The sequence below is a fragment of the Pseudorca crassidens genome, chromosome 5, assembly GCF_039906515.1.
Source record: "Pseudorca crassidens isolate mPseCra1 chromosome 5, mPseCra1.hap1, whole genome shotgun sequence".
Classification (NCBI taxonomy): domain Eukaryota; kingdom Metazoa; phylum Chordata; class Mammalia; order Artiodactyla; family Delphinidae; genus Pseudorca; species Pseudorca crassidens.
The window spans coordinates 143,547,578-143,691,756 of record NC_090300.1 but is presented as its reverse complement, the minus strand read 5'-3'; the positions used below and the strand labels follow the sequence as shown (position 1 = coordinate 143,691,756).

Below are 144,179 nucleotides of genomic sequence, written 5' to 3'. Positions count from 1 at the left end.
CCTGCCACTCTGTTCTGTCTTGCAGAGTTTCTGCTGAAAGATCAGCTTTTAACCTTATGGGGATTCCCTCATATGTTTTTTGTTGTTTTTCCCTTGCTGCTTTTAATATTTTTCCTTTGTATTTAATTTTTGATAGTTTGATTAATATGTGTCTTGGTGTGTTTCTCTTTGCATTTACCCTGTATGGGATTCTCTGCGCTTCCTGGACTTGAGTGACTATTTCCTTTCCCACATTAGGGAAGTTTTCAACTATAATCTCTTCAAATATTTTCTCAGTCCCTTTCTTTTTCTCTTCTTCTGGACCCCTATAATTCAAATGTTGGTGTGTTTCATGTTGTCCCAGAGGTATCTGAGACTGTCCTGAATTCTTTTCATTCTTTATTCTTTATTCTGTTCTGCAGTAGTTATTTCCATTATTTTATCTTCCAGGTCACTTATCCATTCTTCTCCCTCAGTTATTTTGCTATTGATTCTTTCTAGAGAATTTTAAATTTCATTTATTGTGTTATTCATCATTGTTTGTTTGCTCTTTAGTTCTTCTAGGTCCTTGTTAAACGTTTCTTTTATTTTCTCCATTCTATTTCCAAGATTTTGGATCATCTTTACTATCATTTTTCTGAATTCTTTTTCAGGTAGACTGCCTATTTCCTCTTCATTTGTTTGGTCTGGTGCGTTTTTACCTTGCTTCTTCATCTGCTGCGTGTTTCTCTGTCTTCTCATATTTCTTACCTTACTGTGTTTAGGGTCTCCTTTTCACAGGCTGCAGGTTCGTAATTCCCGTTGTTTTTGGTGTCTGCCCCCAGTGTCTAAGGTTGGTTCAGTGGGTTGTGTAGGCTTCCTGGTGGAGGAAACTCGTGCCTGTGTTCTGGTTGATGAAGCTGGATCTTGTCTTTCTGGTGGGCAGGACCACGTCCGGTGGTGTGTTTTACGGTGTCTGTGACCTTATTATGATTTTAAGCAGCCTCTTTACTAATGGTTGGGGTTTGTGTTCCTGTCTTAGTAGTTGTTTGGCATAGGGTGTCCAGCACTGTAGCTTGCTCGTCGTTGAGTGGAGCTGGGTCTTAGCGTTGAGGTGGAGATCTCTGGGAGAGCTTTCACCTTTTGATATTACATGGCGCTGGGAGATTTCTGGTGGACCAATGTCCTGAACTCAGCTCTCTCACCTCAGAGGCACAGGCCTGACACCCGGCTGGAGCACCAAGACCCTGTCAGCAACACGGCCAGGTACATGGGGAGTTTCTTGCCTTTTGGGAAGTCTGAGGTCTTCTGTCAGTGTTCAGTAGGTGTTCTTGGAAGAAACAGTCTTATCAAGGAGACCACTGTGGATCATAGTACTCCATCACATTTGGACCTCCTGAGACGTGTACACACTGCCTCCAGAACCATTCACCTAAGGACAGGAGGAGTGAGCACTTCCCGCCAGCCTCTGCCCCCGCAGGTAGAGTATCTTCTCCAAGGACATAACTCCCCACGTTGAGCTCCCCCAAGTCACAGCATCCAAGGAGCCCCGGAGTAGAAAGTAAACACTGAAAGACATGCTTAATGTAAGCTGTTATCAGCATGAAGTGACTTGAACACAGAGCAGAAATGCAGTCCCGGCCCCTGCTGAAATCAGAGGCCAGGCCAAGAGGACACAAGTCAGAACGTCACATGTCTGCTGGACACCCCTCGCACCTCTCAGATTGCTCTTTTTCTATGTTAATTCTACTCAATCTTCAAGTCTGTGACAAGCCACAATCTCTATAGATGACTCCATAGAGAAGGTGTGGGTGAGTAAGCAACCTGCAGCTAAGCAGGGACCGTGATTGAAATGTGTCATCCCCACTCTTCCACCGCTGGCTCTCCATTTCCCTCATGCTCCATCAGCTCTTCCACTGGTCCAGGCTGCTTGCCTAAGTGCTGTCCAGTCATCGCTATCACCAGATGGGGGAGCACCAAGAGAAGCCCAGACAACCTCCAAGTCCCAGGCATCCTCCCCTGTTTCAGTTGCATGGCAGCAACCATAGCCCCGGTGGTAACCGAGGTTAATGATCTTAGCTGGAAGAGTATCTTCTTTCTTTGCCTACTAGTCCATCCACAGGGGAGGCCCAAAAGACGGGGTGATGTCATATTCAGGTGGAATGGAATCTTTACTGTGAACCTGAGTGGAAGCTCCCAAACTCTAACCACAGGAACCAGAATCTCTAATCCTATAGAATGTAATTTTTCTGGCAAAATCTACTGGGAGTGACAGTGAGGGCAGCTGATCCCACTTCCAAGATTTGCTTTCCAGACCTGCAGATTCTGACCGTTAGAAGCCAAGCACCAGATGTTAGCTGCTGGTTCAGCATCACGTTGGCTATTGTTGCAACACCATATGTTTGCCACCCCAGAGGACGTGTCCGACTCCAGGGGACATCAGCTCTGAGCTGGCATAGTTGCTGAGCCTTTAATGGCCTTTTCTGTTGTTGATTTAGGCTGATTGCTTCCAGGCTATGTAGTACATGGTAGAGATAATGGATTATATGGTCATGTACTCATGACACACTTCTTTGTCCATAAAATGGGTCCTTGGTTTGAGCTGATGTCATGCAGATCCAATTTGATAAATCATTCATCCTGTGGCCCTCTGATGGTGGTGCTGGCAGGACAGGAGCAGGAAAGGCAAACTTATATTAGGAGCAGATGTCAATTCCAGTAAGGATAAATTCCTCCTGCTGTAACTGAAGGACTCCGATGTTATCAACTTGCTAACAAATGACTGGTGGCTTCCTTGACAAGTACATCCTTGTCAAGCAGCCTAGACCTCAGGTGTCAGGTGTCCTCCACGTGACAAGAAGCTCTGTGAGGTCAACCTGGCTTTGTCACTGGGCAGAGTAGTGCTTGTTGATGGATGAGTGGACTTTAAAAATGTGCAAAATCTTTTAAAAGCAGTCATTAAATTGGAGGGCTTCTATTGGTACCCTGGCCCCAAGCCAGGATTTCCCCTCTTAGGTACCATCCTGTTCACACACTGATACAGTTCACACACTAATGATTGTATGCAAAGCAAAATAAAAGTGGTCCTTGAAAGTGAACTTAGATTTTCAAAGACAAATAAATTATTTTTTTAAATGAATTCCAGAGCATGGGAAAGCATAAATTGCCTTCGGAACATCATCATCTAATTTCTTCTATTCTATTTTTATGGCAGAATTCTCATTTTAGGCATGTCAAAATGGCTTGACACATCACAGGTGCACGTGTCTGGGAAACGATCACATCGCCCTTTTTTGGCAATCAGTGCTTGCACAGGGGCTCAGAGCTGCCTGGGAAATGATACTCCCTGGATGCTAACATGGGCTTTGGTAGTGGGATCTTTCTTGCTCCTGAGGGTGAGAGTTAAATTGACTTTGACTTCCAATAATGTACATGGTCACCTTCTGCTGTGTCCTCACATAACAAAGAAAGAGAGAGAGCTCCCTGGTCTCTTCTTGTGAGGACACTAATCTCATCATGAAGAGCCAACTGTCATGGCCTCATCTAACCCCAGTTATCTCCCACAAGGCCCATCTCCAAATACCATCACATTGCAGGTTAGGGCTTCAACATATAAATTTTGGAAGGGGGAGGGGGTGGAGACACAATTCAGTCCATAGCATCCAGTCTCTGATCTACAACCCTACTTCTTCTAGGTCTCCACCAGAGGTCTCCATTCAATTTCTGAATTTCCAGTTAATTTTTTTAAATAATTCCAACCCACAGACTAAATGAGGGGGAAATCTCTCAAAGTCCGTATCTATGGATCAAGGCCTTTCCTCATCATCTCTCCTACTCTAGCCCCCTTTCTTCACATTCCCCACCCCCCATCACTGGAGTTGAAGGCACACACATGTACCTGCACACACACTCATATGGTTATAAATTAGTATAATTAGAGGGAGTTAGGAAGCAGACCGCATTCAGTGAAGGAAAATCACAACCCTCATGTCATTCTCATATCAATCTCACATCAATCATATCAATGTGAATTTCATATTAAACATTTCAATCTCATTTCATTCACATAGACTGATGGGATGTAAAGCATCAACCAGCCCCTGGGGCCTCCTTGTCTGCACTCCCTCTGGGATCCTGCAGGTTACCTGAGTTCATGGTCTCTTACCATCTCGACCAATTTCACCCTCCATGGAGTCCAGAATTCCGAAACAGCAGCTGTCACCCGCAGCCAATATTCACTTCATATTTTACTTTAATTTGCACAATTACCTACTTTAGTCTCATCCTAAATCATAATATCCATGAAATTAAGGCCATGATTTTTTCTTGTAATGCTTTTTCCTGATTGACACTAAAATAAAAGTCATAACTATGAAAATTAAAATTGTGTTTGTGCTATCTAGAATCATCTAATAGACCACTTGTAGGAAAAATGGTCATCTGGCCCAAAGTCAGATTTTATATATTTAGTCCTTTTTTTACTCTAGAAGAGGAAACTTGTCTTCTTTTGGGTCGGTTAAAGTGTTTAAAACTTGGACTTGGGGTTCACATGTTGGGACTGTTAGAAGCTCTTTTATTGTAACCACAGCAGAGAAGAAAGAGGAACCATTTTCAAATGCTGAAAATCATTTGGGAGTTTCTATGTCAGGGGAACAAAGGGGCTTGATTTTACACAATGGAAGAAAAAGTATCCTGGTTCCATTTTGAGTAAATGCGGTGACATTTGAAGTGATTAACACCAAGTAGTATTTATGAGCTGTTACCATTTCCCATGTTTAATGACTGCAAAAATATCTAAAACATGCTTAAGCATGTTGGCACTCATACAAAAGCAGAGTTTTACATTCCAGATGGGTACAGCAGGCTCTGCAATAAAGCCACCAGGCGAGTGAGTCATGATCTCTTGATTTGGAAGAGCAGAAAATCACAACAGATCAATCAGGCACATTTAGCAGAAAACACAATACAGTCCACCTGAGTCTTACTGAGCACCTCGCCTCACTGCTAACTTGATGAGATGGCAAATTGTTCTTTATGACACATCCTTAGGTTGTAAATATCCCCTATGTGTCAGGATTAGTTGCAGCCACATATGCTTCAGATATATAGGAGAGAAACCCCAGAAAACAGGGGCTCATTCATGTAGGCATTTTCTCTCGCAGAAAAACGTCCAGAGGTAAAAGTCCTGGACCAGTTCCCAGAGTCCTTCCTTCTCTCTGCTCTGCAGCCTCAGCTGGTGGCTGGAGCAGGATAAAGGAAAGCTCCAGAGGATGCACTGACCAGCTGAGTCACCCAGTGGTAAGGCACCTTTCCAGGCGGTACACATAACACAGTGGCTAGAATTTAGTCAAATATCCACTGTACCTGCAAAGGAGGATGAGAAATGTACTCTTTTGGGCCCAAATAAAAGGACTTAGGATAAAGGTGTGAATAGAAATAGTTCCACTGACTTCTGTTATCAGTGTAGAGAGAAGAATGTATTACATTTTATGAAGAAGCAAAGTACTCTTAGGTCCAAGCAATTAGTTTCATAATTTCATGCCATCAAAAACCAATCTCTTTCTTAAAGTGAGTCTAAATTTCCTGATTTCATTTTTTTAAAGGATGTGTATTATTCAGGGACCTGATTCTGACCCTAATGGGAATAAAATTAATATTTGAGTCTTGCTTAGTGAATGCAAACTACTTTTTGATCTGTAATCACATATAGTTCTAATAATGCCTCTGTGAGGTAGGTTCTGGGGAGCGTGGTCCTTACCACTTACCTGCTATGTGGCCTTGTATAAGTGATGTCCCTTATCTGAACATATAGTTCCTTGTGGTGGGCAAACTCCAAGATGGTCTCAATAACTCCTCCCTCCTGGTATTCATGCCCTTGTGTAACGTCCCCCGTTTGAGTGTGAGGGGACCTTCTAACCAACAGATACAGCCAAAGTGATGGGGTGTCCCTTCTGTGGTTGCAAAAGGTGGTAACTTCCACCTTGCTAGCCAATGCTCTCCATTGCCTTCTCAGCAGGCACAGTTTGAGGAAGTAAGCAGTCGTGTTGGAGAGGTCCATGGCAAGGGACTGAGACTGTGGGAAGACTTCAGTCAACAGCCTGCAAGAAACTGAACCCTGCTGGCAACAACATGAGCTTGGAAGTGTATCCTTCCCCAGTCAAGCCATCAGATGAGATCTGAGTCCTAGCCAAACCTGATTGCAGTCTTGTGGAAACCCTAAACAAAACCACAAGCTAACTATCTGGACTTCTGACCCACAGCAACTAGGAAATAATAAGTATGTGTGGTTCTAAGCTATTTTGTCATAATTTGCTACACAGAAAAAGCTAACAAATACATTTCTCATAAGTAAAATGAGAATAATTCACCTATAAGGAAAAATAAGGACAATAATACTATCTACCTCATACACCATCGTGAGCTCCAAATGAGATACTGCATATAAACTCCTTGGAGAATACCCCACACTTAGAAGGTGCTCATTTATAGTGTGGATGCTTTCAGTGATGTTGATTAATTCACATAATAAATAATACTGAGCTTTGACAGCAGTGAGCACAATAGAAATCTCTGCTTTGGGGAACCTCATACTCTACAGGGGAAAACAGACAACCAATAAATGAACAGACAAATGTATGTTGTGTGGTGGTAAATGTTATAAAGACAAATAAGGTAGGGTACAAAAGATAAATAGTAACAAGGGATACAATTTTAGTTAAGGGTTGCTATTGTTAAGTATATCAGTCAGGATAAGATAGGCTCTGCCATGATACCAAATAATCCCCAAATCATGGTGGCTGCACACAGTCTAAGTTTATATCTCACTCAGGAGAATTCTGCTCATCTTGCTTCCTCAGACACCCAGGTTTGTGGAAGTTTCATCTTAAAAATTTTTCCTTCATTGAGACAGAAATGTGACAAATCCTGTGCTTGCTCTTAAAGTCCCCCACCCCCACCCCCTGCCACTACCTGCATAAGTAACAGATTATTTCTGCTTATATTGCACTGTCCAAATCAAACCACATGGCAACACCTAACATCAAAGCGCTTGGAAGGAGGGAAACCCCCATGTAGTGAACGGCACTGCTAACGTCACACAGAGCTCAGCTGTGTCACTGTTTTTACATAGTCATCACCACGAGTCTCCTGTCCTTGCTCTAAGCATGAATGAGATGCCCTTCCTTCTCTCTGCCTTTGGCAGGGTCTCTTGCTAGCTTTTCCATTTATAGTGTTTTCTAAAAGCACCCCTTTATAATTTGTCATACTGCAAAGTCCAACTCAGCATGTGTTTTTGTAAATAAAGTTTTATTAAAATATAACCATGCTCATTTACTTACATATGGTCTATGGCTGTTGAAAGCAAGTCTAAGTAGTCATAGCAGGTATATGGACCACAAAGCCAAAAGTATTTATTATCCTCCTTTACAGAGAAAGTTTCCTGACCCCTGATCTACATCTATACTCAGAATTTTAAAAAATGAGCATGACCTTTCATTCAGTAATTCCCCTTTCTGAGGAAACAACAAGGAAGGTGCACATAGTTTATATAAAAGAAGGTATAGTAGGGTAGTATTTATGATAAATGACAGATGGATGAATGAATGCATAGATAGATAATAAATGGTTTTATGTGTCAACGTGGATAAGTCACAGTCCCCAACTATTCAATTAAATGCTAACCTAGGTGCTGCAGAGAAGGTATTTTGTAGATGTGATTAATGTCTATAATTGATTTGAAGTAAAAGAGATTATTGTAGATAATCTTGGTGGGCTTGATTCGATCAATTTAAAGGCTTTAAGAGCAGAACTGAGGCTTCTCAAAAGAAGAAATTCCACCTGTGGACTTCATCTTTAGCTTGTACTGAGTTCCAGCTGCACTTTCTGATGGTCTATACTGTGAATTTCAGACCTGCCTATCTGGATATACATATATCATCTCCTAGTAGTTCTGTTTCTCTGGTAGGACTCTCATTGATATAGATAGGTAAATAGATGGTATAATACTGTGATTTATAATAAGACATACATGTGTCTGCTCTTCATCCCCATTCCTAGCACAGAGTTCCTAAAACCCTTGGAACTTCCTAAGTGATAAGAGATAAAGATGGCTTTCTTATTCACAGAAGGCTTCCTTCAACCAAGGCTGCGTTTGTGAATGCAGTGATGTTTAGAAAGCCCCTAAGGATGGGGGGGGGCTTGTTGCCAGGGGAATCACCCTTGTGATTAGAGGGTTGGAACTTTCAGCTCCATGCCCTGCATCTACCTAGGGAGGGGAGAGGGCTGGAGGTTGAATTAATCACCAATGGCCAACGATTTAATCAATCGTGCCTATATAATGATGCCTCCATAAAAACCCAAAAGAATGGTGTTCAGAGAGCTTCCAGGTCAATGAACAAGAATACATCCATTGCTAGGAGGGTGGTTCACCCCAGACTCCACAGAGGCAGCAGATCCTGTGCTTGGGACCCTTGCACAGCTCCCCCTATGTTTCTCTTCATCTGGCTGTTCATTCTGTCCTTTACTTTCCTTTGTAATAAACCAGTAATCTAGGAAGTAAACTGTTTTCCTGAGCTCTGAGAGCCACTCTACCAAATTGATCAAACCCAAGGAATGGGTCCATGGAAATCTTCCATGTATAGCAGTTGGTTGGAAGCACAGGTAACAATCTGGACTTGAGATTCGTGTCTGAAGTGGGGGGAAGTGGCAGTCTTATAGGAGGACCGCATTCTTAACATGTGGAATCTGATACTCTCTCCAGGTAGGTAGTGTCAGAATTGAATTAAATTGTAGGGCACCCAAGTGGTGTCACAGAATTGCTTGGCGGGGAGTAAACACACCTCCCCACATATCTGGCCACAGAAGTGTTCAGTGTGAATATTGAAAGTAGAGTAGAAACACAGCAGTGTTTTTCCTACCTCAATTAAATAACCTCGGGAGACCAGAAGGGGGAGCTCTCACACCATGCCATGATTGCAGAGCCCAACAGGAAGAAAAGGAGACTCCTCTCCTTTCCTGGAAAGGACTCAGCCAGTGCAACACCGCGGACTCTTTGTTTACTAGAGCCCTACCAACTTCCTTTACCCCTATATAAAAGCGTTCTCCTTCCCTACCTGTGGAGGGAATTTGAAGGTAGCTCACCATGGTTGCAGACCCTAAATTGCAATTCTCTGCTAATCCCAAATAAACCCATCTTTGCTGCAGAAATATCTGGCAGTCTATTTGTTTTAGGTCAACAGTATGTACATATATACATACCTACATACAACGGAAGCAACTGAACGAGAAATTTGTTAAATATAGTATGGTTGAGCACTGGTGGCGTGAACATAGCCTGAAGGGGTTAGTGCACCACGGATAGCTGGGAGGGAATCCGGGGGAAAGTCTGGACCTGCCGAAGAGGCAAGAGACTTTTTCTTCCCTCTTTGTTTCCTGGTGCGGGAGGAGAGGGGATTCAGAGCGCTGCTTAAAGGAGCTCCAGAGACGCGCGCGAGCCGCGGCTAAAAGTGCGGACCCCAGAGACAGGCATGAGACGCTAAGGCTGCTGCTGCCGCCACCAAGAAGCCTGTGTGCGAGCACAGGTCACTCTCCACACCTCCCTTCCGGGGAGCCTGTGCAGCCCGCCACGGCAAGCGTCCCGGGATCCAGGGACAACTTCCCCGGGAGAACGCACGTCGCGCCTCAGGCTGGTGCAACGTCACGCCGGCCTCTGCAGCCGCAGGCTCGCCCCGCACTCTGTACCCCTCCCTCCCCTCAGCCTGAGTGAGCCGGGGCCCCCGAATCAGCGGCTCCTTTAACCCCGTCCTGTCTGAGCAAAGAACAGACGCCCTCCTGCAACCTACATGCAGAGGCGGGGCCAAATCCAAAGCTGAACCCCGGGAGCTGTGCGAACAAAGAAGAGAAAGGGAAATCTCTCCCGGCAGCCTCAGGAGCAGCGGATTAAATCTCCACAATCAACTTGATGTACCTGCATCTGTGGAATATCTGAATAGACAACGAATCATCCCAAATTGAGGAGGTGGACTTTGAGAGCAAGATTTATTATTTTTTCCCCTTTTCCTCTTCTTGTGAGTGTGTATGTGTATGCTTCTGTGAGAGATTTTGTCTGTATAGCTTTGCTTTCACCATTTGTCCTAGGGTTCTATCCGTCCGTTTTTTTTGTTTTGTTTTGTTTTACTTTTTTAAAAAAATTTTTTCTTAATAATTTTTTTTATTTTAATAATTTTATTTTACCTTATTTTATTTTCTTTTATCTTCTTTCTTTCTTTCTTTATACTTTTTCTCCCTTTTATTCTGAGCCGTGTGGATGAAAGGCTCTTAGTGCTACAGCCAGTAGTCAGTGCTGTGCCTCTGAGGTGGGAGAGACAACTTCAGGACACTGGTCCACAAGAGACCTCCCAGCTCCACATAATATCAAACAGTGAATATCTCCCAGAGATCTCCATCTCAACACCAACACCCAGCTTCACTCAACGACCAGCAAGCTACAGTGCTGGATATCCTATGCCAAACAACTAGCAAGACAGGAACACAGCCCCACTCATTAGCAGAGAAGCTGCCTAAAATCATAATAAGTCCACAGACACCCCAAAACACACCACCAGCCATGGACCTGCCCACCAGAAAGACAGGATCCAGCCTCACTCACCAGACACAGGCACTAGTCCCCTCCACCAGGAAGCATACACAACCCACTGAACCAACTTTAGCCACTGGGGACAGACACCAAAAACAACGGGAACTATGAACCTGCAGCCTGCGAAAAAGAGACCCTAAAGACAGTAAGGTGAGCAAAATGAGAAGACAGAAAAACACACAGCAGATGAAGGAGCAAGATAAAAACCCACCAGACCTAACAAATGAAGGGGAAATGGGCAGTCTACCTGAAAAAGAATTCAGAATAATGATAGTAAAGATGATCCAAAATCTTGGAAATAGAGAAAATGCAAGAAACATTTAACAAGGACCTAGAAGAACTAAAGATGAAACAAGCAATGATGAACAACACAATAAATGAAATTTAAAATACTCTAGAAGGGATCAATAGCAGAATAACTGAGGCAGAAGAACAGATAAGTGACCTGGAAGATAAAATAGTGGAAATAACTACTGCAGAGCAGAATAAAGAAAAAAGAATGAAAAGAACTGAGGACAGTCTCAGAGCCCTCTGGGACAACATTAAATGCACAAATATTCGAATCATAGGGGCTCCAGAAGAAGAAGAGAAAAAGAAAGGGACTGAGAAAATATTTGAAGAGATTAGATTTGAAAACTTCCCTAATATGGGAAAGGAAATAGTTAATCAAGTCAGGAAGCACAGAGAGTCCCATACAGGATAAATCCAAGGAGAAACACGCCAAGACACATATTAATCAAACTGTCAAAAATTAAATACAAAGAAAACATATTAAAAGCAGCAAGGGAAAAACAACAAATAACACACAAGGAAATCCCCATAAGGTTAACAGCTGATCTTTCAGCAGAAACTCTGTAAGCCAGAAGGAACTGGCAAGACATATTTAAAGTGATGAAGGAAAAAAAATCTACAACCAAGATTACTCTACCCAGCAAGAATCTCATTCAGATTTGATGGAGAAATTAAAACCTTTACAGACAAGCAAAAGCTGAGAGAGTTCAGCACAACCAAACCAGCTTTACAACAAATGCTAAAGGATCTTCTCTAGGCAAGAAACACAAGAGAAGGAAAAGACCTACAATAACAAACCCAAAACAATTGAGAAAATGGGAATAGGAACATACATATCTATAATTACCTTAAATGTAAATGGATGAAATGCTCCCACCAAAAGACATAGATTGCCTGAATGGATACAAAAACAAACCCATAGATATGCTGTCTACAAGAGACCCACTTCAGACCTAGAGACACATACAGACTGAAAGTGAGGGGATGGAAAAAGATATTCCATGCAAATGGAAACCAAAAGAAAGCTGGAGTAGCAATTCTCATATCAGACAAAACAGACTTTAAAATAAAGACTATAGAAGAGAAAAAGAAGGACACTACATAATGATCAAGGGATCGATCCAAGAAGTTATAACAATTGTAAATATTTATGCTCCCAACATAGGAGCACCTCAATACATAAGGCAAACACTAACAGCCATAAAAGGGGAAATCGACAGTAACACATTCATAGTAGGGGACTTTAACACCCCACTTTCACCAATGGGCAGATCATCCAAAATGAAAATAAATAAGGAAACACAAGCCTTAAATGATACATTAAACAAGATGGACTTAATTGATATTTAAAGGACATTCCATCCAAAATCAACAGAATACACATTTTCCTCAAGTGCTCATGGAACATTCTCCAGGATAGGTCATATCTTGGGTCACAAATCAAGTCTTGGTAAATTTAAGAAAATTGTATCAAGTATCTTTTCCCACCACAATGCTATGAGACTAGATATCAATTACAGGAAAAGATCTGTAAAAAATACAAACACATGGAGGCTAAACAATACACTACTTGATAACAAAGTGATCACTGAAGAAATCAAAGAGGAAATCAAAAAATACCTAGAAACAAATGACAATGGAGACACGACAACCCAAAACCTATGGGTTGCAGCAAAAGCTGTTCTAAGAGGGAAGTTTATAGCAATACAATCCTACCTTAAGAAAGAGGAAACATCTCAAATAAACAACCTAACCTTCCACCTAAAGCAATTAGAGAAAGAAGAACAAAAAAAACCCAAAGTTAGCATAAGGAAAGAAATCATATAGATCAGATCAGAAATAAATGAAAAAGAAATGAAGGAAACAATAGCAAAGATCAATAAAACTAAAAGCTGGCTCCTTGAGAAGATAAACAAAATTGATAAACCATTAGCCAGACACATCAAGAAAAAAAGGGAGAAGAATCAAATCATTAGAATTAGAAATGAAAAAGGAGAAGTAACAACTGACACTGTGGAAATACAAAAGATCACGAGAGATTACTACAAGCAACTCTATGCCAAAAAAATGGACAACCTGGAGGAAATGGACAAATTCTTAGAAATCCACAACCTGCCAAGACTGAACCAGGAAGAAATAGAAAATATGAACAGACCAATCACACGCACTGAAATTGAAACTCTGATTAAAAATCTTCCAAAAAACAAAAACCCAGGACCAGATGGCTTCACAGGCGAATTCTATCAAACATTTAGAGAAGAGCTAACACCTATCCTTCTCAAACTCTTCCAAAATATAAGAGAGGGAGGAACACTCCCAAACTCATTCTACAATGCCACCATCACCCTGATACCAAAACCAGACCAGGATGTCACAAAGAAAGAAAACTACAGACCAATATCACTGATGAACATAGATGCAAAAATCCTCAACAAAATACTAGCAAACAGAATCCAAAAGGATCATACACCATGATCAAGTGGGGTTTATTCCAGGAATGTAAGGATTCTTCAATATACGCAAATCAATCAATGTGATACACCATATTAACAGATTGAAGGAGAAAAACCATATGGTCATCTCAATAGATGCAGAGAAAGCTTTCGAGAAAATTCAACACCAACTTATGATAAAAACCCTCCAGAAAGTAAGCATAGAGACAACTTTCCTCAACATAATAAAGGTCATATATGACAAACCCACAGCCAACATCGTCCTCAATGGTGAAAAACTGAAAGCATTTCCACTAAGACCAGAAACAAAACAAGGTTGCCCACCCTCACCACTCTTATTCAACATAGTTTTGGAAGTTTTAGCCACAGCAATCAGAGAAGAAAAGGAAATAAAAGGAATCCAAATTGGAAAAGAAGTAAAGCTGTCACTGTTTGCAAATGACATGATACTATACATAGAGAATCCTAAGGATGCTACCAGAAAACTACTAGAGCTAATCAGTGAATTTGGTAAAGTAGCAGGATACAAAATTAATGCACAGAAATCTCTGGCATTCCTATACACTAATGATGAAAAATCTGAAAGGGAAACAAGAAAACACTCCCATTTACCATTGCAACAAAAAGAATAAAATATCTAGAAATAAACCTACCTATGGAGACAAAAGACCTGTATGCAGAAAATTATAAGACACTGATGAAAGAAATTAAAGATGATACAAATAGATGGAGAGATATACCATGTTCTTGGATTGGAAGAATCAACATTGTGAAAATGACTCTACTACCCAAAGCAATCTACAGATTCAATGCAATCCCTATCAAACTACCACTGGCATTTTTCACAGAACTAGAACAAAAAATTTCACAATGTGTATGGAAACACAAAAGACCCCCAATAGCCAAAGCAATCTTGAGAACGAAAAAAGGAGCTGGAGGAATCAGGCTCCCTGACTTCAGACTATACTACAAAGCTACAATAATCAAGACAGTATGATACTGGCACAAAAACAGAAAGATAAATCAATGGAACAGGATAGAAAGCCCAGAGATAAACCCACGCACATATGGTCACCTTATCTTTGATAAAGGAGGCAGGAAAGTACAGTGGAGAAAGGACAGCCTCTTCAATAAGTGGTGCTGGGAAAACTAGACAGGTACATGTTAAAGTATGAGATTAGAACACTCCCTAACACCATACACAAAAATAAGCTCAAAATAGATTAAAGACATAAATGTAAGGCCAGAAACTATCAAACTCTTAGAGGAAAACATAGGCAGAGCACTCTATGACATAAATCACAGCAAGATCCTTTTTGACCCACCTCCTAGGGAAACGGAAATAAAACCAAAAGTAAACAAATGGGACCTAATAAAACTTCAAAGCTTTTGCACAGCAAAGGAAACCATAAACAAGACCAAAAGACAACTCTCAGAATGGGAGAAAATATTTGCAAATGAAGCAAATGACAAAGGATTAAACTCCAAAATTTACAAGCAGCTCATGCAGCTCAATAACAAAAAAACAAAAAACCCAATCCAAAAATGGGCAGAAGACCTAAATAGACATTTCTCCAAAGAAGATATACAGATTGCCAACAAACACATGAAAGAATGCTCAACATCATTAATCATTAGAGAAATGCAAATCAAAACTACAATGAGAGGGGCTTCCCTGGTGGCGCAGTGGTTGAGAGTCCGCCTGCTGATGCAGGGGACACGGGTTCGTGCCCCGGTCTGGGAAGATCCCACATGCCGCGGAGCGGCTGGGCCCATGAGCCATGGCCGCTGAGCCTGTGCGTCCGGAGCCTGTGCTCCGCAATGGGAAAGGCCACAACAGTGAGAGGCCCGTGTACCGCAAAAAAAAAAAAAAAAAAAAAAACTACAATGAGATGTCATCTCACACCAGTCAGAATGGCCATCATCAAAAAATCTAGAAACAATAAATGCTGGGGAGGGTGTGGAGAAAAGTGATAACTCTTGCACTGCTGGTGGGAATGTGAATTGGTACAGCCACTATGGAGAACAGTATGGGGGTTCCTTAAAACACTACAAATAGAACTACCATATGACCCAGCAATCCCACTACTGGGCATACACCCTGAGAAAACCATCATTCAAAAAGAGTCATGTACCAAAATATTCATTGCAGCTCTATTTACCATAGCCAGGAGATGGAAACAACCTAAGTGTCCATCATCGGATGAATGGATAAAGAAGATGTGGCACATATATACAATGGAATTTTACTCAGCCATTAAAAGAAACGAAATTGAGCTATTTGTAATGAGGTGGATGGACCTAGAGTCTGTCATACCGAGTGAAGTAAGTCAGAAAGAGAAAGACAAATACCATATGCTAACACATATATATGGAATTTAAGAAAAAAAAATGTCATGAAGAACCTAGGGGTAAGACAGGAATAAAGACACAGACCTACTAGAGAATGGACTTGAGGCTATGGGGAGGGGGAAGGGTAAGCTGTGACAAAGTGAGAGAGTGGCATGGACATATATACACTACCAAACGTAAAATAGATATCTAGTGGGAAGCAGCTGCATAGCACAGGGAGATCAGCTCAGTGCTTTGTGACCGCCTTCAGGGGTGGGATAGGGAGGGGCGAGGGAGAGAGATGCAAGAGGGAAGAGATATGGGAACATATGTATGTGTATAACTGATTCACTTTGTTATAAAGCAGAAAGTAACACACCATTGTAAAGCAATTATACTCCAATAAAGATGTAAAAATATAAATAAATAAATAAAACTCTTAGAGGAAAAAAATATAGTATGGTTATAATTTAACTAAAGAATGTGAAATCCTTTAATGGAATTCTATAAAATCGTTGAGAACCAAGTTGCAGAAGAACGTCATGTAACAATGTACACTCTATATTATTAAGTGATAAAAGGATGATAGAAAAAATTTTGCAACATAATTGTAATTTTTTGTAAAATGTGTAAGTATGTGAGTGTTTATGGGTGTTTGTGTGTGTTAGAGAAATAGAGAGAGGCAGACCATCAATTGGGTGGCTTAAACAATAGACATTTATTTTTCACAGTTTTGGAGGTGGAAAGTCTGACCTGTTGTGGAGGTGTGGTGGGTGGAGGGATTGCCTCCCCTGGGCCCAGCGCTGTGTCGGGGGCCGTTTCTACAGTCTCATTTAACCGGCCCTACAGTCCTGAGAGGCGGTATCATACACATTTTAGAGATTAAAACGGAGGCTCTAGACATTGCGTTGCCAAGAGCCATGCCATCGGTAAGCCAGGAGCTCTGCTTCTGTCTCTGACACCAAAGTCTGCCCGTTCCTTTCCTGCTCTACTGAGTTGTCTTTTTATTAGGATATTTATGAGAAAGTTTATAAGGGGCTTTGCTCATCTAACCCCTCATTCAGAAAACTGCCCTTATCATGAAAGATGTCATTTCGGATATCTGTCTCTACAGCGTACATTACTGCCTCTTGCAGTTCAATCCATCAGCCACTTTATACTAAGATTTCTCTCTGTTAGGGCAACTATTGTTGTTTGTTTTGTTTTGAAGCATCTTTTTTTAACAGATATAATTGACATATATTCGTTTCAGGTATATAACATAATGACTCAATATACGTATATATTATAAAACTATTACTACAATAAGTCTAGTTAACATCCATGACCTCACAGAGTTAACAAAAATTGTTCTTCTTGTGATGAGAACTTTTAAGATTTATCCTCTTAGCAGCTTTCAAATATGCAACATAGTACTATTAACTATAGTCCCCATGCTATAGTCCCCAGGACTTATTTATCTTATAACTGAAATTTTGTACATTTTGACCCCCTTTCCCCATTGCACCCTTCCGCCAACCCCACCTCAGACAACCACCAACCTCTTCTCTGTATCTATAGTTCAAGGGGTTTTTTTGTTTTGTTTTTTGGATTCCACATGGATTTGTTGTTGTTGTTGTTAAATAAACTTTTTATTTTAGAGTAGTTTTAGATCTACAGAAAAATCCCCAGGATAGTACAGGGAGTTCCCAGGTACCCTTTCCTCCAGCTTCCCTGCTTATTAACACCCTACAGGAGTAGGTACACTTGTCACAATTAACAACTCAAGATTGATTTATTTTAATTAACTGAAGTCCATACTTCATTCAGATCTCCTGTTTTCCCTGAATCCTTTTTTTCCTTTCCTGAGCCCCACCCAGGATCCACCATGACACTCAGTCACCATGTCTCTTTGGGCCCCTCTTGGCTGTGACAGCTTCTCAGACTTTCTTTGTTTTTGATAACCTTGACAGTTGTGAGACCTACCAGACAGATACTCTGCAGAATGCCCTTCAGCTGCGATTTGTTTGATGTTCCTCATGTACCATACAGATGTAGGGTGTTAATTACAGGGGAAACTGAGTATGGCGTATATAGAAACCCTCTGGACTGTATTCAATTTTTCTGTAAATCTAAAACAATTCTAAAATTTAAAGTTCATTTTAAAAAGCCTAAGACAAGAGAATGGTCAGTTGAAAACTATATCATCAAGATACCATCTTCACAATGTCAAATGGCTGAAGATTGCGCTGTGATTATTAGTACAATGCTCAGCTCTGGGTGTTGGTGTGCTGGTGGGAACAATGCTTCCGTCGGCCTCACCGGCTCTCAAGGCCGGAGCACGCGAGGACTTACTGCGTGGCAGAAAAAAAACACATTAATACCAAACCAGATGGGTAGTTCCGTGTATTCTATATGCTATATTTGTAGGAAAATATTTTAGGGACTAATGACATTTATTGCGCAGCGCAGTATGCAGTGAGTCTGTGGGTATTATATACACAGGAGATGCATGTATATTTCCTGTCTGTTTCTTCTATCTCCCCGTATCAGTTAAGCTCATCAGTTAGCAGCCTGATCATGACCTGGAAGAGAATTAGGTCAGGCTGGCCCCCAGCCAAGCCAAACTGCAGGCAGGGAGAGCCTGGGGTCTCCTTCTGTGCCTACACTGGCCCAGGTGAAGTCTCGAAAAGGTGAAGTGACCTCAAGAATGTTGTCATTTACAGGTGGTCCCGATACCCATCCATTTACTCAACACATGTAGAGCACCTATGGCCTGTCAGGGCCTGTTTTTCGTGCAACAGGGATATAAAGCAAACATGGTTTCCTCCCTCATGGAGCTTACAGTCAGGTGGAGGAGAAAGGCATGCAATAAAAATAGATCTCACCAGTATAAGCCCGTGGTCTAACAGCGGTGAGGGGTGGAGAGTTACAGTTTGACCCTCCGCTGAGGTGTTTGTATCAGGGAAGGTCGGGAGGGAGGATGGTCAGGGAAGAGGATGTCCGGACCTGAATGATGCTTCCCCACTGGAAGAATCCCAGGCGTTGTGACAGGTACTAAGGGAAGATGTGTAGGCGGGAGGGGCAGGTGGCCTTCCAATACCCCTCAGGTCACCCCCGCAGGCCTCGGCTCGTCTACCCACCCCACGGCTGGGCGGGGTCCCCATGAGCGTGTCCAGGGCCTCAGGGGGCTGTAGGTGCCTCGGCTCCCTGCGGACACAGCACTGGCCGATCCGACGGCACACACTGGGGGGCTGCCGATTGGCTTTGAACGTGCATTCATGCAACTTTGGTTCTGCTGTCAGTGTCAGAAATCCAAGGTGCGTCATCTGAGCAAAAATGAGCGATTTATTATAAGGGCCCAGAGTGGCTCACAGACGGCATGGACAGAACGGGTCTGGGCTTCAGGCTCAGCGGAGCCCGACACCTGTATCCCTTCCCGCTTCCCTTCCCCTCTCCTCCCCTTCCCCGTGTGTGGGTGAAGTTCAGCTCCTGCTGCTGCCCTTTCGTCAAAAGCCACGGTCCATCGGCATTGCCCTCCAGCCCTGGAAAAAGACTGACTGTATCCTGCAGGTCTCACGTCCATAACTCCAGGGTGGAATGCTCATTGCTCCATCTTAGTTGGTGTCCAGCTCCAGGCCGGTCCACTGTGGCCCGATGAGCAAGGTCACAAGAGGAAATGGCACTCCACGTGGTCCATTGCAGGGTGGTGGGGCCGTGGGCGACCAAGCCAACGCTGTGTCCACTACCGCCAGCCTCCTATCCGCAGCAGGCTTGTCAGCCCACAGATGGAAGTCTCCTGTTCTCTGACTTACGTGGCTTCTGATTCTGCCCATCTCAGTGGTCCTCCAACTCTCCCCGGGGGCCCGCGGATGCTGCTGCTTCCCCCGGCCCAAGAGGACGTCATCTGCTCTGGGCACGATTTCGCCACTGGCCACACCTGGCCACTAGGTGGCGACAGACCTCCGCGTGCCGCACAGTCCCCTGGTCACCGCCTCCTCTGGGACACCAGACCCCCGAGTCCCACAGAGGGAACAGCCAGCAAGCCTGGAAGAGCGGGCCTGCCGCCCAGGCGGGAAGGTAACAGACCCCGTGGCTGCAGGGAAGGACTCAGGCAGGGAGCAGCCCCGGAGGCCAGAGCAGGAGCCCTCAGCTCGGGCTAGAGGGCGGCCTCCTTTGCGGTACTCTGACGCACCTCGTAGTGGACTCAGTATGGTCCTGAGGCCAAGATTCACTTATGGGGGAGAAGTCCCAGGGAATCGGATCCAAAGAAACCTGCCTCTGGGTAAATGGAGATAACGCAGTGTTTCTCTGTATCTAATATGAGGGGGACTCCATGGGTGAGGGCTGGGATTCTTGGACCACGTGCTGGATGTCATTCGGGATGATGGTGTTGACAGCATCACACAGACGGGGAGGCTGAGGGGCTGCCGGGGAGCGCACAGAGCTTCCAGAACTGGAATACAATGCTTGTTGGGCAGCAGGGCTCCAGAACTGGGGGCTGGGAGGCCACCAGAAAGCCAGGCCCGGGCTCCCGGCACTGTGGAGGCCTCAGGATCTCCCTCCCTCCCTCCTCTTCCCTTCCCCTTCCCTCCCCCTCCCTCCTCCCCTTTCTCCCTTCCCCCTCCCTCCCTCCTATCAGGGCCCTCCCAGCTCCAGGTTTCATCTCCTCCTCAGGGGACCACCAGAGACTAGTGTCTCGAGTCCATTCTCTAGGTTCCTGTGGGATGGACTCTGACCGTCCACCTTGCTCAGGTGTCCCCACTGCCACCTGCCGTCATGGGCACACAGGGCTGGGCCACCAAGAACAGGAGTGGCTGCCAGGGCCTCATCTATGGGTTGGAGGGTAGGTTTCCTAAGAAGGGTTCGTGGATGAGAAGTTCCTCCCAACACACATTCTAGAAGTTGGTGACCCAGGCTTGGCCCTCCAGCCATGGCTGGGCTGCCCACCGACCTGGATCAGAGAAGCTGGCCCCTGCTGGAGGCCTTCGTGTGCCCCTCATAATGGTACCCTGCTGGGGAGTGAGCAGGGGCATTTCCTTTAAGAATTCTGCGTTCACAGCGCTGGACTCTGTACGTGACACTCCCACCCTCGCATCTGTGGCTTGGCACCCAAAGTTCCAAGCTGGCATCTCCATTTTTCCACGTGGAAATCTTCTCCAATCCTCCGGCACCTTCCGGGGCCTGGGTCTAGTTCTCGCTATGGCCCAACAGCACTTTCTGCCCCCAAATTCTATGAAGGTCACTAAATTAAAACAAACTGTGGGGTTAATCATCATAGTCCATATCTTCATATACTACCCAGTCTGGACCTACATATATAACTGAAGAGGAAAGACAATTAAATAACTCGGGATTCTGCCTCCCCACCCAGATGCGTCCTGCTTGGCCAGGAGTGGCTCGTGGTCACCAAAAGTAAGCCATGCAGTTAAGAGCCTGAGCTTCATTCTGAGCAACATTTGGTTTCAAATACCCGTTCATCCTCGCTGTCTACACTATCTTGAGTAAGTTACTGCACCTCTCCAAGCTAGGGTTGCCAGATTTAGGGGAAAATCAACAGTAACAATAACAATAACAGACCGTCCAGCTAAATTTGAAATCTCAAATAAACAAAAAATAATATTTTAGTATAAATAGGCCTCCAATATTGCATGGGATATACTTATACTAAAAATTATTTGTTGCTTACCTGAATATCTGGACTTATACTAAAAAATGATTTGTTGATTGTCTGTAATTAAATGGACATCTTATATGTCATCTGGAAAATCTGCAAGCCCCATGCCTTCAACAGCAAAATGAGAATAATTGAACTTACCCTTCATGAGGTTACTATGTGGATTTTATTAAATAATGCATGTAAAGTAATGCCCAATATATTAAAATTATTATTCTTGTATCTAGCATAGGTTTGCCTTTGACAGTCTTAGTTTATGCCTGTTGCCCCTGGGAAATTATTAATAGTTTTCCTTTTTACATTCAAAACTGTCCCAGTTTGTATAAATTATATGTTCATCACAGGTACAGGGGCCAAATGTTTATACCACATTAAGTCAGTGTTTGTTGGAATGTTTTCCTTCATTTCAACCACCAGATGGCACTGCAGGGTGATAAGCCGAATGAGAAAGATGTACATAAAATTTTACCTTAATAACATCCCTGGGTCCGTTCCCTGCCCACCCAGCACACGCGCGCGCGCACACACACACACATTTCATTTTATTCGGTGTTGTTGGGTGACTCAGTGATTCTCTGAATGCTCACCCTAAAGCTGGAACACAAAAAAAGAAAACTGTAAATAACACTAGTCATAAAACTCATGAATGATTATCCTCCGGCCATATTTTGTTCTTGAATAGAATAAAGTAGTATTTCTAACTTTCATAATTCAGGCTAAAATTAGCCAGAACTTTCTTGGCATTCTACAAGAACATCTATTTTCTTATTTGCTTACTAATGCATTGTTAGTATCTAGAACAGTACCAAGCATGATAAGTGCTCAATGGAGAATGAATGAATGAATGCCAGGGCTGATTGTTAAGAAGATAAATATATGGACCGCCATAATTTGGACTGAAACTTTCTGGAAGCTGGAGTGATGTGACCCAGTTGAAAACAGAAGCACATATTTATTTACATTTAGAGAGAGGGTTCCGGTACCAGGGATTATCAGCTCTGTGTCTTAAGGGAGAATCAAATGCTCTTCTTGGAAAACAGAGGTCAACTAGAATAAAAAGCTAAAATTTTCCTCCGCTCGATTCTTTGCTTATTCTACCCTCAATAGGAAAATAAAGGGTTTTCTTTTCCCTTTATTGGAAAGGAAAGAAAGTCACATTCAAGAGAGATTTGAAGACCCAGCCTTCAGGTACCAGCATACACCAAGCAAGGAACTGGTCAGAGATAAAAATATTTTTCCAGGCCAGTGCACCAAGAAAAACATTAAATAATTTCTTTTTCAGTTCTATTAATAAATAAGACACACACACCCCAAAAGCACCTCAAAACATGTCTGTCAGCAAAACAGAAGAAAAGCAGCATTTCAAACACTGAGTCCTATTGGCCTTTTGAAATTTAACAAAAAGAAAATTTCACCTGAGAACCAAATATGTATATTGTTGGTACAAAATAAATTCATGATCATAATAAAACACTCCCACATCACAGGGATATCCACAAAAACCTCCCAGCAGCAGCTGAGAGACAGAAGACGTACATTTCTTTTTTTTATTGAAGTATAGTTGATTTACAATGTTGTATTAATCTCTGCTGTAGAGCAAAGTGACTCATATATATATTCTTTTTCATATTCTTTTGCATTATGGTTTGCCACAGGATATTGAATATAGTTCCCTGTGCTCTACAGTAGGACCTGTGGTTTATCCATTCCATATATACTAGTTTGCATCTGCTAATCCCCAAATCCCAATCCATCCCACCCCCACCTCTTGGCAACCACAAGTCTGTTCTCTATGTCTGTGAGTCTGTTTCTGTTTTGTAGATACGTTCATTTGTGTCGTATCTTAGATTCCACACATAAGTGATGTTGTATGGTGTTTGTCTTTCTCTTTCTGACTTACTTCACTTAGTATGATCATCTCTAGGTCCATCCGTGTTGCTGCAAATGGCATTATTTCATTCCTTTTAATGGCTGAGCAATAGTCCATTGTGTGTGTATATGTGTGTGTGTGTGTGTGTGTGTGTGTGTGTGTATACCACATCTTCTTTATCCATTTATCTGTCAATGGACATTTAAAAACATGGAACACTTCCCAAATTTGCATGTCATCCTTGCACAGGGTCCCCGATAATCTTCTCTGTATCATTACAATTTTAGTGTGTGTGCTGCCGAAGTGAACATGGAAGACACACTTTCAACCGCAGTGTCAGCGTTGATGCTGTCCAGTCCCGACGATGCCTGAAGCACAGCTTTTACGAGAAAATGAATATCTAGGGTTATCATCAAGACAGAAAGTTCTTCATGAGAAAGGATTGTTTAGGGCTAATGACACCTTCCCCCACCTGAATCTGTCCTTTATAAGAAACCTTGCCTTACCCCATCCTCCCAGCTCTCAGCAATAACATTTCAACAAAACGATCTGGGGTCCAGATGAAAATGAACCCCATTGAAAGCCTACGTGGCAAATCCTGGAGGAAACAGGATGGATTTCTTAGCCAACATGTCCATAGCTAGTGGTTATGAACGTGTGTCTGGGGACCAGACTGGGCTGCACCTTATCACATTCAAGGGTTTTGGCTGTAAACAGCATCTAACTCCGGGTCACAAGCAAAATTCAGGGGAAAGTTGGGCAGCTCAAGGAATAGATGGAGCTGAGAACAGTGTTTGGAAGCAGGACCAGATCCTGGGTGTCTACACAGCAGGACCTCTCAACCTCTCAGCCACTGATAGTTCAGGGCCCATCAGTGGGATGAACATGCTCCCACCACCTTTTTCCATCTGGAGATGATTCCCCTCAAAATTCAAGTCCCAGAGAAAGTCTGCATGGCTGAGTTTGGGGCATGTGCCTACCCCTTGGCTGGAGCTGGCAGAACACCTTGACAGATGGACACCCCCAGGGCAACACACATCAGGGAGAAGTCCTTTTCCAAGAGGAGATGCGATGTTTTTAACAAGTAGGAATGGATGCTGTGTAGGCAAAATGTCCACAAATGCCCATTGTGCCGAATTGGAGGAACCACTTCCTCTCTCTCCCCAGAGGCCTGCCTGACCCCGGAGCAGACATTCCCTTGGAGCCTCTTGGAACCTCTGTGGCCAGGTCCACTATTCTGTCTGCGCCTCACACCTTGTTCCTGCAAGAAGAGGAGGGATTTAGGGAGAGAGGAGTGGGGACAGCTAGAGCCCTCCCGGCCCTGCCCCATCAGGACACGCTTGCAGATGCCCTGATGCAGGCACCCGCGTGCTCTACCTACCCCTGTCCTCCCTGTGGGAAGCTGGCCTGGTCTGGGCTCAGGCACACCTGGGGGCTCCTGAACTCTTTTCTGGGAAGTAGGTTCTGGGCTTTGTGACTTTCAGGATACAGGTGGACAGGCTCCTTTCTGAGACGGGCTGGGGACGTGTTGCCTGGCACACCTGAGCCTTCTCCAAAGCAGGCCTGTAGCAGATGCTGAGGGACACCCTCAGATGTCCCCCCGGCTTCCAGGAGTGTCACCTGCATGGCTCACACTTCACTGTGTCTCCAGGAATGGTCCCCAGCCAAAGCGAGCTTCCTTGCCCAAGGTCTCACTCCCCTCCCAAGGGCAACCTGTATCCAAAGGCCCACGGTGTGGGAAGACAACAGCCAGCCCAGCCCCAGGCCTCAGTTCGGAACGCTGTGAAGGGCCGTCCCCTCTTCACAGAACCACGGGGCTGGCCGAGGTCTCTGTTGCCATCACATTCCTGCTGCTCCGTTTCCTGCTTGACTCCCCGCCAGCACCCTGAAAGCACCTCCCCACCCCAGTGAAGCTCCGCACACACGCCTCCATCTCTGTGTCCTGCTGAGGACAGTCTGGGCGATACTGGACCAAAGAAGCGGACTCTAAAATGGGAGTAGGTAGTTGGACCATCCACCCTCTGGATGGCCATGGACTTCAGGCTGATGATGGGCAACAATGGACAATTCCTGGAACAGTTCAATGTACTCAGATGGTTCAGCCCAAGTGCAATCATGACGCCCTCACAGACGATGGATGGGATAAGATCCCCTTGGAAGGGAGCACCAAGAGGTTCGGGATGGGGCAACATGAGGACTGTGGGCTCAGAGGCTGTGGCCGGGCACTGTCAGAGAGCTGGCAGAACACAGCGAAAGCCTGACGTGGCTCAGTCATCAACTCAAGGCAAAAGTGGATTGGGAGTTTGGGCCTAGCAGATGCAAGCTATTACATAGAGAATGGATCAACGACAAGGGCCTACTGTAGAGCACAGAGAGCTCTATTCAATATCCTGTGATAAAACATAATGGAAAAGAATATATATATGTATAGCTGAATCATTTTGCGGTACACCAGAAACTAACACAACGCTGTAAATCAACTATACTTGAATTTTTTTAAAAAGAGGAAATCAAAGACAAAGGTGAAAGCCATAGGACCTCCTTGGCCGTGTGTAGAGAGACTCATGGAGGGTTGAACCAGCTGAGGCTCCGGCCCAGGAATTAAGTGTAAGGATAACAAACCTGCAGGGGTGTTTGACTCCACCCCCGCAAGCCTGGTATAACAAAGTGAGGGCCCTGATGGGAAAGGACAGAGACTCAAACACTCCAGATGGCGACAGCTGAGTCAATACGCAAATCCTCAACCCTCTGGGTCTATATAAGTAGCCAACTCTTCTCTGATGAATGCATCTCCGCCCCAACCTTGCTTGACGACAGTGCAGAGGCCCCTGCCTTGTAAGAAAACATGCGTCCCCCACCCTTTCCCCAGGACCTACTCCAAACTCACCATCCCGCCAGCAACCTGGGTTTACTTGCAACATAACCCAGCCAGGGAAGGGTTGGGTCGGCCAGGGGAGAGAGGGGCTCTGCCCCACTGGAGCTGCAGGACCCAGCGGACATGCACCAGCCAGAGCTGGGGGAACATGTCGGGGGGCTTGTCCAGAGGAGTGACCATGCCACCTGTGTTCTTGGGAACCATCTGAAGACAATGGTTAGAAATCCTCAGGTGAGAAGCCACAAGCACTGTTGGGAAGCTAGGGGCTGGCTGACCACAGGATGCTGTGGCAGGACCAGGCTCCCTGATAGCAGTGGGAGGAGGGAATCCACAAAGTACAAAGGCCTGGGGGCAGCAGTTCCCCACCAGCAGCCACAAGGATGCGATTACTGTAATGGGAAGCATGACTGGAAGGGCAGCTGGAAGAGCTCACTCCTCAGAGAGCCCTGGACATGGAAACTAGGACAGAGTTCCAAGGAACAAGACAGAGGCAGCCAGTGGGGTATGGCCCCATCTCTACATTCAACCAAAATCAAGGATGGCTGGTGGGGATGCTGAGGGCAATAAGTCCCAACCCCTGCCCACTTTCTGTACCTGAGCCACTTCTCAGGGTTGAAGCCCATGGACTAAAGAAGACGCTGGATTCTCAGGAGGAAGGGCCCTCAGCACCACAGCAAATGCAACTGGTAATGATTCCCCAGTCGTTCCCCAAAGGGACCCACAGCCACTAACAGAAAGGAGACACACACAGTTTGAGGGCTGCTATACACGGTGGTTGACACTCAGGGATCTGAAGCACCACCAGGGTGCCCCTGTTGGAGTGGGGGCACATTGGGGCTGATAATAAGGCCAGACTTGGCCCAGGTCTGGCAGGTGCACAGACTCACCCAGTGGCCGTCTCCCCATTCTCCATGTATCAATATAACTGGAATGGACAGACTTGGTAGTTGGAAGAGCCCACATATGATGGGTTGAATTGTGTCCCCCAAAACTCACATTTTGAAGTCATAATCCCCAGTACCTCAGAATGTTCCCTGGTTAGGAAATGATGGTTGCACATGTAATCAGTTAAGGTCATTAGGACAGGCCCTAATCTAATATGACTGGTGTCCTTATAAAAAAGAGAAATTTGGACACAGAGACACACTTAGGGAGAACACCGTGGGAATATGGAAGCAGAAATTAGAGTGATGCTTCTGCAAGCCAAGGAAAGCCAAAGATTTCCACAGAACCACCAGGAGCTGAGAGGGAGGGGATAGATTCTCCCTCACATCCTCGGAAGGAACCAGCCCTGCCCACACCTTCATGATGGACTTCTGGCCTCCAGAGCTGTGAGAAAATCAATATCTGTTGTTTAAACTAACCCACTCGTGGTATTTTGTTGTGGTAGCCCTAGGACTCTGCTCTACCACGTATGGATTCCTTGGCCTAAGTGGTAAGAGCTATCACAGTGGGAAAGCCAAACAGAAACTCATGTAATTGGCTTCAGGACAAGAGACTAAATAAAAAACAATATTTCCCAGAGAAATGAAAGATCTTTAAAGACCAGTGCAGGGGGTGAAGGCTTCTATCACCTCCTCTGTCTTGTTTACTAACTGGGCTCCTTCCAAGTCGTGGAGGTTCTGGAAGATAAACGTGAACTACTGCCAACTCAACCACACAGCAGCCTTGACAACAGCCATTGTGCCAGATGTGGTCTCTTTTCTAGAATCAATTCGCGTGGATGTGATATGCAGCCCTTGATTTGACGTATGCGTTATTTTTCATCTTTATCCGGGAAGAGGATTAGAAGCAGTTTACACATGAGATGGAGAACAGCATTTATTTATAGCTCTGCCCCAGGGTTGCATTAATTCTCCTTCCCCCTGTCATAATTTAATCCGAAAAGGCCTGGGCCATCTGGACTTTTCCCAGAACATCACGTTGGTCCACTCTATAGATGACATGGTAAGTAGACTGAATGAACAAAAGTGGCAAGTATGCTGGAGGTTTCTGAAAGATAGAAGTGCTCCAGAAGGTGGGAGAAATTGCTGTAAAAATTCAGGATATTCAGTAAATTTTTAAGAGCTCAATGGGCCGGGGCTTGCTGGGACATTCCCTCTAAAGTAAAGGATGAATTATTGCATTTTTATCTCCCACCTCTAAGAAGGAAGCACAGCTTGGTTCTCCGCTTTCTGGAAGTAACATATTTCAAACTTCAGAGTATTACCGAACACATTTACATTTACTGTGTGGCATGGAAGGTGCCAGTTCTCAGGGACACTGAGAAAAGGAAAGGGCGCCGCAGTAGGTCCAGGCTGTGGTGTAAGTGTACCTGCTGCTTGGCCATGCAGCTGGGAGACCCTGTGTGTCTGTGGTGGCCACTTAAGACAAACCCCAGCAGGAGAATCACAATGTAGACCCCTAAGATTCTAGAGCAAGTCCATGCCAACTGCAGCAGAGAAATATACAGTATTTGAAAGGAAAAGCATTTGTCCTGCTGCTGGATCCTGATCGAGACTGATTACCTGACCATGAACACCAAGTGACCACGTAGCCATCACTGCCCATCTTGACCTACACACTCACAAGCAAATAATTCTTACAATGGAAGTGGAGCCTACAGATGAGGCACCAGCAGGGCCAGAAAGTAAGTTGCGCCTGCAGGTGGCCTAGAGATCCATGTCATTTAGGACTGTTACACCAGTGGATCGAGACCTCTGGTGGAGACCTAGAAGAAGCAGGGTTGTAGATCAGAGACTGGATGCTATGGACTGAATTGTGTCTCCACCCCCTCCCCCTTCCAAAATTTATATGTTGAAGCCCTAACCTGCAATGTGATGGTATTTGGAGATGGGCCTTTGGGAGATAACTGGGGTTAGATGAGGTCATGACAGTTGGATCTTCATGATGAGATTAGTGTCCTCACAGGAAGAGACCAGGGAGCACTCTCTCTTTCTTTGTTATGTGAGGACACAGCAGAAGGTGACCATGTACAAGCAAGAAAGAGAGCTCAGAGCCCAACCATGCCTGCACCCTGATCTTGAACTTCCAGCCTTCAGAACTGTGAGAAATGGATGCCTGCTGCTTACGCCCCCTCCCTCCCCCAGGCTACGGTATTGCGTCTTATCAGCCCCAGCAGACAAAGACACTGGAGGCCCAGGGAAAAGGGATGTGGATGGGCTTTGGGGAGTGGGCAGGGGGCATGCAGATGCCCATGTCCATGGCACTGTCCACTGAGGGCCTCTGTGCCTCTACAACCAGTCAGACAGGGTGACTGGTCTGGTGGTGTCCAATGGCCTCTGTCCTCAGTCACCCATTGCGCCTGCAATGGCCCATGGGTGGAGTAGCCAAGATGGCAGGGATGGAGGGAGGTTCTGCATGGCCCCTCACCAAGGCTGATCTAGCTCCCACCTCTGCTGAATGCCAGCTGCTGTTCACACCTGTGGCCACAGGATGAGGACTGTACATTACTACCTGCTAAAGAGGAGATAATAGGCTAAGTTTTAGTTCATTGGTGAGTCAGCTTGCTACGTGGTACACCCTGAAAACAGACTATTGATTCACTACAGTCACTGAGCGCTCAGGGAGGGGGCCCTGAAAGTCATGGTGATGGAACTCCTCCCAATGGGAAGAGCTTCAAACCTCTGTCATCCATTTGGAGCAGAAGTGACCTGAGGTTAGAACATACATGGACTCGTGGGCAATGGTGAACTGCTTGGCTCACTGTTCAGTGGCTTGGAGGAAGGAAGTTTTGAAGGGACAAGGAGGTCTGTAGGTGGTCCTGTGGGAATGAGCATTAGGCGTAAAGATCATTGTGTTCTATGTTAGCATCCACCAGAGAGTACTCACCATGCAACCAAGTAGATAAAATGGCTCAGCCAACTGAGGTCAGTCCTCTCATTCACTGACCACACCACTGCTTACACAATGGATGCATGAATAGAATAGCCATGGTGACAGGAAGGAGGCTATGCAAGAGCCCAGCAGCATGGGCTCCAACTCATCAAGGCTCATCTAGTTACTGCTATGGCTGAATGTCCAACCCTCAAACAATAGAGTGCCACCCTGAACTCTCAAAATGGTACCGTCATTCAGAGACCAACCAGCTGTCCTGGAAGGGAATGACTTACCTTGATAGGCATTAACTCATATGCCAATGTGTGTTTGCCTTTCCTGTCCACAGGGCTTCAGGCAGCACCACTAGCTGAAGGTTTACAGAATATTTGATCCACGAATATGGATCCCACGTAACATCTCATGGGCTCAGGGACTCACTTTACAGCAAAAAAGTTTGACAGTGGGCCAATGACCACAAAGTCACCGGTCCTATCACATACTGTACCACACCAAAGCTTCTGACCTGATAGCACAATGGAAGAATTCTTTGAAGACACAGGTAAAGCATCACCTTGGAAGTGGTACCCATCAAGGGCGGGCACTACCCTCCAAGACGTAGTAAGTCAACAACAAAACATGATCCTGCATCCCCAGTAGGTATTACATATAAGTGTGGAAATCAAGTGTGGAAGTAACATTGGCCCTACTTATCATCACTTTCAATGACTCACTTGGGGGATGATGCTTCCCATCATTGAAATTCTGGACTCCAATTCACGTATCCACTGATGGAGAGGAATTTTGCCCCAGGGTGATCATACCCAGAGTCTCACTGATACCTGCTTTCAGTGATTTAGATAATGAGATTTAGGACTTTTGATCTGATAAGATAGATGATAAGATTTTGGAGTTGAGTTGATGCTGTAATGATTTGAGAATCTGGGGGACTCTGGGACCGGCTGACTGTATTTTGCACGTAGGATGGGTACGACTCTTTGGGAGCCTGAGGCAGACTGTGGTAGACTGAACAGTGAATAGTCCCCCAAAGATGTCCATACTCTCAACCCCTGGCCGCCCAAGACAACCATTCTTCTACTCTTGGTCATTGTAGGTGACTTTAGTCTTTTCTAAAATTCATATCAATGGAATCACACAGTATTAATGCTTTCGTGTCTGGCTCCCTTTTCTCAGCATCGTATTTTTGAGATTTATCCATGGTGCATGTATCTGTAGTCTGTTCTTTTTTTACTGTTGAGTACTGTTATGTTGTGTGAATATATCAACATTTATTTATCCATTTTCTTATTGGTGGACATTTGGGTTACTTCTAGTTTGGGCTACTCTAAATTAAAAACTGCCATGAATATTCATGTCCAAGTCTTTGTATGGGCAGATAAATGCTATTTTTAAACTTGGGAAACTGAACAACAGAAGTGAATTAATTAGCAAGTGATCCTCACTTAAGTTGGAATCACAGGGAAAGACTGTACATCTTGGACTTCCCTGGTGGTGCAGTGGTTAAGAATCTGCCTGCCAATGCAGGGGACACAGGTTCAAGCCCTGGTCTTGGAAGATCCCACATGCAGCGCAGCAACTAAGCCCACGAGCCATAACTACTGAAGCCTGCGTGCCTAGAGCCTGTGCTCCACAACAAAGAGAAGCCACCACAGTGCGAAGCCTGCACACCGCAACGAAGAGTAGCCCTAGCTCACCGCAACTAGAGAAAGCCCGTGCGCAGCAAAGAAGACTCAAAGCAGCCAAAAATAAAAAAATAAATATATATATATGTATATATATATACATATATATAAGACTGTACATATTGTTTACGGTTAAAAACTAATATAACCCATACAGGATATAATTAGTGGTTCTGTAACTATCCTTTGAAGTATACTCAAAGTTCTCATTTGCACAATTTGGGTGCAGTCACGTCAATCTGAATATTCTCAATTATAATAGAATAACATTTTAAAAAATCTTGCTTTTATGATTTCTAGGTGTATAAAATAACTAAATTATTTGCCTCCCAAGATGTTTCTAGGGAAAGACCCTGGGGTATTTATTTAAATAGTAATTATATTCTATTGTAATTTACCTTTGACGTTTAATCACTTAAACATTCTCCCTGGGATCTTGATCACACTGTTAATTTGCTTAGCAAACACTTGCTTCCAAGTATAACAGGAAACCTGAACTAAACAAATAGAGGTATAAATAATCCCTGGTTAATGAGACCCAATTAATGAAATTGTAACTTCAGGTGACATAATTGGGATCTCACCAGCTCAGCCCAAGAGGAAGGGCAAGTCGCTATAGTCTGAGTGAGTGGGTGTGGTTGGGGAAGGTGAGGACCCACGCAGGGGAGGCTCCCTCCCCAGCATCACTAACAGCCAAGTCGGTCTTTGTCAATGCTCCGCGGCCAGCCTCTTTTAGTTCAGATACTTGCTAGTGGCAGAATCCCTTATGTGAACTTCAGCATAAGGAAATAGTATGTGAAATAACCAAAGGTAGAAATAATTCATAGCGATTTTGAACACATCAGATCAGCCTGGAATGGATGATTAAACATAACTGTTGGAAAAAATGGGTCTATTAAATTCCCTCCCCAAAGAAATTAGAGTGAAGATGGTGGGTTTCATAATCAGCATGACACAAAAGAAAGAAAATGGGAAGGTGGTGGAGCTCTTGACAAGACTTTTGGGGAATTCAGGGTAAAGGAAAGCCACTAGTCTAGAACCAAATCCACTCAGCCTCCCAGCCGTTCCCCTCGGGTTGGATCTAGTCATCAAAAGCCTTTTATCTGGAGAAATGTGTTTAAGGCTCACTCTTAAGAAAATGAATTTTGCAAGAGCCCTGATGTTATTTTTGGGAGCACCGAGTTCCAAGGGTGTGCTGCAGGTGTGGCACTCAGGGCTCCCAGGGACCAGTTATGTGCATCTCTATTGGGAGCTTGAAATCACCTTGATGGTAGTACTTACACCATAGAAACGGGAAATGCACAAATGGCATGGGGTCCCCCCACCCCTAAGCATTTACCAGCACACCACAGCCAGCGATGCTACATGGCTGGTTGACCACGCCAGAGCCAGAGCACAGCTGATAGTAAGTTCTCAGAAATCACTTAGTAAGTGGAGGAGGCTTATAAGAGGTTAAAGGAAAAATGAACTGCAGAAAATAAATTACTTATTAATTACCTTATTGCTGTTGAATGTGCACACCCTGCGTTTAAAGCATTAGCTTAAAGCAGGAGAGTTGAAGAACCCTCTCCTTTAATTAACCAGAAGCATGGGAGAGGAGGATTTTATGGAGATAAAGGGGAGCAGAATAAGCCACCCCCAAATATGATTGATTATTTTGAATTAAAGGTATTTGAGAAACAGCTGTTGCAAGAACACGCTGACCCTTCTCTGTGTCCCTGAAAGCAATTGATCAATCTCCAGGGTGAAAGGTGCCCTCCCTGTACGAGGAGAGTAGAAGGCATCCTTATCACCAGAGCCTGGGAATTCAGGGCCAAGCAGGCTGTGTAAACAAACCTGGTTATTTTTTCACCCATTTGCTATGCCAAGGCTAAACCCCTTTGTCTTATCAATTCTTCACAAATTTATTTTCTTTGTGTAAAAGATATAAAAGCTTCCTGCTTTGGTCACTTCTTTGAGTCTCATATTTTTATGGGACTCTCGTATATATGTATGTAATTAAATTTTCTCTTGTTACTTTGTGTTGTGTCAGTTTCATTATTAAACCATCCAAAGAACCTAGAAGGGAAGAAAGGAATTTTTCCACCCCCACATTAGAGATATAAGGCGTGTGTGCGTGTGTGTGTGAAAAACTTGACAAAGACTAGTTTAAAGAAGTAAAGAGTTTTATTTTTCTCATACAATGTGAAGCTTAGTAGTAAACGGTCCAAGGCTGAGGCCAATACTCAAGGATGTCTGCAGTGAGAGTGCCTGACAACTGGCTTTTCTGAGCATAAGTGCTGACGTTAAGCTTTTGATCGCCAACAAATCCATCTCAAATAAACACATTGCCAACTACATAACGAGGTAAAGGGCCAGGCTGCCCCCCACCCATAAAGTTCTCCTTTTAGAAGGTTCTGGATGATAACTGACCACCGGACTGACCCTGTGTGTCCTTTCCTGTCCTTTAATTTCCACTCTTATGTTGTAAATTTGTCAGTAAAAAAATGAACCTGCAACCCTAGACACCCCACCCTCGATCCCAATAAAGGCAAAAACCCCAGGTACATGCTCAGTCTCTCTCGCTCTGCCTCTCTACCTGCAACCTCACAGTATGGTCTTAAACTTGGCATGTACCCTCCAGAACCCAGAGTAATAAATCTGATTTTTGCAAAGTTCCCTAATCGTTGTTGCTGAGGTGCATCTTGCAATTATAATATGATCTGTCAGAGCCAGTCCAGCCTCAACATTGGCTCTGGTCAGGGAAATGTCTCTGAGGACTCACCAAAAGGTCCCAGGTGAACACCCCCAGGCATTCCTAGTGAATAGCATCATTATTAATAGGCTGAGACCAATCCAAAACAATGTCATCCTTGTGTCTTCTGGCTTCATCATAATTACCATGTGACTCTAAGTGTGAAAAAATGGCTGCTGCTCCTCCAGCTATTACGCCTGCATTCCAGGTCGACAGACGAGGGGAAGCACAAGAGAGGCCTCCCCCAGGGACTTCTGCCTGAACCAGAGTTCTGTAAAGAGCCACCCTAGCTACAAAGGAGCCTGCAAAATTAAATATTTTCATTTGATAGCCTCTAGAGTACAGAGCAGAGCAAGAAAAGGGCAAAAGTGTGTGGCGTGATTGTTCCAACACAGATTCAAATCCCACTGCCTCTGGAATTCAGATTCAGAATATATTATCTCATGAATTTTGCATTTACAGAGCATCCACTTTGAAGAATGTCTTTCTCAGCTGGGTTCGGAACCACAGAGCACAGAGAATGATTTGAGTGGCTATTTCTCAATTCTCCCTTGGATGGAATACTACTCACACCATCCTAGATGCAGAGGAGACCAGGTCACTTATTACCTGCAATGGAGGGGCTCCATCTCCTGGGATCTCTCGGTCTCATTGGAATAGAAAATCCTTACCTATATGGTACACAGGGCAGACTCTGTGTCTCCTGGGTATAAACAGTGTGCTGGGGGGAAGTGGAGAAGAAACAGATGTGTTAACTGAAGGAAGGAAGGTTTCCAGAGGTATGGAGATCCAGCTGGGTGTTGAGAGAAGACAACTGTTACTGATCCCCAATGGGTGGGTGACCCCTTAATGGGTCCTTTGCCCACAGCTGCAAATGCCAATCAAATGTCAGGTAGAGCAGAGCAGAAACTTGATTCATTGATCAAAGAATGGAGAAAGGAGGGTTCATGCTCTAAAAGTACCTTCTCTCCAAAGGGAGGGGAGTAAAGGATTTGAAGGGGTAGGAGGCAGGCTCTAGGAAAGGGGCGGAGATTTCTGAGGGCAGCTGGGGGCAGCCAGGGCATGCGCAGTCTTCCAGGCTTCTTTGCACTCGGCGCAGATTGTGCCTAGCAGAGGGCAAGTCTCTCTAGCCCACCCCACCCCACCTCCTCCACCCCCTGTGGAGATCTTAGCATGGTGATGAAGCAAAGGGGACTTTTGGACACCTCCAGGTCTCATCTGTGCATCTGTGGTCAAGTCAGTGCCGGTTCAGGGCATAAACCACTGCATATCTCTTGAAGCACGACTGTAAAACATTCGACAAATACCGGGTGCTTTGAAATAAACACAGAGATAAATCAAGACCTGGATCCTTCAGGTCTCAGGGGCGGGTATGGGTGACACACCCTCAACAGGTACCAGGAAAATGCAGGCACGTAGATGGATGGAACACATACTCGGAAGTGCAGGGCACTGGTGGGTGGGGTAAGACAAGGTTAAAAAGTAGATAGGAGTTACTTAGGGCAGACTTTGAATGTCAGAGGTAGGATTTTAGGTTAGGATATCAAGAGGACGGCACATATGGATCAGAATAGTGAGGCCAGACATAGGCAAACCAGTTAGGAGGCTGTCTCAATAGGGCAAAGAAAGATAGTGTCAGTGGGAGCAAGGGAAAACAGGACAGCAGTGGAGAGGAAGAGGCCAGATCTGGAGCTGAGGTTCTCCATCTGGGCTGCGTATCAGAGTCAGGAGGACTTCCAAAGTACAGATGCCCACGTTACACCTGCAGACTAGCTGAACCAGAACCTCGGGGTGAGAGCCAGGTATCCGTGCTTTAAAGCTCTCCAGGTGATTGCAGTGTTCGCTAAGGATGAGAACCCCTCGTCCAGAGCTGAGGCAAGGGGCAAGCCACAGAGCTTGGTGACTCATTGGATAGGGGAGGCAGAGGAAGGAGCTGAAAATGCGCCCAGGGGTCAATTCCATGAACGTTGAGGAGGTGATGCCCTCAGACAAGGTCCTGAGGAAGGAGACAAGGCAGTGCAGGTCAGGATGGAGGGCCAGGTGGAGAAGGATGCTGGGAAAAAGGCTGAGAAGTCCATCTCCTATCGGTCTGGTCTCCAGAAAGGACTGGCAACAGAGACCCTGCAGGGCAAGGAAGACCAGAAAACATCCCTTCCATCCTCCGTCCTGCAGGACCTGTTGATTTTGCTCTTTAAGGAGGAGAAGACCCTCTCTGAAATATTGTCTTGGTGGCTCAGGTCTAAATAGATACCACTGTTTTGCACTGGAATTTTTTTAAATGGCATTTGGTGCCAGAACAGTGGCAAACCCAGTCCTGGATTCCTCCTCTGACCCGAGGCCCAGCTACCAGAGTAGTGCACACATTCCTGGAGGGTTAGACTTGGCTCTGATTTTCCTAGTTTATCTAAGTCATTTTGGAAATATGTACATATTTTGGCCTTTACGATTTCTGTACACCGTGAGGCACACTGGATCTTTGTTCCCTGACCGGGGATTGAACCCAAGTCCCCTGCAGTGGAAGCACAGAGTCTTCACCACTGGACCGCCAGGGAATTCCCTGCCCTTTTTTTTTTTATGTTTAGCAATACACTGAGTTACTTGGAAATCCTTCAAAGGACTTCAGTTTTGATTATAAAGCCCAAATTCCAATTATACACCTGTATCAAAGCTCCAAGGAGTCCAGAAAAAGAACTAATTCTATCACTTCCACTCAACTCTGACTCCACCCAACTTTCCTTTGCTTTTCCCTTGGCGAACTTCTGAGCAGTTCATGGGGAGCTTTTCCAAAGTGTCTACCGCCTTTGTTGTATTTTTTCCCTATTAGCATATTGGTATTATTTTAAATTTTTTATCCATGTCAGTCACGTGTAGAAAATTTCACAAGCTGTAAGTATAGAAATTGATGAATTCTTACAAAGTGATCACACCTGTGTAACCACCCAAGTCACACCAAAAACGAACGTTGTCAGCACCCCGGAGACCCCTCTCAGACCCCCCAAGTTACTGCTCCAACCCTTCTTCTCAGAGGTTACCACTGGCCAGACTTCCAACACCACTGATTAGTCTTGCCTGTCTGGGGACTTTTCGTAAATGCATTTTATTCTTTTGTGTTTGTGTAATTTTCATGCAAAATCACGTGTGTGAGGTTCACCCACACTGTTGCATGTAGAGTTGGTTCATTCATTTTCTTTACCATGTAGGACCCCACTGTGCAAACACGTCACTATTGTCCATCACACCGTTTGGATTGTTTGGGGCTAGAATGGATAATGCTGCCATGAACTTATCTGTGCATGTCTTTCGTGAACATGTCGATTATCGAATCTTAATTGTGTTTCTTGTATTTAGGTTAAAAAGACAGTATTTTATTTGCAGACAGAGGGGCTGAGGGGAGGAACAAGTATTGGGGGAATGAAAAGAAGTAAAAGAGGAAAAAGAAAAAGGAAAACCTCAGTTTCCCACTCATTTCGCCTCTTTATTAACCTCACACACTTTATTACTCCTCACACTTGGGAGACAAGAGCCACGTTGTGGAGGGACTGAGTGGGAGAGAGTGGGGGACAGCAGGTGAGTAATCCCGGGGCCGTCCTGTTAACTGAAGGGGTTCGATGCCACGAAGTTGGTTGTTCCTCCAGGTCAGCATGGCACTACGTTTGGGATTTCTGAATACAGAGTGGCATTATTTTCTGTTCCCTCCAAGTTCTATTTAAAAATCCACATTGCTGGGCTTCCCAGGTGGCGCTGCGGCTGAGAGTCCGCCTGCCGATGCAGGGGACGCGGCTTCGTGCCCCGGTTCGGGAGGATCCCACATGCCGCGGAGCGGCTGGGCCCGTGAGCCACGGCCGCTGAGCCTGCGCGTCCGGAGCCTGTGCTCCGCAACCGGAGAGGCCACAGCAGTGAGAGGCCCGTGTACCGCAAAAAAAAAAAAAAAAAAAAAAATCCACATTGCTGATTTTCTTCTCTTCCATTAATAACAGCTCATCTTGGATGATAAGAAAGCACATCTGGTCTTTGAATCTGAGGATGATGCCCATTAAAAACTATGAAAGAAACAGAGGAACACAAGAATTGCACTCAAAGAAAATGGGTAGAAGTATGTTGACTTGCCCTACTTTATTTCAAACTGGTGTGAATTTCCTTTCCTCTGACCACACCCCTTTAAAAAAATACAGTTTAGTATAAAAGTGTCAGTTGGCAGCGGCAGAACCCAATTCAGGATCATTGATGACAGAAGCGGCACACCTTTCCTCCGGGTGGAAAGTTGCTCCGTGTGCACTTTTGTTTCTCTAGATAAATATTTCTATCTGTAGAATAATATAGAAATAACACACATATCTGTTTCTACAGGACTGGTGTGTCGTTGAGGGTGGCCTCAGGATGATAAGCTAACTATGGTTTATCACTTTAAAAGTTATACCTTTAGGGTTACAGAGGACCTACTCTTTTTCTCCCATCCACAAAGGGCTGGGAAGTCTATTGCCTTTGGTGCCAAATGGATCAGAAAGAGAAAACACGGAAGAAGAAAAGAAAATGAAAGGAGAGAAAAGAATCCACTGTGGACGGATGCTTCAGAGGCGTATGCTGTGGCCACTCCCTTAGTTCACAACAAACTCATTGCTCAAGGTGCAGACAAAACCTTTGCAAAGCGCTAGCCTTGGGTTGCATTTTAAATATGCCCAAATCAATCCCAGCAGCTGACCAGTCAAGATACATAATAAATAGATGATAGATAGGAAGATAGATCAATCAGTAGACAATGATATAGGGATAGATATAGATAGATGATAGCTAGATAGATAGATAGTAGATGGCAGATAGATAGAAGATGGATGATAGATAGATATAGATGATAGATAGATAGATAGATAGATGATAGATAGGTAGTAGATGATAGATGATAGATAGAGAGATAGATAGATTGATTGATGATAGAAATGATAGAGAGAGAGAGTGAGAGAGAGAGAGGAACAAGCCAAATGCAAACCTAGTAAAATTGACACTGCTTCTCTCTCTCTACCCCTCACCGCTGCCATTTATCCAAGATTCCATTCATGCCTGGCGCCCTCAAAAATTATAAAGTTGTTTTACACCCTATCAGTTCCCTATTTAACTACAACTTATGTTAGGTGACAGCCATTTTTGTGGGTAAAAAATGAACAACCTAATACTAGCAATTTTATATGGTTCTAGCTAATATTTATCTACTGGATTACACAATTCTTTCACACACATTATCTCACTTACTCTTCCCAGCATTTACTGAGTAGGGCCCCTATGGTTGCAGACTCCTACTCACACCCTTGGGTCATCCCCTCCCCTTGAGTGTGGGCTGATATTTTGCTTCTAACAAACAGAATACAACAGAAGTGACAAGATGTCACTTCAGAGGTCAGGTTACAAAAGGCTGCAACTTCTGTCTTGCTCGGACATTCTCCCTGGCTCTTCTCACTCCCTTGCTCCGAGGAAGCCAGCTGCTGTGCTGTGAGCTGCCCTATGGAGAGGCCCACAAGGCAAGGAAGTGAGGACACCCGCTGGCTGGCAGCTCTCGAGGAATTTGTGATGGTCAGTTTTATGTGCCAACCGGGCCAGGCTACAGTACCCAGCCATTAAATTAAACACACATCTTGGTGTTGCTGTGAAGGTATTTTGTAGATGTGATGGACATCTAGAATCAGTTGACTTTTTGCAAAAGAGATTTTCCTAGATAATCTGGGTCTGATTCAATTAACTGAAAGCCCTTAAAAACAGAACCAAGGTTTCCCTGAGGATGTGGATTATAGCATCAGCTTCTGCCCAAAAGATTTCACCTGCCTTCCTTACAGCCTGCCATATGGATTTCAGACTAACCTAGTCAGACCCCACAATTACATAAGCCAGATCCTTGCAATATATAGATATAGATAGATAGAGATGTGGGTGCAGGTGTGGATGTGAACATGGACTTGGACAAGGACATAGGCGTAGACACATCCTACTGGTTCTGTTTCCCTCTGGTGAAGCAGTAACATATACAGACATGAATCCAGCCCTCAACCACTGAGTGAGCTTGGGCGTGGATCCACCCCCAATCAAGCCCTCAGATGAGACACAAGCCACCACCTTGACTGCAGCCTTATGAGAGACACTCAGCTAAGCTGTATCTGGATTCTTAGAGAAACTGTGAGATAATAAATGTTAGTGATATTGTGTTCCCAAGGACACCTAGCTAAGAGGCCAGGAAGAAGGGGCAATTTTCTATTTTATGCAAAGGTAGTCTTATGGGATGGCAATAGCCCTGAGTTGAGGAAAGGGAAAGGGTGTTTATCTTCATCTTACTAATGAAAAATAAATTTCATGGAGACCTAGTCTCAGAGAGATTAAGCATCTTGCCGAAAGTCGAGAGCTAGAACTAAAAACAGGAGTCAAGTTCCAGTCTAGAGTTTTCTAGTAAGCCATTTGCCACCTGGATTGCTAGTCCTACATCCTTACTCTGCCCCATGGCACCTACAACAGCCTCCTTGCTTTCTGACACAACAGGGTGAAAATCTTGCCCATTTTCTGCTTCAATCCATGAGTCAGTCTTTTTTTATTCCCCCCAAAAAACCCTCTGATTCCTTTCACAGGGAAGTTGTATTAGAAACCACAATCTGGATGTCATTGTTTCTTGCCCTTTTGATGGACAGAACTAGGAAATACTTTTTAAGAGAAAAAAAATCATAAGACCATTCTGATATATCCCATTCAAATTTAATATTAGAAGGTTTTGATTTAACTTCTTTGATTTTATGCTGTATCTCTTTTATACTAGAAATCTTAATTTCTAATGACAGTCCAATAATTATGTATTTGTTTTACACTAATAACTTATAATAGTCTCATATTAGCAATATTAATATTACTACTGACAAGAAGAGTGCTGAATGGAGTTTAAGAATTATTTGATCTGCTATTGATCCTTAGAAGAATTTTCCTAGAGATATGGATTCCAAACATTGTGTTGAAAGTCACACCAAGGAAGTATGTTTTCTGTGTGGTTCTTCTTTACCTTGATAGGGGTAGGGTCAATTGTTTTCAGTTTTTAGGAACTGCTTTTTATCTTACTTTTATTTCTTTTGTTAAACTATGTAAAACATGTGCATGGTTCCAAAATAAAACTATACTAAACATATTCCTGGAAATCTTCTACCTCGTGTCCTACACCGCTATCCTTGGATGACCACCACTATTAGTTTTGTGTATTCTTCTAGCCTTTCTTTTTGAAAACACAAGTAAATATGTATATCTACACAAGGAGTCGCATACCATAAACATCATTCTACACCCTGTGTTTCTCACCTGATGCCAAAACCTCGTCCTCTGTGCACTAGTGCTAAATCAAATCTCAGAGACAGAGTTTTGGGTGAAGTAGAAAAGAATAGCTTTATTGTTTTGCCAGGCAAAGGGGGACACAGTGGGCTCATGTCTCGCAAAACTTTGTGTCCCAACCTGGTGGAATTTGGTGAGGAGTTTCATAGCAATGGTTCAAGGGTGGGGTTGCTGATGAGGATCAGGGTGTGTGCAGGGCCTGCACTCCTTTAATCTGGCCTCAGGTGGTCTCCTGAGGAGCTCCTCAAGGTTATCAAACTGTGACCTTCTCTGGAATGAAGAATGCTAACATCTTCCATTTGTTGGGGGTTTCAGTTCTGGAGAAGAGCTCAAAGCTATTGTTCTGTGTATCCCTTGTGGTGGAACCAGGACCTGCCCCAAGGCTGCACTATTGTTTCTTGACTGTTCCTCCCCTGTCTCTGCATCCCCTTCCTTCCCTGATTAGCAACTGTTTGAATCTGCCCTTCAGGACTCAGGGAAGGTCATGGAGGCTGGAGTCTATTACCTACAAACAAGAAATGGGGGACACAGAAAAGCTTCCATGCCCAGGAGCCCCACAGGATCCTGTGTGGTTTCACACCTAACAATATATCCTAGAGAACAACCCGTATCTGTATAAGAAACCTTCTCCATTCTTTTTCATGTCTTCAGAGTGATTTGTTATGTGGATGTACCCTGCTTCATGCAAGAGAGCCTTTTGAGGAACATCTTCTGTAATTCATAACTGATTCTCATGAGATAGGTCCAGGACAAATGAAGAGGACCTTCTCTCTCCACCCACCTCTCAGCACAGAGAATGAAACTAAACTTTAGCCAAGATGCCAAGTCTCTTGTTCATAACCAGTGAATCGTTGACCTCCCCTCCACACACACTTTTACCCAAATTGATTAAGAGAGAAAAGAAACGTCACTGCCCCACTGCCTTGCCTTTGGTGCATGCCATTTCTCCCTCCACGCAGGGTTCCTCTCCTCCCACACTGCTGAAAGGCCTCTTGCCAAGTGCCCAAGATGCCCCTGCTGCTTTATCTAGTTGACCAGACTCAGGTCATCTTCTCCATGAGCTTCAGCCACATTCGTTCACTAGCCACATTTTTACTCCTTTTGCTCCCTCTCCTTGGGTTTTGGCACAAGACTCTGGTCTCCTCCCACCCCTCTGGACGTTCCTCTTTTCCTTCTTTCTTGCTCTGTCTGTTCCTCCGGGTTCTTAAACACACCCTCTTCTTATCTAACGACTGTTCTTGGTGATTTTCATTCATTCTTACTGCTTCTATTATGTTCTAGATTCCTAGATTTAGGTCTCCAGCCCAGATGTTTCTCCTGGGCTCTCAGACCTATACAACCAACTACCTCTCAGACAGCTCCACTTGGATGACCCCATCCATTACAAACTCTCTCTGTCCAAACTGATGAAATAAAATTTATCTATTAAAACAGGACAAGAAAAAATTAAACATAAAATTCTCTCTGTGTCCATTTGGGCCTCCTCCCTCCCTAATGTGCAGCGGGCATCGGCATTACACATTAACCAGAGCTGCTCAAAGACGGGAGTGCCTGCTCGACAGCAAAGATCAATCTGTTTTCTTTCTTCTGACCTTAGCAATGTAACTTCTTAAACAATAGCATTCTTTCCCAGCTCTGTAGGGGGTGATGATGACTTGCTGCTCGCTTTGTACATGCTTACCTGGACTATGAATCCTTGGGGAACTTTATGTGAAATATCAGTACATCATTTTGATGTACGATCCTTTGTCTCAAAAATGTAGCTGACTGGGCTTCCCTGGTGGCGCAGTGGTTGGGAGTCCGCCTGCCGATGCAGGACACACGGGTTCGTGCCCCGGTCCGGGAGGATCCCACATGCCGCGGAGCGGCTGGGCCCGTGAGCCATGGCCGCTGAGCCTGCGCGTACGGAGCCTGTGCTCAGCGACGGGAGAGGCCACAGCGGTGAGAGGCCCGCGTACCGCCAAAAAAAGAAAAAAAAATTGTAGCTGACTATGCCTTCGACTTCTATCAGGCAGAACAGTTCTCAGAGCTTCCTGAGAATCTGCTTCCTGGGTTAGCATCCTCAGTTTGGCTCCAATAAAACTCCCTCTTTTTCTTCTTGATACTTACTTGAATTTTCATCAACAAAACCTACATTCAATATCTTCTCTCCCAAATGCCAGTCCTCCTTTTGTGTTTTCTATCCCAGAAAATGGAACCACTATCTACCCAATTACCAGGCCTGAAACTCTTGGTATCATCCTATTCTCTCCTTCTCTTAGTCCCCATATTTAATTAATCACCAAGTCTGTATGTACATCTCACTCCTTAAATATTTCCCTGCAATTATCCCCATGGCCTGGGTCATTTCCTCTTGCACAGATTACTATCATGGAATTCCTGTCTTCCAGTTTTACCTGCCTTTAACCCAACCTATACAGAAAAGCCAGAGCAAAATTTTGTTTATAGAAGTTTTTACAGAAGCTTTTTAAAATTCACAGCCTAGAGTTTATGTATTTGGCCCTTAGTTCTTCCATGTGATTTTTTTTTAATAAATCTATTTATTTATTTATTTATTATTGGCTGCATTGGGTCTTCGTTGCTGTGCGCGGGCTTTCTCTAGTTGCGGAGAGCGGGGCTATTCTTCATTGCAGTGTGGGGGTTTCTCACTGCGGTGGCTTCTCTTTGTTGTGCAGCACGGGCTCTAGGCATGCGGGCTTCAGTAGTTGTGGCACGTGGACTTCAGTAGTTGTGGCACATGGGCTTCAGTAGTTGTGGTATGTGGGCTCAGTAGTTGTGGCTTGCAGACTCTAGAGTGCAGGCTCAGTAGTTGTGGCACATGGGCTTAGTTGCTCCACGGCATATGGGATCTTCCCAGACTAGGGCTCGAACTCATGTCCCCTGCATTGGCAGGCGGATTCTTAACCACTGTGCCACCAGGGAAAGTCCCCTATATGATTTTTAAGGTCAGTTTGTTGACTTCTATTAAAAGCCTTGTTGGGATTTTTGCTGGAACTGCATTGAATGTACAGATGAATTTTAAAAGAAGTGACAACCTATAGCATTGGATTTTTCCAAACATGAATATGATATGTCTCTCCATTTATTTAATTCTTATTTTGTTCTTCAATGAAGATATATAATTTTCCTCACAAATTTCTTTCACATTTTGGTTAAATTAATCTTAAATAGCTTATAGTTTTTGTTGCTGTTACTAAAGAAATTTTTGAAATTATCTTTTAAAAACTTTTAATTTTGAAATAATTATATATTCACCAGAAGTTGCAAAAATAACACAGAGAAGTAGTAGTATTACTTTTAAAGTGGTTGTTGTTAGTATGCTATTTGCTTATGTATACTGATCTTACATCCAGCAACCGTGATGAGTTATCTATGGTTTTACTAGTTTCTGTATATTATCTTCAGGTGTTCAGTCATATCATCTGCAAGAAGTAAACATTTTTTTCCATTCCAGTCCTTACATCTCTTTTTCTCTTGCTTTATTTTGCTTTTTACATTCTTCAATATAGCACTGAATAGAAACAGTGAAAGCAAGCTTCCTTGTCTTGTTTCTTACTTTAGAGCAGAGTTTCTCAGTCTCAGCACTATTGACTTCATAGGAGGTGTAGCAACATCCCTGGCCTCTACCAGTAGATGCTGGATGCCATAGCACAGAGCCCTCACCCCCATCCACACCATACCCACTGCAGGTTGTGACAACCGAGAAGATCTCCAGACATTGCCAAATGTCCCTTGAGAGGCAATATTGCCTCTGTTCCAGTCGAGAAACACCACTTTAAAAGGTGTTCTAACATTTCACCATTAGGTTTGATTTTTGCTGTAACCTTTCTATATATACCAATTAGGGTTTAGGGTTACATACCTCAGAATCTGATTCAGGCTAAACTTATCACAAAAGGGACAACAAAAAAGAGATGGCAGGTTTCTAACAGAATCAATGAGAAGGCTGAAAAAAGCAGGCTTAGAGAATAGGCATGAACCAAGGAGGCTATGCAGGAACCCAGGGCCCAGGGAAATTTCCAGAAACAGCCTGGTGAGGGTACTGGCGGGATGCTTCTGCCCTTGCCACCAGGGACAGCCCCAAACCAGAGCTGCTTCTTTGTGAAACCCATTCCTTATCAAGGTCACTGGTAGAGCATCCAATCGGCTAGGTTTAAGTCACAGAGCAGCTGGGGGCGAGCAGGGACAGGATCAGACTTTGGGGCCTCTAGAAAGGTAGATGGGGCTGGGCTGTCACTGACACTCACAGAAAAGTGGATTTCCCAAATGTAGGAAGGAGATTCAGATGCTGAGCAGACTAAAAATATACACGAATATTGAGATGTAAAATATAATCGATATGGAATACAACTGCATTTATCAGGTTCAGGAAATATTTTCAAAGCCTAATTTGCTTTTTTTTTTTTTCCTTTGGCTTGAGGATTAGTTTGACTTGTCAACTGAGCTAGGCTAGAGTCCCCAGTTATCCAATCAAACACTAATCAAGGTGTTGCAGTGCCAGTATCTTGTAAATGTGGTTAGGAAAGCAGGCTACTCGCCATTGAAGTAATCGCCAGTGGGATGAGGGTGGGCCTCATCCAATCAGTTGAAGGCCTTAAGAGTCTACTGAAGTTTCCTAAGGAAGAAGAAATTCTGCCTCAGGACTGCAACATCAGCTCTTGCATGAACGTCTCCAGCCTGCTGACCTGCCCTACAGATTTCAGATTTGCCAGCCCCTCAGTTACCTAAGCCAATTGCTTGCAATAAATGTGTGTGTGTGTGTGTGTGTGTGTGTGTGTGTGTGTGTGTTTGTATGTATTCTGTTAATATATAGATTTGAGTAAAAATATACACTTTTTCTATTTCTCTGGAGAACACTGACTGATAACAAACAGTGTTTCATTTTATTAAATGTTTTATCTGCATTTAATAAGAGAATCTTCTTTTTTCTCCTTGGGGCAGAGACAGCTAGTTTTCCCCTATTATCTGTTCTCTTTTTCTTCCATAGTAGTAAAATTTCAGGGGACACGTGGCCACTCAATACTTTCCTCAAATCCCTTGAAGCTAGATGTGTCCATGTGACTAAGTTCTGGCTGCTGAGTTGTGATTTGAAGTATGTGCAGTTGCCATGTCTTTGTCTTGCCCTTGAAGTCACCCGGGAAGAGCAGGGGATGGATAGGAAGGCATGCCCGTTTCTCCCATTTCTTCCTTCCTACTGCCTGGGATATATCATGACGGCAGCTGGAGCAGCCATCTGGACCAGAAGATGGAAGCCATGTGTTGAAGGGGGCAAGGCAATGACTGAGTGTAAGTCACTATTGACCATGAGTCACCACACCAGCTTTAGACCATCTGTGCAGAGTTTTGTGTAAGACACAAAATTCTGTCTTGTTAAAATTGCTGTTATTTTAGATCTCTCTGCTCCAGGAGCCAAACTTACACCCTAATACATCCTGTTAATGTAAATTACACCGACTTTCGAATCTTAAACAATATTGTCATTTTGTTTGTTTGTTTGTTTTGCGGTACGCAGGCCTCTCACTGTTGTGGCTTCTCCCGTTGCGGAGCACAGGCTCCGGACGCGCACGCTCAGCGGCCATGGCTCACGGGCCCAGCCGCTCCGCGGCACGTGGGATCCTCCCGGACCGGGGCACGAACCCGTGTCCCCTGCATCGGCAGGCGGACTCTCAACCACTGCGCCACCAGGGAAGTCCCTGTCATATTTTTTAATGTACTACAGCATTCCATTTGGTAGTGGATTATTTTTGGTTTTTACATCTATTTTCTTTTTAACTTGGCTCGAGTATGAGCTTTCTATCACTGTGTAGCAAATTGCCTCACGCTATTTATTCTCTCACAGCTCTGCAGGCGGGAAGTCTGGGTGTGCTGGAGAGGGCTCCACTAAGGACCTCACACTGTCACAAAGTGTCAGTCAGGCTGGATCCTTATTTGAAAGTTTGGGGGAAGAATCCACTTCCAAGTTCATCCAGGTTGTTGGCACATTCTGTTCCTCGAATCTGTAGGACTGAAGCCCCACTTCTGTGCTGGTTGTCAGCTGAAGATGTGCACATTCCCTGACAATGGCCACCCCCATCCTTAAGCCAGCAACAGCATGTTGCAGTCTCAATTTTGGCATCACTGTGACTTCTTTCTGCCACTAGCCAGGAGAAACGCTCTGCTTTTAAAGGGCTTGTGTGATTAGAATAGACTCACCCAGATAATCTCCCTTTTCATTAACTCAAAGCCAACTGATTGGTAACCTTACTTACATCTGCAAAAATCCCTTTTTCCATGTAATGTAATGTAATCATGGCTGTGATGTCTCATCATATTCACAGTCCTTGAGATCAGGGTGGGAGATCTCAGGGGACCGTTTTAGAATTATGTCCCACCACATGCTGTGAAGCCATTCATTATCTGGTTCCAAATTATCTAGTCTTGTCTCATCAGCTCAGGCTGCCATAACAAATACCATAGACTGGGTGGCTTAAAGAACAGAAATTTATTTCTCACAGTTCTGGAGGCTCAAAGTCTAAGACCAAGGCACCAGAAGACTCGGTTCCTGGTGAGACATCTCTTCCTGGTTTTCAGACAAATGTCTTCTTGGCCTTCTTGCTGTATCCTCACACAGAGGAGAGAGAAATTCTCTCTCTCATGTCTCTTCTTATAAGGGCACTAATCCCATCATGAGGACTCCATCCTCACAGTCTAATCACTTCCCAAGGATCCCACCTCCGAATACCATCACACTGGGGATTAGGGCTTCCACATATGAATTTGAGGGGGACACAGACATTGAGTCCATAGCATGTCATATCCCTTGGTCCTGCCCCTATGGACTTGGCTTCTGCTCACTGAGCAGTATTTCCTTCCCCAACTCACCATTTTGTCCCTGAAGCCCTCCTGCGCCTCCCATGAGGCTGAGTCTTACACAGGTCTCAGGTTAGAGTTCACTTTTTCTGGAGAGCTTTCCTGGTCCCTCAAGAATACGTTAGATCCTTCTCTGTGTGTGCCCATCGCACCCAGCATGAAACTTACCAACACAGCCCTTATCACACTGCACTGTGAATGCCTGTCAACAAACCATTTCCTTTAATAGAAAATGAATTCCATGAGGGGAGGAAACCCGGCCCACAGTAAGTGTTCAACAAAAATTTGATGAATGAATGCATAGCAATTGGCTGTCAGTGAACTGTTGGAAAGCTAAGCACATAATTGCTTTACGATGTATACCTCTGGCTCTAAATTTGAATTCTAGGCTTTACTGCCATGCAGTTGGAGTTAGAACTCCAGGGCCAATTTCTAGATGTGCACGTTTGCTATGAACTAAATGTTTTTGTTCCCCTCCCTCCTCATGATGGGATTAAGAGACACCAGAGATACGAGCTCGCTTGCTCTCCTCCAAGTAAGGAAAACGAGGAAACACACCTCACCAGAAACCAGACTGTGGCACCTTGATCTCGGACTTCTAGCCCCCAGATCTGTGAGAAACAAATTTCTGTTCTTTAAGCCACACTGTCTGTGGTATTTTTGTTACAGAAGGCTGAGCTGACTCAGACAGACTTGGGCAAATTCTTTAAACTTTCCGAGTCGGATGGTTTTAACTTTGAGATCTTTGCTTACACATTGCAAGATCAAATGCAGAATGGTATATGTGTATATATATATATATATATATATGTGCATATATATATATATACACACATAAATATGTATATATATATACATATTTATGTGTATATATATATAAAATATCTTAAGTGCTATGATTTAATGTAGCATTCAAAATCCAAAAGGAGCTAAAATTACAGAGAAATGAATAAGTGACCTTGTTTCTGGTGTTTTCTCCTGTAGATAAGTCTGATCTAACTTAGTTTCATCATCTCTGCAATAAGGAGGTTGGACCCGTGGGTCTCCAAGGCCCCTCTCCTGTCTGATACTCTGGGCTTCTTACCTGAGATGAGCAGGCATCACTAAAAGCATTACCGCTAAAAGCACTAATTAAAAGACTGCCTTAATATAGACGCAGTCAGGTTCTCACGACTGAACAGGAATCTAACTGTTGAGTTCCAATCCTCATCTCTACTGATGAAGGACAGTGTCCCCCAGAAACCTTCAGGGCCACAGTGCTGTTCAAATAACAAGAGGATAAACAGAAGCATTGGTCAGCCCAGAGTGAGGATTGGCTGCAGGTGCATGATGGGAAGAATATTTTGTCATGGTTCATAGCCATTGGCCATATGGCACGAACATGCAGAGCAGAACCACCTAGAACTCTAAAGACAGTACTGGTGGGCTTCCCTGGTGGCGCAGTGGTTGAGAGTCCGCCTGCTGATGCAGGGGACATGGGTTCATGCCCCAGTCTGGGAAGATCCCACATGCCGCGGAGCGGCTGGGCCCGTGAGCCATGGCCGCTGAGCGTGCGCATCCAGAGCCTGTGCTCCGCAACGGGAGAGGCCACAACAGTGAGAGGCCCGCGTACCACAAAAAAAAAAAAAAAAAAGACAGTACCGGATCTGTTATCTTTGTGGTTTCCTACCTAAGTGACTCTTTTCTAGACCTACCTTATAGCTCTGCGTCATGAGATAGTACACCTGAATAAGGATTTCATCAGTCATAGGACACTCCTGAGTTCAGTCTCTATTCCATGTGGGCAGAGGAACTCACCAGGCCAACGTGAAGGGAATTGTTGATGTCACAGTTTATTTCTCCTTTGGCTTCTTAATCACCTAACACAGGTCACTTTGTCTGTTGTAAGGTGGGGATAATTCTAGTGGCTATTCAAATAAGAATTAAATGAAATAATGTACATAAATCAATTGCTAATACCTAGTAAATGCTTATTGTTAGCTGACCATTTAAGCTATTTAGGACTAGTGGACTCATGGGCAGAAAAGGTAGACAGCTACTTAAGAAGTATGTTTCAAGAAGCATGAGAAAGGGACTTCCCTGGTTGTCCAGTGGGTAAGACTCCACACTCCCAATACAGGTGGCCCAGGTTTGATCCCTGGCTGGGGAACTAGATCCTGCAAGGATACGCCACAACTAAGAGTTTGTATGCCGCAACTAAAGAAGCCCACATGCCACAACTAAAGATCCTGCAGGAGTGATTGACGGGAGATCAGGAAGATAGCGGAAGAGTAAGACGCGTAGATCACCTTCCTTCCCACAGATACACCAGAAATACACCTACACGTGGAACAACTCCTACGGAACACCTACTGAATGCTGGCAGAAGACCTCAGACCTCCCAATAAGGCAAGAAACTCCCCACATACCTGGGTAGGGCAAAAGAAAAAAGAAAAAACAGAGACAAAAGAATAGGGATGGGACCTGCACCAGTAGGAGGGAGCTGTGAAGGAGGAAAGGTTTCCACACACTAGGAGCCCCTTCGCAGGTGGAGACTGCGGGTGGCAGAGGAGGGAAGCTTCGGAGCTGCGGAGGAGAGCACAGCAACAGAGGTGCGGAGGGCATAACGGAGAGATTCCCACACAGAGGATCGGTGCCGACCGGCACTCACCAGCCCGAGACGCTTGTCTGCTCAGGTGGGTGGGACTGGGAGCTGAGGCTCGGGCTTCGGTCGGAGCGCAGGGAGAGGACTGGGGCTGGCAGCGGAAACACAGCCTGCAGGGGGCTAGTGCACGACGGCTAGCCGGGAGGGAGTCCGGGGAAAAGTCTGGACCTACCGAAGAGGCAAGAGACTTTTTCTTCCCTCTTTGTTTCCTGGTGCGGGAGGGGAGGGGATTAAGAGCGCCGCTTAAAGGAGCTCCAGAGACGGGCGTGAGCTGCGGCTAACAGTGCGGACACCAGAGAAGGGCATGAGACGCTAAGGCTGCTGCTGCCGCCACCAAGAAGCCTGTGTGAGAGCACAGGTTACTATCCACACACCCCTTCCGGGGAGCCGGTGCAGCCTGCCACTGCCAGGGTCCCGGGATCCAGGGACAACTTCCCCGGCAGAACGCATGGCGCGCCTCAGGCTGGTGCAACGTCCTGCCGGCCTCTGCCCCGCAGGCTCGCCCCGCATCTGCACCCCTCCCTCCCCACGGCCTGAGTGAGCCAGAGCCCCCGAATCAGCTGCTCCTTTAACCCCGTCCTCTCTGAGGGAAGAACAGACGCCCTCAGGCGACCTACACGCAGAGGCGGGGCCAAATCCAAAGCTGAGTCCCGGGAGCTGTGAGAACATAGAAGAGAGGGGGATATCTCTCCCAGCAGCCTCAGGAGCAACGGATTAAATCTCCACAATCAACTTGATGTACCTGCATCTGTGGAATACCTGAATAGACAACGAATAGCCCAAATTGAGGAGGTGGACTTTGAGAGCAAGATTTACTATTTTTTCCCCTTTTCCTCTTTTTGTGAGTGTGTATGTGTATGCTTCTGTGTGAGATTTTGTCTGTATAGCTTTGCTGTCACCATTTGTCCTAGGGTTCTATCCGTCCACTTTTTTGTTTTGTTGTTTTGTTTTGTTTTGTTTTTGTTTTTTTCTTTTTAAAAAAACGTTTTTCTTAATAATTATTTTTTATTTTAATAACTTTATTTTATTTTATCCTCTTTCCTCTTTCTTTCTTTCTTTTCTTTCTTCCTTCCCTCCTTCCTTCCTTCCTTCCCTCCCTCCCTCCCTCCCTCCCTCCCTCCCTTCTTTCTGTCTTTCTTTCTTTCTTTCTTTCTTTCTTTCTTTCTTTCTTCTTTCTACTTTTTCTCCCTTTTATTCTCAGCCGTGTGGATGAAAGGCTCTTGGTGCTGCAGCCAGCAGTCAGTGCTATGCATCAGAGGTGGGAGAGTCAACTTCAGGACACTGGTCCACAAGAGACCTCCCAGCTCCACATAATATCAAATGGCAAAAATCTCCCAGAGATCTACATCTCAACACCAGCAGCCAGCTTCACTCAACATCCAGCAAGCTACAGTGCTGGACACCCTCTCCCAAACAACTAGCAAGACAGGAACACAACCCCACCCATTAGCAGAGAGGCTGCCTAAAATCATCTTAAGGCCACAGACACCTCAAAACACACCACCAGATGTACAGCTGCCCACCAGAAAGACAAGATCCAGCCTCATCCACCACAACACAGGCACTAGTCCCCTCCATCAGGAAGACTACACAACCCACTGAACCAACTTTAGCCACCGGGGACAGACACCAAAAACAATGGGGACTACAAAACTGCAGCCTGCAAAAAGGAGACCCCAAACACAGTAAGATAAGCAAAATGAGAAGACAGAGAAACACACAGCAGATGAAGGAGCAAGATAAAAACCCACCAGACCTAACAAATGAAGAGGAAATAGGCAGTCTACCAGAAAAAGAATTCAGAATAATGATAGTAAAGATTATCCCAAATCTTGGAAATGGAATAGAGAAAATGCAAGAAACATTTAACAAGGACCTAGAAGAACTAAAGATGAAACAAGCAATGATGAACAACACAATAAATGAAATTTAAAATACTCTAGATGGGATCAATAGCAGAATAACTGAGGCAGAAGAACGGATAAGTGACCTGGAAGATAAAATAGTGGAAATAACTACTGCAGAGCAGAATAAAGAAAAAAGAATGAAAAGAATTGAGGACAGTCTCAGAGACCTCTGGGACAACATTAAACGCACCAACGTTCGAATTATAGGGGTCCCAGAAGAAGAAGAGAAAAAGAAAGGGACTGAGAAAATATTTGAAGAGATTAGATTTGAAAACTTCCCTAATATGGGAAAGGAAATAGTGAATCAAGTCCAGAAAGCACAGAGAGTCCCATACAGGATAAATCCTAGGAGAAACACGACAAGACACATATTAATCAAACTTTCAAAAATTAAATACAAAGAAAACATATTAAAAGCAGCAAGGTAAAAACAACAAATAACACACAAGGGAATCCCCATAAGGTTAACAGCTGATCTTTCAGCAGAAACTCTGCAAGCCAGAAGGGATTGGCAAGACATATTTAAAGTGATGAAGGAGGAAAAGCTACAACAAAGATTACTCTACCCAGCAAGGATCTCATTCAAATTTGATGAGAAATTAAAAACTTTACAGACAAGCAAAAGCGGAGAGAGTTCAGCACCACCAAACCAACTTTACAACAAATGCTAAAGGACATTCTCTAGCCAAGAAACACGAGAAGGAAAAGACCTACAATAACAAACACAAAACAATTAAGAAAATGGGAATAGGAACATACATATCAATAATTACCTTAAATGTAAACAGATTAAATGCTCCCACCAAAAGACACAGACTGGCTGAATGGATACAAAAACAAGGCCCATATATATGCTGTTTACAGGAGACCCACTTCAGACATAGAGACACATACAGACTGAAAGTAAGGGGATGGAAAAAGATATTCCATGCAAATGGAAACCAAAAGAAAGCTGGAGTAGCAATTCTCATATCAGACAAAATAGTCATTGAAATAAAGACTATTAGAGGAGACAAAGAAGGACACTACATAATGATCAAGGGATCGATCCAAGAAGATATAACAATTGTAAATATTTATGCTCCCAACATAGAAGCACCTCAATACATAAGTCAAACACTAACAGCGATAAAAGGGGAAATTTACAGTAACACATTCATAGTAGGGGACTTTAACACCCCACTTTCACCAATGGGCAGATCATCCAAAATGAAAATAAATAAGGAAACACAAGCTTAAATGATACATTAAACAAGATGGACTTAATTGATATTTATAGGACATTCCATCCAAAACCAACATAATATACACATTTTTCTCAAGTGCTCATGGAAATTCTCCAGGATAGATCATATCTTGGGTCACAAATCAAGCTTTGGTAAATTTAAGAAAATTGAAATTTTATCAAGTATCTTTTCCGACCACAATGCTATGAGACTAGATATCAATTACAGGAAAAGATCTGTAAAAAATACAAACACATGGAGGCTAAACAGTACACTACTTAATAATGAAGTGATCACTGAAGAAATCAAAGAGGAAATCAAAAAATACCTAGAAACAAATGACAATGGAGACACGATGACCCAAAACCTATGGGATGCAGCAAAAGCAGTTCTAAGTGGGAAGTTTATAGCAATACAATCCTACCTTAAGAAACAGGAAACATCTCGAATAAACAACCTAACATTGCACCTAAAGCAATTAGAGAAAGAAGAACAAAAAACCCCAAAATTAGCAGAAGGAAAGAAAACATGAAGATCAGATAAAAAATAAATGAAAAAGAAATGAAGGAAACAATAGCAAAGATCAATAAAACTAAAAGCTGGCTATTTGAGAAGATAAACAAAATTGATAAACCATTGGCCAGACTCATCAAGAAAAAAAGGGAGAAGACTCAAATCCATAGAATTAGAAATGAAAAAGAGAAGTAACAACTGACACTGCAGAAATACAAAAGATCATGAGAGATTACTACAAGCAACTCTATGCCAAAAAAATGGACAACCTGGAAGAAATGGACAAATTCTTAGAAAGCACAACCTGCCAAGACTGAATCAGGAAGAAATAGAAAATATGAACAGACCAATCACAAGCACTGAAATTGAGACTGTGATTAAAAATCTTCCAACAAACAAAAGCCCAGGACCAGATGGCTTGACAGGCAAAATCTATCAAACATTTAGAGAAGAGCTAACAAGTATCCTTCTCAAACTCTTCCAAAATGTAGCAGAGGGAGAAAAACTCCCAAACTCATTCTACGATGCCACCATCACCCTGATACCAAAACCAGACAAGGAAGTCACAAAGAAAGAAAACTACAGGCCAATATCACTGATGAACATAGATACAAAAATCCTCAACAAAATACTAGCAAACAGAATCCAACAGCACATTAAAAGGATCATACACCATGATCAAGTGGGGTTTATTCCAGGAATGCAAGGATTCTTCAATATATGCAAATCAATCAACGTGATACACCATATTAACAAATTGAATAAAAAAACATATGATCATCTCAATAGATGCAGAGAAAGCTTTTGAAAAAATTCAACACCCATATATGATAAAAACCCTGCAGAATGTAGGCATAGAGGGAACTTTCCTCAACATAAAAAAGGCCATATATGACAAATCCACAGCCAACATCGTCCTCAGTGGTGAGAAACTGAAAGCATTTCCACTAAGATCAGGAACAAAACAAGGTTGCCCACTCTCACCACTCTTATTCAACATAGTTTTGGAAGTTTTAGCCACAGCAATCAGAGAAGAAAAAGAAATAAAAGGAATCCAAATCGGAAAAGAAGTAAAGTTGTCACTGTTTGCAGATGACATGATCCTATACATAGAGAATCCTAAGGATGCTACCAGAAAATTATTAGGGCTAATCAATGAATTTGGTAAAGTAGCAGGATACAAAATTGATGCACAGAAATCTCTGGCATTCCTATACACTAATGATGAAAAATCTGAAAGTGAAATCAAGAAAACACTCTCATTTACCACTGCAACAAAAAGAATAAAATATCTAGGAATTTGTCTACCTAAGGAGACAGAAGACCTGTATGCAGAAAATTATAAGACACTGATGAAAGAAATTAAAGATGATACAAATAGATGGAGAGATATACCATGTTCATTGACTGGAAGAATCAACATTGTGAAAATGACTCTACTATCCAAAGCAATCTACAGATTCAATGTAATCCCTACCAAACTACCACTGGCATTTTTCACAGAACTAGAACAAAAAATTTCACAATGTGTATGGAAACAAAAAAGACCCCGAATAGCCAAAGCAATCTTGAGAACAAAAAACGGAGTTGGAATAATCAGGCTCCCTGACTTCAGGCTAAACTACAAAGCTACAGTAATCAAGACAGTATGGTACTGGCACAAAAACAGAAATATAGATCAATGGAACAGGATAGAAAGCCCAGAGATAAAACCACACACATATGGTCACCTTATCTTTGAAAAAGGAGGCAGGAATGTACAGTGGAGAAAGGACAGCCTCTTCAATAAGTGGTGCTGGGAAAACTGGACAGGTACATGTAAAAGTATGAGATTAGATCACTCCCTAACACCATACACCAAAAAAAAGCTCAGAATGGATTAAAGACCTAAATGTAAGGCCAGAAACTATCAAACTCTTAGAGGACAACATAGGCAGAACGCTCTATGACATAAATCACAGCAAGATCCTTTTTGACCCACCTCCTAAAGAAATGCAAATAAAAACAAAAATAAACAAATGGGACGTAATGAAACTTCAAAGCTTTTGCACAGCAAAGGAAACCATAAATAAGACCAAAAGACAACCCTAAGAATGGGAGAAAATATTTTCAAATGAAGCAACTGACAAAGGATTAATTTCCAAAATTTACAAGCAGCTCATGCAGCTCAATAACAAAAAAACAAACAACCCAATTCAAAAATGGGCAGAAAACCTAAACAGACATTTCTCCAAGGAAGATATACAGACTGCCAACAAACACATGAAAGAATACTCAACATCATTAATCATTAGAGAAATGCAAATCAAAACTACAATGAGATATCATCTCACCAGTCAGAATGGCCATCATCAAAAAATCTAGAAACAATAAATGTTGGAGAGGGTGTGGAGAAAAGGGAACACTCTTGCACTGCTGGTGGGAATGTGAATTGGTACAGCCACTATGGAGAACAGTATGGAGGTTCCTTAAAAAACTACAAATAGAACTACCATATGACCCAGCAATCCCACTCCTGGGCATATACCCTGAGAAAACCATAATTCAAAAAAGAGTCATGTACCACAATGTTCATTGCAGCTCTATTTACAATAGCCAGGAGATGGAAACAACCTAAGTGCCCATCATCGGATAAATGGATAAAGAAGATGTGGCACATATATACAATGGAATATTACTCAGCTATAAAAAGAAATGAAATTGAGCTCTTTGTAATGAGGTGGATAGACCTAGAGTCTGTCATACAGAGTGAAGTAAGTCAGAAAGAGAAAGACAAGTACCGTATGCTAACACATATATATGGAAGTTAAGAAAAAAAAATGTCATGAAGAACCTAGGGGTAAGACAGGAATAAAGACACAGACCTACTAGAGAATGGACTTGAGGATATGGAGAGGGGGAAGGGTGAGCTGTGACAAAGCGAGAGAGTGGCATGGACATATATACACTACCAAACGTAAGGTAGATAGCTAGGGTGAAGCAGCTGCATAGCACAGGGAGATCATCTTGGTGCTTTGTGACCGCCTGGAGGGGTGGGACAGGGAGGGTGGGAGGGAGGGAGACGCAAGAGGGAAGAGATATGGGAACATATTTATATGTATAACTGATTCACTTTGTTATAAAGCAGAAACTAACACACCATTTTAAAGCAATTATACCCCAATAAAGATGTTAAAAAAAAGATCCTGCATGCTGCAACTAAGACCTGGCACAGACTAAATAAATAAATAAACTTTTTTTTGAAAAAAGGGTATGAGAAAGAGAGAATCTCCTCCCAGAGACAGACACACACCCACCACTCTGTCATGTCTCCATTACATCTTTATTCCTCTTGTTTCGGCACATTGCCTAACAATCTTCAGGGTAAACAACCTCTATTATTTGGTCTAGGTAGCATTCTTGCCTTAGGACAAAGTATCCCTGGCTCTCATCCATGTGGTTCTGCTGAGACTGTATCAGTCACTACCTATGACCCCTCAAGGCTGCAGGGTCCCGAGAATGAGCCACAACTCAGGTGTGGCCCATCAGATCTCCTCCCCTGCCCCCAACCCCAGCATTGGCAACATGGATTGACCCAAGGTATGGGCCTGTGACACAAGCAGACCAGTCAGAGAGCTTTGAAGGTATGGAACCACAAAAGCTGGGAAAGATGCTCTCTCCCTGTGCAGACTGCAGTCCCCATGGTCCATGGCCTCTGTCACTGGCAGAGAACTTGATTCAATAAGAGAAGATAAGGTTATCTGCTCTTTGGAGGTAGGGTCTTTAAGGTAAAATGAGGTCATCAGGGTGGGTCCTAATCTAATAGGATACAAAGGAGAGAACACGTAAGGACACAGGGAGAAGACAGTTGTCTACAAGCCAAGAGGCCTCAGAAGAACCAACCCTGCCAACATCTTGATCTAGGTCTTTCAGCTTCCAGAACTGAAAGCAAATGCATTTCTGTAGTTTAAGCCTCCTGGTCTGTGGTATTTTGTTACGGCAGCTGGAGCAGACTAATACACATGGAAAGAGGTCATTTGACTCCAAGCAAGAGTCAATGGCGAGGAAGAGAAGAGGTCTGAAGTTTCAGCCCTGGAGTGCTCCAAATGCTGGCTGGCAAGGCTGGGGAGTGAACGTGGAATCAGCAAAGGAGACCAGGAAGTAGAGGCCAAGAGGTGAGGTGAGAGGAAATACAGCAGAGCATGTGGTCTTGGAAGACAGGGGAGGGGAGCCCAAAGGAGCAGGGAGGGAGCCCAAGGGAGCAGGGTGGGCTCAGCCGTGTCAGATGGGGCCAAGGGCTCCAGCAAGACATCAGTGTTGGTCAGGTGGAGGGCACTGGTGCGTCCAACAGAACTGTCAGTGCAGTGGCCAGGTGAGGAGAAAACGGGAGCTGAGGATGGGTGGCGGATGGCTGTTCTTTGGAGATGTTATAATCTTAAAAAATAGAGGAAGGGAACAGTACTGGAAAAAGGAGGGAAGTCTAGAGGGCTGTCTTTGAGTGGAAAGTGAGAGCAGGTTTGTGTGTCATGGGAATGTTCTAGAAGGGAGGGGTGACTGGAGCTGCAGATGGGGGAAAGAGACAATAGTGGGAGTGGAGTCTGTGAGGGGAACGGCAGGTGAGGCAGGTCAGGCCATTTAGGGGACCAGGGACAAGACCACTTCATCACTGGAGGGAGGGAAAGGCCTGGCTGCAAGGTCACCCACACTTTTGAACCCAAGCAGGACCCTGTGGGGCTCCTGGGCATGGGAGTCTTTCTGTCCAGCCTCCATTACCTTCCCTGAGTTCCAAAGGGCAGGTTCAAACAGTTGCTCATCAGGGAAGGGAGGGGATGCAGAGACAAGGGAGGAGCAGGCAAGAAACAGTAGTGCAGCCTTGGGGCAGGTCCTGGTTCCACCACAAGGGATACACGTAACAATAGCTTTGAGCTCTTTACAGAACTAAAACCCCCAACAAATGGAAGATGTAGCATTCTTCATTCCAGATTAAAGGAACCAGAGAAGCTCTTCATGAAGACCACCTGAGGCCAGATTAAAGGAACCAGAGAAGCTCTTCATGAAGACCACCTGAGGCCAGATTAAAGGAGCGCAGGCCCTGCACACACCCTGATTCTTATCAGCACCCCTGTCCTTGAACCATTGCTATAAAACTCCTCACCAAATACTCCCAGGTTGGGACACACAGTTTTTCAGGGCACAAGCCCACTGTGTCCCCCTTTGCCTGGCAAAGCAATAAAGGTATTCTTTTCTACTTCACCCAAAACTCTCCAAGATTCAATTCGGCACCAGTGCACAGAGGCCAAGTTTTCAGCATCACTTTGAAGATGTCCCCTTCTCTGCCCATCTCCAGGCATCCACACCCCCTGACACACAGCCCTGCACCCCCTGCCTGATCCCTCCAACTTCTTTTTTTAATTTATTTATTTATTTATTTATTTATGGCTGTGTTGGGTCTTCGTTTCTGTGCGAGGGCTTTCTCTAGTTGTGGCGAGAGGGGGCCACTCTTCATCGCGGTGTGCGGGCCTCTCACTGTCACGGCCTCTCTTGTTGCGGAGCACAGACTCTAGGTGCACAGGCTCAGTAGTTGTGGCTCACGGGCTTAGCTGCTCCGCAGCATATGGGATCCTCCCAGACCAGGGCTCGAACCCGTGTCCCCTGCATTGGCAGGCAGATTCTCAACCACTGCGCCACCCGGGAAGCCCCCTCCAACTTCTGTTTTGTGTTTATGATGGGCTGGGAATGCCACCTGCAGGAAGCATGGATGGACAGTGACCTGCAGTTCTGCGGTACCACAGGAATCATGGCAAATACATGCTCAAGGCAAAGAAAAACACATCTGTTTCAATCATTTTATTTCCATTTAAATGAACTTTGAAAGATCAAGGATCCAAGCTATACCTCAGAGATGAGTTACCAGGAAGATTCTAAAGGTACAATCATATCAATTCACAAGGCTTGATTTCTTAAACTTAAATGGTAGCTTTTAAAGACTATAAATATACCTGAGAGAAAGAAAATTCCAAAGGATGGCTGCCTCATAACACCCTGGGCTTATGATTCCCAACAGGATACCTCACCTCCTGTCACTCGCCCAGGCACTGCACCCGAAAGACTCTGCAAGAGTTACAGCTCCATTTCTTTGCTTCCAAACTCCAAACGAAACAAGAAATCTCCATCTCTTACAAAGATAAGCGTGTTGAGGTTGTTCAGCATATTTTTCTAAACATATAAAATCAAAGTCGAATTTTAAAAATATTTTCCCCAAACAAAATAAATATAAAAAACATCAATATCGGGGGGAAAAAGGAAGATTGTCCAGTTTAAATATTACATTGCTGACTTTTCAGAAGAACACAAGTTTATTGCATCATCGACAACTGAGAACGAACCAACTTAAGTGCACGCTGCTGTCATAATAATTTAACTTTTATTAAAGATAAATACCATTCTTAATATATCATAAATACATATGCCTACTCCCAAAATATGATGACCTAAGAGTCTAGTAAATTCCCCTAAAATACAGGGAGACAACATTTTCAGGTATCATTCAGTAGTATAGAGTTTTATTTTTATTTCTTGTCTTTTAGGACAAGCAAAATTTGACTACAAAGGGTCCTCGGTTGGCATTAAGTAATTTCCAGTCATGCTGGATTTTTCTTGATGTCTTATTTGACCAGCTGGAACATAAATCAATCCCCACCCGCCCCCGGCATCTGATATATTCCAAATCAGAATTTAACTAAGAGTATCACTACTTCTTTGGTTTGTCTCTATTTGAGGACTTGAAGACCTTGCATTAACTCCCCCGGAATGTGTGTGGCAGGAGCTCTGGGCCAGGCCGGGTAAACGCCACCCTGGTGACCTTAACTCTGCCTGCACTGGGCACGGGTTTCTTCAACCAGAGTACAGAGGTAGTGGGACAAAGAGACAAGGTGAAACATTATGACACCAAAAGCTACATTTGGCTATGGAATTCATTTTTCTACTTATATTTAAGGTTGATTATGTCTGATAAGAGAAGAATTGGGGTTTTTTATTTAATTAAAAGCTAGTTTTTTGGTCTGTCCCTATTCCATCCGGCAGGCACTAGGACATAGCCCGCTTCCTTGTCCCCTGGGCTCACCCAGGCTTCATGGCTCTTTGTCCCACATGGGGGGCGGGGAGCTTCACCACTCAGTGTCCAATCTGAGAGCAAAGGGCTTTTCCTCAGAGTCATATTTGAAAAGCAGGAAAATAGAGGAACTCATGCTTCTAAGTTCCCACAAGCTACAAATCCTTCCATCAAATTCAAAACAGAGAATGGAAGCATATTTCACCTCCCAGACACCTCCTTGAGAGCTTATCTCTAATACACCTCAGCCCAAGTTCACATACAGATTTCTGGATCATGTAGAACCAAACAGACATAAAAGTGAGTGGCAACAACAATCTAGAAAAGAGGCTTCAGGGATGGGTACTTGAAGGAGCCTGCGGTTCCCTTTATCTTCTACTCCACCCCACCATTCTGCTTGAACACCTAACCCAACAACTAGCTTATTAAGCATCTCCTCCCCACCAGGCAGGAGACTGGACAGAGGGAAGAGAAGCCTGGGAGAATCTGACAATCACTTGGGAAATTGCTAAAATGTCAGTCCTGATATGACAAATGTCAAAAATGAATTCTTAAAAAAATGAGAAAACAAATACTTCCAAACGGGAGATGTGGAGAAGAGGTAAACATCCCGTCTATTTTTAAAATAAGGAGGCACAGAAGCTGTTGTGTACAAGCAGGCTTGTTAATTATTTAGTCTCCCGTAGAGCCATAGACGCTCAGCCTGGAGAGCCCAGGAGAAGCACCCAGACCCGGCCTTTTCCCTTTAGCTGGTGTATCAGGGCTCAGTGGGTGGAGCAGACCACTCTAAATAGTAGTGTGGGCACAGTCCTTGCTTCTAAGAAATGCATCCAAATTCAAGAGGCTGTTTGATCTCTTTCACTTTCTTTCACTTTTTCTAAGTATCCTGCCTGAAAGGTGGAGCTCAGGAAAATCTCTGACCCAGGCGACTGCAGACCATTCCTGCAGCCCGGGTTTCCACCACACCAAGCACGGCATGTGGCACATACTTGCTGTGTAATAGGTGACAAGGGACACCTCTCAGACTCCACACCGTCACGGCCAGGGCTGAGAACACTGGGGGCACCTGGTCCTCACATCCCACGTGGGCAAACATCACCTCGCTCTACTTATTGCCCTTCACAGACTTGGCGAGGGCAGATTAACATACAAAAACCGGCTGCCACTGAGCATGGAGCCTCTATTTAGAGCCTCAGATCACACCTTTACACACACATACACACACACATGCACACATGCATGCACGCTGATAGAAGCCAATGCCTGGAGTGTTGAACCCACACTCTTTGGAGAGACAGCTTGTTTTGCAAGGGCTTCAGGTAAAGAGAGGTGAAAAGTGGGCTGGACTGGCCTGGAGGGGTTCGTGTTCTGAAGCCAGACACTTGTTCAAGCCGTCAGATGCAGACTTGAGTGAACTCAAGATGGGGCTGGCCAGGACAGGACAGGTTGGACGACCCAGCTACACAGGAGATTCCTGGGACACCATAGATGACAAAGGGCCAAGTCCCAGAAGGTCACATAGGACAGGGAAGGAGCAGACAGAGATGCTGTCAACACTTGGAAAAGAAGTGGTGGCACGTGGAACAAAGACAAGATGGCAGACCCCTTGGGCAGTTGGGCGGGGCCAGTCCTGAGCGTCCCATGAGACTCAGGCGGCTTTGCCGGTCCTTAAGCACTGTGGGAGGGCTCACCAACCATGCCCTGGTGAAGGGGGAGGTATTGAAGGCTAAGGGGGCGGGTGGTCTCTGCCACATCTGAGCCTCCCTGGCAGGTCAGTAAGCCACTCTGAACCTCAGCTCAAAACCAGGGTGTTGTTTATAATAAGAATAGCTACTGTGAGGAACTGAGGACACAGCAGGTATGGAAGAGGTTTATGACGTCTGTCAACTGAGAAGGCACTAAACAAACGCTTCTTCTTTCAGTTGTCCAGAGAACAGACACCCCTTCATCTTCTTGACACTGTGTGTTTACCCAGCTAACGCTCTGTTTGCAGAACAGATGGCTGGCCGTGAACCTGAGCTTGACTCTCATTCCTGGCGTCTTGTAAAAAGCACTGAGCATATTTTCCCAAGGGGTGAATACATAGAAGAATGAATGGCTGACATGAGCTTTCTGATGCTGCTTACTGATCTTGGAGATGCCGCTAATTGAAGGACTTAGCAAAGTCACTCCATTTTCCTGAGTCTTGGTTCTCTCATCTGGAAAAAGAAGGCTGTTTTTTAAACTGCATATAATCTCTATGGCACCTCCGGCTCCACCTGTTTTATACCTGTTCAGGTTGTCGTACCTTCTGAATTAACTGAGTCTAGAAACACTGTACTCTGCGATGTTGAAGAATGCAATGGATAGAAGAACTTCTTCAAGAGTGCCAGGGAAGATTAAAAGGAGAGAAAGAAACAAGAGCTGAAACAAAGTCTTAAAGACTCACCCTGAAGATCCCTTGACTTGCCCACGGATCACTATAAAATGCACCAAAATTCACAGCCCGAACACTGACCATCATCAAAAGCACCCAGATTACTGAGCAATTTACACACAATGTCTCAACTAACACAATAACCCTGTGAGTTGGGAACTACTACTGTCCCATTTTTCAGTTGAAAATAAATGAGGTAATGGTAAATGGGAGTGTTTTCTTGATTTCACTTTCAGATTTTTCATCATTAGTGTATAGGAATGCCAGAGATTTCTGTGTATTAATTTTGTATCCTGCTACTTTACCAAATTCATTGATTAGCTCTAGTAGTTTTCTGGTAGCATCTTTAGGATTCTCTATGTATAGTATCATGTCATCTGCAAACAGTGACAGCTTTACTTCTTCTTTTCCGATTTGGATTCCTTTTATTTCCTTTTCTTATCTGATTGCTGTGGCTAAAACTACCAAAACTATGTTGAATAAGAGTGGTGAGAGTGGGCAACCTTGTCTTGTTCCTGATCTTAGTGGAAATGCTTTCAGTTTTTCACCATTGAGAATGATATTGGCTGTGGGTTTGTCATATATGGCCTTTATTATGTTGAGGAAAGTTCCCTCTATGCCTACATTCTGCAGGGCTTTTATCATAAATGGGTGTTGAATTTTATTGAAAACTTTCTCTGCATCTCTTGAGATGATCATATGGTTTTTCACCTTCAATTTGTTAATATGGTGTACCACGTTGATTGATTTGCATATATTGAAGAATCCTTGCATTCCTGGAATAAACCCCACTTGATCATGGTGTATGATCCTTTTAATGTGCTGTTGGATTCTGTTTGCTAGTATTTTGTTGAGGATTTTTGTATCTATGTTCATCAGGGATACTGGCCTGTAGTTATGCAGAAAATTATAAGACACTGATGAAAGAAATTAAAGATGATACAAATAGATGGAGAGATATACCATGTTCTTGGACTGGAAGAATCAACATTGTGAAAATGACTCTACTACCCAAAGCAATCTACAGATTCAATGCAATTCCTATCAAACTACCACTGGCATTTTTCACAGAACTAGAACAAAAAATTTCACAATGTGTATGGAAACACAAAAGACCCCGAATAGCCAAAGCAATCTTGAGAACAAAAAACTGGAGCTGGAGGAATCAGGCTCCCTGACTTCAGACTATACTACAAAGCTAGAGTAATCAAGACAGTATGGTACTGGCACAAAAACAGAAAGATCAATGGAACAGGATAGAAAGCCCAGAGAAAAACCCACACACATATGGTCACCTTATCTTTGATAAAGGAGGCAGGAATGTACAGTGGAGAAAGGACAGCCTCTTCAATAAGTGGTGCTGGGAAAACTGGACAGGTACATGTAAAAGTATGAGATTAGATCACTCCCTAACACCATACACAAAAATAAGCTCAAAATGGATTAACGACCTAAATGTAAGGCCAGAAACTATCAAACTCTTAGAGGAAAATAGAGGCAGTACACTCTATGACATAAATCACAGCAAGATCCTTTTTGACCCACCTCCTAGAGAAATGGAAATAAAATCAAAAATAAACAAATGGGACCTAATGAAACTTCAAAGCTTTTGCACAGCAAAGGAAACCATAAACAAGATGAAAAGACAACCCTCAGAATGGAAGAAAATATTTGCAAATGAAGCAAAGGATTAATCTCCAAAATTTACAAGCAGCTCATGCAGCTCAATAACAAAAAAACAAACAACTCAATCAAAAAATTTAGGCAGAAGACCTAAATAGACATTTCTCCAAAGAAGATATACAGACTGCCAACAAACACATGAAAGAATGCTCAACATCATTAATCATTAGAGAAATGCAAATCAAAACTGCAGTGAGATATCATCTCACACCAGTCAGAACGGCCATCATCAAAAAATCTAGAAACAATAAATGCTGGAGAGGGTGTGGAGAAAAGGGAACACTCTTGCACTGCTGGTGGGGATGTAAATTGGTACAGCCACTATGGAGAACAGTATGGAGGTTCCTTAAAAAACTACAAATAGAACTACCATATGACCCAGCAATCCCACTCCTGGGCATATACTCTGAGAAAACCATAATTCAAAAAGAGTCATGTACCACAATGTTCATTGCAGCTCTATTTACAATAGCCAGGAGATGGAAACAAGCTAAGTGTCCATCATCGGATGAATGGATAAAGAAGATGTGGCACATATATACAATGGAATACTACTCAGCCATAAAAAGAAACGAAATTGAGCTATTTGTAATGAGGTAGATGGACCTAGAGTCTGTCATACAGAGTGAAGTAAGTCAGAAAGAGAAAGACAAATACCATATGCTAACACATATATATGGAATTTAAGGGGAAAAAAATCTCATGAAGAACCTAGCGGTAAGACAGGAATAAAGACACAGATCTACTGGAGAATGGACTTGAGGATATGGGGAGGGGGAAGGGTAAGCTGTGACAAAGCGAGAGAGAGTCATGGACATATACACACTAACAAACGTAAGGTAGATAGCTAGTGGGAAGCAGCCGCATAGCACAGGGAGATCAGCTCAGTGTTTTGTGACCACCTAGAGGGGTGGGACAGGGAGGGTGGGAGGGAGGGAGAAGCAAGAGGGAAGAGATATGGGAACATATGTATATATATAACTGATTCAATTTGTTGTAAAGCAGAAACTAACACACCATTGTAGAGCAATTATACTCCAATAAAGGTGTAAAATAAATAAATAAATGAGGTAAAGATAAGTAACTTGCTTATGGAGTGAGGGAGGAAAGTAAAATTCAAACCCAGGCAGCCCAACCCCAGAGCAACCACTTTCAAGAGGATCAAAAAACTCACATGGGGCTTCCCTGGTGGCACAGTGGTTGAGAGTCCGCCTGCCGATGCAGGGGACACGGGTTCGTGCCCCGGTACGGGAAGATCCCACATGCCGCGGAGTGGCTGGGCCCGTGAGCCATGGCCGCTGAGCCTGCGCGTCCGGAGCCTGTGCTCCGCAACGGGAGAGGCCACAACAGTGAGAGGCCCGCGTACCGCAAAACAAAAACAAACAAAAAAAAAAAAACTCACATGAAAGTTAATTCAGTTTGTCTTAAAAGTACATTTTAGCACTTCATGCCAGCATGTGGAGATCACTGAAGCAGTGCTGGGGTGCCCAGAAGTAGCTGGCATCGCCAGTCTGATTTCTGAAACAGCTCCTGGCTCATGGACAGGAGGACAGAATTCCCCCAGGGCAATCACTCAGCTTCCCTGGGTCTCTGAGTTTCCTAATCAGATCCACGTTTTTTAAAAAAATTACTCTGTTTGCAGCAATGTGGATGGACCTAGAGATTATTATACTAAGTAAGTCAGACAGAAAAAAATCAAATAGCATATGATATCGCTTATATGTGGAATCTTAAAAAATGATACAAATGAACTTATTTATAAAACAGAAATAGACTCACAGATATAGAAGATAAACTTATGGTTGCCAAAGGGGAAAAGTGGGAGAGGAGGGATAAATTAGGAGTTTGGGATTAGCAGATATACACCATTATAAATAAAACAGTTGAACAACAAGGACCTACTGTATAGCACTGGGAACTATATTCAATACCTTATAACAACCTATAATGGAAAAGAACCTGAAAAGGAATAGATTTATATACATGTACGTATATCTGAATCACTTTGCTGTACACCTGAAACTAACACAACATTGTAAATCAACTAAACTTCAATAATTTTTTAAAATTATTCTGGGTGTAAAGTGGAGGAGAGGTTGGAAGGCAACATGATCAGATCTGAGACCAGTTAAAAACATGTTGCCTGAGACCAGCTGATTCAAGATGGTGCCCTGGACTGAGGCTGCAACGATGGATGTGGAGAGAAGAGGCCAAATCCATGGGAATCGGCAACCATCAGGTACGGCAGGGCCGCAGCAAGGCAGAGGAAAAGTCGAAGAACTGAATAGGCAAATGGACAGTGACAACATTTCCTGCAACCCGAAACACTGGGGGAAGACAGGGCTGGGGTTGGAAGGGTGAAGATGTGGTTTCGATGTGCCTTTTAGATGCACCTGGGAGGGGTGTCCAAGAGCAGACGCTAGTCGGGAACTCAAGGAAAGGAGGTCTAACAGGTCTTGTTTGTTTGGATTTTTCCTCCCTCCCTTTTTACACAGAGTGCGATGTGGCTACAATGGTGTGTTTTAAGACAAATAGGAATTAGGTACATAAGATAGAAAGAGGCAGTACAGCACCATGGGTGTAGCATCAGGCTGAGGGTCAGCGTCCCTCTGAGTGCTGACCTGAAGCTCAAATTCTGCAAATCTTGGTTTTCACACATAAACTAAAGGGATGGGACCAGAGCTCTAAAATCTCTTGAAGTTTGGAAGCACAGCAATTGTACCTTCACCTGAAACTATCTTTTTACCTTTTATTGCAGTTGTCATCATCTTTAGAAATGAGGTCTATTTCGTAACAATGTGGTTTATTGCTGTCCTTCTCCTGAGACTAAAAGTTGCATACGGTTGAGGAAAAGATCCAAAATTTTATAATCATGAAAACAGAAGGAGGTTGTAGATGAGATAAGATTGGCCATGGCAGGGGCCGGGGGTGGGTAGGACTGGGGGATAGGCACCCTGAGTACATTATAGGATTCTGTCTACTTCTCAATGTGGGAGGTTTTCCATTCTAGAAAAAGGGGGATGTGAGGTCAAGAAGCACTGTCATACAGCATTTCTAGGTTTTCAGGTCCCAGTTTTCAGTAAAAACAGGATTTCAGCATCCCATTTACTGATTGATACTGGAACCATACGTTGGACCCATAGTGTTGGCTACATGTCAGAAATCCTTCACATTTTAGTCGAGGTTCATCACTTCCCCTCTAAAACCACCTTCCATAAAGGTCATCTCACATCCAATCGACAAATATTTCTTAAGCATCTACTATGTACCAGGAACTGTGCTAAGAATTTGAGGTTCATCAGTGGAGAAAACAAAGACCCATTCCTGCACGAAGCTTTTGCTCAAGTGGGCTGAACTATAAACATTAACAAAATAGCCACACGATAATAAATAGATATTGTATACTCTGTTAGAAATTGATAAGTGCAATGGAAACGATATAACAAGGCAAGGGGACAGGGGGTGGGTTGAGTTGCAATTCCAAAGAAAGTAATCAGGATGAGCCTCATTAAGAAGGGGATATATGGCCAAAGACGTGAAGGAAGCAAAGGAATGGGCCATGAGACTGTCTAAGGAAAGGGCGAGCCTGGCAGAGGGATCAGCCCGTGCAAAGGCCCTGAGGAAGATGGAGGGTGCCTGGATGTTCCAGGAAGAGCAAGGAGGCTTGTGCTGCTGGAATAGTATCTCCTTTCAGGGAGGCCAGAGTGAGTGAGGGGAGGGTAGGAAGGGATGAGGTTAGAGAATAACAGAGGCAGACAATGATATTAAAGATGTGGCTTTTCTCAGAGATGGGACATCACTGGAGGGTGTGGAGCAGAGACGTAAGATGCTCTGGTCCATATTTTTAAAGGAGTAGTCTGGATGCTGCCTAGGAAACAGACCAAGGGGGTGCAGCGATGGAGGTGGAGAGACGAGGTAGAAGCTACTGCCGGAACGCAGGTGCGAGGTGACGGGGGCTTGGACAGGGTGGCAATAGCACAGTGAGGGCCAGTGATTGGCTTCTGGATATAAAATGATGGTCTTTCTCCTGACATACCGGCTGAGAGAGAGAGGAGTCACAGATGGCTCCGAAGTGTTTGACTTGAGCCACCAAAGGATGGAAGGGCCATTACCTGAGGTAGTGAAGGCTGCAGGTGGTGTGGGTTAGGAATGGAGGGAGGGGTTCATCCCGACTTCAGTCTCGGATTTGCTCACTATGGGATGTTAAGCAGACAGTGGGACATGTGAGACTGAAAAGTGAGAGAGGATTCCGGGCTGGAGATAAACGGGCGTCCTCAACACGAGAGAGGATGTTTTAAACCGTGGGGCTGGATGAGACCACCAGAGTACAACCAGGGAAGAAAGGAGGCCAAGGCAGAGCGAGGAGACGGAACAAGCAAAGAAGCGACCCGCGAGGAGGAGAACACAAAGCATCCAGCGTCCTGGAAGCGGTCAAGACCCGCAGTGCAGGCGGCACGATGAGGACAGAGACCAGACCTTGGATCCTGCATCTCGGGTCATCAATGATGTTGGAAAAAACCATCTGGTGGAGTCAGGCACCAGAGTCTGATGGGAGGGGATTTCAGGTAGAAAAGGAGACAAATATGGAACACGCTCTTGTGGGGCTGAACAGCAAAGGGAGAGGTGGGGCAGTGAAGGGGAAGGGTTTTATGATGGTTTGGAAGATGGGAAATGACAGCACATCTGGGCACATGTGGGCTGAGCCGGCAGAGGGGAGATGGATGGTGAGAGTGAGAGTGAGGCCTAGGCAGGGGTCTTGCTCTTGCTGAGGTAAGAAGAGCTGGGAATCAAGCCCAAAAGTGGAGAGGCTGGCTCTGTGGGAGCCCAGCAGAGAGGAGGATTCGGGGTTCAGATCCTGGAGGGTGGGTGTGCGTGATGTGGAGAGACTGATGACGGGCCAGATGTGCAACCTGAGCAGCCAAGGCAGTGGGCACCTGCATCCCTCTGCACACTGACCGCATCCCTGGGGCCTGCTGACCGCCTAGGGACCGCAGCGCTGAGTGTACCCAGCACGCATCGTGCCCCCAAGAGCTTGGGTTCACATTCTATTTTTGCTGCTTTTCAGCTATATAAGCTTGAACTAGCTGTTCATGCTCTGTCTCTGCCTCGGTTTCCTCATCTGTAAAGCAAGGAAGTGGGTAATCACCTCCCCACTGGAGTGGTTGTGCGCATCTAAGGAATAAGCTTGAACTAGCTCTTCATGCTCTGTCTCTGCCTCCGTTTCCTCATCTGTAAAGCAAGGAAGTGGGTAGTCACCTCCCCACTGGAGTGGTTGTGCGCATCTAAGGAGGTAATACTTTTAAAGCCCTTATCTCAGTGCCTAGCAAAGAGCCTTTGCCATCAGCATCATTCGTCCCTGGGTGCCTGTGAGTGAAGCCACTGCATCGCCAGCCGGGCTCCTCTCCGATCCCATTATGAAACTCGCTTTGGCTGTTATTGGAAAAGCGTCGCTTCGCCTCCTAATTCACAGTTTCTTACTCTCACCCAGGCAAGACGGCATCATGGAATACAGCTCTGGCTGGAACCCGCATTCCACAACAAACAAGCTGTGAAGTCTCGGGCAAAGTCTTGGGCAAGCCTCTGGGTCTCTTCGAGCTTTATTTTCATCCTACGTAAAGGCAGAACCGAATGAGCTCTGTGGTCCCTTCAAGGTCTACAGTCACGAAACATTTTTTTTCCCTCGAGAAGAAAAAGTCTTGACTACATAAAGAAATAGAGTCGGCGAGGGGTGCAGGGGGCCGAATGTGTTTTGCAGAAAGTCCTTTAAGAACACAGAGCGGCTCTCGGTGGAGCTGAGCCTGTGCTCATGGACTCCTACGGCCGAGGGCTTCCGGGTGGATGCTGAGAAGACCAGATCCTGAGTCAGTCACACTCACCCACCCAGCCCGGTGGCCACCTGGACACGCGCACCAGACAAGGGCTGGTTCTGTGATTCTAAGCACAGACAAACTCCTTCACCCTCAAAGCCCACCGTTGAGAGGCAGCCCATCCTACAGGACCGAGGGACCCACCCTGGCAAAATCTGGGCTTCAGAAAAACAAGTTCAGTCCCTGATTTCCCACCTGAGGAGGTGGCTTCTCTGAACGTGACCCAGCACGTTCAGAACAGCCAGGATAAGAAAACACATCTGCAAGAAGCAGCCCCATCCAGATACGAGAAACACTGTGCAAAATAAGATGCCAGTTTGCAATCTAACACGGCCATGACCATTTTGCAGCGAACATCTCTTTCTGAGTTCAGGTAAGAGGTTCACCCAGCTTTTGTAAGTTTCACAGCCACGTGAGGTCTCGGCTTTGCAGGCTGCTAACATCCAGTTCCGTAAAGTAGAAAGTAAGAACCGTTCATCTCAATGATCGCGAGCAAAATAGCTTTGCGTGTCATGTGACAGTGACTGAACGGGCAAAGACCCTGGCAAAAAAAAAAAAGTGCTTCATTGCCACCCAACCCTGCAGAACAGGCTCTTCCAAACCACCAGAAGAATATTGAAGGTTTAACTCCACACCACAAAACTCAGCTGTTCCTTGGCCATCTGAGAAGTTCAAAGAAGCTGAGCTAGGATCTGATTTAGGAAACGGACCCAGGAAGACGCTCCCTTGACCAGGACTCAGTTCAGTGCTCAGAGTCCCAGGGGGTTCTTAAGAGTGTCTTGAGTTAAATCCACCCAAATTCCCAGAAAAGCTTCCAGCATCCTTCACAGACTAAGCCTTGCATCCAGCTGCCTTCCGGTTTGCACTTGGAGACCTGACGTGCAGACCAAGGGCACGTGGAGCTGACAGGCGGGGTTGCCGCAGATGGCTGGGAAGAAATGCCATGCTCTCGGGGTCGCGCGCTCAGCAGAGTGGCCAGCGAGTCTCTACAGTGGGCCAAGCTTCACAGCGATTTCTGAGCCAAATCTTGAAAGGCTAATTGCTGTCTCGAGCTGGGTGTCTCTGGGGGGCTGAGCTGCAGCCACTGTGGAGGTGTCTTCTGGCACGTGCTTTGCAGTGAGTTGAGGGCCAAGCTGCTAACACGGTCTCAGGCCAGCCAGACCCACTGCAGTGAACAAAGGGAGCTGGGGGCGCATTGGTTCACCCCAGTCTCTGCACTAAAAGGCACAGGAATGGGATTTGAGGAGGAGGGGACTCGAGCAAGGGACTGACAGATGCCAGCAGCAAGGCTTCCCTCGGAGCCTCCCACACCACCGTCCTCTCCCAAGAGGCAGCACGCAGGGGTGTACTGAGAGGTGGGCTCTCATCCCTGCTCCAGTGTCTGCTGGCTGTAATCCTTGGGACAGGCCCGCATGCTTCTCTAAGCTGCTGTTTCCTTGTGTGTGAGATGGGGTGCTAACACCCACCACTCCGTATGGATGCTGACCCCTGACATGAGAAAATGCAGGCATACATCACTTAGTGCAACAGGGTAGGTACTCAAGAGAGAGTATTTGTGATGGCTTGGGGCACCAGATGGGGATTCATCCGCGGTGGCGTTCAGGTTTAGATTGGGAAGCCTTCAGGATATCACCCTCACTCTTCGGCCTCTTCCTTCCTTACTCCCTCCCTACCCCAGGAGTCTCAGCCGTGCCATCCAAGATCTTTCAAACACCATCACCGCGGGCTGTCTGCTGTGTGTCCAGATGTGCCGCTGGGCTCCCTTCAGATATCTGGACACTCTTCCTCCAGGGAATTTTCCAGAGCCTGCCAATACAGCAGGATATTGTGAGGCTTGATGTGATGGCAGGCCACGATCTTCTTGTAACGGCATATGGTGAAGGGTAACCCATTGGGGAAGAAAGTCTGCTTGGAGTGAAGCTCCTCCAGTGTGATTTGCAGTTTTTCCAGGCAGAGCCCCACAAAGACATCTTCCAGTTTAATGAATGGGACACTTTCAGCCACGTTGTACACCTGGCCCGCCACATCGCTGGAGAAAACATAGCCAACACCGGAGCAAAAGGGCGGGTACTTGTCCCACGGATATTCGAATTTACTAACAAACCACTTATTATACCTTTTCCTGATTGGGTATTCGTTTAGTTTTAAGTAGCCGGTGAAAAACTGAGTTGTTCTGTTTTTCTTCAGGAGCAGTTCGGTCAGATAGTAGATGTTGACAAACATGTCAGAGTCTGTTTTCATCACGAAAGATGCCTGCGGACAAAAGCGGTAGATCCACTCCATACCCATCATGGTCTTTAGAGTCAGATTGGAATAAACATCCACGAAGTCCTTCTGGATAATATCGTGATATTGCTGGCTCTCCTGGGACACGGCCCTCGACATGCCTTTACTGGGGGTGGTTCCCAGGAGGAAGAATGTTTTTATTCGTTTTCCCCTCACGATCTTTTCTCTCCCCCACGTGTTCCGGATGACCGAGCGGGCAAACATCTGCTCGTGGGATGAAGTAACCAGCAGGACAAGGAAGGGGGGGTCCTGCCTGCAGTCTATATCTGGGAGCTGAAGGAAGCTCCCACCTTCGTTCTTGAAAACCAATGGTTCGCCTTTAAAAGGACTCAGACCATCCAGGCTAAAATACAGACAAAGGGCTCCCAGGACCACCAGGGAAATATAAATCCATCTCATCTTCACATAAGCCATCTGAAAGGAACAAAGTCACATGGTTAGACCTCAAAAGCAGGAGTGCCTGTTTAGCTTTACCCTGGGAGGCTGAGATGGGGGACAAGACCCACGTTTCATGGCTCAGGTTTTAGAAACTCTGGAATCTTGTTGCAGACAGAAGTGGAGAACCATGGTTCCACACAGAGGCAGAGACAGCTGCCAGCATCTCTCACCCCCTAGCGGAAGATCAGGCTTAGCCAGCCCTTCACCAATGGGAGCCTCACATTCCTTACCCAGAAGGATATGGAAACACAGGGCTCACTGGGTCCGTCCTTCCGGTTCTGCCCTTCTCTGACTCCATAACGACATCTGGCTAGAGAACCTGCAAGGCTAGACCTACATGTACAGGCCACTGGCATTCTTCTCTGATTGATTTAAGTACCACTTCATCACTCCCAGAAAGAAGCAAGACCAGTCTTCAGATGTGCACAACTACCTTGGAAATCCGTCTCTGCTAGCAGTGGCCGTTTTTGGTTTTGTTTTTTCTGTTTTTAGCTTACTGTTTAAATCTCCTGGTTCTTTTATCTTTTGCTCACCTCTCTTTTATTCTCCACAAATTCAGGATTATCCATGTCAGTGTTGTAACATTAAGAAAGCAAATAACTCACTCTTTTCCTGGGTCAGATGAACCTCTGGGTTGAAAGCTAAGCCAAAGGGTAGATTCCAAGAGCTGTCAGCATATGACATTCAGCATGATCAGGTTCTGGGCTTGGTTTGTTTGCCAAAAAAATGATTCTCTTCCTTGGGACGCCCTATAAGGGCAAACCAAAAAGAATAGCGTCATTAAAAGCACTCATGCCTCACCGGCAGCTCTTCACCTTTTGCTGTACTGAAGCATTTGCTGTAGTGCCGATGCACCACCCAGCTGCAAGACATTAATCCCCAGCCTCACTTTTCTCATCTGTAAAATGGGTCCAGTCAAGACAAATCCCAACACATGGTTCCCCTGTTGACAATAATAACAGCAAGCAAATATCCAGGAATCTTTTTAGCCTAATGGGTTAGGACAGCAGCCAGAAATTTTTAAGGAGACACGACAGACATGTAAGCCAGACAGTCACGTAACAGAGTCCATGGAGGATGCTTAAAGAACCTAACACAGGGAGGAAACCAGCCCATCAATTCTCAACTCAGTGTCCACGTTTTCAGAATGTTATGCTGGATAAGAGGACATAGGGGTGGGCTTCCCTGGTGGCGCAGTGGTTAAGAGTCTGCCTGCCGATGCAGGGGACACGGGTTCGTGCCCTGGTCCGGGAAGATCCCACATGCCGCGGAGCGGCTGGGCCCGTGAGCCATGGCCGCTGAGCCTGCGCGTCCGGAGCCTGTGCTCCGCAGCGGGAGAGGCCACAACAGTGAGAGGCCCGCGTACCACAAAAAAAAAAAAAAAAAGAGGACATAGGGTTAGCAAGAAACCCGCAAAGTGAAATGTAGAAAGGGTTGGTTGTTTTGATAGCCAAAGAGGACTTGAAATTTCATTAAGTAAAAATCTGTTGCAAGTACATTCTTCCTAAAAGAAATGGAACAATGATGGAGCTTTCCAGAACTAGCCCACTCTCTGGAGGCTAACTCGGTCCAGCTGCTGTTCTTCTGGGTCCCCCATGGAGCTCCTGACCAGCTGCAGCCCTCACTGACTTCACAGAAATCACCACAGGACACAAAAGGACTTTGAGAACGTGGCTGAGCCTGCAGGAGGCTGAGAAGTCTACAACCCTTTCTTTGTGAGGTTATTTACTTGCAGGGCTAGGATGTGTAGTCGATTTGTTGGGCGGGGGGGAGGTGTAAGGGAAACGAAATTGCATTTTCTCCCGCAGTATACTCTAGAAAGAAACATGAAAACCAATGCAGGGGAAAAGACTCTATTTCTCGATTTTGCTTCCTTTCGCAGATAAGTTTGCTCTTCCTCTGTGGTTGCCTCAGCAGCAAACCTTGGTTTTCATTCCACCTCCTGTGCCCTTTCCCGGGATCCTTCGCCTGGATCTCAGTCCCCAGGAAGGGACGCTCAGCTCACTCACAGCACTGGCGTTTCGACGGCAGAGCGAGCACCACGCTCCATGGCCCGACTGGCCAACACTCCCTGGGGTCGTTCGTTTTCACGTGCAATTGGAAGAAACTTCCTGCCTACAGTGCAGTGACCAAGAAACACACTCTGGGGACCTCCCTGGTGGCGCAGTGGTTAAGAATCTGCCTGCCAATGCAGGGCACACGGGTTCGAGCCCTGGTCTGGGAAGATCCCACATGCCGCAGAGCAACTAAGCCGATGCACCACAGCTACTGAGCCTGCACTCTAGAGCCCATGTGCCACAACAAGAGAAGCCACCACAATAAGAAGCCTGCCCACCACAACAAAGAGTAGCCCCCACTTGCCACAACTAGAGAAAGCCCACACGCAGTAACGAGGACCTAACGCAGCCAAAAATAAATAAATAAAATAAGTAAATTTATTTTTTTTAAAAAAAAGGAAACACACTCTCCAGAAGTTATACCTCACACTCCCATTTACATCTGCATCTCTGATCGAGCATACGGTGTGTCACCAGGACCAGGAATCCAACCTTCCATCGCAGGACCAGAGGCCACAGGGCCTGGAGACAAAGGCATTGGAAGTCCACACCCCAAGGCCTGGAAAGCCAAAGGGACAGTCTGGAAAGTTAAGTTCAAGTGGGCTGGTGGGGAAGACCTCCTGGATCTGAAGGGAAAGACCTGGAATGAACAGCAATGGTCCACTCTGAGGCCAGAGAGAGTGTCCGGGGCCAAAGCACACAGCCAAGAGGCCCATGGCCTCAAGGGAGAGAGAACTGGTGAGGTGCCCAGCCCATTGGATGGGCCAGGTGAAGGATGTGGTACTCGAGCTTGTTCTTGAAGGGCAGGTGCGATGTGACAGGTGGCAGCAGAGGTGGGAATTCCAGAGCCAGGGACTCACAGAGGGTGGTGGGCAGTTCAGAGGGCTGGGATCCACCTTCAGGACATCTGCTCCGGAGCTATCCTCACACATCTGAGAAGACTGCTGCCAACCCACGGGCCATCGGAGAGCAGAATGGCATCGCACGGAATGCACAATGAATGGATGGCATGCAGCCTGAGAAACCCAGAGGCTCTCAAACTCAGTAGGTGGAAGAATCGCCCAGGAGGCTGCTTAAAAATGCAAGTTCAAAGATTCCATCCCTTAAAAGGAATGAAATAATGCCATTTGCAGCACATGGATGGACCTAGAGATCATCATACTAAGTGAAATAAGTCAGAAAGAGAGAGGCAAATACCATATGATATCACTTATATGTGGACTGTAAAATATGACACAAATGAACTTATCTACAAAACAGAAACAGACTCACAGACGTAGAGAACAGAGTTGTGGTTGCCAAAGGGAAGGGGGTATAGAGGAAGGATGGATTGGGAGTTTGGGATTAGTAGATGCAAACTGTTATAATATAAAGACTGGAAAAAACAACAAGGTCCTACTGTAGAGCACAGGGAACTAGATTCAATATCCTGTGATAAACCATAATGGAAAAGAATATGAAAAAGAACGTATATATGTGTAAACTGCATCACTTTGCTGTACAGTAGAAATTAACACAACACTGTAAATCAACTATATTTCAGTACAATAAATTATTTTACACAAAGGTGTCATCCCACACAGACTCAGGTAAGGCAGGTCTGGAGCCCAGGAATCTGTGTTTTCATATGTCCCAGGTGATTCTACTCTAGGCTGGTTCCTTTGAAAACACCAGTGGGCAGCACTCGGGTAAAGCAGTCTGGAATAAGCTTCCCTACAACTGCCCCAGACCTACGCTGGGCCGCAGCTCTCAGCTCACACCTGGTGCCCAGCCCCTGCCCACTGGAGGAGACCTGGGTGTCAGCCTCCAAGGCAGTGGGAACAACGCAGCTCTTGCAGTGCAATGGCCGTGCGCCAACTTGCCTAGGCCATGAGGTGCCTAGACATTTGGTCCAACACTATGCTGGGTGTGTCTGTGAGGGTGTTTTTTGGATGAGATGAAAATTTGAATAAGGAGGCTGAATAAAGCAGATTGCCCTCCCTAGTGCGGGTGGGCTGCACCCAATCAGTTGAAGGCCTGAAGAGAAGAAAAAGGCTGACCTTCCCCCAAGTGACGGGAACTCCTCCTGCCTGACTGCTTGGACTGGTACTTCACGGCTTTCCCTGCTTTCAGACTCCAGCTAAACATCAGTTCTTCCTGAGGCTCGAGCTGTTAGACTAGAACCACACTCTTGGCCCTCCTGGGTGTCCAGCAGGCTGACTGCAGATCTTGGAGCTTCTCATCCTCCATAACCATGTGACCCAGCTCCTTAAAATAAACCTCAACTTATCAAGCATCTCCTGTTGGTTCTGTTATGTGGTGAGTGCACCCCACCCCACCCCTGCATCTTGGGAACAGCCTGTCAGTGATGCTTCCAGGGCAGCGTTTATGGGGGAGGGGGCAAAGAGATTTTTCTGGAAGCATAAGGGAGAGGAGTAAAATATGAGGAAGACATCAGGAGTACACACCCCATCACAGGTTTCTCACAGGACAATGAGTAAATGGAGGGGAGTGAGGCACAGAACAATCATGTCCTGCAATTCTGTTTGCACCCAGATGACTCCCCCAGGCTGTCTGGTAGCCTGGGCAACTAGATATCTTATACAAAAGCTGAGGGTGTCTATCTAATCTTTTGACAAAGTTCAGCAGTTTCCTTTACTATACACATAAGCTGATGTGCAGTTAACTATGTAAGAAAACTGGCATTACAATAGAAAAATAGGTTAATGGAGCAGAAGAGAGAGCCCAGAAAGAAACCCACACATATGATAAATGCAACACAGTTTAGTGCGGATAGAGTGATCTTTCAATCAAGAGTCCTGGGTCCAGGCTTCCCTGGTGGCGCAGTGGTTGAGAGTCCGCCTGCCGATGCGGGGGATATGGGTTTGTGCCCCGGTCCAAGAAGATCCCACATGCCATGGAGTGGCTGGGCCCATGAGCCATGGCCACTGAGCCTGTGCGTCCAGAGCCTGTGCTTCACAATGGGAGAGAAAAAGAGTCCTGGGTCTAAATGCTGGAGAGGGTGAGGAGAAAAGGGAATCTTCATGCCCTGTTGGCAGGAATGTAAATGGATACAGCCACTATGGAGAACAGTATGGAGGTTCCTTAAAAAACTAAAAATAGAACTACCATACGACCCAGCAATCCCACTACTGGGCATACACCATGAGAAAACCATCAAAAAGAGTCATGTACCACAATGTTCATTGCATCACTATTTACAATATCCGGGACATGGAAGCAACCTGAGTGTCCATGGACAGATGAATGGATAAAGAAGATGTGGCACATGAATACAATGGAATATTACTCAGCCATAAAAAGAAATGAAATTGAGTTATTTGTAGTGAGGTAGATGGACCTAGAGTCTGTCATACAGAGAGAAGTAAGTCAGAAAGAGAAAAACAAATACCGTATGCTAACATGTATACATGGAATCCAAAAAAAGAAAAAGAAAAAATGGTTCTCATGAACCTAGGGGCAGGACAGGAATAAAGAGGCAGACGTAGAGGACGGACTTGAGGACATGGGGAGGGGGAAGGGTAAGCTGGAACGATGTGAGAGAGTGGCATGGACATATATACACTACCAAACGTAAAACAGATAGCTAGTGGGAAGCAGCTGCATTGCACGGGAAGATCAGCTCGGTGTTTTGTGACCACCTAGATGGGTGGGATAGGGAGGGTGGGAGGGAGACGCAAGAGGGAGGGGATATGGGGACATATGTATACATATAGCTGATTCACTTTGTTATACAGCAGAAACTAACACAACACTGTAAAGCAATTACACTCCAATAAAGATGTTTAAAAAAAGAGTCCTGGGTCTATTTGATATCCACATGGGTGAGAAGTACCTGACCCCTACCTTACACCATACACAAGTCAAATCCAGGTGGATTGCAATATCTAAAGGTGAAAGGTATAACAATAAAGCTTCTGGAAGAAAAGTTTTCTGATCTTGGACTGGGTGATTTTTTTTTAAAACAGGATACAAAACACACCATAAAAGAAAAGGATGATAAATGGAACTTCAAAGCTTCTATAGTGAAGGAGTTTTTGAGGGTACAAATGGAAGTGTCTGTTGATTTTAATTGGGAAGTAAAATTTGTAAATGAGAAATATGTGATGCCACCAGAACCCGATAATGACTAAAAGATGTTAGACTTGTGTGTCCTTAATGAGGGTGTCAAATGAGTGTCCTTGGAGGATGATATCATTAATGTAATGTCATACTGTGTCCTAGAGAAAGGTGGATGCAGTGAAGGTCTTGTCTGAAAAGATCAGGATGGCAAAGCTGCTGGGGTGCCCCATGGGAAACATGGAAAACATGTCCCTTGGGAAGTGGAGCAACTCAGCTGAGAGGCTGTTGAAATTGACACTGAACAGACACGTCCACCATATCCATAAGAGCAAAATGCTAGCCAGTTGTGGACTGAATAATATCAATAATTTTAATAATATTGGGTATTGGATATTGGGCCCTAATCGATGGAAGCACAGCATTAAGATTGTAGGAATTCCCCATATGGGAAAAGAATCTGAAAAAGAATATATATATATATGTATGCATATACATATAAGTTATACATATACGTGTATAACTGAATCACTTTGCTGTACACAAGAAATCACAACATTGTAAATCAACTACACTCCAATATAAAATTTTTGAATTTTAATTTTAAAAATAAATAAAAATTTAAAAATAAAAAGTTAAGAGCGCTCTCCTTAGTGCTTTATTTCACTTTTATATTATGAATGCAAAAATACTGGTAAGAAAACCGTTACGAGTTTTTTAAATGCAACTGTATCTATACAAAAATTGTGTTTTAACACGGAATGTATTTTGGTTAACTTGCAAGAAATACTGGTTTGTTTCATGGAAAAAAAAAAAAAAAAAGATTGTAGGAATCCACCATGAGGCGCCCTTTATTTTTTCCAGATTCCAGAACAAGGAAAATTGAGCTGTCAAATGGAGAAAGAGTGGGGATAATCACACTTTATTCGTTAGATTTCATATAGTTAATAAGGCCCTGTATTAACGTACATGGAGCCATGTTAACTATTTTAACTGGGTGTTTGTGGGATTCCATTTTACTGAGCCAGTTTGTAAATGTCAAAAAAAAGTCCTTTTATTTTAATTCATTATTTATTGTGTCAGACCATCTATGTCCAATTTGGAATATTTCAAAGCAATAGGTCCTGTGATGGCGGGTAATTTAGGAAGACAACAGAGTATACCCATTTCTCCTCCATTTGATATTTAGTTACTTTTTTAAGATTATGGGGGTACAATGTTTCAATTCAGTGGGATCCTCAGATATAACTATAATTTGAGGCCCAGTACTGACTAAGTCCATGAAGTTTTGTTAATTAGTGCATTTTAGCAAATGTTAAAGTTAATTTGAGAAACTCTGTGGTACAAGCACAAAAGCCAATAGGCGCCTTTTTTATTTTTTGTCACGATTTTTTTTAGTATGCAAATTTTGGGTTTTTAACTGGATCAAATTATGGAACTTGTTTTTAATTTAGTTACATAATTATATATTCTTTAGTATCTATGTATATGAAATCTTTGTCTTAATTTAGTTATATAATCATATATAATCATTTTCATAACTATATTAATAATTAAATATTTAATAGTAAAAATAATAAAATGCTTATATCAATATTTATTAGTATTAAATATTTTAATCAAATATTTGTTTTAGCAGTTACACAACGTGTTATATATTTATATTAAAATATTCTATGTATCCATAATTTCTTTAATTCCCTCTCCAGTTTCTCTCTCTGTATCTAGGAGTGTGTTTTGAAATCATTAGGTAATCTAGGTCTCTAGTAATGTTGGTTTCCTGCCATGTGCTCAGGAAAAAAAAATTCAGTTTCCCTTTTTTTTTCTCTTGGTCTTGTAGCCTCCTAAAGCTGTACTGGGGTGGGAGTTGTTTGTTTTTTGCTTGAGACTTTAGCCACCCAAAGTCACATCATCAGTTTCTCTTTCAGGTCAATAAGAGGAAGGGGGCTTCCCTGGTGGCGCAGTGGTTGAGAGTCCGCCTGCTGATGCAGGGGACCCGGGTTCGTGCCCCGGTCCGGGAAGATCCCATACGCCGCGGAGCGGCTGGGCCCCTGGGCCATGGCCGCTGGGCCTGCGCATCCGGAGCCTGTGCTCCGCGACGGGAGAGGCCACGGCGGTGAGGGGCCCGCATACCGCAAAAAAAAAAAAAATAATAAGAGGAAGGAAGGGAAACCCCAGTGTCTGCAGGGACCTCTCCTGGAGAAAACCCTTTCCTCTTTTATTTTTTCCTTAAGCAAAATTTTTGAGAATGGTTGGTCGGCTGGTATCTCTAAGCAGCTTAATTTTTCTTTTTTTTTTCTTTTGTATCTCCTGTCCATCCCCAACTGTTGTTTGTTCGCTTTTATCCTTTTGGATGTTTTCCTGATAAGCCCTTGATGGCCTCTGCTGTGCACAGGGCCTCCCTTGGCCAGGTGTCCCAACCAAGCTCAGAGCGGCTGTGGTCTACACTCAGGAGAGCCGCGGGCAGCATCCTGATTTTGTGATTATTTGGTTTCAGGAAGAGACTGAGCAGGTCAGTAGGCAGCCACACCTAAAAGTGCCTGAGGACGTGGAGTGGGACATTTGTGATCGAAGCTGAGCTAAGCAACCTCCCCAGGGGCTTTAGGGGAGTGGGATCAAGTGCTCCTTGCTTGGTTTTGTTTTGTTTTTTTTAACATCTTTGTTAGAGTATAATTGCTTTACAATCGTGTGTTAGTTTCTGCTTTATAACAAAGTGAATCAGTTATACATATACATATGTTCCCATATCTCTTCCCTCTTGCGTCTCCATCCACCTCATTACAAATAGCTCCATTTCGTTTCTTTTTATGGCTGAGTAATATTCCATTGTATATATGTGCCACATCTTCTTTACCCATTCATCCGATGATGGACACTTAGCTTGTTTCCATCTCCTGGCTATTGTAAATAGAGCTGCAATGAACATTGTGGTACATGAATTATGGTTTTTTTGAATTATGGTTTTTGAATTATGGTTTTCTCAGGGTACATGCCCAGTAGTGGGATTGCTGGGTCATATGGTAGTTCTATTTGTAGTTTTTTAAGGAACCTCCATACTGTTCTCCATAGTGGCTGTACCAATTCACATTCCCAACAGCAGTGCAAGAGTGTTCCCTTTTCTCCACACCCTCTCCAGCATTTATTGTTTCTAGATTTTTTGATGATGGCCATTCTGACTGGTGTGAGATGATATATCTTTGTAGTTTTGATTTGCATTTCTCTAATGATTAATGATGTTGAGCATTCTTTCATGTGTTTGTTGGCAGTCTGTATATCTTCTTTGGAGAAATGTCTATTTAGGTCTTTTGCCCAATTTTGGATTGGGTTGTTTGTTTTTTTGTTATTGAGCTACATGAGCTGCTTGTAAATTTTGGAGATTAATCCTTTGTCAGTTGCTTCATTTGCAAATATTTTCTCCCACTCTGAGGGTTGTCTTTTATTATTTTTGACTAAGCATTGAGCCACAGGTATCTAAGGATGGGATGGGGACAGCAGCTGAGTAAGCGACCACAAACAGACCTGCCTTTGAAACATGACACTTTTAGGTCCCTCGTTTTCCATGAGGATGGTGACCTGCCCTGTGATGGCCAGAAGACCCCTACAGATGATGGGGACTAAGGCCAGGACCCTTCGAGACAGGACAGGGTGAACACTTTAGGATTGGCTAGTTTGAATAATTTTGGTGGGCCTTGGGCTACAGGGGTGCCCTTAGTTGCCTGGTGCCTGGCCCTGGGATGACAGGCACAGGAATATTCTCCTGGGGCCCCAGGGCCACGGAGAGGAAGTGGGGTTCATTTACATACTAAAGACAAGCTCCTGGCTGGGCACTTTGTGATCTCTAGGAACTGACAGCTCTTCTCCCCAGCCAGAAAGGTTTTTTTTAAATGTCAAAACATCATAATATACAGAAAATTATAAATAGGATTAATACAACCCCAGGAAATAAAGTCTGGGATTTGCTTTTTCTATAAACTCTAAAGCACTGACGGTTGCTTTAACACACCAGTTGGCCAGATACGAAAGGCAGGCTCCTTAATCAAGTATGAGGTTGCTATGATGATGCTTCAGTATTTCATTAATTGCCAACTCAGTACCCACTCCATTTTCCATTTTAAATCAGCTTAAGATGCTGCAGAGCAGATTAAAAAAAAAAAAAAAGTCCTCTTTTGTTAACTTCAGGCAGCCTGCTGGGATGGAAAGATCCGGGAATTTGGAAACAAAAGATCTTGTTCACGTCTGGCTGGATCACAACAGTTTGCAATTTGACACAGGGTATTTAAATACTCCACACCTGTGTCTATGTCTCCAACTGGGGAGAATCATGCCTGCCTGGTGATAATTACTCCTGTCATGACTTTTTGGGGGCTCAGGGCAGGTCGCTCCAAAATATGCCTCAATGGCGTATGGGTTATCTTGAATTACGGTTACTTAAGAAACAGCCAATGCACGAGGGACACTCTGACCCTCCTTTCTGTCTCTCTGAAATCAGAAAAATAAATCTCCCATGTGAAAGATGCACCCCCTGCATCTAGAGGTAGAAGAACACCTTTATCTCCAGAGATGGGGAATCCAGGGCTGAGAAACCTATATAAACAGATCTTGTCCCTTCTTTATTACCCCAGCCCAAACTCCGTTTATATTCTTCCCTAACAGAGCACCCCAAACCTAAGTTTCTTTATCTTGTCAATTCCCCACAAATTTATAGGCTCAAAGGTTTAAAAGCGGCCTGCTTTTTAGCCACTTCTCAAGTCCCATTTCTATGAGATCTCCTTCCATACACAGAAGGTAAAATTTGTTTCTTTTTCTCCTGTTCATCTGTCTTGTGTCAGTTTTATTATGAGTCCAGCCACAAGAACTCAAGAGGGGTAGAGGGGGAATTTTCACCCTCCTGACAACTTCGAATCAAAGTGTGCCCTTTGGCAGGTTGGGGGGCACCCCATAATGTCACCTCAGTTCGCCCCTTCAAGTCCACCTTGCCAGAGGGATTCTGTCACACACAAGCAGAGGGCGCCCTGCCCCCGGGATGACCCCAGCCTGGAGAAGTGTGGGAAGAGTGGTCCAGATTTGCCCTGAGAGCCTCCCTCCTGGCTGGCTGCTTGCATCACAGGCCACATCCACAGAGGGTTCAAGGGCACCGGAGAGAAAACACAGCCGGGTGGGTTCAGGGGACAGTGGGCTCTTGGACAGCCAGCGAGAGGAACAGAACTGGGTCTCCTACAGTTCTCTGTGTAAGTAAGTTCTTCCCGAAGCCAGCAGGAGCCACAAACCCTCCACAAACATTTTTATATCATGGAATCTTTCACCACAGTTCATAAAATAAATGATACAGGATTACAAAGGAAATCAACGATGTTGAAATAAATGTATCAAAATACTTTTAAAAGTGTACCAAAGTAATATTCTACGCTGCTGAACAAATCCCAAGCCTTTTAAACTTAGTCACTGAAAGAAAATACAGCATGAATCCAAACTACAGATTATCTTATAGAAATGGAGACATAAGAAGACACACAGCTTCAAACCCTGGAGCAATGAATGTGCTTGTACCCGGTTTGTGAGGGAAAGAAGTTCCGCAGCTTGGAGGGGACTTGGACTCCCCTTGGAGTCCCGCAGCTGTCTGTAGGGTGGAATCTCCTCATACACACAACACTATCAATTGGCAAAAACTAGAACTCCCTGCTCTGTATAAATGCTGGTGAGGGTAACCTGCACTACTGTTGTGGGTCAGAGCAGCAGTATGCTGGATTTCAGGCATCAGGTGGACGCTCTCTTTGGGCCATCACGTTAACAACATCGAAATACAGCAATTTCTTTAAAAATAGTTTTATAAGAAAAAAATCTTCCATGCTGGAATGCCCTTTATTATTGCATCTGATAATGATTTGTAGCTGCATGTCTAATAACTATCTTCATTTTGAAAGCAGCATGAGCTCCGCCCATATTTGGAAGGGTCCACAGCTACTACTCTGCCGTGCAAACGCCGATGAGCTCTTTCGGAGGCGAAGTCGCGGGCTCCACTGCTGAGCGGGTCGGTGCCTGTTAGGGGCTGACCCGTGGCCCCCACCCCGCAAAACGCCTATGTTGGAGCCCTAATCCCCAGAGCCTCAGAATGTGACCTGATTTGGAGACTCTTTACCAAGTTACAACGAGGTCTATTAGAGCGGGCCTCGTCTACTTATGACTGGAGTCCTTATTAAAGGGGGAAATTTGCACACAGATAAGCACACAGGAAGAACGCCATGCGAAGATGAAGACAGAGATTAGGGTGATGCTTGTAGAAGCCAAGGAACGTCAAGGATTGCCAGCCAACCGGCAGAAGCTGGGGGCAAGGCCTGGGACAGACTCTCCCTCACAGCCCTCAGAAGGAACCAATTCTGCCCATACCTTGACCTCCAACTTCCAGCCTCCAGAGCTGTGAGAAGATAAGTACCTGTTGTCTCTCTGCGGTCACACCACCCCATCTCCTCTGGTCCTAAGCCCTGGGTTTGAGGTTCTTTGTTACCACCACCCTAGGAAACTAATACCATGCCATATTCATGATGGAAGGAAGTGCTAAATTTCAGTGAAAGGTGCATGAAAACAAGAATGTAATTTTTGTCCCATCCAAGGTGTCAGATCCACTTTATTAGTCCTATTCTGGTGCTCAGGGTCTTCCGTCACCACTGGTTGGACAGAGGCTCTCACACCTGAGCTGAGGGATGGTCACACTTCAAAACTAATGATGGCAGTGATTCCAGGAGGCGAAAGACGGCACCGTGGGTATCTGAGGCGCTGGGTGAGGTCATCTCCACATTTCTGGTCCCTCTAAGAAGGTTACGGTAGTTGTTTTTATCTGACCTTCCCTCGAGGGCCTGAGAGTCAGGGCTGGGGTGAAGTGGAGTGGAAACTTCGCACATTTTTACCACTTTTCTCAGTAAAACATATTTTTCCATTTTATGAAAAAGAACGGTGACGGTGGCTGACCATTTTTAAAAATTTTTCTGCTTAACCAAAGAAACCATCAACTCTACTTCAGCCCCTCTCCCATTTAAAAAATGTTTGAGACCATCTGTTCTGGCTCCCTGCGGCAGCTCAGGGGAGGCTGCCCCTCCCCCGGAGGCACCCTTGGGCTGTGGCCACGCACCCCAGCTGCCTTTGACACTGGGTCATCGCCGAGCCAGTGGCTGGAGTCTGCACACAGAGGTGTATAGAGGGCGCCTGGGGCCTCCTCTTTGGCGAGAAGGGAATTTGAACGTCCCAACCCCACCACGAATGGTTTCTTTCTGTGCCTTTCACATCACCTCATGAGCTCAACCAAGAACCGTGAACAAAAATTCCATTTACCATTCAGCTCTCATGCTGCCGGCGGCTGTAGGAAATTATATTGGTGAAGCGTCCCCACCGACGTGGCCTCGGGGGCATCCTGTGCCCATCCTTTGAGGCTGACCAGCTGGGACAGGAATGCTTCCCATTGGAAGAGCTTTCAGTGTAGCCCCTTGCTGTTGGGAGGGAGCGAGCCCTGCGCCCTCATCCCAGACACTTTCACTGCCTCAGAAAACCTCTTCCGAGCACCTCCTCTGTACCCGGCAGGGGTCCGGGGGCCCCGGGTTCCAGGATGAAGAAGGCAAACTTTTGAGGGGCTCACAGCCCACAGGATGAGCAGAGCAGTTAAGTACGACACGACACAACAAGGAGGTCTGCGGACCTGACAGACCCTCTCCCTGACCAAATTCGTCAGGCTCTTCTGAATCCATTTCTCAACGAGGCCTCAACCTTGGACGCCCACGTAATCTCTGTGTCACCCAATTTCAGCTAAGAATCCTGTGGGTTTAGCCAGAATCTCCCATCCTCAATAGCTGGTCAAATTCCTTATCCCCCCAGGCTTGGGGCCCACCGTCAGCAAGAATCCTGTCAAGTTCAGTTTAGCCAGAATCCCCCCGACCCCTGATGCTTCCTCTCAGTAATTTCCTACCCACGGATCCCACACCCTGCTCCTCGGCTATAAATCCCCACTTGTCCGGGCCGTACTCCGAGCTGAGCCCAGCTCTGTACTGAGGTCTCATTTCCCCTATCGCGATAGTTCTGCAATAAAATGTGTTCTTCCTGCTTTATCTGCTGTCCGGCTCTGGCTTTGCTTTGACAGCACAGAGGAGAGAACAGAAGTCCTACCTGAGGGTGTTCAGGATTGCTGCTCTGGGGAGGCCCATGGGTCCCAGAAACAGGGCAACATGCAAAGGGAAAGCTTGGAAGTGAGGCTGGGGGCCAGCACGGCCTTGAGAAGCACGTGAGGAGTTTGGCTTTTCTGAGGACATCAGGGGGTCGGCTTCTCTAGGCTTTACGGACTGCTGAGTCTGGGGTCCAGTGGGGCCTCTCTCCCCATCCGCTTACTTTGAACATGACAGCTCCAACCACATCAAGTGACTGAGAAAACAGAGCCCAGGGATTCATACCAACGATCCCAGGTCTCAGAATCAATAAATGTTGAGCTTTAGGAAGGCATTTTAGGGGTTGGCATTTTAGGCAGGTCAGGCTGCCATAACAAAACACCATAGTCAAAGGAGGCTTAAACCACGGACATTTATTTTCTCACAGTTCTGGTGGCTGGAAGTCTGAGATCAGGCTGCCAGCAGGGCTGGGTTCCAGTGAGAGCTCTCTTCCTGGCTTGCCATGGCCGATGTCTCCATGTGTCCTCACGTGGCACAGTGAGGAAAGAGGGAGGGATGAGAGAGAGAGAGGAGAGAGAGGGGCAAAGAGAATGCACTAAAACTAAACCTAGTTACCTTCCAAAGGCCCCAACTCCAAACACTATCACACACATGTGAACTTGGCAGGGACACAATTCAGTCCATACCAGGGACCATCTCGCAGCATTTACTATCTGAAAGGTACTGCTGGTCCCAGGGGGTCTCCTTAGATTTCCCTCAATTATATGAACTATTATCCAGAGGAAAGCATCGCTCTTTTCCAGGCTATCAGTTGTGCTTTCCACTGGGAAGCTCCATTTCTGGACCTTCTGTCTCTTTTTCTCTCCCAACTGTGGAAAAGATCACCCCACCGGGCCTTGTGACTGGAATTCTGACAGTGAGACAGAGACGTGTGTTTGCAGGGGTCCATACTCCATTCAGGCTCTGTCCCCTCACTCTGCAATCTACCCATTGCTGAAGACTTCTTTATTTCAGAAATAATAATAATAATAATAATGCCTTTACTTGCGGCTCCCAATCCTTAAGAAACCAAGGGCCCAACTCAAGGTATTTTGAACCTATTTCTTTTAAGACTCTGAAGCATTCTTTTCTGAACAGCCCAAATAACAATGAACAATTTTAATTTTATTGAACAGTTTTATCCACAGTGTTAAAAAGAACCAAAAAATGGTGTCCATAGATTTAAGAAAGCCAATCTACAATGGGTTTTTAAAGACGATAAGCTTCTGATGACTTCAATAAGCTAAGAATAAGGACCCTTCTTCTGACCAAAAATGAAACAAAACAAATTACTAACATACCAAAAAAGGATACAGCAGAACATATCCTTGCTTATTCTTCTGTGCAATAACCAGGTTAGAAAAATCTGAAATTTTTGGAAAAACTCTTTGACTGCCTGAGTCTGGTGAAATAAAGTATTCTTTAGCCCCATATAAAACACTCTGAAAACAAATACAAGAGATTTTTCTCAAAGAACATCTGCTCCCCAATCATTCTGGACTCCTGCGGCCTGAATGGTAGAGTCACAGAATCCAGAATGCTGGAATAGGGTCTCAATCAGAAATTCGAGAGTGATAGGGATTCAGCGCGCAAACCACAGGCGTGGGGAGAGAAGGAAGAAAAATCACTAAAACAAGGGAGTGTGATCATTCTGGAAATACAGCCTGCCCAGATTTCGACTTAATGAAGCACCCTCAACAGGAGGCCATGGCAACAGTAGGCAGGATTCAGGTTGGACTGCGCTGAACTCTTCATGGCTTGAAATTTCAATTCTTGACAAATAAGTTCAGTGGATCTTTAAGATGACCATCCACTCACCCACCGAGCTCCTTATAAAACAGCTCACACCCTGCATTCTCCGTTACAGTTGACCTCTCCCTGCCTCTCCTCTCAGGCCACGCTTGCTCCCTTTCAGATCCTTCCCTCCTGTGCAAATGACCTTCCTTGTGTGAGTTTCCAAAGCCTCTGCCACACCTCCGCCCACCCCACTCTGCTCTACCTTACCCTTCAGGGCCCATTCCCCAGCAGCGGTGTTCTCTCCTTTACTTCCGACACCCACTGCATGGTATTTTATCAGTTTCATGAATGGGATTTTATCATTTCTTTGTGCAGACTTTGGACTACTGCCCACCTTTCTCACTGGCTGATCACTCCAGAAGGACAGAGCAGGGACCATCTTCCATATTTTCCGTCATTGTAGCATCTGCTGACTCACAGTATTTGACTCAAAGAAACCCAAAGGAAAGATCTGAATGAATAGAGAAGCCACCCAAGTCTCCAAAGGCCAAATTATCCTTCTTTGCAACTTGGATAACAGTTTCTTACATGAAAACAAACACTTGGTTTATATGGCGTCTCCTGAGGATTAAACTGTTTACCAAATTTTTCAGTGCATTAAGTATTTTTGCTTTATGAACATTGCATAGGACTTCAATAATATCTCAGAAGAAATAGAACCTGGCGTATTTCAATGGAAGAGGAAGAAGCCATATCAAGAGTTTCACCCCCTGCTGTTCATACTGAGGAGGCTGGTGGGTTACTAGAGGCAAAGTTTGGACTGTTTTTAGGAGCATTCAGAAACCTAAGTCAGGCTGCTTTAGCAGGAAGGGGAATAAAAAGCTGTGCAAGAAGAAAGACAGGGAACGAAGGGCACACACAGGGCACAGATCTGCCTATTGGTGCCAGGAGGTAGACAGGATGATTAAGAGGATGGAAGACAGCCTTCTTTCAAAACCCTGAAGACTCCACACAAAAGCTGCTAGAACTGATAAACAAATTCAGCAAGGTAGCAGGATACAAGATTAATGTACAGAAACCCGTTGCATTTCTTTACACCAACAATGAAATATCAGAAACGGAATGTAAAAAAAAATACCTTTTAAAATCGCAACCCCAAAATAAAATACTTAGGAATAAACCTCACCAAGGAGGTGAAAGATTTATACTCTGAGAACTATAAAACTTTAATAAAGGAAGTTGAAGATGATTCAAAGAAATGGAAAGATATCCCATGCTCTTGGATTGGAAGAATTAATACTGTTAAAATGCCCATTCTACCCAAAGCAATCTATGGATTTAATGTGATCTCTATCAAATTACCATGACCTTTTTCACAGAACTAAAACAAATAATTCTAAAATTCATATGGAACCATAAAAGACCCAGAATTGCCAAAGCAATCCTGAAGAGAAAGAACAAAGCAGGAGGCATAACCATCCCAGGCTTCAGACAATACTACAAAGCTACAGTAATCAAATCAGCATGGTACTGGCACAAAAACAGACATGTAGATCTATGGAACAGAACAGACAGCCCAGAAATAAACCCACACACCTACAGTCAATTAATCTTCCACAAAGGAGGCAAGAACATACAATGGGAAAAAGACAGTCCCTTCAGCAAGTGTTAGGAAAGCTAAACAGCAGCATGTAAATCAATTAAGTTAGAACACACCCTCTCACCATACACAAAAATAAACTCAAAATGGCTTAAGGACTTAAACATAAGACATGACACTGTAAAACTCCTAAAAGAGCACATAGACAAAACATTCTCTGACATAAATCATGCCAATGTTTTCTTAGGTCAGTCTCCCAAGGCAATAGAAATAAAAATGAAAATAAACAAATGGGACCTAATCAAACTTACAAGCTTTTGCACAGCAAATGAAACCATAAAGAAAACAAAAAGACAACCTACAGAATGCCAGAAAATATTTGCAAACGATGCGACCGACGAGGGCTCGATTTCAAATATACAAAGAGCTCACATAACTCTACAACAAAAAAACAAACAACCCGATCAAAAAATGGGCAGAAGACCTAAAGAGACATTTCTCCAAAGAAGAAATACAGATGGCCAATAGGCACATAAAAGATGCTCAACATAGCTAATTACTGGAGAAATGTGAATCAAAACTGCAATGAGGTATCACCTCATGCTGGTCAGAATGACCATCATTAAAAAGTCTACAAATAACAAGTGCTGGAGAGGGTGTGGAGAAAGGGGAACCCTCCTACACTGTTGGTGGGAATGTAAGTTGGTGCAGCCACTGTGGAAAACAGTACAGAGGTTCCTTAGAAAACTAAAACTAGAATTACCATATGATCCAGCAATCCCACTCCTAGGCATATATCCAGACAAAACTACAATTCAAAACAATACACGCACCCCTATGTTCATTGCATCACTATTTACAATTGCCAAGACAATAACCAAACATCCTAAATGTCCATGACAGATGAATGGACAAAGAAGATGTGGTACATATATACAATGGAATATTACTCAGCCATAAAAAAGAATGAAATAAAGTCATCTGCAGCAACATGGATGCAACTAGAGATATCACACTAAGTGCAGTCAGAAAGAGAAAGACAAATACCATATGCTATCACTTATATGTGGAATCTAAAATATGACACAAATGAACCTATGAAACAGAAACAATATCAGGGACATAGAGAATAGACTGGTGATTGCCAAGGGGGAGGGGGCTGGGAGAGGGAAGGATTGGGAGTTTGGGATTAGCAGATGCAAACTCGTACACACAGAATGGATAAACAACAAGGTCCTACTGTACAGCACAGGGAACTATATTCAATATCTTGTGATAAACCGTAATGGAAAAGAAAATGAAAAATAGTATATATATGTATAACTGAATCACTTGGCTATACAGCAGAAATTACCACAACATTGTAAATCAACTATACTTCAGTTTAAAAACAGAGAGAGAGAAAGATAGTCTTTGTTCAGAAAATCATGCACACACAGTAATAAACCATGGCTGCCCAGACACAAAATGCAAAAACTTACGTGACCTGTCACACAGCAGAGTGACTCTTTCAGGAGCAGATACACCTCTGGCGGAACTGCCTCTTGACTCGCACCTGCGCCCTCCACGACACACGCAGATCACCCTCAACCCACAACTTCTTCTCATTGTGGGATGACTTCTCACCACGGATTTCATCACTCACAGCTCCCTCTCAATCCTGACAGCAGACAATCACAGAAATCTACAAGCAGACAGGTGAAAAGCTGAAGCCAAACATCAACAGTCTCATCCACATAGGCAGGTCCCTTCTTGAGCTGCCCACGGTAACTGCGATTATCATCATCTGTCTTCTGCTGGAATGTCCTTTGAACTGTGGGCTATTTCAGGCTCTTGACTTCATCGCAGGAGGTGTGGTAGAACAATCTGATTTCACAGTGGATGCTCTTGTAACAAGTGGGTGATTTCTACCTCAATGTGATGAATGCTTACTTATGCCTGTCATTTTTTCCTATATAGTAATCACATAGCTTCCTCCAGCCTGTCATTACTTGCTGATTGCCTTTAGAAAGTGGGCGGATTCTACTGAGGACATATGACTAGGAAAGGAGCTTTGTTTTTCTAGTAGAAGTAGAACCTCGTGACTTCTGCCTGTTGGGTTCAAGATCACTTGGCCTGGCCTGAAGCAGATCCCTGTGCCCAGGGTCCGGACAAAATGGTGAGGCCATGACACTCGGCCAAAAGACTCACTGATGGGGGAGGGTTTAGACCCCTTTTTTGATTCAAACACTGACCTACACAGTTGCCAAGAGACTTCCCTCAAACTCCCAAGACTGTTCAACCCAAACTTTCATTTACAAAGACCAGCCATGAAGAGTAAAACATAGACGTTTAAGGAGAATTAGCAACTGGGAGGAAGGATTGGGCAAACATTTTTGTAGTCTTCTTAAGAAAGCAGATTTCCACATGACACCCTAATAACAAGTTTCACAACTGCCACATGTGTATAAATATTGTGCCGGTTACAAACATTCCTACCCAGATCCTAGTGCAGGCAATATTCCATGGCAATATTCTGTTAACCTTCTTGTATTTCTAGTTTTATGAAGTGCAGAAGCAAAGAAAGTGAATGCCATTGCACATAACCATTCACTAATTTAAACTTGACCTTTCCCTACATTTCGGAACTTGGGGTCACCTCACCACAGTGGCAACAGGTGCTGCTGAGTCACACATACTTTTTAGGATTCCCTTATTACCAAAGGGCCAAGGTGTAAGACAGCTAGTCACGGCAAACCCTCATGGTCCTCCTGTGATGGACGGAGCCACCTGTCTACATCCACCTCCCCATTTAGATAAATAATGATATCCACTCCCCTGTTCCCAGACCTAAATCCTCAGCCTCTTAATAGAAGAATTCAATAGCCACTTCTCTCTGGGAATCTTTGGGTTAAGAAAAAAATTAGCAAAGGAATGATGGGATATTATATCTGCCCTGCTACAGCCCCAGGAGCCCTAGGAACCCCGAGGCCTAGAACAATGGGAACGAAATGGTAGGCGATGCACAAATATTTATTGAATAAGTAATCTGGGTAAAGTCTATGAGCATAAAACAAAAGGCACTTTTCCCTGCGTCAATAAGCCCCATCGCTCGGCTCATTCCTTCCCCTCAAGGTGGACCCACATTCATACCTCACCCTGTCCTCATAATGTTTAAGCCTCTCTAGTAGTAAATGTCCATGTTCTGGGATCCAGGCTTCTGGCCTGGGGGTACTGTGACTTTCTTCTTCATCAGTTCCAATGACAATACATATTAATAATGAGCAATGTGGGACTTCCCTGATGGGCCAGTGGTTAAGACTTTGCCTTCCAATGCAGGGGGTGTGGGTTTGATCCCTGGTTGGGGAGCTAAGATCCCACATGCCTCATGGCCAAAACACCAAAACGTAAAACAGAAGCAAAATTGTAACAAAAAAGACTTAAAAGTCTTTAAAAATGGTCCACATCAAAAAAAAAAAAAAAAAAAACCTTTAAAAATAATAATAATAATGAGCAATGCAGACGGTATTGTTTTTTCCTCTTAAGATGACAGCCACGGCCTACATGAATCTCTGCTGTAAGTATGATTGCAAAACAAAAATTCACTCCAAAAACATGTTTAAAGGACCTTATCTCAATAACCTAACATCTTCTGGTCAGCCTTTTATTTTCTTTCCCTTCCAAATCAAGCTTCTGGAATAAATAGTCTGTACTCACCACTTTGTACAGCCTTATCCCCCAATTAATTAACTTTCAACACACTGCTATCTGCCTCTACCCCCCTTGCTTACCTGAAAGCACTCTACCAAAGGTCACCAACAGCCTGCTCTGGGTCAGGAAAGGATTAACGGAGGAATACTGATAGTCTATTCCTCCTCCACACTTCTGCCAAGAATGCTGTCTTTACCAGCTTGTTCCTTGCAAAGATGAGCGAAGAATTGAGAAATACTGGAAAAGGCGGAGAGTTACTAGTAGAACAGAACAGAATCAACATGGAAGATAAGAGGTGCTGGGGTGAAAGAAAGAGCTAGTGAGGGCTGGATTGGAGAGATGTTGGAGAATTTACAGGACGGGGACCGGGTAACTTGGAAGGTGGCAGATTACAGGGAAAGAGCAGGGAGAATTTAAGATGTTGTTGGGCATTATGGCGTCCTTTGAAAGATTTCAGCAAAGATTCTTCTTGCCTTTTGGATATCAAACGGCTGATATTTTCATATATATCAGATGAGACTGTAAAAGATATAACGTCAAGACTGAGCCACAAGGCACATGAGCTCTACGCAGGCTTCATCTTCCATGACCTGCTGGAGATGTCGGGTGTTTCTTCTCATAACAGCCACAGTCCTTGGCTTCTATGCTGTGCTCATCTGCTTCTCCTCTGATCACTCTGATTTTTCACTCTGACTCTCCTTTGTTGGCTCTGCTACTCATCTTGCCCCTAAAATTCAGGTGTGCTGCCGACCCTCTCTTGTTACTTGACATGGTCTCCCTTATCCACCCCACCTCCCCCGGTTATACACAAAATCATCCCCTAATCCATACTGTCTTTCCGCACTTTTTGCCTATCTCCAAATGCAAATGCCAAATGGACCTCCCATAGACAGCTCAAATTCCACTCCTCTTTTCAGGCTGAAGGGCCTTAGAATCCACTCACAAGCGCCAAACTCAAGCCCATTTTGACTGTTTCATCTCACAAACTCTGGACTTAACCACCTCCACTGCAGCCTCTATGCTGTCAATCAGAACTTTTCAAAACCACAAGTCCAGTAGTGTCATTCCAGTGCTTAAAACTTTCCAGTGACCATGGACTATTACTCAGCCTTTAAAAAAGAATGAAATAATGCCATTTGCAGCAACATGGATGGACCTGCAGATGATCATACTAAGTGAAATAAGTCCGACAGAGAAAGACAAATATCATAGGATATCACTTATATGTAGAATCTAAAAAAAACAACACAGATGAACTTATTTACAAAACAGAAACAGACTCACAAGCACAGAAAACAAACTTTCAGTTACCAAAGCGGAAATGGAGGTGGGGGAGGGATAAATTAAGAGTATGGGATTAACAGATACAAACTGCTATATATAAAGTAGACAAACAACAAGGATTTACTGTAGAGCACAGGGAACTATATTCAATATCTTGTAATAACCTATAATGGAAAAGAATGAAAAAGAATATATATACATATATAATATATAAGTGAATATATATATATATATATAAGTGAATCACGTTTGCTGTACACCTGAAACAAACAGAATACTGTAAATCAACTGTACTGCAATTAAAACAAAACCTTTGCAGTGGCAACCATCACCTCCACAGTGCAGCCTACACTCCTGCCACAAGATGGCTTAAAGTCCCATGAGTGCACTGTTTTGTTTCAGACCTCCATTCTGCTCTCTCTGGCCAGAATGCCCATGGTCTACCAAGTGATCTTTTAATCCTTTCAGATCCGGCTCAAACTTTGCCCTTTGCGTGAAGTTTTCCTGCCATCTCCACCACAATTCCTTGTACACACCTTTACCATAGCACCACCGGATTATAGTTATTTGTTGCTACATTATTTGTTTATACTATACTGTAAGTGGCTTGTGACAGGAAATATTTTATTAGTATTTATTTAAACCTCAACACCTCATAACGTACTTTTCACATAGCAGATGCTCAGTAAACATTCACTGGCTGCGTAAATAAATATTTACTGTTATGGGTTGAATTTTGTTCCCCCCAAGTCCGTATACTGAAGTCCTAACCCTCAGGACCTCAGAATGTGACCTTATTTGGAAATAGGGACATTGCAGATGTAATTAGTTAAGATGAGGTCATACCGGAATAGGGTGGTCCCTCATCCAATATGACTGGGGTCCTTAGAAAACAGAGAGATTTGGACACAGATGCACACACACACACAGAGCACCATGTGAAGATGAAGACAGAGATCAGGGTAATGCTTCTACGAGCTGAGGAACATCAAAAATTGTTATCAAACCACCAGAAGTTGAGGATAAACCTGGAGCAGATTCTCCTTCACAGGACTCAGAACCAGCCCTGCTGACACCTTGATCTCGGACTTCCAGCCTCCAAGGCTGTGAGACAGTAAATTTCTGTTGTTTAAGCCACTTGCTCTGTGGTCCCTTGTTATGTCAGCCCTAGAACACTTATATATTTACTAAGTGAATAAATGAATAAAATTACTCAAAGCAGTTATTGCCGGAATATCTGCAACGCATCTTGTGCGAGCTGTGCTAGGCAGCAAACACAATACGGTACTAGGTGGAATTCCTCCCACAAGCCACATTGCATTTAGATCTGTCAGGACATGCTTCCTCCTCTCTCTATGAATATTCTGAAAGGAAAAATGTTTTTTCCATAATTTTCCGTAATTCTTCCCCACTTGATTTTTATTTCTGTTTAAAGAAAACTCTAAAGGCAGGAACTCCTACAAAAGACTAGACAGATGGTTACAACATTCAAGAGTCAAAAAGAGCTGGGGGCTATTTCCATTCAGCTGCGTCCCATCCTTCCTTAGTTTTTTCTGCCTCATCTTACCTCTCCAGAACTACCCTCTCTCCTCTGGCCACCTCTAGGTCATCATAGCTTTTCAATGAATCTATGGAAACCACCTTTCCTGAAATGGAAAAAGAAAATACTAACATGCAAACATCATCTCCTGGTCAAATGCCAGTCACCTCCTTGTGTATTTCACTGTTTCTCACTTGAAAACCCACCACAGACACCATGAATCAGTGGAAGAAGCAGAAATATGTGAGAAAGACATTTCACTGACCTAAGTCACCAATTCCCAAGTAGTCCTGAATGAGTCACTGCCCTGGGACTTGGGGGGAATGTGGCTAAAATTGCCAGAGGGAATTAACAGAACCAAGACCCACATGCTCAGGAAATTTCCCCTCGGACACGGGTTTCTTATGGATTCTGCTTCCAGCTCACTCACATTCACTTCGCTCCAAATCTGGCTGGAAGCACACAGCTTTCATTAACGATAACGTTGGCAAGAAAACTAGAGATTTTAATGTGAAACGATTCACAGTGAAAATATGACACTTTTGAAAAGCTCATTAAAATTGTTAAACATTGACGGATTTGTTAGCTACTCCTACGGTTCCACTTAACAACAGCTCTTCGTTTTTACAGAGTGCTGGCTGTTACAGAACAGGCTGGGACCATTTTCCTATAAAAAACAAAGCTAGAAATGTGCCCTAAGTATTTTATTGAGAATATATAGTTTATTTTAATAATAAAAGAAACACAGCATATCAGTTGGAGAAATGAGAATTCAAATTTAGACTAAAATAAGTGAGTTATAAGCACTGTTTTCAAATGCTGGTAATTTTCATTTTAAGCCAGCATTCCCATTATTATAACTACATGTACTTCTGAATAGCAGTATAACTGTATACCGACTTAAGAGGGAAACAACAGGCCATCATCCCAGCAATAAATGAATAAAACCAGGAATTAACATTAAGTTTAACAAGATCATCAAATCCTAACCACTTAGAAATAAAGAAAATTAACTATGAGGTGAAAAGGAGATATTAAAAGTGTAATAACTGTTTAATTATAAAACAAAACAAAGGATAACACGAGTTGATTCCTTAGAATGTGTTCAAAGTTGCTTTCAGAGGAAAATGCATAGCCTTAAGTATTTCCATTATTAAAGAAAAGGACTAAGCTCTCATAGAATTTAGAAAACAAATGAAAATTATAGAAAAGAGTTAGAATAATAAAAACTAAAAGCAGGATTGAATTAATTCACACATTAAAACAAGATATTATTGATAAATACACACACATCCTCTCTTTGAAATGGACTAAGCTGTAGCATATCCAATAAATATAGGAAGAGGGGGCAGGAACAAATAAAATGAGAAATGGAAAATGGGAAATGACACATACTGAAGACAGTCAAGATGTTAAGAGTTCTGTGTTTGGAATCCAAGGAAATGGGTTAAATCTTAAGTCAGTCACTTGCTAGTTATGAGACTCTGGGCATATTTACCGTCTTAAGACTAACTGATTCACTTTGTTATAAAGCAGAAACTAACACACCATTGTAAAGCAATTATACTCCAATAAAGATGTTAAAAAAAAAAACATGCTGGAAAACACTAAAAAAACAAGAAAGAAAGAAAATCAATTGGCCACAGAGGGTTGAATATATTTCTGGAATCTCAAAAAAAAAAAAAAAAGACTATTGTCTCTATAAGTGAGAAATGGAAAAAGTCTAAAATGGTAAGATAATACTAACTACCTTCTAAAGTTTTTGTGAAAGTCAATTAAGTACCTCACATTATCCAGTAACTAGTAAGCACCAGCTACATTCTAAATCACTCCTAAGACTTCCATGACATTAGTTTGTTTGATTCATAAAGCCCCACCATCCCTTCTTACATCTACTCAGGATATAATCACTTAATGTGGTCCTATTAGGTCCACTGTGCAGGGTGACACTTGTGATTTCATCTTCAAAATAACGCAATTCATAGAAATAGGTGAAAGGTCAAATTCTTCCAGGTTTGTGGTGGAACTGACATGGCTGTGTATGAGCTGGTGAGGGGGCAGCTGACATGGAGTGATCTGACAAGGGTCAAAATGTCCTCCCCAAAATATGTCCATACAGCACAGTTTCATGCTACAAGAAGCCTCCTACTAAAAGGTAGAGAGGTAACCTAGTGAGAATCTGTCTGCACAAAGGTGGACAATGAAATGACGACAGCAAGACAATGTCTAGGAAGAGAATGATGAGGAGCAAAGAACAGAATTTAGGAAACAAGAGTCAGGAGGGGAACAAATGGAGGTGAAAAGGGACCAACTGGACACATAAGAGAAAAACCAGATTACAGGCATCCCTCGGTATCCACGGGGATTGGCTCCAGGACCCCTGTGGACACCAAAATCCAAGGATGCTAAAGTCTCTTATAAAATGACGTAGTATTTGCACATAACCTATGCACATCCTCCTGTATACTTTAACTCATCTCTTGATTACTTTTTTTAAATTTATTTACTTTATTTATTTATTTTTGGCTGCGTTGGGTCTTCGCTGCTGCGCGTGGGCTTTCTCTAGCTGTGGCAAGCGGGGGCTACTCTTCCTTGTGGTGCGCAGGCTTCTCATTGCAGTGGCTTCTCATGTTGCAGAACATGAGCTCTAGGCATGCAGGCTTCAGTAGTTGTGACATGCGGGCTCCAGTAGTTGTGAAACACGGGCTCAGTAGTTGTGGCTTGAGGGCTCCAGAGCACAGGCTCAGTAGTTGTGGTGCATGGGCTTAGCTGTTCTATGGCATGTGGGATCTTCCCAGACCAGGGATCGAACCCGTGTCCCCTGCATTGGCAGGCAGATTCTTAACCACTGCACCACCAGGGAAGTCCCTAGATGACTTTTAATACCTAATACAATGTAAGTACTATGTCAATGCTCGTAAATACAGTGTAAATGCTATGTAAACAGTTGCAGGTGCGAGGTTTCTATAATTTCTTTTCCTGAATATTTTCTATCTGTGGTTGCTTAAAGTCAATATCTTTCCCATAAGTTCATGACAGTGAGAGTATCTTATCTGTTAACAAGTAAGGGTTCATCAATAACAAAAAGCAAACACCCATATTTAAAAATGGGCAAAAGACCTGAATAGACCTTTCTCCACAGAAGACATTCAGATGGCAAATACACTCATGAAAAGATGCTCAACATCACTAATCATTAGAGAAATGTAAATCAAAACCACAATGAGGGGAATTCCCTGATGGTCCAGTGGTTAAGACTCCACGCTTCCACTGCAGGGGGCATGGGTTGGATCCCTGGTCAGGGAACTAAGATCCCACATGCAAAAAACAAAACGAGATACTAGTTCACACCCACTGGGAAGGCTATTACAAAAACACAACTTTTTAAAAATTAACCAGTGCTGGCAAGTATGTGAAGACATTGGAACCCAACCTGTGCAATGCTGGTGGAACTATAAAGTGGCACGGCACTGTAAAAAACAGTATGGCAATTCCCAAAGTAAGAAACCCTAGACATACCATATGATCCAGTAATTCTCCTTCTGAGTATAAACCCACGAGAAATGAAAGCAGGGACTTGAACAAATATTTGTACACCCACGTTCACAGCAGCATTATTCACAGTAGCCAAAATGTGGGAACAATAGCCCATTGATGGATGAATGGATAAACAAAATGTGGCATATTCATACAATGGAATAGTATTCAGCCTTGAAAAGGAAAGAAATTCTGACACACTACAGAAAGGATGAACCTCGAAGACATGATGCTAAGTGAAACAAGACAGTCACACGAGGACAAATACAAATGGTCAAACCCATAGCGACAGAAGGTAGAATGGTAGTTGTTAAGGGCTGGGGGCTCTGGGGAGAAATGACTGATAACGGGTACAGGGTTTCCTTTTGCGATGATGAAAATGTTCGGCAACTAGATAGTAGCGATGGTTGCAAATCACTGTGGATGTACTAAATATTGTGGAATTGTGGCTAACATGGTCAATTTAATTTACGTATATTTTACACAAATTTATAAAAAAGAGTTTGAGGGTCAATGAATTGTAAACTCTGTGCAAAAAAATATATGATGTGGATATTATACTCCAATAAAACTATTAAATAAAAAAAGAAAAAGGAAAGAATCAAGGGTTGAAGGGAAGCCAAGATGAGAGTGAGTGGGAACATGGAGTCCTTTCCGTCAGTGTGGAGGAGGTTTGCCCACACTGCCCCACCGTGCCCATGTAGGTGCCCACACATACGTCAAGCAGACTGTGTGTGTGTTGGGGGCAGAGGGGTGAGGGTGGGAGAGAGGTGGAACTGCAAGTTGGGGAACCACTGTATTAAACAAAATTAAACAGGCTTCTTTAATGCACGACTTTTGGGAAACTTTACAAAGACCACGTGCAGAGTGAACCTCAAGAGAAGATTCACAGGCAGAGTTGCCCAAATTTCTCTGATCTTCGAACAGTAGGAAACATATTCCACAGACTAATGAAGACGTTGAACAAACAAAGAACAGACTGACTGCGTGGGGTAGCAGCCCAGATGGGGTGGGGCAGCAAGACAGCAAAAGCCATCAGCCCCACGAATCTGAATAACCAACCACATGCAAAATGCCTTTCTAACCTCAGAAGTCTTTTTCTCTAACCATTCAAATCTCCCACATGGTGGTTGGCATCATAGGTTTTCATTAGCCTGAAAAAGCTCCTCCGTTTCACCTGATGGAAAAACAAGTACAAACTACAGGTGATCCAAGAAGGAGTTTCAATTAGACAGGTGTGAGGAGCATGTTAGAAGTCAGCAAAACAAGAACCAGGAAAAGTGGGCATGCGATACTGGATGTAAGTGCTATGCCCTAAGTCTAAAATGGGACGTGTAGATCCGTCAAAGCGTAACGCAGGGGAAATTGCATATTTGCATGCAGTTTAGTTATCTTTCTTATAAATGATGTTCTCGCATGGGAAGCAACTGGTAAACTGACTCTCAGAGCAGAAGCAAAAACGAGATATACAAGAGAATGTGTACAGGGAGAAAAACTTCAATTTTGGGATAACGAATCTTACTTGCACTTTTTTGAGGGGTAAACTGATTAGTTAATAACTAGCAAGGAGGGAAACTGGGCATTTTGTCCTTGAGAAAGCCAAATAAGGGTATCCAAAAAATCCAGTTTCAGGATTCTCCAGAAAACTTTGAGAGTTAACTGTGGAGCATTCATGACAGGTTGTATCTATGGAATGTTGACCACCATTCTTCCATCTACACCTACACCTTAATAAGGCCATCTCTCCACCATTTATTTGCCTCATTCAAATTTCTCAGTTCCTTAATTCATGTCCAATTACAGTGGGTACCTCTTTCTTTCTAAAGATTCCAATCACCTGGGCATGGTGCCAGACCTCATACAAAATAGGAATATTGAACACCCATTCTGACTGAAACCTAGTGGGGCCCTGTGGGGCTCCCAGGCATGGAGGCCTTTTTTGTCCCGTGTTTCTTGTAGGCAAGACTCCAGCCTCCATGGCCTGCCCTGAGTTCCAAAGGGCAGATTCGAACAGCTGCTAATCAAGGAAGGAACAGCCAGGAAACCACCCGAAGCAAGATTAAAGGGACCAGAGAAGCTCATCCAGATTAGGAGACCGACCACCCGAGACCCTGCTCACATCCTCATCCTGTCAGCAACCCCACCCTTGAACCGTTGCCATAAAACTCCTCGCCAAACTCCCCTGGGTTGGGACACATAGTTTTCGTGGGCAGGAGCCCACTGTGTCCCCCTTTGCCTCGCAAAGCAAGAAAGCTATTTTTTTCTACTTCACCCAAAACGCTGTCTCCGAGATTCAATTCGGCACCAGTGTACAGAGAGGCTGAGCTTTCAGCATCATGACCCACTGCTGATGGGTTGAATAATGTTAGCAATTATTGATATCATTGCTTAAATGTGTAACAGGTACCGAGACATTTCTTCCTCTACTTTGTCCACACTGAAATGAAACAGTAAGTTCAAATGGGCCAAAATTATACAAGCAACACTCAAATGAAGGGACACAACTCTTGGCATACTCCTTGAAAGTGCTGGTCCAGGAAAAGCACTGGAAACACCAGAACTTTACATGCACAGGTGAATGGGCAGATGAAAGTGGGAAAAGGTGAGGAACTGAAATTCATAAAAGTCTTACTTGTTGCACTTCCCAAGCTGGAGAAAAGTGAACAGAGGTGGTAGGTAGGAAACCTGAGGGAAGTGATCCTCTAGAGCAGCGGTCCCCAACCTTTTTGGCACCAGGGACCATTTTGATGGAAGACAATTTTTTCAAGGACCAGGGTTGGGGGGGGGGGTTGGGGATGATTCAAGCCATTACATTTATTGTGCACTTTATTTCTATTATTATTACATCAGCTCCACCTCAGATCATCAGGCATTAGATCCTGGGGGATAGGGACCCCTGCTCTAGAGTAAAATGAGGGTTAAACCTCCAGGCTGGCCTTCCCAGTTTCCATAGAGAAAGGTAGACCCTTACTGAAAGGAGAATCATTATCTCCCCTCAGAGATAACTCTCCAACAACAACCAGAACTTATCAGAAAGACAAAGGAGATGTTGCAAACAGATTAAAAGGATCAGCTTAATCTGAAAAGAGTTCCTGAAGAAAAGAATTGAGGGAATAGCAGAGAAGAAATATCAGAAGAAATACCAGCTGAAACTTTTTCAGAATGAAGATATGAGTTCTGAAATCAAAACGGCACCAGCACCGTAAGTACCCAGCATGATAAATAAAGATAAATCCACACCTCAACACATCATGGGGGCACTGTGGAACATGGAGGATAAGGAGAAAGTCTCAAAAGCTATCAGAAAGAAAGGCAAATTGTCCACAAAAGCCCCACAACTAGACTGACAGAAATTTCTCATGACGGAAGATAATGGAGTGTTATCTTCAAAATGCTGGAAGGAAATTATTGCCAATCTAAAATGTTATACCCAGTTAAACTAACATGCAAATGTAAAGCCATAATTAAGACATTTTCAAGCACACAAATAGTATGAAAGTTTACCACCCATGTAGTATCACTAAAACAATTATTAATGGATGCACTTCAGCAAGATGTCCAAACCCAGACCTACATCCCGGGATATGGGACACAACAATGGCAGAGAAATTGACCAAATTTGTGATTAATAAATTAAGTTGTGTGAATAAATTAATTAATTTTAATTAATTTATGTCCATATAAAGAACTACTATTTCATGTTTAAAAAGTTAAAACCAAACTCTAGAAACAGTTACAAAATAAGGGAGAGAGGGCTTCCCCGGTGGCACAGTGGTTGAGAGTTCACCTGCCGATGCAGGGGACACAGGTTCGTGCCCCGGTCTGGGAAGATCACACATGGCGCGGAGCGGCTAGGCCCGTGAGCCATGGCCGCTGAGCCTGCGCGTCGGGAGCCTGTGCTCCGCAACAGGAGAGGCCACAACAGTGAGAGGCCTGCGCACCGCAAAAAATAAAAATAAATTTAAAAATAAGGGAAAGAGGTTGTTTGATAATTAAAGTGTGTTAAGGTCCTTGTCATGGTAGGGAAAATGATAGAAATACTGAAAAACTTTAAGTTATATATGGTTAAAATGCATGGCTCAAAATTAAGGATAATCACTAAAATAATGCAACTACAGTCTGTAGTTTGCAAATCAGCAAAGGGCTAATATAGAAACATAGAAAACTTTATCAATTCAACAGGAGACAAAAAATGAAGAAAAAAGAACTAAAGAAAAATGGGGACTTCCCTGGTGGCGCAGTGGCTGGGAGTCCACCTGCCAATGCAGGGGACATGGGTTGGATCCCTGGTCTGGGAGGATCCCACATGCTGCGGAGCAGCTAGGCCTGTGCGCCACAAGTACTGAGCCTGCACTCTAGAGCTCGCAAGCCACAGCTACTACTGAGCCCGCACGCCACAACTACTGAAGCCCGCGGGATCCCATGTGCTGCAACTACTGAGCCCACGCACTGCAACTACTAAAGCCCACATGCCTAGAGCCCATGGTTCGCAACAAGAGAAGCCACCTCAATGAGAAGCCTGTGCACCGCAACAAAGAATAGCGCCTATTCGCCACAACTAGAGAAAGCCCATGTGCAGCAACAAAGACCCAACGCAGCCAAAAATAAAATAAGATTTTATTTTAATCTATAAAAAAAAAGAAAACACTTTGGTAAAGAGAACACTCATGAGAAAATAGAATTCAATCCAAGTACCTCAGAAATCATACTTATTATAAGTGGATTAAACTCATTTATAAACAGAATTTATCAGATTGGGAGAAAAAGTCCATCTATATGCAGGTTCAAATAACACATCCGAAGTAAAGGTACAAAAATAGGTGGGACGGATACCTGCAGTACTAAGCAGTGAGGTGGGCTGGGGGAGATCCCTAGTGCAGCTATTTGAGACAAAGGAGGATTCAAGCCAAAAGTAGCAACTCAACACAGCAGTTCACCATTTAATCTTATAATACAGATCCTTGATATACCTGGAAGCCTTTCACAACACAGCCTCAAAACATACAACACAAAAAAAGACAGTAGTACAAGTATAAATTGTGTACTTGGATACAGTATATCCAAGTACTACAAGGATAAATTGTATGTGTACACATTCCTCTCAGAAAGTATAAGACAAGCAAACCAAAAAACAGTAATAATAGTGACTTAATAAAGAAAACTAATGAACTTCATTTAATATATATGTAGAGAAATAAAGAATAAACACTTTTTTTAATTGCACGTGTACCATTTTTAGAATCTAAAAATCAACATAGGGGCTTCCCTGGTGGCGCAGTGGTTGAGAGTCCGCCTGCCGATGCAGAGGACACGGGTTCGTGCCCCGGTCCAGGAAGATCCCACATGCCGTGGAGCGGCTGGGCCCGTGAGCCATGGCCGCTGAGCCTGTGCGTCCAGAGCCTGTGCTCCACAACAGGAGAGGCCACAACAGTGAGAGGCCCGTGTACCACAAAAAAAAAAAAAAAAACCATAAAAACATAATGGAGAAAAATGTATGTTTTGAAACTTTTAAATTTATATATGAAATAATTTATGGCTGGGACTTCCCTGGTGGTCCAGTGGTAAAGAATTCGCCTTCCAATGCAGGGGATGTGGGTTCGATCCCTGGTCAGGGAACTAAGATCCCACATGCCACGGGGCAACTAAGCCCACATGCCACAACTACTGAGATTGCATGCCTCAACCAGAGAGCCTGTGTGCCACAAACTACAGAGCCCACATCCCCTGGAGCCTGTGCACCACAGCTAGAGAGAGAAAACCTGTACGCCACAACTAGAGAGAAGCCCGCGCGCTAAAACAAAGAGCCCGTGTGCCACAACTAAGACCCAACATGGCCAAAAATAAATAAATAATCAAATAAATCAAAAAAATAATAATAATAATTTATGGCTTAAAGAGGAATTCACAACGGATATTTTAAACCAAATAACAATGAAAGAACAACATATTGAAACCTCTGGAATGCAACTAAAAATCACTTAAGAATAAATTTACAGATAGAAAAAGAAGGATTTAAAATAAGTTACACATATAATTCAAGAAGCTAGTGAAAAGACAATAAACATTAAAAAGGCAAAAACAATGGGGAAATGATATGAGTAGCAATGAATGAAATAGAGAATAAAACAGAGGAGATACCTACATATTCAAAAACTGTTTATTAGAAACACCAATAAAATAAAGTTCTAGCAAGATTTAACCAGAAAAGAGGCACAAATGAATCATATTAAAAATTAAAAAGGTCCATAACCATAAAGAAATAAACATTTTAAATCATAATGGAATATTATGAACAACCTTTATGCAATAAATTTCAACTTAGATGAAATCATATTGTAAAAAAAATCACAAATAACAAGATTCACTGAAGAAGAAATAGAACTTGAATAAACAAACAGTAATTAAAGATACTGTACCTTACCCCACCCTAAAAGACAACAATTCAAAAAGATTTAGATTTAAACGTACAAAATTTAAAGGAACAAAATACTGATAAAAATCTTTCTTTTATACAAGCTGTTTTAGAGAAACAGAAATAAAAATGTCAACTTCAGAGAGCAAAAGTAAAAGAAAAGAAAATTATGAACAATATCTCCTTCAGACATAAATGGTAAAGTTCCTAAATAATATATCAGGTTTCTATTAATATACTATATCAGTAAATTAAATGAAGGAAAAAAATACATGATTATCTCTAGGGATGCAACCAAAAGAACGGAATCAATAAAATTCAGCACTAATTCATGATAGAGAAGGGTATTCATCAAACCCCAATCATAAACATCTAACTTAATAGTGAAAATTAAGAGAATTCCCTTCAATGTCAAGATCACGACAAGAATGTCTATTATCACTGCTTTTATCAAACATTGTACTCAAGGCCCCAGCCAATGCAATAAGACCAGAAAAAGAAATGAGATATAAGAATTGGAAGAAATGAAACTATGCTATTCTTATTTACAGAAAATACTATATCAAACCAAATAGTCTAGATTATGCCACATTAACAAACAACCCCAAAATCTCAGATCTAAATACTGTAAACATTTATTTTCACATAAGCAAAGTCCATTGCTGATCCAGGCTACTTTTGAAGGCAGCTATCCTTCATATGTTGATTTATCATTTTATGCTATTTTTCTTATGACATGTTCATATCAATATGTGCTTACACAAGCAGAGAATAGAGAGCTGGAAAATCAAGCAGCTGCAATTAAATCTCTTAGCATTCACCACTTCAGCTCCCATTTCACTGACCAAAAAAAGTCATGTGACTGTGCCAAACTTCAAAAGTTTAGAGAAGTAAAACCCTCTCACATGCTAGGAAAACACAAACAACCAAAATATCTAATACAATTTTCTATATAAAATATTCTAGAGAATCTACATATAAACTACTATAACCAATCAGAAAACATATCCAATTTATCAAACATCGGTGTTACTATTGTTAAAAATGCATAACTTCAATCTAGTCCTAAGAAAATGTCAGGCAAATCCAAACGGAGGAACATTCTACAAGATAACTGCCCTGGACTCTTCCAAAATATCAAGTTTGTGAAAGACAAAGAAAGACTGAGGAACTACTACAGATTGAAGGTGATAAGGCGACATAACAACCAAATGCAAAATGGGGTTTTTGGTGGGATCCTGGACCAGAAAAATGACATCAGCAAGAAAAAGGGCAAAATTCAAATAAGGTCTGAAGATTAATTAAGAGTACTGTGTCAATGTTAATTTTCTGATCTCAATAACTGAACTATTAGTGTTAACATCTTACATAACCATGTAAACGGAAAGCTGCGTGAAAGGTTTACAGGCACTCTCTGTACAACCTTTGCAACATTTCTGTAAGTCTAGAATTGTTTCAAAATGAATACTTTTTAAAGCAGCACAAAAATGAACAAAAATCTCATTCACAAGGGCATCAAAAACTAGAAGAAAGGTATCAAGGACTAAATCTAACTACAGATGTGCAAGACTGCTATATTTTAAAATGTTATTTAGGAACATTCAATGAACAATGCAACAGATAGCAATATAATAAATAACAAATATAACAAAAGGACATAAACTATGTATAGACATACGATGTTCATAGGTAGAAAGATGCAATATCATAAATATGATTCCATTTCTCCCCATAGCTATAAGATCTAGAAAAGTGGCTTAAAAGAACAAGGTGGGGAAACTTTACAACTAATCTTTAAAACTAATCAATAAATTAGAAATGGTAAGAAACGGCATAGACAAAGCTGAAAACTTACATAGTAATGCCCAGGAATGGCTTCAAATAATTACAGAGTCAGAAGTTAAATATAAGGCGTAGGAACCAAAACTGAGACATCAAATTAAATACTGTGGCCCTAACATTAGTCATTTTATTCCAACAATTCTGCTGTTGCTCAAAATAGTCTGGGCACATTTTGGGTGCAATTGCTTTTAAAACCAAGGTGCTTTTTTTTTTAATTCAATAAAAGAAAACCAGTTTTGTTACTTCATTTTCATTCTTGATCCAAAGCAATTTTTTTTTTTTTTTTTTTTTGCGGTACACAGGCCTCTCACTGTTGTGGCCTCTCCCGTTGCAGAGCACAGGCTCCGGATGCGCAGGCTCAGCGGCCATGGCTCACGGGCCCAGCCGCTCCGCAGCATGTGGGATCTTCCCAGACCGGGGCACGAACCCGTGTCCCCTGCATCGGCAGGCGGACTCTCAACCGCTGCGCCACCTGGGAAGCCCACGAAACAATTTTATACAACATGGTTTTAAGTGCGTGGCACATAAAAGGCAAATAATAGTAATAGCTATAAGTCCTATGGTACATATTACATAATGGCACTGTTGTAAAACTCTATAGATATGGAACCATCTAATCTCATAACCACCCCCCAATGAAATAAATACCATTATGACCTCTGATTTCAATTGAGGAAACTGATGCAGAGAGAAATTAAGTAACTTGCCCAAGGTCACAGAACAAGTACCTGACAGAGCTGGCATATGAACCCAGGCATTTGGGTCCAGCGTCCAAACTCTTCATCCCTCCATGAATGCATGAATAGATGGCCAGCTACTTCCTTTACCCAACTTGGTCTCACACAACTTCTGGCTCTTTTTCTTCTATTGAGGCTATGGGAAAACATTCAAAGTTAGATATAAAAATTCTGGTTGATGTGTTCTTTCAAATGAGTCTCATTCCACCATATCCATATCCCATAATTCTGGTTTGCAAGGAAGGCCACGTTCATTGTCAAAATCTCTACAAATCACTCGCCCCCCCCCCCCACTTCACCTTGTCGCTTCAGACACAGGTTCACTCCCTTCGTAAACAAAGAAAAGTCTTGCCAAAACCCACAGGAGACCAGCCACAAAAAACTCAAAGGAGCCTGGCCCTCAGGCCAAGGGCAAAGGAGAAAAGTCTGGAATTAGGAGGGCTGGAAGTAGCCCCTATCCATTCGAGGGGCTTTCCTGGGGGTGGGGAGGTGCAGCAGAGGAGGTCAATAGCACCAGGGCCAAGCCGCGTTTCTCGGCCATTGGAACCAGGACCCAGGACGAGGATCTAGTTCTGGCAGAGAATCAAGTAAAAATGTGATCAGAGGCTGGGTCAAATAGACAAGCATCCTGAGAAGGCAAAGGACTCCCCTGGGACACCAGTGCCTGGCTCGGAGCCCAAGTCCAAGTCCATGTCCAGGCAGGAGGCAATGGAGACCCTGACACCCTTCCAGAATTGGTCTGAACTGACCTGAGGCTGCGCTTGTCTTCTGCCTGAAGCTGGGCAGGCAGGACGGAGGAAGGAGGGCTGCGCGCTGGTGCCCTGATGAAAGGATGAACTTTGCCACCCACACAAGGAAGCCTGTCCAGGCATGTAGCCTCTCATAAAAACAGACATTAATCGTCGTCCTGGTTTATTCAAAGCACCTACTTAGAAATCATACAGAAGAAAGGGTGCCAGTGTCTGGAAGAATCTTCACAAAGACAGCACTGTCCTTGTCAATTTTTTGAGGTGACAACTTAGTGAAATATCTTTACACTCCGAGTTGCATATGCAGGAGTTAAATGTCAGTGGACCTCATATTGAAATCCTCTCTGCACATATCAGAGCTTAATTATTTTTTAAGTTTACCTAACAAAGGAACTATATAAGATGAACTGACTTGAAAAGAGAAAGAAAACATGAAAGGACAGAGAAAACAGGTCTTAATAGATGTGCAACCATTCCTTAAAAGGAAGACATACGTAGACAGACAGATAGATAGGGTGTTTTTTTTTACTATGTTAAAAAAAAACTTGTTTCTCTTGTAATAAGAACTTATTTCTCTTCTAACTGGAATCTGTACATTTTAAGCCCCTTGACCCACTTTGCCTATCGCCCACCCCACCTCCACCCCTCAATTCCCCACCCCCGGCCTCCGGCAACCACCAATCTGATCTCTATGAGCTCAGTTTTTTGTTTTGTTTTGTTTTAGATTCCACATATTAGTGAGATCATACGGTATTTGTCTTTGTCTGACTTACTTCACCAAAAGGAAGATATTAAATGCTCTCTCTTTGAAACAATTTGCCTATTACTTGTAGCTGTTTCAGAGGAAACACCATAAAAGATGGCCATCTGCCAGACTAGACAACTTAACTGAAATATTTTAGTACATGCAAGGATGGGCAGAATCAGCGTGCACTTAGCCACAAATGTGGTTCTAGGGATTTCCTGTCTATAAGACACTCCACACAGCTGCCATGTCCCACCCCCCAGCGCTCACTGGAATATGACACTCCCCAGATCTCTATCTTCCTTAAATTCTACTCCTCCATTTCAAGAAGCGGGGGCAGAAATAGTAAATGAGGGAGACAAGGGGATGGGAGGTGATATTAATATTTACAAAGGGTAAAAACATAACAAAGATTTTTTTTTTAAGTTTGTCATGCTAATACAAAGGAAGAGTGAAAAATAACTTCACAATATCTGATTACTACTGATTTGGAAAGGGTTTTGGAAGCTGTATTTATCCCCAACAGGTCAGAAACCTAAAGAAACCAACAAAAAAGTGAAACAGAAACAGGATTTTTTCTTTTTTAAGTTAGATGCAATATTTACCACACACACACACACACACACACACACACACACACACGACTGGCACAGATATTGCAAAAATGTTGATTATAAAATCTCACCGCACTTAGAAATGATCTAAAGAGACTCCCTTTCTCATCTCTTCCACAAAGTCAAAACCCTACTAGCACTTGGTGAAAAGATGTCTTTTCATCATATTGTCTGTCAGTCCCTGCACAACGCCCACGCTCTGCAGGAGCTGTCTGTGCAGACTGCTAAGGAGCTGACATTTTTTTTTTTTTAGATCAGTTATTCATTTTAACTGTGAGACATTTCTATCCAATGTTAATTCCCTAATCTTCTGTTTGCACTGTGTCCACCCAATAACCCAACTTCCTGGGTGTGTGATGTGAGTAGGGATAACCCTTCAGAAATATATTGTTATCAACAGCAAGAAATAAACAAATCAGGGCTTCCCTGGTGGCGCAGTGGTTGGGAGTCCATCTGCCGATGCAGGGGACACGGGTTCGTGCCCCGGTCTGGGAAGATCCCACATGCCGCGGAGCGGCTGGGCCCGTGAGCCATGGCCGCTGAGCCTGCGCGTCCAGAGCCTGTGCTCCGCAACGGGAGAGGACACAGCAGTGAGAGGCCCGCGAACCGCAAAAAAAAAAAAAGAAAGAAAGAAACAAATCATCCAATGGGCAAAAGATGTGAACATTTTTTCCAAAGAAGACATATGGCCAACAGGTATGTGAAAACATGCTCAACGTCAGTAATCATCAGGGACTCATCAGGGAAATGCGAATCAAAACCACAGTGAGATATCACCTCACACCTGTTAGGTTGTCTATTATCAACAGAACAAGAGATAACAAATGCTGGCAAGGATGTGGAGGAAAATGAGCCCCTGTGCCCTGTTCATGGGAATATATATAGGTGCAGCCACTATGGAAAAGAGTATGTAGGTTCCTCAAGAAATCAGAACTACCACAGGAGCCAGCAATCCCATCTCTGACTATAAAACCTAAAGGAAATAAAAACATCATCTCAGAGAGCTGTCTAGTCCCATGCTCCCTGCGGCATTATTCACAATAGCCAAGGTACAAACACAACCTAAGTGTGGACAGATGAACAGATAAAGAAAACGTGGGGGGACTTCCCTGGCGGTCCAGTGGTTAAGACTTTGCCTTCCAGCGCAGGGTGTGCAGGTTCCATCCATAGTGTGGGAGCTAATATCTCACATGCCTCGTGGCCAGAAAACCAAAACATAAAACAGAAGCAATATTATAACAAATTCAATAAAGACTTTAAAAATGGTCCACATCAAAAAAAAAATCTTCAAAAACGAAAAGAAAATGTGATACACACATAGGAATGATGGAATGGAATGTTTTCAGCCTTAAAAAAGAAAAAATCCTGCCCTTTGTAACAACATGGATAACCCTGAAGGGCATTATGCTAAGTGAAGTAACCCATAGGGAGAAAGACAAATGCTGCGAATACTGCATGGTGTCGCTTACACGGGAAGCTTAAATTTGTTTTTTCAGTGGAAATCATAGAGAGTAAAAGAGTGGTTGCCAGGCGCTAGAGCGTGAGGGAAACAGAGCTCCTGAGGATCTACTGCACAGCAAGGTGTCTATAGCTGGTGACACTGTATCGGATAGCTGAAATTTGCTAAGCGGTTAGAACATAAACGCTCTCAACAACAAAGGTAAATTTTTTAAATGAATACACTGTTGGACCAACTTGGATCACATCTAGTCTGTAACCACTGCCTTAATGTGCAAAGAAGAAAGAAAGAGGTCAAACCCAAGCCCGCCGTAGGCGCTCCTCGGGAGTGCGCTGGAGGGGAAATCCGCCCGGCCCCGGCCGCCGCCCCCAGCTGCCCCGGCCCCGCCCGCGCTCCCCGCGCGCCCGCTCGGCCCTGCCGGCCCTCACCGTGCGCCCAGCACTCCCCGCGCGAAGCCGGTGCAGCCGCGGGAGCTCAGAGCCGCATTGCGGCCGTCCGCGGAGCAGCGGGTCGAGGCCCAGCGCGGCTGTCCCCTCCGCTAGGCATTTAGGAGGTGGGAGGAGCGGCGCGCCGTGCGCACGGGAAATCTGATAGGTGAGGAGGCGGGGGGGGGTAGGGGCGGGGACGCAGGGCGCTGCTGCTGCGGCTGCTGCTGGGGGGGGCCGCGGGGGGGGGGGGCCGCCCTCCCCCTCCCTCTCCTCCTCCCCCCCGAGTCCCCGCCAGCGCCCCGCGCGGGGCTCCGGTAAGTGGCGGTACCCCCGCGCCGAGCGCCAGGGGAGGCGGCAGGCACGCTCTGACTCGTTCCTCTTTGGTCGCCCCCAGGGGAAGAACATCTTTCACGGAGCACCAGACGTTCACGACGGTGGAGTTTGCTCCGATGCCCCTCAGGCCGGGGCTTTGCGTTTACCGTCCTGCCCTCCCTGGGGACGATCCCAAAGTTAACTTCGAAAAAGCTCTCCGTGCGGGGAGAAGCCCCGCGGTCCAGCACTTCCTAAACCCCAGAGGCCTCCAGAAAGAAGTCCCTCCCCCCGCCTTTCAGAAAAGAGATGCTATTTTCATAGCAAACAACTTGGTTATGAGCAGAGTCAAAGTCAGACGACGGAATGGGGAGTTAGGGGGGCTCTTAAAACCTTAGGACGGCCGAGCGAAGCAGGCTGTGTCCCCATTCCCACTTCACAGATGAGGAAACAGGCGCGGGAAAGTTAAGGGGCGTGCAGCGGCTGAGGGGATGAGCAGCGAGATGGATGAGAAGATGCCGGTGGGCACCCAGCTCCCTCTGGCAGGGAAAAAATCGCTGGCTAGAGATTCATGTGCGAAAATATACATGTACGCTTGTTAAGAGCTGGGGACACGTCACGGATCATCTCATTCATCTCAACCCTGGCCGCACATTAAAATTGCCTGGGAAAGTTTTAAAATTCCAAACGTTCAGGCCCTACCCCAGGCCAAAGGAACTGACTTCTTTTCCTTAATCTCATATCTGCAGCAACGTCAGAACAATGCCAGGCCTTCTTTTGCCACGGTTAGCATGTGATCCTTCTTGCGCAAAGATGAAGTGAGCTCTTCTCGGGGGGAGGACGAAGACCCCCCGATACTTGGTGAGCTACAGCGCCAGAGCCTGAAAGGGGCAGAACCCTTGCTGAGCTGGAGAGAAAGGAAGTCACAGACACCCGCCCCCGCCCCGAGATCCAGTGGGCGGAGCTGAGCTGAGGGTGGCTGGCGAATGCCCCGTGAAGAGGCTGATGAGACAGGAGTCAGCGCTGAGAGCAGGGTGGCGTGGCGCGAACACCAGCCTCACTCGGTTGATGCAGCTCGTTTCCTGCGGTAAGCAAATGAGCCTCGCAGCTGAGCACTGATGGGCTGGCGCAGCCAGGCGGATGCAGCTTCCACAGCCTTTAGGTGAGGCGGCCAGAGCCCAGGGGTGAGTGAGGGAATGCCTGGCCTCCCCAGGCATCCCCGTCCTCTCCCTCCCCCAAGCCCCTCTCAGTCTCGCGCTCCGTGCCTTGTGCCTCCTCCGTCCAGCGTTGGTACCAAGCCACGCCTGTCACACACACACACACCTCAGCTCACCTCAGCTCAGAGGGCTCTAGGCCTCGCTTCTGGTATCCCGAGGGGCTGTGACACAGGGCAGATGTTTTTTAATCGAGGAGAGCAAGGTGGGTCCAAGACCTAGAGAAAAGGGTCTGGGGAGGATGGGACTGAGTGGTGGAAGGCCAGTGTCCCCTGAGATTGCAACGATGAAAAGCCATCCAGGCAGAGGGAAGGCTGAGGCACGAATCTGCCTGCCCGTGGCTCAGTACTACCGTGTGGTGACACGGGTCAGTGTGCGCGAATCACGTAGCTCTGGTTACACATGTCGGGAAAATGAAAGCACCATCCCCGGAGCAGAGCTCACTGAGGTTGGCGGGTGTTTGCTAAGCTCCGGGAGGACCCGGGTAGTGGCTGCTCTGTCCCCTCCACCGCGGGGTGGGTCTCACCTGTGAGTGACGCACAGCACTCCCCTTGAGGAAGGGATTTTGCAGAAGCAGAGGCAGCTCTGCCCCATGTCCCCCACCTCCACCCCACGCCCTCTCCGCCGCAGGGGACCCGTGACTGCCAGTCGTAGGCTGCTGAGACCCAAAACAAGGGTTCCCAACCTCAGCACCGTGGACATTTGGGATCAGAGTTGTGAGGACTGTCCCGTGTGTTGCAGGATGTCTAGCAGGAACCCTGGCCTCTCCCAACTAGATGCCAGGCGTGCACATGCGCACACACATGGTTGTCTCCAGACGTTGCCACGTGTCCCAAAGGGAGCGAAGCTGGCCCTGATGAAGAAGCACTGCTCTAATAAGAAGGAAGGGGACCCAGTGCCCCACAAATACTGCAGAACACGTATTTATCAGTGATGGCCCCATGGAAAGGGGCTGTTTCTCAGATTGGAAGCCTTCACTACAGAACGGGGCCCCTGGCCAAAGTCCACTTCGTCCGGTCACAGCATCCTTCCTGTGCTCCTTGAACAGGCCGAGCTCATCCCATGGCAGGGTCTGGGTACCTCCTCTTCCCTCTGTCCGGAGTGCTCCTCTGCCGAATATCCACGGGAAGGCCACCTCATCCCCAGCAGAGGCTCGGCCTGGCACGCAGTGGACGCTTGGACCGTACTTATTGGATAGACAAGTGGGAGGATGGATAGGGGGCAGAGATGTGCACAGGGGCTGGAGGGCGTGGAGAAAGCTCCGTTTACGCTGTTGGCTTGGGTCTGGGCGTTATGGGAAGCAGGGGGCAATCCTTTCCCTCCTTGGTGATCACAGCGGGTGGAGGTAGTGCCTACTTCTCACTCATCTCAGACAGGGGACAGCTGCCCCAAGCGGGAAGTCCTGCACTTCTGATAAAGAACCCGGTAGAACCAGCACCGTGACTCACACAGTCCTGGGGACCCGCATGGAAATTTACAGAACAGACCAGAGTTTCTTTGAGGCCTGGAAAACGGTGCTCCTGGGGCATCCACTACACTAATTAGAGTGATTGTGCCGGGGGAGGTGTTTCAGGCCAGCAGCAGTTTTCTGAAGCGTTAAGCAAAGCTCTCAGGGAGCAAGGTGAAGGGTTGTGGGAATTGATATCCCGAGCTCCAAGGAAGTGGCTGAAATTGGCTCGGGATCTGGTGTATGTGCTGGCTGTGTGAGGCCTCAGTGAGGAGATCCTGGCTACAGCCAGGTTGGCCCATGTGGTCCTACAAGGCTGTGGCCAGTCACACCCTACATACTGGGATATTAGGGCCGCCCCTCATTCTTATAAGTAGATGGGACCCCACCTTCCCAGACAACGAAGGGATTCACGCTCCGAGTGAGTCCAGAAATGGCAGTCTACCCCGGTCAAAAGAGGGTCGGGTTAGGCAGAAGGGCTGAGTTCCGATGACCCCGGCCACCTCTGAACAGATAGAGCCCTTCAGCCCTTAGGCCACAGCCGGAGTGTAGTAAACAGCGTATAAACTCGCATCAGTAAGTTTTGTATTTTGTACTTTCATGTAAGTATTTTGCTTTATTTTGGGATTTTTTCATCATAATGCAATTTTATGGCACATGAAAAACCCAAGGGCTCAGAAAAAGACCCCTGACTTTCAGCTGCTGGCGTGGTCATTTGTACTTACTCCTCAGCACAATGAACACCATCCATGCAGGGACACGCTCCCCTTGACGTCTCCAGTGAGCGCTGGAGCACCTAAACCTAACCCAGAGAACTCCCTGGTGGTCCAGCGGCTAACCAAGCAGAGCAAGTCCTAAGCTTTCACTGCCAAGAGCTCAGGTTCGACCCCTGGTCGGGGAACTAAGACCCCACAAGCCACACAGCATGGCCAAAAACATAATAAATATATAAATAAATAAATAAACCTAACTGGATTCTAAAGTCTAAAAATAAGTGTTCGCCTTGCCTCTTTTTTTCTTTAAAGCATTTTAATTTTTTTTTTAATTTTTGGCTGCATTGGGTCTTCGTTGTTGCGTCTTCGTTGCTGCGCGCGGGCTTTCTCTAATTGTGGCGAGCGGGGGCTACTCTTAGTTGGGGCGCGCGGGCTTCTCATTGCGGAGGCTTCTCTTGTTGCGGAGCACGGGTTCTAGGCGCATGGGCTTCAGTAGTTGTGGCACGTGGGCTCAGTAGTTGTGGCTCGTGGGCTCTAGAGAGCAGGCTCAGTCGTTGTGGCACACGGGCTTAGTTGCTCCACGGCATGTGGGATCTTCCCGGACCAGGGCTCGAACCCGTGTCCCCTGCATTGGCAGGCGGATTCTTAACCACTGCCACCAGAGCAGTCCCGCCTTGCATCTTAAGGATAGACGTTCCAAGCCAGGGAGGTGACAGAGAGGTGGGGCCAGTCATCCTGGTTCTGCAAGCTTCTGGCTCTGGGCGTTAGGTCCTCCAGCTCCCTCATTCGAACAGTGGACATCAGGACGGAGGGTTATGTGGAAGACAGCCACCAACCCTTGTCTCAGCATTGCCTGCAGGAGCATTGGCGACCCTCTCAAGAAACCCATTCTTCAGAGGTATGCACCATCCTTGTCAGAGAAGCTATCTACCTTCTCTTTTTTGAGGTGTTGAAATCAACTCCACACTCAGAGATTCTTTTACGATTGAGGAGACTTTCACGTGCCCTGAGCTCTGTTAACAGCTCCTAGAGAGGCATTGAAGAGAGTCACGGGGACCATTTGCAAGAGAGGACATTCATTTCAAGCATATAAACTCTGGAGCGTTGGCTTCATATATTGATCATCTTTTGAAGAGGGCACAAAAAAAGGTAAAAGTCATCATCTTTCTCCTTCAGGGAGCCCCCCTGGCAGAAGAGGGACCACCTTGTCAGTAGCTGTCCATTTCAGGAGTTGGATCTGGACGTGAATGAAGTTTAACAGAACGTGGTGGGAGAACAAGGAAGGGCCGCTCAGTTCTAAGTGGGGGACGAAGGAGGACTTGTATCAGAATATATAAAGAACATTCAGAACTCAATAGGAAGAAAACAAATGCCTAAACTTAAATATGTGCAAAAGACTTGAACAGTCTCCTCACTGAAGAAGATATACAGGTAGGAAGTAAGCTCATAACCGTTACCCAGCATCAGTCACCATTTAGAATCAAGACTTCATCATTGTTTTCCATCCTTTTTTCGCACTAGAAACTCTCCTTGCAAATGCAATGTGTGTGGGCCTCCAATACCCCAAAACGAGCTAGGTCAGAGTTGTTCTGTAGGAGGTTAGCGGGACCCCCCAGCCCACTCAACAGCTCTCTTCCATCGTCCCAGGGATACCATCTTACACCCCTAGGACTTTGCCCAAGCGCTTCCGCATCTCTAGACCTGAGCACAGGGACGTTTCCTTCCGGTTCTAACCATCATGTCAGTTAAGGGGGAGAAGTACAGAGCAGGGAGGAGGCTAAGGAAGTCAGGGCACTGGCCACTTGTTTCCGAAGCTGTATGCTGGGGCCCTTGCCCTCGACTCTGGCCTCTCAGACATTTCCTTCCCTTTAGGGTGTACCAGGGCAGGGTGAGGAAATCAAATATTAATCAGCCGTGACTTCTTGCCTGCTCCCTTCCCCGAGGTGGAATCAAGATAAAAGCAAAAGCTACAGTGCAGTTTGGAGGGCCTCTTACTTTGTCCGAACTCTCCTACTTTCAAAGCACCGGGTCTGTAAACCGTTTCATTCAAGCTTCCCATATTCCACCCCTCTACACCTTCCACCCCTGGTGGACTGCGTGGGAGGCTTTAAAATTTTTCAGATGAAACTGACCCAGTGGTGACTGAGATCACGGGATCCCAAGCCACTTACCAGCCCTGTGCCCTTTGTCACCGCCGTGACCTGTGCCCATAAGGGAGGTGCAGGAAAAGTGGTGGGGAGGGGTTAGTTTTTTGCGGTTTTTTACTTCATACATCTTTGTTCCTTAAAGCATTCGTGGGTTTTTTTAACATCTTTATTGGAGTATAATTGCTTTACAATGGTGTGTTAGTTTCTGCTTTATAACAAAGTGAAACAGCTATACGTATACATATATCCCCATATCCCCTCCCTCTTGTGTCTCCCTCCCACCCTCCCTATCCCACCCCTCTAGATGGTCACAAAGCACCGAGCTGATCTCCCTGTGCTATGCAGATGCTTCCCACTACCTGTCTATTGTACATTTGGTAGTGTATATATGTCCATGCCACTCTCTCACTTCACCCCAGCTTACCCTTCCCCCTCCCCATGTCCTCAAGTCCATTCCCTACATCTGCATCTTTATTCCTGCCCTGCCCCTAGTTTCTTCAGAACCATTTTCTTTTTTTTTTAGATCCTATATATATATTAGCATACGGTATTTGTTTTTCTCTTTCTTATTTCACTCTGTATGACAGACTCTAGGTCCATCCACCTTGCTAAAAATAACTCAATTTCATTTCTTTTTATGGCTGAGTAATATTCCATTGTATATATGTGCCACATCTTTATCCATTCATCTGTTGATGGACACTTAGGTTGCTTCCATGTCCTGGCTATTGTAAACAGAGCTGCAATGAACATTGTGGTACATGACTCTTTTTCAATTATGGTTTTCTCAGAGTATATGCCCAGTAGTGGGCTTGCTGGGTCGTATGGTAGTTCTATTTTTAGTTTTTTAAGGAACCTCCATATTCTTCTCTATAGTGGCTGTATGAATTTACATTCCCAACAACAGTGCAAGAGGGTTCCCTTTTCTCCACACCCTCTCCAGCATTTACTGTTTGTAGATTTTTTGATGGTGGCCATTGGACTGGTGTGAGGTGATACCTCATTGTAGTTTTGATTTGCATTTCTCTGATGATTAGTGATGTTGAGCATCCTTTCATGTGTTTGTTGGCAATCTGTATATCTTCTTTGGACAAATATCTATCTAGGTCTTCCGCCCATTTTTGGATTGGGTTGTTTGCTTTTTTAATATTGAGTTGCATGAGCTGCTTGTAAATTTTGGAGATTAATGCTTTGTCAGTTGCTTCATTTGCAAATACTTTCTCCCATTCTGAGGGTTGTCTTTTCACCTTGTTTATGGTTTCCTTTGCTGTGCAAAAGCTTTTAACTTTCATTAGGTCCCATTTGTTTATTTTTGTTTTTATTTCCACTTCTCTAGGAGGTGAGTCAAAAAGGATCTTGCTGTGATTTAGGTGATAGAGGTTCTGCCTATGTCTTCCTCTAAGAGTTTTATAGTGTCTGGCCTTACATTTAGGTCTTTAATCCATTTTGAGTTTATTTTTCTATATGGTGTTAGGGAGTGTTCTAATTTCATTCTTTCAAATGTACCTGTCCAGTTTTCCCAGCACCACTTATTGAAGAGGTTGTCTTTCCTCCATTGTATATTCTTGCCTCCTTTATCAAAGATAAGGTGACCATCTGCATGGGTTTATTTCTGGGCTTTCTATCCTGTTCCATTGACCTATCTTTCTGTTTTTGTGCTAGTACCATACTGTCTTGATTACTGTAGCTTTGTAGTATAGTCTGAAGTCTGGGAGCCTGATTCCTCCAGCTATGTTTTTCTTTCTCAAGATAGCTTTGGCTATTCGGGGTCTCGTGTGTTTCCATGCAAATTGTGAAATATTTTGTTATAGTTCTGTGAAAAATGCCATTGGTAGTTTGAGGGGGATTGCATTGAATCTGTAGATTGCTTTGAGTAGTATAGTCATTTTCGCAATGTTGATTCTTCCAATCCAAGAACATGGTATATCTCTCCAACTGTTTGTATCATTTTTAATTTCTTTCATCAGTGTCTTATAGTTTTCTGCATACATGTCTTTTGTCTCCTTAGGTAGGTTTATTCCTAGGTATTTTATTCTTTTTGTTGCAATGGTAAATGGGAGTGTTTCTTTAATTTCCCTTTCAGATTTTTCATCATTATTGTATAGGAATGCAAGAGATTTCTGTGCATTAATTTTGTATCCTGCTGCTTACCAAATTCATTGATTAACTCTAGTAGTTTTCTGGTAGCATCTTTAGGATTCTCTATGAATAGTATCATGTCATCTGCAAACAGTGACAGTCTTACTTCTTCTTATTCAATTTGGATTCCTTTTATATATTTTTATTCTCTGATTGCTGTGGCTAAAACTTCCAAAACTATATTGAATAATAGTGGTGAAAGTGGACAACCTTATCTTGTTTCTGATCTTAGAGGAAATGGTTTCAGTTTTTCACCATTGAGAACGATGTTGGCTGTGGGTTTGTCATATATGGCCTTTATTGTGTTGAGGTAAGTTCCTCTATGCCTACTTTCTTGAGGATTTTTTATCATAAATAGGTGTTGAATTTTGTCAAAAGCTTTTTCTGCATCTACTGAGACGATCATGTGGTTTTTCTCCTTCAATATGTTAACATGGTTTATCACATTGATTGATTTGCGTATATTGAAGAATCCTTTCATTCCTGGGATAAACCACACTTGATCATGGTGTATGATCCTTTTAATGTGCTGTTGGATTCTGTTTGCTAGTATTTTGTTGAGGATTTTTGCATCTATGTTCATCAGTGATATTGGCCTGTAGTTTTCTTTCTTTGTGACATCCTTGTCTGGTTTTGGTATCAGGGTGATGGTGGCCTCATAGAATGAGTTTGGGAGTGTTCCTCCCTCTGTTATATTTTGGAAGAGTTTGAGAAGGATAGGTGTTAGCTCTTCTCTAAATGTTTGATAGAATTCACCTGTGAAGCCATCTGGTCCTGGGCTTCTGTTTGTTGGAAGATTTTTAATCACAGTCTCAAATTCAGTACTTGTGATTGGTCTGTTTATATTTTCTACTTCTTCCTGGTTCAGTCTCGGAAGGTTGTGCTTTTCTAAGCATTTGCCCATTTCTTCCAGGTTGTCCATTTTATTGGCATGTAGTTGCTTGTAGTAATCTCTCATGATCCTTTGTATTTCTGCAGTGTCAGTTGTTACTTCTTCTTTTTCATTTCTTATTCTGTTGGTTTGAGTCTTCTCCCTTTTTTTCTTGATGAGTCTGGCTAATGGTTTATCAATTTTGTTTATCTTCTCAAATAACCAACTTTTAGTTTTATTGATCTTTGCTATTGTTTCCTTCATTTCTTTTTCATTTATTTCTGATCTGATCTTTATGATTTCTTTCCTTCTGCTAACTTTGGGGTTTTTTTGTTCTTCTTTCTCTAATTACTTTTGGTGTAAGGTTAGGTTGTTTATTTGAGATGTTTCTTGTTTCTTGAGGTAGGATTGTATTGCTATAAACTTCCCTCTTAGAACTGTTTTTGCTGTGTCCCATAGGTTTTGGGTCATCGTGTTTTCATTGTCATTTGTCTCTAGGTATTTTTTGATTTCCTCTTTGATTTCTTCAGTGATCTCTTGGTTATTTAGTAGTGTATTGTTTAGCCTCCATGTATTTGTATTTTTTACAGAGTTTTTCCTGTAACTGATATCTAGTCTCATAGCGTTGTGGTTGGAAAAGGTACTTATACGATTTCAATTTTCTTAAATTTACCAAGGCTTGATTTGTGACCCAAGGTAGGATCTATCCTGGAGAATGTTCCATGAGCACTTGAGAAGAAAGTGTATTCTGTTGGTTTTGGATGGAAGGTCCTATAAATATCAATTAAACCTGTCTTGTCTAATGTATCATTTAAAGCTTGGGTTTCCTTATTTAATTTCATTTGGGATGATCTGCCCATTGGTGAAAGTGGGGTGTTAAAGTCCCCTACTATGAATGTGTTACTGTTGATTTCCCCTTTTATGCCTGTTAGCATTTGCCTTATGTATTGGGGTGCTGCTATACTGTATGCTTAAATATTTACAATTGTTATATTTTCTTCTTGGATCAATCCCTTGGTCATTATGTAGTGTCCTTCTTTGTCTCTTGTAATAGTCTTTATTTGAAAGTCTATTTTGTCTGATATGAGAATTGCTACTCCAGCTTTCTTTTGATTTCCATTTGCATGGAATATCTTTTTCCATCCCCTCACTTTCAGTTTGTATGTGTCCCTAGGTCTGAAGTGGGTCTCTTGTAGACAGCATATATACGGTTCCTGTTTTTGTAGACATTCAGCCAGTCTATGTCTTTTGGTGGGAGCACTTAATCCATTTACATTTGAGGTAGTTATCGATATGTATGTTCCTATTCCCATTTTCTTAATTGTTTTGGGTTTGTTATTGTAGGTCTTTTCCTTCTCTTGTGTTTCCTGCCTAGAGAAGTTCCTTTAGCATTTGTTGTAAAGCTGGTTTGGTGGTGCTGAAGTCTCTTAGCTTTTGCGTGTCTGTAAACGTTTTAATTTCTCTGTCAAATCTGAACGAGATCCTTGCTGGGTTGAGTAATCTTGGTTGTAGGTTGTTCCCTTTCATCACTTTAAATATGTCCTGCCACTCCCTTCTGGCTTGCAGAGTTTCTGCTGAAAGTTCAGCTGTTAACCTTATGGAGATTCCTTTGTATGTTATTTGTTGTTTTTCCCTTGCTGCTTTTAATATTTTTCCTTTGTATTTAATTTTTGATAGTTTGATTAATATGTGTCTTGGTGTGTTCCTCCTTGGATTTATCCTGTATGGGACTCTCTGTGCTTCCTGGACTTGAGTGACTATTTCTTTTCCCACATTAGGGAAGTTTTCAACTATAATCTCTTCAGATATTTTCTCAGTCCCTTTCTTTTTCTCTTCTTCTTCTGGGACCCCTATAATTCCAATGTTGGTGCGTTTAATGTTGTCCCAGAGGTCTCTGAGACTGTCCTCAATTCTTTTCATTCTTTTTTCTTTAATCTGCTCTGCAGTAGTTATTTCCACTATTTTATCTTCCAGGTCACTTATCCGTTCTTCTGCCTCAGTCTCTTGATCAAGAGGCTCTTGATTCCTTCCAGAGAATTTTTAATTTCATTTATTGTGTTGTTCATCATTGTTTGTTTGCTCTTTAGTTCTTCTAGGTCCTTGTTAAACATTTCTTGTATTTTCTCCATTCTATTTCCAAGATTTTGGATCGTCTTTACTATCACTACTCTGAATTCTTTGTCAGGTAGACTGCCTATTTTCTCTTCACTTGTTTGGTCTGGTGGGTTTTTACCTTGCTCCTTCATCTGCTACGTGTTTCTCCGTCTTCTCTTGTTGCCTACCTTACTGTGTTTGGGGTCTCCTTTTCTCAGGCTGCAGGTTCGTAGTTCCCGTTGTTTTTGGTGTCTGCCCCCAGTGGCTAAGGTTGGTTCAGTGGGTTGTGTAGGCTTCCTGGTGGAGGGGACTGGTGCCTGTGTTCTGGTGGATGAAGCTGGATCTTGTCTTTGTGGTGGGCAGGACCATGTCCGGTGGGTTGTTTTGGGGTGTCTGTGACCTTAATATGATTTTAGGCAGCCTCTCTGCTAATGGGTGGGGTTGTGTTCCTGTCTTGCTAGTTGTTTGGCATGCGGCGTCCAGCACTGGAGCTTGCTGGTCATTGAGTGCAGCTGGGTCTTAGCGTTGAGATGGAGATGGCTGGGAGAGCTTTCTCTGTTTGATATTACATGGAGCCAGGAGGTCTCCAGTGGACCAATGTCCTGAACTCAGCTCTCCCACCTCAGAGGCACAGGCCTGACACCGGCCAGAGCACCAAGACCCTGTCAGCCACTTGGCTCAGAAGAAAAGGGAGAGAAAAAGAAAGGAGGGAAGGAAGGAAGGGTTACTAAAATAAAAAATAAAAAATTTATTAAAAATAAAAAAAAATTAATGTAATAAAAAAAGAAAACAACGGAAAGAAAGAACCCTAAGACAAATGGTAAAAGCAAAGCTATTCAGACAAAATTAGACAAAGAAGCATACACATACACACAAAAAGAGGAAAGGAAATATATATATATATATATATTTAAAAGAAAAGGAAGAGAGCAACCAAATCAATAAACACATCTACCAATGATAATAAACTCTAAATACTAAACTAAGATAAACATAAAACCAGAAACAAATTAGATGCAGAAAGCAAACCCCAAGTCTGCAGTTGCTCCCAAAGTCCACCTCCTCAATTTGGGATGATTCGTTGTCTATTCAAGTATTCCACAGATGCAGGGTACATCAAGTTGATCGTGGAGCTTTAATCCGCTGCTCCTGAGGCTGCTGGGAGAGATTTCCCTTTCTCTTCTTTGTTAGCACAGCTGCCGGGGCTCAGCTTTGGATGTGGCCCCGCCTCTGCGTGTAGATCGCCTGAGGGCGTCTGTTCTTCGCTCAGACGGGACGGGGTTAAAGGAGCCGCTGATTCGGGGGCTCTGGCTCACTCAGGCCGGGGAGGGGGGGGGGAAGGAGGGGCACGGAGTGCGGGGCGAGTCTGCGGCGGCAGAGGCCGGCGTGACGTTGCACCAGCCTGAGGCGAGCTGTGCGTTCTGCCGGGGAAGTTGTCCCTGGATCCCGGGACTCTGGCGGTGGCGGGCCGCACAGGCTCCCGGGAGGAGAGGTGTGGAGAGTGACCTGTGCTCGCACACAGGCTTCTTGGTGGCGGCAGCAGCAGCCTTAGCGTCTCATGCCCGTCTCTGGGGTCCGCGCTGTTAGCCACGGCTCGTGCCCGTCTCTGGAGCTCCTTTAAGTGGTGCTCTGAATCCCCTCTCCTCGCGCACCAGGAAACAAAGAGGGAAGAAAAAGTCTCTTGCCTCTTCGGCAGGTCCAGACTTTTCCCCAGACTCCCTCCCGGCTAGCCGTGGCGCACTAGCCCCCTTCAGGCTGTGTTCACACCCCCAACCCCAGTCCTCTCCCTGCGCTCCCACTGAAGCCCGAGCCTCAGCTCCCAGCCCCCACCCGTCCCGGCGGGTGAGCAGACAAGCCTCTTGGGCTGGTGAGTGCTGGTCGGCACCAATCCTCTGTGCGGGAATCTCTCCGCTTTGCCCTCCGCACCTCTGTGGCTGTGCTCTCCTCCGCGGCCTCGAAGCTTCCCCCCTCCGCCAACCGCCGTCTCCGCCCGCGATCGGGCTTCCTAGCGTGTGGAAACCTTTCCTCCTTCACAGCTCCCTCCCACTGGTGCAGGTCCCGTCCCTATCCTTTTGTCTCTGTTTTTTCTTTTTTCTTTTGCCCTACCCAGGTACGTGGGGGGTTTCTTCCTTTTGGGAGGTCTGAGGTCTTCTGCCAGTGCTCAGTAGGTGTTCTGTAGGAGCTGTTCCACGTGTAGATGTATTTCTGATGTATTTGTGGGTAGGAAGGTGATTTCCGCGTCTTACTCTTCCGCCATCTTGAAGGTGTCTCCCCAGGAAAAGTGTTTTGAACTGTACCTGCCTGGCACCTCGCAAGCCCTCAGGACATGGCAGCTCTGGTGGCCGGGTCACTGACGCACGAACACATCTCTAGGAGGTGGGGGGCTGAGCACCAAGACCGAAGCCTCTGAGTCCCCCCTTGAACGGCCTCCCTAGTCCTGCTATTCCAGGGCCCTTTGTGTGGTTGCTTGAGTCCGCACAGAAGCACTTCTGGTCTCCAAAAGAAAGTAAAAAGTGTTAGCATTTATTTATTGGTGAATGAATGAACAACACTGTGATGTGAAGGCTCTGTTATCCAGAATTTTTAATTGTTGATTTCATTGAGTGAAGCCTGGGAGAAAGAATTAATCATAGTCAGTGTGACTAACTCACTGTTATTTTTTGGAGGTAATATTATTATTAACTATTATCAAACCTCCATGCCAATCATTACACTAAATGTTTTATAAGCATTAACTTGTTTCTTTCTCTCACTACAGTTGTGTGAGATAAGTGCTGTTTTATCCCCATTTTACAGATGAGGAGACTGAACCACAGAGAGGTCAAATAATTGGACCCCAGAAAACAGTCTCTGGCCAACTAGAAATAACCTAAAGTAATCATGTATGTGCATCACTTTTAACCTGATGTGAATGGAACTTCTAACCTGATGTGAACTCCTGCCTCCTGTGAATGGCAGGAGTTAGCAGAGATTTGTTTCAAAAGAAGAAACCCCAGAATCCATCATTAGTGCCTGGGCTGCAAGCTGGATCAGAAACCTTTAAAAAAGAGATAGGAAGCCAATTACCCTGCTTCCCTCTGAGGCAAAACATCCAGGAATAGGGTGGAGAGCAATAAGAAAAATTAATTAGAGACAAGGTAAAAAATGGAAAAGGAAGAGCCATGCGACAAATGATAAGACCCTCTTTAGATGTCCAGGACCAGCCCTGCATTCCATTACCCACGGTTTTCCCATTTTTCTTCCTTTTTTATGGACTTAAGAACACGACTTTTAAGGTTCTCATGGTTTGTGTGTCCTAGGGCAGCATTTACAAAAGTCCGTCCCCTGGGCGTTAAAAGTGTATTTTAAAAAATTAAAAACAGTGTCTAAAGTCTCATGTACTAACAACCTGGTCCATACAGTTTTTTAGTGCAGGACTTCTCAGAGCCTTTATGGTGAATTGTGAATGTTCAAGAGGGGCATGAGGAATGCAGGCTTTTCCAAATGTATCTAATAATGTAACCCATTTTTCAAAGAGCACGTTGTAGAACTGTTGTTCCAAGGTCCTCACTTTGGAGAATGATGTTCTAAAGCAAAATAAATCAAAGGGAAATAAATAATGGTGAGATACGTCCTTTCTGTCTATTACACGATGTCCATTTGACAACACATCCTTACAGCTGTGTCCCTGCCAGGGCCAGAAGCCAGCCTGAGCTCTCCGTTCCCCCACATTGTCTGGGAACCCCACCTGCCCAGCCCTGGACTGACTTAATCCATGCAGTGCTCGGCCAGAAACAGAGCAAGCAAAAGTTTAGATAAAGATCTGTTGAGTAGAGAAAGGAGATTAAATAGAAATATGTACAAATAAAATGAGACAGCCCTATACAGTGAATCTAAAGGCAATGCCCTTCCGTATACAAGCTCATAACCTTGGGCAAGCCTCTTACACGTTGTCAGACCTCAGGGCTGTCCAGATTCAGTAACAATGGGGCCTGGCATACGGTGACCCCAGCAAGTGCTAGATGAAAGAGGGAGGGAGGGAGGGAGGGAGGGAGTGAATGAGTGTAGGATGGGCTGAGTCCAGAGCAGAAGGTGTTAAAAAAAAAAAGGTAAAATTTTTTTTAAATCTTTTATTGCTAACTAAAATTGTATGAAGGCTGGCCAAGACCCATAGAGTTAAAACCAAAAGGAGTATATGATTTTCTGGCAGGAAAGCAGTGAACTCTCCACACCCCTGAAAGCAGGATCAATGTGGATGTGGAAGACACCCCTTTCAGTGCAGTGCACTGAGGTCTTGGAGGGTCTTGCGTGGAAAGCCAAGTTCAGAGATTCCCACATATTTAGTAAGCGAACTGCTTGTTTTGGGGTTTTTTTTTTTTTTCCTGACATAAAAAAGACATCCTGCATTCCTGACATCTGTTGCCTGGGAAGGTAAACACTGTTTTAAAAGCCTCATAAATTTTAAATGATTTTGCACTTTCTGTTTCACAAGTGTCTCTACACATAGTTGAACAACAGAGAACACGTAGGAGGAAAACTCTTTCTGGGACATGCACGATGCTAATGGCACACACATGGGTTTAAACTCCCTTTACAAAGCTCTCTGCTCCTCAGGAGCTTGGAAACCCTAATGAGGGGAAAACATCCTGGCCTCTGAGTCAGAGTGACATGTTTAAAGTTACATCTGACCTCATAAAAGCTGTGTGATTGTGAGCAAGTTAAGAAAGCTCTCTGAGTGAGCCTTGGCTTCTGTATCTGGAAATCGGGGGTGATACTCATTCCCTTGTAGGCGTCCTCTGATGATGAACTCAGACAACGTAAGCCAAAGAGCTGGCATACAGCAGGCACTCAGCAAAGGCCTGTGTCCTCCGTCTCAACAGGGGAGTCACGTTTAAATTCACATCCAATAATAAAACCCCAAGAGAAGAGGCTCAATATGATTTTGACTATTTTATATCAAAATAATTATTCGATAAATCAAGTTTTCTCTCTATACATTTGGAAATTATGCCTTCCCCTTTCTATTCTTTGGGTGGTTATCCTTAAAATTAGACTAGACATACATGGCAGATGCCCAAAATTAATCCACTCTCTCATCCCACCGGGCAGCGCAGACCTTACAATGTGGGGTCTCCAGCCCTCTTCCTGCTGTATCTCCCTGCCTTGTTGTCCTGCATTCTCATTCCCTTTATTTACAGCCCCAAACTAGTCATCATTATTTTTGTTATTTTATATAGTCCATGCTTTTTTTTGTTGTTGTTAATAGCTGTTCTCTTCAGTGAATTCAGTGGAGGTCTACTGGTTTCCATTTTATTTGTCTGAAAATGCCCTTGCGCACTCACGCTTTAATGATCCCCCCAGGTATAGAATTCTAAGTTGAAGCTATTTTCTCTCAGCTATTTGAAAATGTTCCTGTATGGTGTGAGAGTTATAGGCACAGGCTCTGCCTGGCTTCGCCAACTACTAGCTGTAGGAACTTGGCACGTGACTCAGAGACTCTGGGCCTAGCGTCCTCACTGGCAACACCCGGATAATATAGGTCCTACCTTGTAGGATTGTTGTAAAGACATAGTACATGTAAAACCCTGAGAACATAACAATGCCTGCCGTAAGGTTAGCTGTTCTTTTTATCATCACTTTACTGTCTTCTGACTTTTACTGCTGCTGTTGAGAAGTCCGATGACGTCTAATTTTTGTTCTTTTTATTTAGGTAGCCTGACTTTGCTCCCTGCTTCCATGTAGGATCTTCGTTTTAGGTGTTTTACAATTTCGTTCCCATGTATCTATCTGTTGTTTATTTTTATTTATTTAGGTCTCACCGAACTTCCTGAATCGAAGAACTTGTGTTCTTCCTTGAGATTGGAAAATTCTCAGCCATTATTTCCTTGAATATTACCTCTATCTCAGCCATTATTTCCTTGAATATTACCTCTATCTCTTGCAAGCCCAACCTTGCATTTAGAAGGATCTTTTTTTATGTCATCCCGTATTTCTAGGGTTTTCTTTAATAGCAGGAAGGTTTTCCGTGTATGTGGATCACCTCATTGACAGAAAGAAAAGTCCTAATCTGTGCACTTTTCAAGTTCTTTAAATTTAGCATTAAATTCAAATATAATACCAAAGAACTCTTTAGAGCCCCAAATTACTTACTTAAATGGGAAAATCTGTATACACTGCATACAATGACATTATTCTTATAAGAGTGCTAAGCTGATCATTGAAAGCAAGGGAATGTTTGAACTTAAATTTCCTCTGACTGACGCTCAAAGGATGTTCAAAAACCTTATTGTGCCAACACCTTTTTCCCAAAAACTTATCTGCCTGCAGAAACCTCTTACCAAGGCCAGTGAGTAAAAGAAGATACACCATGTGTTTCTTTTTTCGGGTCACCAACAGGCCCATTTCTATTCTCTTGTCTGTGGGCTAATTAAGCATCATGATTTCATTCCATTAAACATACCAACATTAAATTTATATTTTTTCAGAATACTTGATAGCATTTTATATACTTGCCAGCTTTTTTTTCTTTTTGCCTAAATTCACACTCAAAATCAAATTTCCCTATTTCTTTTCTTTCAACTTAACTCTGCTGAGAAAAAGAGAATATATTCATTTCTAAGTTAAATGTTTCGCTGCATAATTACATGCCTTCGGTTTTTCCATCTCCTGCGTTGGCATTCTTTAAGTCTGGACTTTGTTGAAATCATTAAATCATAAAATGTGAGCTCCAAAAGGGCAGGGACTCGTTCTTATTCAGCCCTATATCCTCAGCCCTGTAGGATGCACTCAACAAATATCTGTTGAATGAATGAAAGAAACTTTAAGCTTTTTCAAATGAACTTCCCTCCCAAAGCTGGAATCCCTTTTTAGTGGCATCAGAGTAATCCAAACTCTACCTAAATATCTCCAGTGGCAAAGAGCTCTCAACAGCATACAGAAATCTATTCCACTCACCCCTAGACCTGTCCCCCACTAGACCCAGTTGTTTGGTTGGTTTGGGCTTTTTTATTTGAGTCACTCTACTTCCTACACCTAGTCCATCTGGGTCCCAGTTGATTCTTCTGCAGTAATGCTTCCTAGGATTATACTTGATTCTGCATGATAACCTATCTTAAAAAACCTCTCCCTTATCTTGTAATAGATTCTTAGAGTTGGACAGGATCTGAGGTTGGGTCAGTTTTTGGAATTTCCCCAGTGGCTTTGGATGCAATTAGTTCATGGGCCAGCACTAATTTGGTCACTATTCTGGCAACAAATTCTCCTCCAAATTTCTCCTCTCTTCAGTGAAACAGTCCTCATCCTTTTAACTGGGTCTGTAAAGTGATGTTCTCCAGTTGCCTTCGTCTGTATTCAGTCTAATCTGGACATTGCTTCAAAAACTATGTCACACATATAAATGGATTCAATACTCTACGTATGATCTGCCCACCACAGGCCATAATGAGACCAGATGGACACCAGTTTTCTATCAGTGTGGACTGAGCTTTTCCATGGCCCCAAGTTTTGTCCCATTTTTAACTCATTGTCAGTTAATCCACAGCCCACTTTTTTCTCATAAGCATAGCACCTGTAGTTGGAAGGGGTGGGGGAGACAATAAACTCAATGCAGAAATTTATGTTCACCCTTTTAAAATCTTATATTGGCTTTTGTCAAATGTTCTAGGAATTGGAGAAATATTTTAATCTTGAATATCCAATAGGAATTTCCATTCAGCTTTTTGTGATTTGCAAATTTAATTCACATGCATTCTGTTTCTTCATTTATTCACTCAACAAACACTGATAACCCACCATGTGCAAGTCATTAGCTAAACCCTCATGTGGGACATGAATTTCTACAAGACACAATGTCTGTTTGCAGGGACCCCACACTCTAACAAACACATCTAAGTCTTCATTTGTATGACTGACAACAAAACCACCCCGGGGCAGAGACCTGTCGCCCAAGATTACAACTCTTTACCTCCAGACTGTGTCCTTCATCAACGCTATTTGAAGACAGTCCTTCATCAGGTCAGAATCCACCTCCTGGATCTTAGCCCATATTTCCTTATTTCTCCACCGTATCAGAGAACATTTCTATAAGAAACTTCATCAAGTATTTTAAGGAGATGAAAACATGCATACAGTATTCCTAAATTCACTAATTAAAAGCAAGAAGAAAATGAGGCTAATGGTGATGGTTTTGTTCATCAGGAACCTCAGCTGGCACCCAGTGTTTGTTATCTCCTCTTGTACATATTCAGACGCCATCTGTTTCATGCACCATTCCCAAGGCTACCAGGGACTGACTTGAAGTTCACCAGTTCAGAGTCTCCATTTTCCCATTTTTCTGAAGGGACTCACATGAGTCCAGTGTCTGGAGCCCCTTCCCAGGACTGTGACTCCTCAAAGTTACCTGGTGGGAGCTTTGAGAAATGCTCTGGGATGTGACTGGTCTGAAGCTGAAGCATCTACTTGCCACTTAAATGCTCGACCAATTTTCTGACTATCTTTTCACTTCTCCTGTGTCTACCTCCCTTTCTATGTTGTTCTATGCTTTCTAACCAGAAGACCCCCTTTGGAAGAGCATAGATTGAGTGAGTCTGTTAGCCTTCCTCCATCTAGGGACAAGAGCATCTTCCTCATAGAAAGGTCTTACACTTCTCAGTCACCTGACCCTCTTCTTACAGGCCCCTGCCAAAGAGTTTTATTCTATTTATATAGAGCACCTCCCCCTCCATCCTTTGTACATTATTTCATAAAGTTGAGCTCAAAGACCTTCTTATGCAGCCTTTTGTCTTCTCTAGATGTCTTTCCCTTCAATATTATTTGTGAGTTCTAAATCATTATTTTATTTTTTTCCAAAGCTTCTATTCCTTACAGATGAATATCCCTTTTAAGAGTCTATAGTCACAGCCATAAAAAGAAATGAAATTGAGCTATTTGTAATGAGGTGGATAGACCTAGAGTCTGTCATACAGAGTGAAGTAAGTCGGAAAGAGAGAGACAAATAACCGTATGCTAACACATATATATGGAATTTAAGGAAAAAAAAGTGTTATGAAGAACCTAGGGGTAAGACAGGAATAAAGACACAGACCTACTAGAGAATGGACTTGAGGATATGGGGAGGGGGAAGGGTAAGCTGTGACAGAGCAAGAGAGAGGCATGGACATATATACACTACCAAATGTAAGGTAGATAGCTAGTGGGAAGCAGCCGCATAGCACAGGGAGATCAGCTCGGTGCTTTGTGACCGCCTGGAGGGGTGGGATAGGGAGGGTGGGAGGGAGGGAGAGGCAAGAGGGAAGAGATATGGGAACATATGTATATATATAACTGATTCATTTTGTTGTAAAGCAGAAACTAACACACCATTGTAAAGCAATTATACTCCAATAAAGATGTTTGAAAAAAAAAAAAGAATCTGTAGTCAGATCACTGAATCTTAACATCCTTTTAAAATAAATAGAAAAATCCAGAAAGTAGGGAAAGTTGTGTACAAGCAAGAGATTAAGTCGAGAGGATGCCAAGAAAATAATTTGAGAAGTTTGTAGCTGATGAAAAAAGCTCACATTCAAAATTTCAAATACAAGAATGTCAAAAGTAGGAAGGCACTTTAGTTATTATCGGAACATAAAAGCGATATATGGGAATGAAAGCAAAGAAGCACATGATTTTTCCCATACTTGCACTAAAAGCATCAAAAGTACACGTGCTTGCTGTAGAAGAACCCAGACATTCCAGAGCTGCACTGAGTTCTACAAATGCCATGATCACTACCCAGTTACAAACCACAGTAAACAATTCTGTATGTCTCTTCCTAAGATGTAGGATTTCTTCGAGACAGTCTTTATTGAACCTGAAGATTCAAATGAGGTTTCATGGCAGAGAGATCAGAAGCATCAGACTTAGTAATGTTTAGCAAGCAGGACGTTCTAAACCCAAACTGACAAAATCATTTCTAAATAAGTCATTCAGTCTTCAGGGCACCTACCCAAGGTGAAATTCTAAAGCAGCCGCTCATAATGTTGCTGTAGAACTCACCCTCCCTGGAGGACAGAGGGTGGCAGCTTAGCCCCCAGCCAAATACACTTACTGAAGAGTTTGCATATTTTCCTATTTAAAAGGATGCCCCATTCCTCATACATAAATAAAATGAGACTATACAAACATATGTATCTTCATCTGTATCTGTATACACATGTACATATACATCCCTCTTTCTTGCCATCATACTTCTCTTGAACATGAGGTTTCCTAAATAGCTCTGAATCTGTCAGTCACCCCGTTTTAATGTTCTCAGGCTGCCATAACAAAGTACCCCAGATGGGGTGGCTTAACCAACAGAAATGTGTTGTCTCACATTTCTGGAGACTAGCGGTCTGAAATCAAGGTGTTGGCAGGGTTGGTCCCCTCTGAGGGCTGTGAGGAGAAGATCTGTTCCGGGCCTCTCTCCTTGGCTTGTTCATGGCTCTTTTCATGCTCACATGGCACTATCCCCATCTGCAAGCCTGTCTCCAAATTTCCCCTTTTTATAAGGACGCCAGTCATATTAGATTAGGGGCCACCATAATGACCTCATTTTAACTTGGTAAAAACCCGTCTCCAAAAACAGCCACTCTGTGAGGCACTAAGGGTCAGGACGTCACCATAGGGTTAGGAGGGTTACACAATTCAGCCCGTAAAACACTCCCACCTCCAGCCTTTGCCCTGAAAGTCACTTTAATCTAAAAGAAGAAGCTCTTCAGCAACAAACAACAAAATCAGCTGAGAAGAACCAAGGCTCCAAAGACTATGCCCAGTTCTTGTAGAAATCCATGTTCTAGCTGGCTGAGTATCTATGGAAAACCAGCCTTTCCCAGGAGAGTAAGAAACACAGGAGACATAAGAAAGGGAAAAAAATATGAAAGGAAAGAAAAGTACAGCAGAGAAAAGTCCCCCAAGCAGGGTGAGCGTTGCAGAGGGAGCTGCTGATTATCTGTTTGTTTAGCCCATCCATGCAATCCCTCTCTAGGAAACAAAGTCAGCCGTGCCTGTGGCTGGAAGCCCCGGACCCTGACAGCAGACAAGAAGGACTCCACACGCCCGCCATCCAGACCTGTACAGGCACTCGGGGTTGTTAGCTGCCATGTTTCACACCACCAAGGTCACAGTCGTAGCCGACCAACTAGATTGTTGTGTAGATCATTCATTGTCACTGAGATCCCTTCCACACTGTAGATGCGGATGAGGGCGTTGCAGTGAGAGTTGCAGTGGGAGTGAATCTACATGCAACCCAAGCGTTGGTCCACTACATGCCAACATGTATTTATTGAGCTCCTGCTCTGGACCAGGCACTGTGCTAAATATTGTATTTCAGTGTAACTGGGAGTCTAAGTGGAGATTGAGTATTGATGGGGTGTAGGACTCTGGTCCCTTCCACCCCACCCAGGCATCCATTTTCATAAGCTGTTTGGGGGTGGGGAATGGCATTGGAGTTAATGAAGGAGGGAAGAGATTGTGCTTGGGGCCTGGGGAAGAGGCTTGGAGGGAACCTGGAGAAGTTTGTGGGAGGATGTGGGGAACCCAGCCCCTCCCCTACTTGCCCTTCAGAAAGTAGGGTTGTAAGTCAAGGGCAAAGAGAATGTTTTGATTAAGACTTTGTGACTTTGGGGCTCAGGGACAATTTTCTCCTCCCTCCTGTGTGGACCCTATAGCCACGGCCAGTTGGGGCCTGAGAAGTTCAGCAGAGCAGACTGCTCTTCCCTTAGGATCTTCTAAAATGGCAAATTTTCCCATACTTTGGCCAACAATTTATTTTGCAGATATTTACTGAACCAGTTTTTCTTTCATATCCTCAAAATATTTTGTTTCCATGAACAAAGTTCTGAGACTTGTAAATAATTGCAAATGTTTTGACTTTACTGTGAATTATTGAATCACATACATTCTTAAATTACTTAGGTAGCCATTACAAGAGAAGCATCTCCATGCTGAGTCTAGTCACTGGGGGAGTTTTTCAATGATCCCCTTTGAGAGCTTATAACCACACCTGTTTAAGAAGGAACCGCAGGACTTCCCTGGTGGCACAGTGGTTAAGAATCCGCCTGCCAATACTGGTGACATGGGTTCGATCACTGGTTCCGGGAAGATCCCAGATGCCACAGAGCAGCTAAACCCGTGTGCCACAACTACTCAAACCTGCATGCCTAGAGCCTGTGAGCCACAACTACTGAAACCTGTGCACCTAGAGCCTGCACTCTGCAGCAAGAGAAGCCAGCACAATGAGAAGCCCACGCACCGCAATGAGAAGTAGCCCCCACTCACCACAACTAGAGAAAGCCCGTGCTCAGCAACAAAGACCCAACACAGCCAAAAATAAATTAAAGAAAGAAAGAAAGAAATTTATTTAAAAAAAAAAAAAAGAAGGGACAGCTACATTGTAAAAGAAAGCATATTAAATTCCTGGCTTTGTTTTAATATTCACAATACTGTTTTAGAATTTGCCTCTCCACATTTTAAAAATCCATCTCTATCCCACTTAAATAGCCATGATCTACTCTGGGCTTGCAACCTGCAAGGGTGTTTCAGGCTTAAGAACACCATATTGTCTTCTGTGCGTTATTCCGATAAGGCTACTAAGTCATTAATTTTGCTTTTCTTCTCCAAGAAAAAGGCTATTTCCTAAAGTATAATTTCTCAAGCAGCAGTTTATGGTTCTCTTTCCTCCACCAGTATATAAAGGTTTCTGTTATGATTTGCATAAACTTGCCAAGTGAATTAAATCAGTGTGCAAAATGCAAATGTTACCATGCAAATGTAGAACCCTGTCTGAGTGTGAGGGAAACCCACCCACCCTCATGCCACAGAGCCAGGGAGCTGCCCAAACACAAGAGAAGTTTGGCTGAGAGCATAAAACAGTCATTTTATAATCCATTTATTGGGTTCCAGAACAGTTCATAATTCAATTTCCTGTAGTCTCAACTCAAGACTTTCTTTATTAGTGGACTGATGCTCTGTGCCGTCTGCAGATGGGCCAGCCACTCGCCCAAGGACTGGTTTCTATATGCTTCCAGCTATTCCCTGGTGAGTTCTTCTGATCTTTCACCCAAAATTAAAATAGACATGGCCATCAACTGGTTTTAAAGTTTGTACATATTTTTTCAGGATGCATTTATAAACAATAAATATAAACCACACTTCGAAAAATTCTAAATTTAGCCAAAATCGTCATTCCTTCCTTTCTCACCAATATTTAAATTTCTTCTCCCCATCTTCTTCTCTCTCATCCCACCCCACAACCGTCCATCCTCTCCTCCTGGTCTGTAACATTTCCAAGATAGAAATGGAGAGCAAAGAAGCGGTGCTGAGAGGAGAGGCAAGCTACCGTCTTTAGCTCCTCTCCCTACAAGATGTGCACCTATGGTACCCAGCTTCTGAGGGACTTTGGAGGAACTCAGTTGCTTGAAAGGAAATTACAGCAATGTACTGAGGGAGTATTTTTCCTCACTCATCTTTGTCTTTTGTCAAATTCCAAGTGCTGTCTTCTTCCCTGAATCCCTGATTAGAGCTGTGAGATGCTCTCCCTAAGGAGAAGGCATTTATTCTTTCTGTGTCTTCCTTAGTTCCTTTTTTATTCCTTCCAGTTTTATGGACATATAGTTATATAATAATTATATAATCTTATAATCACTGTATTATATAATAATTATTATTATATTATTATTATTATATAATTATATAACCTTATAATCACTGTATAAGATTAAGGTGTACAGCATAATGATTTGACTTACATACATCATGAAATGATGACCACAGTAAATTCAGTGAACATCCATCCTCTCATATGGATACAAAATTAAAGAAAGAGAAAAAGATTTTTTTCCTTGTGTGAGAACTCTTAGGATTTCCTCTCTCAACATCTTTCATATATAACGTACAGCAGTATTACTTATATTTATCATGTTGTACGTTACATCCCTAGTAGTTAATTATAACTCAAAGTTTGTACCTCTTGACCACTGTCCCCCAACCCCCTCCCCCCACCTCTGATAACCACAAATCTCATCTCTTTTTCTATGCATTTGTTTCTTTTTGAAGTATAACTGACCTACAACACTATGTTAGTTCCTGTTACCCAACATAGTGATTTGATATTTTTATACATTTAAAAATGATCACCAAGATAACCTAAATGGGAAGGAAATCCAGAAAAGAGGGGATATATGTATACGTATAGCTGATTCACTTTGCTGTACAGTAGAAACTAATGCAACATTGTAAAGCAACTCTACTCCAATAAATTTTTTTTAAAAAAAGAAAATTAACAAACATTGTTGGGAGCCAAGAAGTTTTCGCCATTAGAAGATGGCCGACACCCTGCTTCTCTTCCTGATTTATGAGATAGAAGTTCGCGCCTAAAATGAAAGCCCGCGCACGCAGCACCAATGATGATTAGCCAAGTACTTCCCTCATTCTGAATCCCGCCCCCCTTTCTCTGCAGTGTATAAATACAGCTACCGCAGCAATAAAAGTTTGAGGCTTGATCAGGATTTTGTCTTGCCTCCATTCTTTCGCGTCTCCTGCCCTTCCCCCTTTTTTCAACCCCCACAGGTTCCTCCTCAGACTCACAAGGATTTGTCCTGCTGGTCGGGACTCCCGGGGACGCCCGGGGCCGTACACAATTGGCGCCCAACGTGGGGCACGAGGAACAGATCCTGACGGAGGTAGCACGCTTACGAACGCCTGGCCAGGCACCCACTGAGCCGCCGCGAGACTTACTCGAAAGTGCAGCTTGATTAGGTCCCCGGAGGACTGGCCGCCCTTCGGCAGTCGTGACCTGAGGATAAGGTAAGCGGAGCTATAAATATGGGACAGGAATTGAGTTCCCATGAACTCTTTCTTCAGGGGATCGAGGATTCCCTCAAGATGCGGAAGATTAAGGCTAGAAAAAAAGATTTGCGTGAATTTTTTATGTTCTTGTCTGATGTTTGCCCATGGTTCCCACAGGAAGGGACAATAGATAAAAAATGATGGAATCGTGTAGGAAATTGTTTAAATGATTATTATCAAACCTTTGGGCCTTCTAAAGTGCCTGTGACTGCATTTTCGTATTGGAATTTAATTAGGGAGATTCTCATGGGTCATTTTTTTGACCCCGATGTCCAAAAGGTTGTAGAGACCGGGGAAACAATTCTTAAAGCAGCCTCTCGTCTCCATTCAGCTTGTCCATCCGTTACCATTGATATGGGTTCAAATGAAGAGTTCCCAAAAATTCCAGAAACCGGTCATCATTATCCCACAGATGATAAAGTTATCCCAAAGAATTATCCTTCCCTTACTGCTATTAAGGGTGATCCCAATGATGACCAGCCTTCCCCCCAAGATCAGGAAACTCTCGATGAGCAGGCTGCTCGTTATCATCGCAATGATGATCCCTGGGGATTCCCCCTTTTGAAGCCTCCACCATCCTATAATACTCCTCATCAGATGCCTGCCTTTAGCGCCCCTGCTCCCATTGCCCCCCTGATTGATCCCCTTCGACAGGCTAAGATGGCCTTAACCCAGGAAATTTCCTCTTTGAGAGATGTTTTACAACAAAAACGGGAACGCTTGGATCTCCTAAAGGAGCTTAAGGCCCTTGAGGTGGAGCTTACTTCTTTTAATGTCTCGAACGGTCCCAATAAACCCCCGCTTCGACAAAAACCAGGATCCATTAAGTTAGCCTTCCCTGTTACTCGCAGTCAAAATTTACCCACTCAAGGTGAAATTCAAGCTGAAGATAGTGAGGAAGGGGAAGAGGAAGAGGGAGAAGAATCTCCTGAACCTGATGAGGGACCAGATATTCATAATTCTTCTGGGGGCGGCCCTTTTGAACATAAATATCGCCGCCTCAATTTAAAACATATAAAAGATTTAAAATCTGCTGTCAATAATTATGGGCCCACAGCCCCTTATACATTGGCAATCTTGGAGGGATTAAGCGATCGCTGGCTGACCCCAAATGATTGGCTTACCCTGGCTCGGGCCACCCTTTCTGGGGGAGATTTTGTTTTATGGCGCACTGAATTTGCAGAAAATTGTAGAGAAACTGCCCAAAGAAATGCTGAAAACAGAACTTCTCGATCATGGACCCGAGATAAATTACTTGGCCGTCCCCCCTATGAATCCAATGAGTCTCAGGCTGCTTTTCCCCCTGGTTTGTTGGCTCAAATACAAAATGCTGGCCTTAAGGCCTGGCGCCGTCTTCCGCCTAAGGGTTCGCCCACAACTTCCTTGGCAAAAATTCGCCAGGGACCAGAAGAGCCTTATTGTGAGTTTATTAGCCGCCTCACGGACGCCGCCGAGCGTGTAGTGGGTGATAGTGAAACTGATAATGCCTTTGTTAAACATTTAGCTTATGAAAATGCCAATCCGGCCTGCCAAGCTGCCCTTCGGGCTCATCGTGGTGGTAGCCTGGCTGATTACATTAAGTTGTGCTCCGGAATTGGTCCCTCCCATTCTGTTGGTCTTGCGATTGGAGCTGCTCTAAAAGATTTTATTAAAGATACATCCGTCCTAGATAAACAACAAAAAACTTGCTATAATTGCAAACAACCTGGACATTTTGCCCGGGATTGTTCATTACATAGACAAGGACGGTCATTAAAGGCTAACCCACAACAACCCCGATATCAATCCCGGGCTCCTCCCACCACCGTTTGCCCTCGTTGTAAAAGAGGCAAACATTGGTCTTCAGAATGTTTTTCAAAAACGGATATAAATGGCCAATTGCTCCCCAAAAAACAGGGAAACTTTTCACGGGGCCAGCCCCTGGCCCCTTCCTTGGAACCAAACCAAGGGGCAATTCGGTTTGTTCCTCAAAAATCTGGACAAGTTCCCTGCACCCAGATGTTGGCTCCCTCTGTCGAGCCACACCCGGAAGCGCAGGATTGGACCTCTGTGCCTCCACCGACTCAGTATTAGTCCCAGAACAAGGAGTACAACCAATTCCCACAGAAGTTTATGGCCCCCTGCCCCCAAATACTTTTGGTTTAATTTTAGGAAGAGGTAGTTCCGCTTTGGCTGGCCTCCAAATTATACCTGGTGTTATTGATAATGATTATTCAGGTCAAATTACCCTTTTGGCATCTGCTTTACAAGGCCCTATATCAATCCCTAAAGGTCAAAGGATAGCACAGTTAGTATTGTTGCCCCTAAATTCTTTAAATAAGAGCCATACTAATTGTCCTAGAGCAGATGCTGCTTTTGGCTCCTCAGATGTTTATTGGGTCCAACAAATTACTCCTGAAAGGCCACTCCTAACCCTGTGGTTAGATGGAAAGAAATTTGAGGGTTTAGTCGATACAGGAGCCGATGCAACAGTTATTTCGGAAAAATATTGGCCCTCCTCTTGGCCTTGTACAGTGTCTATAACTCATTTACAAGGCATAGGACATTCTACCAATCCTAAACGGAGCTCTAAAGTTCTTATATGGATAGATACTGAAGGTAATACTGGACAGGTACAACCTTATATTTTGCCACATATCCCGTTGAATCTTTGGGGACGTGACATCCTGTCACAATTAAAGTTAATCATGGCCAGCCCCAATGAGGTGGTGACCCAACAAATGCTAAACCAAGGGTTTCTACCAGGCTTAGGCTTAGGAAAAAATAATCAGGGTATTACACGACCTATTTCCCTGGCATCTAACATAAATCGCCAGGGCCTAGGCAGTTCGCCTTTTTCTTAGCGGCCATTGACCTTCCTGTGCCCCATGCGGACAAAATACGATGGAAAACTAATGATCCCGTTTGGGTGGACCAATGGCCTCTAACAGAAGAAAAACTTACAGCTGCCACAAAGTTAGTGCAGGAACAATTGGCCGCTGGACATTTAGAAGCCACTACTTCGCCATGGAATACCCCTATATTTGTGATAAAAAAGAGATCTGGCTCATGGCGACTTCTCCAAGATCTTAGGGAAATTAATAAAACAATGTTTACTATGGGAGCTTTACAGCCTGGCTTGCCTTCTCCTATTGCCATTCCAGCTGGCTAT

The 144,179-nt window shown here is 44.0% G+C and overlaps 1 protein-coding gene, 1 long non-coding RNA gene and 1 other non-coding gene across 5 annotated transcripts; 1 reads left to right on the top strand and 2 right to left on the bottom strand.

Moving 5' to 3' along the window:
• Positions 1-23,396: 23,396 nt before the first annotated feature.
• Positions 23,397-23,501, bottom strand: LOC137225675 (U6 spliceosomal RNA). The gene has a single exon (XR_010943979.1). It is a non-coding gene; the product is annotated as a U6 spliceosomal RNA (small nuclear RNA).
• A 37,113-nt stretch (positions 23,502-60,614) lies between these two features.
• On the bottom strand, positions 60,615-115,400 carry B3GALT5 (beta-1,3-galactosyltransferase 5). Its single transcript, XM_067739521.1, has 5 exons — positions 115,257-115,400; positions 111,253-111,397; positions 75,189-75,332; positions 71,477-74,559; positions 60,615-60,998 (listed from the first exon to the last, which is right to left on the bottom strand). The coding sequence occupies exon 4, from the start codon at positions 74,557-74,559 to the stop codon at positions 73,624-73,626; it is 936 nt and encodes a 311-aa protein (XP_067595622.1). The 5' UTR covers positions 75,189-75,332; positions 111,253-111,397; positions 115,257-115,400; the 3' UTR covers positions 60,615-60,998; positions 71,477-73,623.
• Positions 114,940-119,220, top strand: LOC137225468 (uncharacterized). 3 transcript variants are annotated; one of them, XR_010943858.1, is made up of 2 exons: positions 114,940-115,029; positions 115,651-119,220. It is a non-coding gene; the product is annotated as an uncharacterized lncRNA (long non-coding RNA). The 3 variants fall into 3 exon arrangements; XR_010943856.1 differs by lacking the exon at positions 114,940-115,029 and adding an exon at positions 115,277-115,422; XR_010943857.1 differs by lacking the exon at positions 114,940-115,029 and adding an exon at positions 115,524-115,570.
• The last annotated feature ends 24,959 nt before the right edge of the window (positions 119,221-144,179 follow it).

What these genes read in the sequence shown, in the direction of transcription:
- B3GALT5 (XM_067739521.1), bottom strand. Translation starts at nt 74,559, where the DNA reads ATGGCTTATGTGAAGATGAGATGGATTTATATTTCCCTGGTGGTCCTG.